This window comes from Trematomus bernacchii, unplaced genomic scaffold, assembly GCF_902827165.1.
Source record: "Trematomus bernacchii unplaced genomic scaffold, fTreBer1.1, whole genome shotgun sequence".
Classification (NCBI taxonomy): domain Eukaryota; kingdom Metazoa; phylum Chordata; class Actinopteri; order Perciformes; family Nototheniidae; genus Trematomus; species Trematomus bernacchii.
In genome coordinates this window covers 1,765,695-1,909,873 of record NW_022987477.1, presented here as the reverse complement: position 1 = coordinate 1,909,873, position 144,179 = coordinate 1,765,695, and the positions used below count along the sequence as shown (strand labels likewise).

General features: G+C 41.8%; 7 protein-coding genes across 9 annotated transcripts in view; 4 read left to right on the top strand and 3 right to left on the bottom strand.

Annotated features, from left to right (window-relative positions):
- Window positions 1-41,873: 41,873 nt before the first annotated feature.
- Window positions 41,874-56,272, top strand: csrnp1b (cysteine-serine-rich nuclear protein 1b). The gene is made up of 5 exons (XM_034147388.1): window positions 41,874-42,098; window positions 50,116-50,302; window positions 52,470-52,729; window positions 52,821-53,117; window positions 53,227-56,272. The coding sequence occupies exons 2-5, from the start codon at window positions 50,128-50,130 to the stop codon at window positions 54,136-54,138; spliced, it is 1,644 nt and encodes a 547-aa protein (XP_034003279.1). The 5' UTR covers window positions 41,874-42,098; window positions 50,116-50,127; the 3' UTR covers window positions 54,139-56,272.
- Window positions 56,273-57,182: 910 nt separating this feature from the next.
- LOC117497669 (elastase-1-like) lies at window positions 57,183-59,527 on the bottom strand. The gene is made up of 7 exons (XM_034149674.1): window positions 59,494-59,527; window positions 59,303-59,397; window positions 59,020-59,126; window positions 58,781-58,909; window positions 58,369-58,505; window positions 58,144-58,289; window positions 57,183-57,428 (listed from the first exon to the last, which is right to left on the bottom strand). Exons 1-7 carry the CDS (start codon window positions 59,525-59,527, stop codon window positions 57,183-57,185), a joined length of 894 nt encoding a protein of 297 aa, XP_034005565.1.
- A 1,414-nt stretch (window positions 59,528-60,941) lies between these two features.
- Window positions 60,942-63,290, bottom strand: LOC117494840 (elastase-1-like). Its single transcript, XM_034145833.1, has 8 exons — window positions 63,236-63,290; window positions 63,049-63,143; window positions 62,755-62,861; window positions 62,516-62,644; window positions 62,104-62,240; window positions 61,872-62,017; window positions 61,078-61,227; window positions 60,942-60,996 (listed from the first exon to the last, which is right to left on the bottom strand). Exons 1-8 carry the CDS (start codon window positions 63,267-63,269, stop codon window positions 60,985-60,987), a joined length of 810 nt encoding a protein of 269 aa, XP_034001724.1. The 5' UTR covers window positions 63,270-63,290; the 3' UTR covers window positions 60,942-60,984.
- Window positions 63,291-64,664: 1,374 nt separating this feature from the next.
- Window positions 64,665-70,221, top strand: LOC117498401 (Golgi reassembly-stacking protein 1-like). The gene is made up of 9 exons (XM_034150475.1): window positions 64,665-64,869; window positions 65,638-65,718; window positions 66,501-66,704; window positions 67,004-67,090; window positions 67,175-67,305; window positions 67,608-67,749; window positions 67,834-67,951; window positions 68,039-68,161; window positions 69,274-70,221. The coding sequence occupies exons 1-9, from the start codon at window positions 64,804-64,806 to the stop codon at window positions 69,528-69,530; spliced, it is 1,209 nt and encodes a 402-aa protein (XP_034006366.1). The 5' UTR covers window positions 64,665-64,803; the 3' UTR covers window positions 69,531-70,221.
- Window positions 70,222-97,386: 27,165 nt separating this feature from the next.
- slc35g2b (solute carrier family 35 member G2b) lies at window positions 97,387-100,414 on the top strand. Of its 2 annotated transcripts, none has more exons than XM_034146280.1 (2): window positions 97,387-97,515; window positions 98,655-100,414. In XM_034146280.1, exon 2 carries the CDS (start codon window positions 98,682-98,684, stop codon window positions 99,930-99,932), a length of 1,251 nt encoding a protein of 416 aa, XP_034002171.1. In that variant the 5' UTR covers window positions 97,387-97,515; window positions 98,655-98,681; the 3' UTR covers window positions 99,933-100,414. The 2 variants fall into 2 exon arrangements, with proteins under 2 accessions (XP_034002171.1, XP_034002165.1); XM_034146274.1 differs by having other exon boundaries at window positions 97,406-97,596.
- Window positions 100,415-102,592: 2,178 nt separating this feature from the next.
- Window positions 102,593-136,717, top strand: nck1b (NCK adaptor protein 1b). Of its 2 annotated transcripts, XM_034146244.1 has the most exons (5): window positions 102,593-102,794; window positions 118,034-118,086; window positions 118,530-118,770; window positions 130,340-131,079; window positions 132,815-136,717. In XM_034146244.1, exons 3-5 carry the CDS (start codon window positions 118,545-118,547, stop codon window positions 133,013-133,015), a joined length of 1,167 nt encoding a protein of 388 aa, XP_034002135.1. In that variant the 5' UTR covers window positions 102,593-102,794; window positions 118,034-118,086; window positions 118,530-118,544; the 3' UTR covers window positions 133,016-136,717. The 2 variants fall into 2 exon arrangements, with proteins under 2 accessions (XP_034002135.1, XP_034002144.1); XM_034146253.1 differs by lacking the exons at window positions 102,593-102,794; window positions 118,034-118,086; window positions 118,530-118,770 and adding an exon at window positions 121,070-121,231.
- A 2,990-nt stretch (window positions 136,718-139,707) lies between these two features.
- The window catches only part of bdh1 (3-hydroxybutyrate dehydrogenase, type 1), a 7,403-nt gene continuing 2,931 nt past the window's right edge, over window positions 139,708-144,179 (bottom strand). Inside the window, exons 3-5 of the mRNA XM_034146264.1 lie at window positions 143,973-144,114; window positions 141,364-141,516; window positions 139,708-140,329 (exon numbers count right to left, since the gene is read on the bottom strand). Coding sequence (XP_034002155.1) covers window positions 139,863-140,329; window positions 141,364-141,516; window positions 143,973-144,114 — 762 coding nt within the window. The 3' untranslated portion in view covers window positions 139,708-139,862. The remainder of the gene's footprint in view (window positions 140,330-141,363; window positions 141,517-143,972; window positions 144,115-144,179) is intronic.

The following is a 144,179-nucleotide window of genomic DNA, read 5'->3' as shown; positions in this document are numbered from 1 at the left end:
TACTGTTACTTGGGCGATTACAAACAGGATTACAATGTTCGTAGTAAAACAAAAAACATCTTATAGTGTTTGTTGTAAAAGGATCAGATGTTATCTCTTCTCTGTAAGCTGTACTGTTCTGTAGGATAATACTTTCAGTGTGAATATATACTTCTACTGCCTGAATCTGCTTCATGGTTTTCACTTTCTTTGCTTCATTGGTTCTGTTTTAAAATCAGCAGGTGAACCTATATGTTCAAAAAATAGTGTGTGTGAGCTTAACTGTGTGTTAAACTCAAACGGAGCATTTTCTGTCAGCTCAGATTTCATTTCTGCTTTTTTAAACTGTAGTATGTGCTCATGTGTTTCATTGTTGGTGTATAGGCTGAATATGCTTCATGAAAGGCAGGTTTTCCTATCAATACAATTATTTTTGATCCTAAATATCTTGGTTTCCCGTTTTCTAAGGTAACATTGTTCTGTTGTCTTGACATAAGCCCATCCCTGGTTATTAACACTAGTTTTTCTCATGTTTGATAGTCTATTTTTGCAGAAATGTTACCTGAAAAGAAGCCGAATCAGCGACTAAACAGCAGAACCTGCCACGCTGTCGCTCTTCTGTAAGGTATTTAATCCTCATTCTTCTCTAACCACAAGAAGCTTTTTATCCCCGGCCTCCCACCGACTGCAGCCACACCAGCTCTTAGTTTTTCAAAGAAGCCTTAATCATTTTAATATGAAAGCTGCTAAGTACCCCCAATAATCACTTTGATGAAATGGAGGACATTTTAAACAGCAACCCCCCCCACCCCCCTTCTCCCCCCACCTCATTTCAGCTTTTCACCCCTGCCTTTCATCATTCTTTTCATCATCGCAGCTCCATTGACTGAAGCTGGATCCTGATACGCCGTGTCATTTACAACCTCCATCTTCATTCATCTCTGCCTCTGGCCTTGTCCACCTTTTTCCAATCAAAGTGACCAATCTGGTACATTTTTTGCGAAATGTGGACATTATTAGCGATTAAAACAAAACCGGCTGTGGAAAAAAACACCTCTTGCACTCCTGCTGAGGGAAACTGTTTGCTAACATTTAACATAAATACTTGATGAGCTGATTTTGCCCTGGGTTGCACACAGAGATGGCAAAAGTACACACATCCTTTACTCAAGTAGAAGTACAGATACTCGTGTTTAAAAATACTCTGGTAAAAGTAGAAGTACTGACTAAACTTCTTTACTCAAGTAAAAGTAAAGAAGTGTGGGCTTCGAAATGTACTTAACCCTTGTGTTGTGTTCATAAGCTGTTACCGTTCATGGTGTTCGCGGGTCAATTTTGACCCATGATTTATCTCCAAAACACACCAAAAAAATGACTATCATCCAATATTGTTTTAACTACATCATAACTAACTTATTATGCATTCATAACCGTACAATCCTGTTGTAATTTAATGTTATGGCCCAAAACACATCACACCACATATTGCACACGTGCATGTGTGAGTTCAGGTTCAAGTGTTAGTGTACATATTCTTTGAGAAAGGTCGAATTCCCGTGGGGGGAGGGGGGCAGAGGGAGGGGAGACCAGGTGCATGTTGCGAAAAATTATTGTTACAGTGGATGAAGGGGGCGGGGGAGGGGCGTCTAAAGCCAAAGATGAATCTTGATTGGGCCAAATTTGACCCCGAGTGACCCACAACAATTCTGCTGGGTCTCCCCAGACCACAACACCAAATGATACACTTTTTTTTTTAGAGACCTTCAGACTTGGCTAAAATTGTCAAAATCTGTTTTGTAGTGTTTATATATCTGTTGTGGAGGATATCATGAAGCCTTGTTCCGATCAAAAAAACTAGAGCGTAGTTATTATATCATTTTAACTTGAAACGGGTCACGGGAGACCCGAACACAACACAAGGGTTAAGTAAAAAGTACCCATAACTAGCAGCTGTTTTAAAGAGTACCTGACCTCCCTTTATATTAATAGAACAATAATGTCATTGTTAGCTAATGAATGTTTCCATGCTGAACAACGGCAACATGACAACGTTTTCATTGGTCCCTCTTCTTTAGAGAAGACCAGGAAATGATGGATACACGGATCGTGTTCAAATCAATAGGCACGCAATGACTCTAAATAATAATGATCACGCCACCAAACACACATTCAAACTAAAGGAACCAGCCTGTTTGGAAAATGTGAGAAGTAGAAAGTACAGGTATTTGTGTTCAACATGTAAGAAGTAGAAAGTACAGGTATTTGTGTTCAACATGTAAGAAGTAGAAAGTACAGGTATTTGAGTTCAACATGTAAGAAGTAGAAAGTACAGGTATTTATGTTCAACATGTAAGAAGTAGAAAGTACAGGTATTTATGTTCAAAATGTAAGAAGTAGAAAGTACAGGTATTTGTGTTCAACATGTAAGAAGTAGAAAGTACAGGTATTTGTGTTCAACATGTAAGAAGTAGAAAGTACAGGTATTTGTGTTCAACATGTAAGAAGTAGAAAGTACAGGTATTTGTGTTCAAAATGTAAAAAGTAGAAAGTACAGGTATTTGTGTTCAAAATGTAAGAAGTAGAAAGTACAGGTATTTGTGTTCAACATGTAAGAAGTAGAAAGTACAGGTATTTGTGTTCAACATGTAAGAAGTAGAAAGTACAGGTATTTGTGTTCAACATGTAAGAAGTAGAAAGTACAGGTATTTGTGTTCAACATGTAAGAAGTAGAAAGTACAGGTATTTGAGTTCAACATGTAAGAAGTAGAAAGTACAGGTATTTATGTTCAACATGTAAGAAGTAGAAAGTACAGGTATTTATGTTCAAAATGTAAGAAGTAGAAAGTACAGGTATTTGTGTTCAACATGTAAGAAGTAGAAAGTACAGGTATTTGTGTTCAACATGTAAGAAGTAGAAAGTACAGGTATTTGTGTTCAACATGTAAGAAGTAGAAAGTACAGGTATTTGTGTTCAAAATGTAAAAAGTAGAAAGTACAGGTATTTGTGTTCAAAATGTAAGAAGTAGAAAGTACAGGTATTTGTGTTCAACATGTAAGAAGTAGAAAGTACAGGTATTTGTGTTCAACATGTAAGAAGTAGAAAGTACAGGTATTTGTGTTCAAAATGTAAAAAGTAGAAAGTACAGGTATTTGTGTTCAACATGTAAGAAGTAGAAAGTACAGGTATTTGTGTTCAACATGTAAGAAGTAGAAAGTACAGGTATTTGTGTTCAAAATGTAAAAAGTAGAAAGTACAGGTATTTGTGTTCAAAATGTAAGAAGTAGAAAGTACAGGTATTTGTGTTCAACATGTAAGAAGTAGAAAGTTCAGGTATTTGTGTTCAAAATGTAAGAAGTAGAAAGTACAGGTATTTGTGTTCAAAATGTAAGAAGTAGAAAGTACAGGTCTTTGTGTTCAACATGTAAGAAGTAGAAAGTACAGGTATTTGTGTTCAACATGTAAGAAGTAGAAAGTACAGGTATTTGTGTTCAAAATGTAAAAAGTAGAAAGTACAGGTATTTGTGTTCAAAATGTAAGAAGTAGAAAGTACAGGTATTTGAGTTCAAAATGTAAGAAGTAAAAGTAAAAAGTCGTAAGTAGTGGAGTAAAGTACTGATACCAGAAAAATGTACTTAAGTACAGTAACAAAGTATTTGTACTCCACTACTTCCCACCTCTGGTTGCACATAATGCAGCTTTATCCAGAATGATCTGCTGCATGCTTCACTCAATGCTACGCTCAAGCTGTTAGCATTAGCTGTCGTCCAGTGCACTGTCCCACTGAGCAGAGTATAACTTCACCTAGTTTAAAAGTTTGCCAGCTCGAGTTCTTGCAGAATCTAGGGCAAGGTTTGTCTTTATCTGCAGACCAGAAGTGGAGCAGCAGTGGCAGTGATGGATTTGGATAAGATAAACTGTTGCAAGATATCTCTGTTTCCCCACCGGTTGGCTAACGATAGAGGTCACCCCCTTGTCATGATTTCCTCACATGTTAACATATGGCCTGTTGGAAGTATTTGTAAGAGTGTCCTTTTCTGCTTTTAAAGCAATGAATCTGATTGTGGTTGGAATTGGAGAATGTTTTATAGCAGAATGTTGCAAAGCTATGAAAGTCAATATCAGACATTCTCTTATTTTGGTTTAACACACTAGGTTAAATAGCAATTTACGTACATATATACATTATACTGGACAATACATCAAAATCTAGCACTAAAATCCCTGTGTCCCTGAAACGCCTCCATTGTACTCCTTTGTTTACTTTCATAACATAATCAAATCACTATGTAACACTCGCGCTTCTATTGGCTAACGCTCCAACTAATTGTGGCTAAGGGGCGGGACATCTCTAAGCGGTTGACCAATCCCAACAGAGCCGGCCAGCTAACCAATCAGAGCAGACTGGGCTCTGGTTTCAGACAGAGGGTGAAAAGAGGTGCTGCAGCACAGGCAGTATGAGAAAAATAAAGAGCTTTTTGAACATTAAAGCATGGAGACATGAAGAGACACTACATACTGATATACACCTGAACATCAGCAGGAGAGGACTCTTTAAAGTAGAGACACTACATACTGATATACACCTGAACATCAGCAGGAGAGGACTCTTTAAAGTAGAGACACTACATACTGATATACACCTGAACATCAGCAGGAGAGGACTCTTTAAAGTAGAGACACTACATACTGATATACACCTGAACATCAGCAGGAGAGGACTCTTTAAAGTAGAGACACTACATACTGATATACACCTGAACATCAGCAGGAGAGGACTCTTTAAAGTAGAGACACTACATACTGATATACACCTGAACATCAGCAGGAGAGGACTCTTTAAAGTAGAGACACTACATACTGATATACACCTGAACATCAGCAGGAGAGGACTCTTTAAAGTAGAGACACTACATACTGATATACACCTGAAAGATAAAGAGCTTTTTGAACATTAAAGCAGCCGATATAAACAGCTGCATTTGTCAATATGTAGCGGTGAAAGAAATAAGCTAAAGAGCAAAAAGCCAAGCTGTTGCCCTTTGATTTATGTTTAAAAATCATTTGGTTATTGCAAACTGTTTGGCTCTTGTTCCGAAATCAATTTATTCATGTTCACCGACACACTCGCTATACCTCTCAAATCCAATCTAACGTAGTGCCACGGAGGCAGTGATAGAAAGCAAGTCCTTGTTGACTTATTCATCACCTCCTGTGTGTTACCTCGGTATCTCTCTCTCTTGCCTTTTGGCAGTTGCGCTGCCTTGTGGTTTATTTATACCACATCTCATCATTTATTAAAAACTCAGTCAGTGGGGCAGGCGAAGGAGCATTAGGGAGTCGACAGCTCGGGAATCATCTCCCCTCGTGCCAAGTGGGGCTCCTCCTGCCCTCACTTGAGCGCCAAAAAGCCCACGGAGGCAGCGAGACAAAGGCAAGATGGTCTTCTAAGAAAGAGAGGAATTGCTCCCATCTGATGTTAGAAGCAAAGGCTTTCAGGAATCTGAGTAAATGAATTTTTGGAAGAATGCTTTTGGTTCTCCTCGAGGGGTTAGCAGGCGCTAGCGTCAGATGAGAAGCCGAGAACAGACGGTTTACAGCAGGCAGACAAATGGCTGCTTGGGTGAGAATAGAAAGTGTAAAACTGCGAGGAAGTCAGGAAGTGACGATAAACATCAGCGGACATTAAGTGTCTCAGAAGTTCCTGGAGTATTTGAATCATTCCCCTTCTGCTTTGAATAGTGGCTTCTAGTGATTACGTGGCTTTTTATGGGTCCACCATTGGCCACCAAATAGCATTATTCAATTCAATTCAAAGGCTTTTTGTCGTATGCACAGTAGTGTAGGTAATGAAAATCTTAAGTCCTCCAACAATGCAACGTGAATATATTTAAGACATAAAACAATAAAACACATTTAAAAACAGCAACAAATAGTGCAAGAAGAAACAGTAGAAATACAATAAAGCAAGATTATGTTGCAAGACCAATGTGCAGGTGATGTAAACTATATACACACACACACTTTATTACATTACATTACATGTTTATCCAAAGCGACTTACATACTCAATACTGTGGACAATCCCCACAGGAGCAATTTGGGGTGAAGTGTCTCAGGGACACAACGACATGCTGACTGCAGTGGGGTTTGAACCTGTGACCCCCTGATCCCAACACCTACACACAACCCACTGCGCCACACGCAATTGTTATGTTAGACCTCAACAAGTCCTCTCAAGTCAAATGTTTTCCCCATAATGCCTTGTGCTTCTAACAATGCATATACCTTTGTTTATACATCCATAGTAACTTGACATATTCCACTGTGACCATCAGATTACATTCAGATCAATTGTATCCAAACCTGAGTAAATAAACCCCAACACTATGTCTATGGTGTTCATTTCACCTCTGATTGCACGGTGGGAAAATATGTGTTCTCGTAATTTATGTGGAATTTGGGTGGAGTGACCCTTTTAGTGATCCATGCATTCCTCCGCCATGCCTCCCTATTGTCCCAGAGAGCAGGAAGACACACAAAGCAACAAAACAAATTCTTAAAATGTCCCAAAGATCAATGAGAAAGGACAGACCCCGTGTTAACCCCTCGGAGGAATGTCACACCAGCGTCAGACACCCTGATGGCGGGAGGACGGGACCACCCAAAAGTCCTGAGTCCTTATGTGTGTTTCTATTTTAAACACAAGTGCAGCCAGGAATAGTGAGAGTCTGAAACTGTGCCAAAAACGGTCTTATTTCCAAGAAAGTATGACAACAATAAATAAAAACTTAACCAAGGCAAGGCAAGTTTATTTATATAGCACCTTTCAACACAAGGCAATTCAAAGTGCTTTACAAAAATTAAAGATTAAATACCAAATTAAATACCTATACCTTATTTGCTAATGCAGGTTCAACGTCTGACCTCTGCACTCGCACCCCAGCTGCATCAACGCAGTAGCCTCATTAAAACGCACGAGGGGGGGGGGGGGGGGGGGGGGCTTCTTTTCACACATAGCTGTTGTATGTCTGAACATTATTCCGTGCTTTCTTGATTTTGGGTCTCAACCATGCACTTTTGACACTCACTCCTAGACATAGACAGACAAAAGTATGCAGTTTCTGAGCTGTAAATGGTTGGTGTATTTATCCACTGAGGACATAATGTTTCCTTTTTAAAGCCACCTTGTAAAAAGTATGAACATGTCCAGCCTCTGCTTTTCCAATTCCCAAAAAGAAGCTGTTTTCAGACATCAATATTTGCTGACCCTCTCCTCACAGAACTGACCCAGGAACAGTAAGCAACAGATTTAACTGCGATGTTTATTTTTCTCACAAACACGTCAGAAAAATGTAAAAGAGGCTGCAATCGCATCACATTTCCACATGTATTGACTGTTAAAGGTCACCTATTACGCAACATCCACTTCTTCATGTCTCTTCTTCATCAACATGTGTCCCCTCTTCTTCATGTCTCTTCTACATCAACATGTGTCCCCTCTTCTTCATGTCTCTTCTACATCAACATGTGTCCCCTCTTCTTCATGTCTCTTCTACATCAACATGTGTCCCCTCTTCTTCATGTCTCTTCTACATCACCATGTGTCCCCTCTTCTTCATGTCTCTTCTACATCAACATGTGTCCCCTCTTCCTCATGTCTCTTCTACATCACCATGTGTCCCCTCTTTGTAAAGAGACTCTGAAAGTTTCAGGAACAAAGATTCTCTCTCTTTTTGTCCTGATCCATTTATATAAAAACTAGGGCTGTCAAGTTAACGCGTTAATAACGCGTTAACGCAAACAAAAAATTAACGCCACTAATTATTTTAACGCGATTAACGCATGTGTATTTTTTGTCCTCGGCCGCCGTAGTTTCAGAGCGCATCGAGTTTAAAATACCATCTACAAGCTGATGCTGACAGCCCCGCTCTTGCTGCCCGCTTGTGGCAGACCACACTTCCACGCTCACCGGCAGGCCCGGACTGGCCATCGGGAGGACCGGGAGGGTGTGTGTATGTGTGGCGCGAGCGAAGCACACCTTACGTGTTGTTGTTAGCATCTGGTGCTAGCTAGCTGAGCTAACGGATATAAGGAGCTGTTTCAATGAAAACAGAGGAGCGACATTTCGCCGACAACTGCGCCGAGCACTTGACTTTATGCAGGTAGCCAGACAGCACACTCAGCACGGATAGTGCCGCAACACAGCTCATACACACAGGCATATATGCCTTGAGCTGCACATAGCTCCAACACACACACACACACACACACACACACACACACACACACACACACACACACACACACACACACACACACACACACACACACACACACACACACACACACACACACACACACACACACACACACTATTATTGTATGAGAGAGGTTCCAGGTTGAATTGAGGCGAATATTTGTAATGTTCAGGTTGTTGTGTTTAATATTCATGAGAATATTTGTCATTGTTCAAATGATAATAAACAAACATATAAAGCATAGTTGTCCACTCATATGTTGATAAGAGTATTAAAAACTTGAAAGATATCCCTCTAAGGTACATTTAGAACAGATAAAAAATGTGCGATTAATTTGCGATTAATCGCGATTAACTATGGACAATCATGCGATTAATCGCGATTAAATATTTTAATCGACTGACAGCCCTAATAAAAACCTGTCTGAAAATGAGCTGATCAGATTGTGGCCACTTTATGATGTCATAACGATATTTTTGGCTTGTGTAACCATTAGCCAATCAGCAACCAAGGTAACCCCCCCCACACCTTATCACCTGAATCTCCTCCTAGAGCACCATTGTGTTATTTTTAACCAAATATCTCTCAGAGGGGCGTGGGGAGGGGCTCCTTATATTGGGTGTTAAATCAACATCACAGTTTGGAAAGAAGCACCCTAAACCAAACTGTGATTATGTAATGTAAGACTGCCCTGCCCTGCGGTGACCTTTGCTCGGCCGTTTCCTCTGAACTCTCACAGCACCTGCAAGCTGCCGACTCACCGATTAAGACGAGCTCTGCCTGTGGTCTCTGACAGACACGCTGTTCCTCTGCAGGAGCAAACAGCTGTCAGGAGGACTCACAGGGAGATAAGAGGCCTGATATAGACAGAGGTGGGAAGTAGTGGAGTACAAGTACATGTTTCTGGTATCAGTACTTTACTCCACTACTTATTTTTCTGACGACTTTTTACTTTTACTCTTACATTTTGAACACAAATACCTGTACTTTCTACTTCTCACATTTTGAACACAAATACCTGTACTTTCTACTTCTCACATGTTAAACACAAATACCTGTACTTTCTACTTCTTACATGTTGAACACAAATACCTGTACTTTCTACTTCTTACATGTTGAACACAAATACCTGTACTTTCTACTTCTTACATGTTGAACCCAAATACCTGTACTTTCTACTTCTCACATTTCCCAAACAGGCTGGTTCCTTTAGTTTGAATGTGTGTTTGGTGGCGTGATCATTATTATTTAGAGTCATTGCGTGCCTATTGATTTGAACACGATCCGTGTATCCATCACTTCCTGGTCTTCTCTAAAGAAGAGGGACCAATGAAAACGTTGTCATGTTGCCGTTGTTCAGCATGGAAACATTCATTAGCTAACAATGACATTATTGTTCTATTCATATAAAGGGAGGTCAGGTACTCTTTAAAACAGCTGCTGGTTATGGGTACTTTTTACTGAAGTACATTTCAAAGCCCTCTTTACTTTTACTTGAGTAAAGAAGTTTAGTCAGTACTTCTACTTTCACCAGAGTATTTTTAAACACGAGTATCTGTACTTCTACTTGAGTACTTTTGCCATCTCTGGATATAGATAGCATGGAGGGAAAGAATCACTCTGCTTTGATTGTATTTATGTGTCACAGTTTGCAAATCATTGACAAAGTATTGAGAGCAGAGCAGGAAATCCTATCCTCTTTCTGATTGAGCCGGATATTAAAAGCAGGTGAAAGGTGATGCTGAAGGGTTCATTAAAATAACTAACCTGCTAATGCTTTCACGCCGAAGACACTCAGCTGAGGAGCTCCTAATGTATGGATGATCAGGTCTTCTGTCTTTGATCTGTGTGAATGGAGACACATCAAAGGAAGCAGAAGGGTGTGTGTGTGTGTGTGTAGTGAAGGGGAGTATTTCCTCAGAAGGAAATTGTTTAACACACAGTGGTTCTCCTTGCCACAGTAACATTTAAATAATCACTTCTATCGTTTGTTAAGACTTATCACACTATTGTACTGCTGCCTTTTCAAGGTGTTGCAATAGATTGAACTGTGCAGCAAAGACTTTCACATTTCCCTCTCTGTAATTGAGAGTGCTCTCCATGTGTATTTGCATTTATAATGATAGGTCGTGTTAGGTTCCCCTGGCAGTATGGCACTTCATGGTCCTGCAGGAAATCTCATCTGAAGGCAGTACAGTTTGCCTATAATGTCTTCAGACTGTTACATTACACTCCTTTGGCAAATTCACCCTCTGAGAACAGGGGGAACAAACGCTGGCACCCATTACTCGAGAAACCAGGGTTCAGCTGCCAGTACAGGCTCTCCTTATACACTGTTCATAGTTACACAACCAAACATACACATTGTACGATAGGCTAAGGGGTGGGACATCTCTAAGTGGTTGACCAAGTCGGCCATAATATTACAACTGCCAACCCTTACATCGATTATTGGACAATAAGCCTTTGTCTTATGTGAAAAATTCACAAAGCAGTGTCTGTATCGCCTCTTGTGCTTATTATTCAGCCAACATATGAAATGCAATACACTTAAAAACATTCCACATGTGTTTGTAAGGGACCAAATGTTCCCTTCAAGTACAACAGCATAGTGATTATATTTATTATACTGTAACTAGGGCTGTAGCATTTTAGGGAGCTGATGTTTTCTTTTAAACATCTTGAAATCTTGTTTTGGGCGTAAATTACCCCTTAAATATACATCCATCAATCAGTGTTATCATTATGAGAGGTTTAAAAAGTTAACCGAATCTTTAGGCTGTACCATAAAGGTCCTTACACACCAAGCCGATTTTCGGCGTTGATAGATGTCGGGCCGTCGATGAGCGTCGTGTCGCCCTACTCAGATTGGTGTGTCTTGGTGTGTACTGCACCGTCGTGTCTTTTCGGACGTGTTCTTTGGTGTCAGTTTGGTGTTTAAGGACCTTAAGAAACAATTTCTGATTTATTGAATACTATACTAAAGAAAACTATAATACAGTTTGGTTATTGGTGCTTCAGATGCTCGGTAATTGCACTTATGTTGTCTGTATTTCTAAAGTCCTACCTTGCATGTAAAGTATTTTATTAAATGAAATTGGGGAGAAAAGGAGGGAATAGTGGCTCATGCACTGAGCACATATTGTTCTAATTTCCTTCACCATACATTACAGACACAGGACTAATGCTATGTGTCTGGCAGCCTGGTCACATTGTGTAGACATTTGATCTGTGAAACTGATTGCCCCCCGTCAGACTGACCGAGTGTGAGCAGATAAGATCGGGACATCAGTGGAGGTTGATGAGGTGCCGCCTCCTGACTCCTGCTTCTCCTTTCCCCTGGACGTCCGCCAAGTTACCTCGTAGCAAGCTGAGGGGAAAACAAAACAGATCCCTTTTTCCCGCTCCGTGTTGTCTTTGAAGTTTCCACGGCATCAGCGGAATTGGGGGAAAAAAAACGTGGGGGCGTGCGTCGGGAAACCCAACCCTCCCCCTTGTTTCCTCGTCGACTTCTCGCTAATTTTAAAGGGCTTGGCCTCTTATTTTCCAGTCTATGGTTTTACACACTGACATCATACATTCCTTTTGTGAAGATCACCTCCTGAAGCAGACATTAGTGTGTATATGTGTGTGTGTGTGTGTGTGTGTGTGTATAAGCAGACATGGTTTACACTACATCACACATACACTTCACAGGTCTGGTTGTTTGTCTCATCACCCGTTCGATGATGTAATTCAGATTTCTAAAGAAGGAATTGATATCAGATTTCCTGGTTTTCCTTTATGCATTTTCACAGGACATTGTGTTCTGCCTGCGTCTTTGATATCGCAGCTGAAATATCCAGACTAATGCCAGCAATAACTTGGAGAAGATTTAAGGGATAACATCGGGAAAGCCATCCTGTGTGTCTTTTCTGCCAGAGGGAAAGAGCCTTAGAATAACAGGCTTAAGATTAAGGAGGAAATATTTTTCTGCTTTCCCTCTCTGTTAGTACAGCTCACAAGAGCGGGAAACAAGTCAAAATATTCCATGTGGCTGCCGGTGATGAGAAACAGGGAAGAGGGTTAGAGAGGAGCCAAGTGACAGTGAGGCATTTCAACAATTCATTTTTTTACGGAGGGGAAATGAAGGGACTTTCTCTTGGAGGAAAAGCACTTTAAGTGTAGAATCGCATATGATTGCAACATGCCATAGCTGGAAATGTGCAAGAAAATGCTCAAGGAAGGCTGTAATCATTGAGACACGAGCCACTATGGATTGTTGGCATCATTTACACCTGTGCTTTATACGTTTAAATACATTTAGTGTCTCTACTGTGACATGTCTCCATGCTTTAATGTTCAAAAAGCTCTTTATTTTTCTCATACTGCCTGTGCTGCAGCACCTCTTTTCACCCTCTGTCTGAAACCAGAGCCCAGTCTGCTCTGATTGGTTAGCTGGCTGGCTCTGTTGTGATTGGTCAACCATTCAAAGATGTCCTGCCCCTTAAGCTCCTTACACACCAAGCCGATTTTCGGCGTCGATAGATGTCGGGCCGTCGATGAGCGTTGTGTCGCCCGACTCAGATTGGTGTGTCTTGGTGTGTACTGCACCGTCGTGTCTTTTCGGCCGCGCCGACAGCTTCCGCCGCCGATTCGACATGTTGAATTGGGAGGCCGTCCGCCAAAGAAATCACTCTGATTGGCTGTTCAGCTTAGCGAATCAGTGCATGAGAAGCGAAACGGAAGTGAGGGACCCAAACAAACTATTAAGAAGGCAAATCTGAGATTTCATTTAACTCCAGCTCTCGACACAGGTTCGGGAAAGCCCCATGAGCTTCTCGCTGTAGAGTGAAAATGGAACGCACACGCTATTTGTTGTTTGTTTATATCACGCAGTCTGTTCTTCTTCTCTCGGTGTATCACGCAGTCTGTCTTCCGGTTGTTGCCTCTTTTGAATGACGAATACACATTACCGCCGCCTGCTGGTAAGGAGAGTTATTGCCACTCACGCATGCGCAGTTCGTACGTGCTACTTGGCCGTCGGCTGAAGTCTTTGCGGTGTGTTCCAGTGCGACACATGGCCAAGACGCCAAGACGGTTCTTTGGTGTCAGTTTGGTGTGTAAGAGGCTTTAGTTGATCATGTACAATGTGTTGGAGCGCTAGCCAATAGAAGCACAGGAGTCCAATGGAGGCGTTTCAGGCATAGAAACTTTGGGATTTTAGCCTTTGCAGACCATTTACATGCACAAAACCTGTATAACACACCTTAAAAACTGCCTCACTGAGAGAAAGCTCCTCTGTGGTGTTATCAGATCAGAGGGACTTTCCTCAAACCTTTTTAAAGACCTATTAATGAATGACGCATGAAGCTCCAATTAAACATATTTATGGTTTTACTCTCCTGTCTATGACAATTATTTTGTCCAGTTGAAGTGTCTGGTTGTTGTTTTTATTTAGTCGTACATTTATGCAAAACAACACACAGGGGGTTTCTGTTGAAGGGCCTGACCCTGCAGCTGGGCCACTTTCTGGGATGTAGAGTGCCAGCTGGAAAACCCACAGTTAACCCACATGCGTACAGAGGTTCTCCTGAAAAACATCACATCCTGTCTTCATAGGTGTTTTCCATTTGACTTTGACTATTCCTCCTTCATCTCAAATGATGCAAGTGTGATTTTGTAAACATAATGTAACAGTTTCTTCATCCGAGACACTCTTGCCAGAAGTGTGTGTGGGAGTTGAGTTAGTGTCACTTTGCCATAATTATCATAAGCCAGTTTAAAATAACACGCGGAGCTGAAAACCCCCAATTAGAGTTGCGAGGCCCCTCTTGTCACCATGCACTAAATCTGTCACCATAATCACAATCTGGTGAATTAGGAGCGCTTGTTCTGCCTTCGACGACTGTCTGTCTTTGTCACAAAAAAAGTCTGTTTTATTCGCGACACCTGCAGTAGCATTTTTATCTTTTTCTCTGCAGACTCCAGCACATCAGCATCAATTCTTTCATGCATTCAAAAGGATTTTAAATGAGCCCCCCCCCCCCCCCCCCCCCGCTGAGAGTTGCTCTGAGGGCTGCTCTGACGCAGACCACATGCAGAGCTTGTGTATGATGGTATTGACTTTACATTCAGTCTGCTTACTCTCCCAGGGCTTCCCTTCTGAGAGGTAGAATTTGGGTTGGCAACATTCTTCTGCCTCCTGTGAAACCGCTCAGTGAGTTTCAGAACGCACGGCTGATTTATGGGTTTGTTTGAGGAGGTAGATCAGGTTTTATCAGTGGTGGCAATGACGGAGAAACACACCAGCACAAGGTATATACATTGCTGTGACAAACACCCTCTCCCAGCATGCCTTGTGTGTAAGGTGATGTCATCATAAAGAAAGGGGTTGAAGACTGTCTAGCAGCCGCAGCATTAGCATAGAGGCTAGACTGGTCCACTCTCAAACCCAATCACCCGTCTTCCTACCGCTGCTTGTTGCTTCCTCAGAAATAACTATGAAATAATATGCAAAGAAATGGCTGTATTCCATAAAGATATATACTTCCCCCCCCACCCCGCAGAGATCATCTCCCTGCCTCGCTGTAATTGGGGTGTGACCTAAATATGTGACTGGAGCTGCACTTGTGTGAGTCTTCATTGACCTACATATGAGGAGAACATGGTGAAGCTTTGCAGGAATCAATACTGTCCTTGCACTTGGCACTGAGGCCTTTGAATGCAATACATCTTGTAGTTATTGACATGGCGGTTCAACTTTTGCATGATCTGCAGAACAAGAGTTCAATTGCACAAGTTAAAAGTAATGTACATAGCAAATAAGTCACTCATCTGGCTGGATCACCATAAAAAGAATGGGGTCTCTTTATTCAGACAGGCTTCTAACTTTTGATAGCGTATTTAGAGAACGTCCTAAATACCCTCTGTGTGGAAATTAACTGTTGAGAGTTCATCAGTACCAAAATAAAAAGAGTGAGAGACAAAGGCTGCTCTCAGATTTCATTAGGGCTATTCCCTGTGGTTTTGTAATTGATCGTGACAGATCCGCCTCCTGTTGATGACAGCCTCTTTCCGACTGTGAAGCTCACGGCGAGTGGGATTGATTTAGGACTTCCTCCATGCTCCGCTCCTCACAGTGAAGCTCCAGCCCGATGCTCCTGCCCCTCCAGGGGGGGGGAACCAGGCTTGGTTTGGTTTACACATGCCCTGTAATCAGGAACATCCTCTGGGTCTTGTAATGTCCATGAATTAGGAATTGTTTGTGAGGACATGGCCAGCGCCGGTGTATCAAGTTAGACACACTGCAGGAGTAAGTGTGTGTTTCACAGTGTGTGTGTGTGTGTGTGTGGACGCTCCACTGTTTCATTATGAGGCTGTCATCACTGGGATTGTTTATAATGGCTGAGGAGCAGAGACGGGGTTAATGAGAGGTTCGGCACCTCGTGGCTGTCTCTAAGTAACGTCTGGTTCTATGTGTGGCATTACATCTGCTGAGGCAAACACATTGTAGGAAACACTGCTGTTCTATATCTGTGACAGCGGTTACAAGTGTGTGAATGAAGCAATCAAAAATATATCTAAATCAGATTTATGCAGCAAAATTAAATTAATTTAAAATGAGACCAAAAAACATGTGAAAATTATGATATTTATTTATCTATGTTTTATTGAATGTATTTAATTTGGATTATTTTTTAAACTTTTTTTATTTAATTCAATGTAACAAAAAATATGTATTTATTATTATTATATTGGATTGATTAGTCTCGTTAAACATTTTAAATATAACTGATAAGCCTTTTTTATGTTTTAATTGCACCTAAGAGGGGCCTCTTCTGCACATGTCAAATGCTTTGTGCTCCTTTGGGGAATTCCTTGTATTGATTGGATATGGATGATATAACACAGAGAAGATCAATAACCATGGCTGCACACAGACAGGATGTCGTAAAGAAGAATATCCTTTATGTTATCTGTCTGAACCGACACGTACAAATATAAAAACATCTGATAAATCATGACGTGATTTGTCTAATTTGCCGTGCAGTGTTTCAGCCCATGATTATTCACACGTGACCTAAGCAGCGAGGGCTCTCTTCACCGTTAGGAAGTCGCTCTTTTCTCTGACCAGCCGCCAGAATTACAGGCAGGAAATTGAGAGCAGAGTCGGTGCCAGAGGGTGTGTGTGTGTGTGTGAGTGTGTGTGTGTGTGTGTGTGTGTGTGTTTTGCAGCAAAAGGGTGTTTTGTGGAGACAGCAAGTTGGTTTGTGGATCCCGTCCCCCGCTCGGCGCCATGAGGCCCACGCACAGGAAGCTTCCCCTGCTAAATACAGCTGACCTCCCCTCCTCCTCCCTTCCCCCCTCCCCTCCTCCCTCCTCCCTCTACAGGTCTGAGAGCATGAGACAGTGAGTGTCGCCTCATTTTTTCCTCCCCTCCGATAATTCCCCATCCCTCCGCCACAGCTGTGAGTTTTAATGAGCTCTCACTTTTTTTAGACCTATTCTTTTCGGAGAACATATATTTCTTTCTGTAAACGTCCGTGACCGTGATGTGACCCCCCCCACTCAGACACTCTACACAGAGACCACTTGAGACCCCCTGACCCTCTGTGGCGGAGACCCAGTAAAAAGCGAGAAATGGTCTGTGGTGACGAAAGAAAAAAAGGCTTCTTTACAACCTCCCTCTTTCATGGGTGGCTGTTACCCCCTTTCTCTGCCTGGTTAGCTGCTAAGCTAATAAGCTTTTATGGATAGGGACTCAGGAGGCGGGGAAATTAAACCCTGAGCACATCTCTGCACCAACACCTTGCTTAATAATGTCCACAGATAGTTATTTTTTAATCTTAAACCTCAGCACAGACTGGGAGACTTGCAGGAATGTCAGTCGTGAGAAAACTGTGCATCAGCAAGTCATTTGGCGGTGTGAAATGTTGGCTTTAGCGCCGGACAAATGGAGCATATTTTGGCAGATGCAGGCAGTTCAGAGACCTGTTAGCAATAATTACTGATCATTCAAGTCATTTACACCAAAATCACCTTGTAAAATGATTAGTTTAATAGTAGTAGTAGTAGCTGCTTTAATATTGGATGATCTGCGTCCAATTCAAGTATTTATTACCAATGCACCAAGTAGGGAGACCTTTATATATCTTAGTTGGAAAGCTGGGAACAAACAAGTTGCTTAGTCATGAGGCACCTTTAAATGTAACACATTGATCCATATATTTTGCACATTTCTGTAAAATGCTACCTCTTTTTAACAACTGCACAGCTCTAACTCTGGTATACTGGACATATTTAAATGTTCCGAGTCATTTGTCATATTTTATATATATTTTAAAAACATTTTAACTTTATTTTTAACCATCTAATAGTTTAGTTCTATTTTTGCTTGAACTTAATCTTCCTTAGTGTGTGTATGTACGCAACATTATGGAAGGGTTTAATACGTGCAGATATGCAGAATTTAAGGGTCTAGTAATCCTTAAGTGACTTCTCTTAGGACGTGTGTGTTTGTTTAGTACCTCAAAAGATAGAAGGATGACACTCAAATAGGATCATCCTGATTTATACTCACACCAACATCAAAATAATCTAATTTTGTGCATAAAATGGTTGGACATGTGTCTCGGATAGCAGATTTCCTCTTATTACTTCCTGTACTGAAGCCTCTGAGGGACTGTAGCCGGCAGATTGTGGACGGATCAATACGCTCTGCAGGAGGCAGCAAACGAAGGAGATAAGAGGAAGAGACTTTAGGAGGATCAGATGAAGTGGAAGGGGATGAAAGGAAGTGCCTTGATGACGGAGCACTTATGTATCAGTATGTGCAAAACTAATGATGAGACAAGCAGTGTACTGTACGCTCGCATAAAGACGTGATGGTCTGAGACTGTGTTGTCTGAGAGGTCTGATCTGAGCTCAGAGAGAGTTACAGTTAGATCGAACTCAGACACAAGTGGCTTGTGTTAATGTGATTAGAGCTTTCTGAACCCCGAGGGCAGAGGACGCTTCACTTGTGTAACCTCCTGTCAGTAAACAGCAGGGAAGGGAGGTTAGCATATATTCTGTTACAGCTACTAGTTACTGAAAAAGAAGGTCTGCAACACACTCTTCACATTTTAGACACTGTCTGCCAAATAAAAGTCATTTCAGTTCCCCTTTATTTAGCATCCTGATTACCCGTTACATGTATTTGTTACTCCTCCAGTAAGAAGGACACTGGTCTCATTCTTTCCACTGGTGCAGTTTTTGCTAAATAAACAGCGACAGTATAATTTGACCACTTTCATCTCTTAGAACAGGGGTGTCAAACTCAACTTCATCGAGGGCCACATCAGCATTAAGGTTGCACTCAAAGGGCCGGTTGTAACTTTAAGATATATAAAAATACATATATAAATATTTAATATATGTAAAATAATGTATTATATTACATTATTGCCTCTGCATTGGATTATTATTGGATAGGGGAATAACTTCATAATTAACTACGTCTGAAAGCAGAAGTCTGGGGCAAATAATTGTAACTCTCTTCAGTGTGCATGTCACAAAATGATTTAAAAAGAAAAGCCAAATTCTAAGAAAAAAGTTAAATTTTGAAGAAAAAAATGTCAAATTCTGAGAAAAAGGCATATTTGAGATGCATTGTGGGACATGTAGTTTATGGGCAACGTGCTTCTGTAAATCGGCATGTAACCGTATATTAAACATATTATATTCTTTGCAAGCTCTTGTGGGGCCGCATGAAGTTAAGTCACGGGCCGGATTTGGCCCCCGGGCCTTGAGTTTGACACCCCTGTCTTAGAAGGTGTGTATTTTTGCAGCACAGAAAATAAACTAATGTTAGGAAAGTGCATGAATTTGAGAGTGTCTGTCAGGCGTTTTGCCGTGTGGTTCAACACTCTGATTCAACGGCCTGATAATGAGAGTCCTTCCTACTTTTATTAAAAGCTGTGATGATATGACAGCCAGCATTAGAGCTTCACATGGATTTTCTTTCAGCTGAAATGATGAAAAGCGGCTGCAGCTCAGGAGCATGTCTCTGATAATTGGTGCATTCTGTGAATTTTCCGCCGGGATTTGCTGGTCGCGAGCGTAATTGACCAGCAGCCGAGGCATTGATAACCAAACATGGGCCGAGTGGGCTCAGCTGTTTAAGGTACTCATCTGCTGCGGTGTATTAATGGGGGGCTTTGCAGCGCTCCTGAGCTCTGAGGACTCCTTATCCCCATCACTGTTGTGTAAAGAGAGGAAGCCTAATCCTATCTGGCCTGCAAATCCTCCTCTGGGGCCCAGACTGTGTGGAAACCCATGCACAGGCGCCTGGCTGGCCCTCTCTCTCTCTGTCTCTGTCTTTTGTACACACACACACACACACACACACACACACACACACACACACACACACACACACACACACACACACACACACACACACACACACACACACACACACACTCACACACACACACACACACACACACACCACACATCTCTGGAAAGCTGCCACTGCTGTCACAGGTGAGCGTTTACTGCAAACAAAGAAAGGGATTGTCAGGTTACTCTCCTCGCCGTGGCGGAAAGTTTGGCCTCTTGTGTGCATGAGGGGGATTCTGCTGTCATTTACATTGGACGTCAGAGGTTGGATCTGCACTGAACAAATTAAAAAGTTGACTTTAATTAAATGTATTATGTCAACAAATGCTCATGTTTCAGTGTGGGAGTGACGTCACTAGTTGACTGCGTTCCTGAAGTTGCCATGAATGTTGTTAACACCTTTAACATCACATCAGGTTAGCCATTGTTAGCAAAAGCAAAAAGCTTTATTTTGTATTTTGAGAATACCAACATAGTAACAACCTATCCACAGATTGAGGATGAGTAGTATCATGTGTACAGCTGATGTAATGTGACACAAATAAAACAGAAGAGCTGAAAATGTTATATTATCAAAGTGACAGATGATCTCTGGTATGGAAAGTCTGAGTCAGACCTCAGGGGGCGTTCCAGTTGATAATAAAAAAATCCATATGTACTTTTAATACTGGCTGTCATATCATCATACAGCTATTAATAAAAGAAAGAAGTAAGGACCCTCGTTATCAGTTTATTTCATCAGGGTGTTGAATAACACAGCCTGACAGAGACTCTCAAATCCATGCACATACTTGCCCTTGACACCTGTCTAACGTGTATTTATCCCTGTGTTAGAAAAATACACAAATTCGAAGTGATGAATGCCCAAAAGTGGTCAAATGACCCTTCTTGATTGATCAACAACTGCCCCAGTGGATAGAATGAGACCAGTGTGTCTTTATTCTGGGGTGCAGTCTTCAAGGTTCAAGGTTCAAGGTTCAAGGTTCTTTATTGTCAATCTGACATAGCTACAGAGTAATTATGTAGTTGAAAATCTTATGTCACAGGCTTCTCCAACAATGCAACATAATAACAATACAGATAGCAAGAGCAATACAAAAAGAAAAAATAGTTATAAAATAAAGTGATGATGTGGAATAGTGCAGTACAATTTACAAGTTATTGGAATGATATATATATATTAGGTATTAGATACATATTATTGAGTAGCTGAAGAAGTCTTCATGTCAGGACTGTAAACAGAGAGGGAGAAAACACTACATTTCCCAGCAGTGAGTAAAGTGTGTCCTGCTTTGCCCTCTCTGCTCTCTTACAGTACGGCGGTGTGCCAGTAGATTATTACCCTGCAAGGCAAACCAAATGAAAACAGTGACCTCCTCTCGTCTCGTGTTCGCGAGAGAAACAGATCTCTAATTGTTGCTTTGCCGCTCGGCTCGTCTTTGCCAGCCAGTCAGCAGCATTATCCCTAAATGACAATCACACAGTGTTATTTTGGGTGATCCGCAAAGGCTGCAGGAGTCAGTCAGTACAGGACATTTAAAAACACACACAAATGATAGTCTGCCAGGTTCGGATACACAAATCATCCACCAGAAATAAGCAGTGTGTGTTCAAAATTGCACCATGTTTTTTAGAATTAAAACCCCAAAAAAATCCATGTTTTGATTTTAAATGGCAGGTTATCGCGTGTGGCTGTTTATTTTAGGCGCTTTCATGTTTGTTTTTCAAAGATAACTCATTTACTTTTCAGCATGATTTCAGTTCTGCTCATTTTTGTTTACTCTATACCAGGGGGGTCAAACTCAAATACACAGTGGGCCAAAATTAAAAAATGGGTACGAGTCGAGGGCCGGACTGGTTCAATGTTTATTGCAGAACTTATTGAAATGAACTTATTGCACATATTAAACCTGGAACTAACAAAGCTTCAATGATTGCCTATAAAAACAACATTAAACATGAAATAATCAGTTGCATTCATTTCTTATGGCTCTATATGCTGCTTTTCCAGAGTCATTTCTTATGATTACATTTCTCCACAGGCCAACAACAGCTTCAACAAAACTATTTCCCTCAAAGAAAAACCCAAACATGCCCTGTTGTCGTGAGAAAGAAAGTGCAGAAGGAAACATCCATGTAAACTCAGTGTGCTGCTCTGTGATGCTAGTTCAAGCCAGATACTTGGCATCTCATCTTGGGTGCAAGGTCATCAATGTTTGGGGTCAGGCTCTGAGCTGAGGAGACCCTCAGGATGGAGTGAAGGTGCAATATACCAGCGGGCCAGATCTAATAGTAATTTAAAATTAGCCTGCGGGCCGAAATTAAATCCACCAAGGGCCTGATTTGGCCCCCGGGCCTTGAGTTTGACACATGTGCTCTATACGATCCAGTCAATCCAGAAAACCTTAAACACATTTTTTTATGGAAACTAAGAAGTCATTCACATTTTGTTTCAAATCTGACTTGAAAGGGGATTCCTCTTCACATGACATCAAATCTATGTTTACTCTTTTTTTATTTGACTGACAGCCTAAATATCGTGTTGCTTTTGTGAACTCGGGGAAATATTACAACCGTCAAAACACAGTTTAACTAAAAAAAACACACGTCATAGAGTCAGAAAGACTTCATAGAAAGAGTTTCACATTCGTCATTTACAATTAAAATGACAATGAAACAACTCGTATCTACATCAGCTGCACACTCTCATCAACACAGGAAATCATTCCATCACATCTCGGCGCATTTGCATTTTTATTAATCCCAAATCACTGCCCTGAATTGGAATGACTCCTCGCCGATTAGCGCCCCCTCTTTATTCCTCTGAGGCTTACACTCCTGTAGTCGGCATCTATCTCAGCTCTGCAGAGCCCATAAATTGTGGCTAAAGAGGGAAGACAAACACAGTGGAGCCGGCGGTGTGGGAATCAGGCGATTTAATCCTTTGTCATTATCTGCCAGGCCCTGCCGGCAGACATCTGCTTGTGAATGCAGTTCCAGGGAATTTAGGTTGGAGAGGAAGAGACACACCCTGGTCCCTTTATGCTGCTTACATGCACTTCATTAGGGTCGGGGTGTTCTCCTGCACAAAGGAGAACAGGCCCTGACGCTGATAGCATTATCTCTGCGGTCGCTAAACAGGCGCCAGAATCCGCCCAGAAAGCATCAGAGGAAAAAAAAAAAAAATCTCACTTCCTGTCCAGATATGGTCTCTCCAAAGACTGATGAGTCAGGTGAATGAAGGTGAAATGCTGAGTCATGCGTAGGCGGGAAGAGAAACTGATCACGAAACACTAATACCTGCCTGACATTTCAGCAGGAGACGAGGTCCGGCAGTCAATTTGTGTAAGTGGAAAAAATAATCTCAGAAACAACAATTTCTGGGTAAAACAGAGGAGAAAAAACAGGGAAAGCTGATCCTGTTTGTGTCTTTAAAAGGACCATTGGAAAGGCAATGTGGCAAACAGAGTCCGTGGAAAGGATACTAATCTCGATCTAATCCCCTCAGCATCTGCCACTGATGCATTAATCAGACAGAGAGGAAACATGTTATTCTGTAATGCCTCCTCTTATCTAAAAAGCCACTGTTGTTGAATTGTGCAGACTGGATGTGGGTCAAACGTCTTCTAGAAACAACACAAAAACACTTTGGACCAGTTGTCCCTTTATAGCTCATACTAACGGGTAGTGTGTTAAGAAGTACACGTATACATGCTGGTAAAGGATTTTCAAATTGCTTGTAATTAGATTATAAAAGATTTACAGGCTGCATATTTCATGTTTGCTTCCTCCTAAAGAGCTTTATTTAATTCACTAAGTCTGCTACTTCTGCTCATGTCGTTTAAAGTGACGCTTGTTTGCTTGTTAACAGTGAAGGGGTGTCAGATTGTATCAGCATCTTGTGGTGTTTTCTCATCACACCTGCAAACACTGACCCGGAGAATTAACTCCATGAAGCCGTAGATAAATACACACAGTTTGCTTTGACTTGTGTAATTAATTAGAGTATCAGGGCGCCATTAGCACGTTGATGCTAATCCATTAGCTCTGCCATATTCACACGGCACAAACACTCGTCATGCAATAAGGAACATTATTAACACATTAAACGCCTGCGCTCAAAAGGCAACAAATGGCCACTTTATTGTGTGATTTCAGTTTCATCTTTACTCATCTAGATTAGTCTCAGAAATCTCCGTGCATAAATACACACCATTTGCTTCTACTTGTTTAATTAGTTCGAGTATCAGGGCACCATTAGCACGTTGATGCTAATCCGTTAGCTCTGCCATATTCTCACCAACACAAACACTCTGATTGATTCACAGCTGATAGCCTGTGCTTATGGATCCATTGTGTGTGAGACGGAGGAAGTGTATTGTTCAGATGATTAACGGCACCTGGAGGTGTGATGCCTGGTCACTGATGGGCTCCTCCACTTAATCATCATGAAGCACATGCTGTCACTCCACGTCCCTGAGCCCCATCAGTTAGAGAGGGGCTTATGTTGGGCCAATCCCAGCGGGGGTTTGCACCACCGGGGATGAGTGTGTGGGGTAAAACAGCACCGACGGCTGTGGATACATGTGTTCAGAGTGTGTGTGTGTGTGTGATGCTACAGTGATGTCATGTTAGGACTGAGACGATTAAAGTAGCATCAAATCTAAAAAAAACACCACGGTGATCCGCTGCTTTAATCTCCCCACAAAAGCTCAGCTTTTCCCTGATAGAAAAAACACTTAGACTCCTAAAAACATCAAATGTGTTTACACAGGGTGAGGCCAGCTGATTGGATTCACTTTGTTTTGGAGTTATTTAGAAGACAGCATTTTTGGATATTCAGTTTCAAAGTAACCGCTTATCTTAAACAGGGCCCCTTTAATGTTTCCACAGACACAAGAAGAATCTGCTTTCTCAAGATGCACTCATTGATTGTGCAATATCACACTATAAGGAAAATGATTCATGCACATGACAGTAACCGTCTGCGTTCAAAGGAAACAAATGACCGCTTTCGCGTGTGACTTTTTTTCAGTTTCATCATTGCTCATCTAGATCAGTCTCATTATGAGCAGGAGTCTCTTTTTAGGCAACACAGCAGCAGTACTTGACAAAAAAGAATCTCTTGCATCTCCTTCCATTTGAGCTAATTGCTTACACATACATGCAGAAGCCCATCATACAGGAGCTCTACTGGACTAATGGAGTCTGCGTCTGCATGTATCTGCGACTCCCTCTCCATTTCACCCCGGCGACCTTCCTCCCGGTACACAAATATTGCTCATTACATGGGGGTTTATGTGCTCGATATAGCCATTGACCCTCAGCCTTCCTCTGGCTCCCCCCCCTCTTCCCCCCCCTCTTCCTCATCTCCTCCCTGTCCACGGCTAGTTACCGATGGGGCAGTAAATTACAGAAGGCTGGGCCGGTATTAGGTATGAGAGTGGTGGAGGAGACACACACACACACACACACACACGCACACACACACACACACACACACACACACACACACACACACACACACACACACACACACGCACACGCACACGCACACGCACACACACACTAATACACACATACCCACACTGATGATTGTCTCTTGGTATGCCAGACAACATTTGACTGCTCCTCCCCCTCCTCCACCTGCAGATTGTGCCATCAATCAATCCAATATCCTTGTTTATGTTTGCATATGCACAGGTTTGAATACACATATAGCATCTTAAAGCTGAAAATAACAGTGCATGCAGACCACACACATGTTCGTAATGAGGTAATTCATATCTGTGAGTCATCCAAACTTTAGAAAGAGGCCGTTTGTTGCAGAAAACATGCTTATTTTCCTCAAAACAAGTCCACACTTAGCTTGTTTAATGATCAGATATCACCTCGCTCAACGACGTAATTGCCATATTTTTCATTCCTTAACTGCATGTGGGAGTGCATGACTTGTTGAGGTTTTTTTTTTGCAGTGCATGCTGGGGGTAAGAGGAGCCTGTAGTCTTAATATAAGGGATGACCTCAGTGGTGTCCTTTCTACTATAGACGCACACATGGACTCGCGCTCGAGGCAGCCGATGGAAATAGAATTGCTGCAGGGATTTCTCCAGCAAATGACCTGGAATACATCGCCTGCTTGACATGTGGGATAATATTATGCGTATCTCCTGCACGTCTTCGCACTGATATCTCATTTTGAAAGGCACCAGAGTCATCTTTAGCTATCTGCTTGCTCGCTTAATGAGATCAGACTGTTTTTGTTTGCAGGGAGAAGATGAAATAAGCTTTTACAAGATCAGCTTTAAAGAGCTGTGCTGTGTTGTGTTCGCTCCATGACTAAAGGCTAAACCAATTCAAGGCAAACTATTTGGCATTCCTTTCTCAGTTGTGTCTCTGCTGCCAAAACATTTCAGAAATAATTACGTGTACTTCTGTGCAAACGCTTAGGCATCTCCAACCTTTTATTTTCTTCCTCTCACATGGAAGAAGAAGTACTCAGATCTTGTACTTGAGTAAATGTACCAGAAGAAGTAAAAGTCCTGCAATCAAAATGATACTTAAGTACAGTTCTTGAGTAAATCTACTTAGTTACTTTACACCACATGCACGAGCAGATCTGCCAGTGCTCGTGGTGTTTGTGTGTTTGCGAGTGCATGCAGTGTGTGGGGTCTTTGTGTCCGGGAGAGAGAGACCTGCTCCAGTGATTAATGGGGTTCCTGTGAGGCACTGCGAGGCGCCGTACACAATCACTGCGCCAGACTGCAGCCCCGCCAGGCTTGTCCTTCACACGAGGCGGAGAGAAAGGCGGGAAGGAGGGAGGGTGGAGTGGAAAATATTCCCTCGCTGTCCTCTACTCTCTCCTTCCTCCCCTCCTGCCCATCCATCCTGTTTCTCCCTCTGAAATCTATGTACTTTTACAACTATACTCCCACCCTTTTCTTTCTCTGTCCTCTCCCTTTTCCGTTGGCCCCTGTTCAACTGTGTGCTCGAGACTATGTGATTTCAACTCTCAGGAAAAAGGACAATAAGTGCAGAGGGAGAATGAGATCAAATGATCAATCCAATTTCGTTTTTTATGTTTGCATATGCACAGGTTTGAATACACATATAGCATTTTAAAGCAGACGACACACATGTTAATAATGAGGAGATGAATGTGTGGGCTTCTTGATGATTGAGATTTGATTACAAACTTTCGAAAGAGAAAATAAGCTTCCTCTCCTGGAAACAAGCAAACATTCAACTTGTTTAATGATTCTTAACCACCTCCTGCAATGACGCAATCGCCATATATTTGATGTTATAACTATAGTATATATCGCTCACGTGTGCCGCCTGACTTTATTCTTTAAACTCTCAGGAAAAAGGACAAGAAGTGCAGTGAGAGAAAGAGATAAAGTGAATTGTCAGCACAACACGAGCTCGGCTTTGAAGAAAAAGCCCGGGTGGAGGGCGAGGATCCCGCTGTGATTCCCTCTCCTTCCCCCATCTCCCCCTTCCCTGTGGTTTCGGGTATGCGGCCCCTCTTCTCAGTGTTAAACAAGCCTTTTAAATAGGCTTTAACCTGGGCCCACCCTCAATGGGGCCATTGTGGGAGCGGATGTGTGGACAGTGGCGCTCGGTAAACACTGCTACTTGTCCCTTTCTCACATTCGGAGGCCATTCTGCCCCGGCTAGCCTGGAGGGTGAAGCAGGAGATATGTGTGTGTATTGGGGGAAGTGTGTGTGTGTGTGTCAGGGTAAGTGAGATGCAGACTAAAAAAGGACTGATTTCTTTGGCAACTCTCACTGCAGTAAAAAATAGACACAAATAAATAAATTAATGAATAAGAGTGGTGAAAGCAGAGGTAGTAGCGATGACAGTTCAACCCAGGAGGACAACAGTTGACACAAAGGTTAAGACAGTGCCAAGTCCATTAGACCTCAGTGTGTCAGTCAATAAATCTGACCGACTGTCCAGGGGTCTCTGACCTCTTCTCCTGTCCAGTCGTCTCTCTTTTTTGTTATCGCTAAACGACTGTGGACTTATTTAGTTAACCCACGTCAGGTCGGGCTGGGTTTCATTATCTCTCCTCTCCCAGGGTCTCTAATTGGGCTTCACTGTTGTCAGCCTGGCACCTGCAGTCGGCATGCATGTCACTGTAGCCGTGGTAACAGCAGCAGCATGCTGGGATGCAGATTCTCCGAGCCTCAGCGAGTGCACGTCCCCCCCCCCTCAGTCCCCCATTACCATCCCCCCAACATGTGAAAAAATGCCACTCATTACGGGGTGAGTTTGTTTGACGACAGAAGCTGAGATTTAGTTAACAGGGGAAATCTGTTTTAAAGGAGTAGCTGCAAACATGACTCAAATATAAATATTAGTAACCAGAATGAGTTATATTTTATATTGATATGTCTCACAATGGCCTGCATTCCTCTGTAGTTTAAAGGGGCCATAATGTGCTTTTTGGGGTGAGTTATATAGGTTTTTGTGCATGTTAATGGTCTGAATAGGTTAAAATCCCAAAGTTCCCTCCATTTGACATATCGACATATAGTGACATCACTATGTAACACTCGCTCTTCTATTTGCTAGCGCTCCAACACATTGTACGTGATAGGCTAAGGGGCGGGACATCTCTAAGCGGTTGACCAATCACAGCAGAGCTAGCCAGCTAACCAATCAGAGAGCATTATATGTCCTCTTTTAAAGAGGTGGTTGATAGCTGTGAATTATTAAAGAAAGGGAAATTGGTTGATTGATACCATATTATAGCAGAAGTTAGTGAGTTCTTAACATATTCAAAGCAGCTTATAAACTCAATGGCATTTGCACAAAAATATAAATAGACAACCACACATGTACAAATCCTACTTGACACTTATTTCTCTAATATCTATTTTAAATCCTCACACATGATCAGTTTGTGCATTTGCTAGAAATTCCGTATCAGCTTTCTTTTTTTGACTATTGTGATGTTGTGATATTGTATTCTTTGAAATCGTTACACAGACATTAAAAGGCTATAATGAAATGAGGAAGTGCTGTGTGTGTGACGGGAAGCACGGCCGTGTGTGGTTTCCTTCTCCTTGTGTCAGTGAGAGTGTGACGTGCCGAGGGACTTCCATCACATTCAGGCCCATCCTCACCTTTTACAGTTACAGGGAGTTGTATCACTTTAGATGGTTAGGCCTACATTTTGGCTGCTATTTGTGTACATGCAGAGGTGGGAAGTAGTGGAGTACAAATACTTCGTTACTGTACTTAAGTACATTTTTCTGGTATCAGTACTTTACTCCACTACATATTTTTCTGACGACTTTTTACTCTTACATTTTGAACACAAATACCTGTACTTTCTACTTCTTACATTTCTAACACAAATACCTGTACTTTCTACTTCTTACATTTTGAACACAAATACCTGTACTTTCTACTTGTTACATTTTGAACTCAAATACCTGTACTTTCTACTTCTTACATGTTGAACTCAAATACCTGTACTTTCTACTTCTTACATGTTGAACACAAATACCTGTACTTTCTACTTCTTACATTTTGAACACAAATACTTGTACTTTCTACTTCTTACATGTTGAACTCAAATACCTGTACTTTCTACTTCTTACATGTTGAACTCAAATACCTGTACTTTCTACTTCTTACATGTTGAACACAAATACCTGTACTTTATACTTCTTACATGTTGAACACAAATACCTGTACTTTCTACTTCTTACATTTTGAACACAAATACTTGTACTTTCTACTTCTTACATGTTGAACTCAAATACCTGTACTTTCTACTTCTTACATGTTGAACTCAAATACCTGTACTTTCTACTTCTTACATGTTGAACACAAATACCTGTACTTTCTACTTCTTACATGTTGAACACAAATACCTGTACTTTCTACTTCTTACATGTTGAACACAAATACCTGTACTTTCTACTTCTTACATTTTGAACACAAATACCTGTACTTTCTACTTGTTACATTTCCCAAACAGGCTGGTTCCTTTAGTTTGAATGTGTGTTTGGTGGCGTGATCATTATTATTTAGAGTCATTGCGTGCCTATTGATTTGAACACGATCCGTGTATCCATCATTTCCTGGTCTTCTCTAAAGAAGAGGGACCAATGAAAACGTTGTCATGTTGCCGTTGTTCAGCATGGAAACATTCATTAGCTAACAATGACATTATTGTTCTATTAATATAAAGGGAGGTCAGGTACTCTTTAAAACAGCTGCTAGTTATGGGTACTTTTTACTTAAGTACATTTCAAAGCCCTCTTTACTTTTACTTGAGTAAAGAAGTTTAGTCAGTACTTCTACTTTTACCAGAGTATTTTTAAACACGAGTATCTGTATTTCTACTTGAGTAAAGGATGTGTGTACTTTTGCCATCTGTGTGTACATGTCACGTGCCTGTTATCAGCTCTGTATCAGCATCAGAGCGTTTCCTGCTTCAGACTCCTCTGTCTTTTCTGTGAAAGCACGTGTGCTGCATGTAAACACAGCAATGAGGAAGTGCTGCAGTACAAGGAAAATAAGCAGATGAGGAGGTTTCGTTTTTGTCGTCTGGCCCTCATGAGCTAATACGTCTTACACTACATCTTTTGAGAACACACAGTGTGTCTCCATAATGCACAGGTTGTATTGATTTCTGTGCCGTGCAGCCGGAGAGATATCAGAAGCTGTAAATCCTCATGAGTCCCGACAACACTGCTGCATGCACTGACAGTAGTTTCACAGCGATAGAGGAGAGTGTGATGGCAGCTTAGAGCTCCACAACGGTCTTTGTGATGAAGTGGCCGCAATGAAGGCCAATTGCAGGGTCCGGAGTGGAAGTGAGGTTTAGCTCAGTCATGTGAATATTGGTGAGTTATGTGATGGGTATTTTCCAAGCAGAGGACTTTCCTGTCAGCCATCATCAAGCCTTTAGATTTACACACTGTGTTTTCTTTTCTGCAGTGAGAGATGCAGTTTGGTTGATCTCCTACAAAACACTGCAAGCTGTTAATATTCGAGGTACCATCTGTCTTCTGTCAGGTGAGAAAGATAAAGTGGACACAAATATACCTCATGTCCAAAAATATTATTTGAAAAGTGTCAATGTTAAATAGTCCTCTCCTGCTGATGTTCAGGTGTATATCAGTATGTAGTGTCTCTACTTTAAAGAGTCCTCTCCTGCTGATGTTCAGGTGTATATCAATATGTAGTGTCTCTACTTTAAAGAGTCCTCTCCTGCTGATGTTCAGGTGTATATCAGTATGTAGTGTCTCTACTTTAAAGAGTCCTCTCCTGCTGATGTTCAGGTGTATATCAGTATGTAGTGTCTCTACTTTAAAGAGTCCTCTCCTGCTGATGTTCAGGTGTATATCAGTATGTAGTGTCTCTACTTTAAAGAGTCCTCTCCTGCTGATAGTTCAGGTGTATATCAGTATGTAGTGTCTCTACTTTAAAGAGTCCTCTCCAGCTGATATTCAGGTGTATATCAGTATGTAGTGTCTCTACTTTAAAGAGTCCTCTCCTGCTGATGTTCAGGTGTATATCAATATGTAGTGTCTCTACTTTAAAGAGTCCTCTCCTGCTGATGTTCAGGTGTATATCAGTATGTAGTGTCTCTACTTTAAAGAGTCCTCTCCAGCTGATGTTCAGGTGTATATCAGTATGTAGTGTGTCTACTTTAAAGAGTCCTCTCCTGCTGATGTTCAGGTGTATATCAGTATGTAGTGTCTCTACTTTAAAGAGTCCTCTCCTGCTGATGTTCAGGTGTATATCAGTATGTAGTGTCTCTACTTTAAAGAGTCCTCTCCTGCTGATGTTCAGGTGTATATCAGTATGTAGTGTCTCTACTTTAAAGAGTCCTCTCCTGCTGATGTTCAGGTGTATATCAGTATGTAGTGTCTCTACTGGGACATGTCTCCAGGCTTTAATGTTCAAAAAGCTCTTTATTTTTCTCATACTGCCTGTGCTGCAGCACCTCTTTTCACCCTCTGTCTGAAACCAGAGCCCAGTCTGCTCTGATTGGTTAGCTGGCCGGCTCTGTTGAGATCAACCGCTTAGAGATGTCCCGCCCCTTACGTGTTGGAGCGCTAGAACTGATGAATCTGTCAGTCATCATTAAATAATCTATCTTTGAAATTGACACATTTAATTAAAAAATATCACACGTCATTTCAAGATGACATATTTCAATGTCTTTTTTTTCATCAACCTAAACCCAAATATATTACGTCTAATTAAAATTAAGAAAGAGAGCAAATATTAACCTTTTGCTTAAAACATTTTGTCAATCAACTTAATGACTACATAATCATTTTGGCAGCTCAATTATTAGTGGTAATAAAATGAATCTCTTTGGTTTTGTAGTGTTGCTCAGGCTTTAGGGACATTTCAGTTACTTGAGAAAATAGTTCAGAGGACTAATCAATAGTGAAACTAACTGTTACATGCAGCCCTACTTTCTAAAATCTAATTATCTGTAAAAAATAAAGGTGCTCTGAAGTCTCGATGCCTTGAGTGAGGCCATTCTTTTGATACTCTATTAGTCAATCAATATTATTATGTCAGGGGGAAGTCTATAGCACATCACAGCGATGAATAAAACATAGAACAAACGTCCTGGGAGAGAGGCTCCAGAATGCATTAGTCAGACAGCGCGGTGACGTTGCCAAGTAAACAAAACACAACCGGGCCGCTTTTCTTCCCCTGAAGCTCAAGACACATCGCACAGAGAGGCCGTAAAGTGCACACACACTACTGTACGCAGCCAAACAGAGTGTGTGTTTGTCAGAGAATGAATGGGAGCATTGAACATGTCTCAGTGTTGCAGCGACAAGGAGGAGCAGCAGAGCAAGTTGTTGGATTTATAAATCGTGCCTGTCACAGCGCTGAGCAGGCATATTATACCAAATGCAAAAGAGAGGAAGGTGTTAGTTACTTAAAGTGGACCTACTATGCTATATTGGAAAAATATATTGTAGGGCCATACCTATACAAAACATGTCTGTGAAGTTGTTTGCTTAAAATACCAAACAGATCATCCGTTGCAGCCATGCCTCATACTGCTCAAACCCCTCTTTTGAAGCCCTGTTAGAGAAACGCAGATTTTGGGTCCTTAGCTTGAAAAAAAAAAAAAGAGGAGGCGGAGCTAATGCCTGATCAGAATTCTACCGGAGATAAAGTTAAATTCTGCTGTGATAAAACGCCATCCTGCTCTAAACCACATCAAGGATTATTTCTGAAACAGTATGGAGCTCAAATGCTTTTTCTCTTGCAGGTTTACCACAAGGTGAGTTCCTTTTTTTATGTCCTGCTTTTTAAACACATGTGCTCTCCAGTACAGGTTAGCTCTGAGTGTTAGCGAGGCTTGCTAATGTAAACAAAGACCAGATTACGTCCAAAACACGTCAGGCATTGTTTCTGATAGCAATTGTCTGTGGGTCCGCTGCCGATTTGACATGAGATCGGCAGCAAATCTGTATCCGCTTGTTGTACACACGTTTTTAAAAGATTTGGGTACAGAGGAAAAGAGAGAGGGTTTTATTTTCTGACGCTGCGTGAGTTCCCCGACGCACCGGGGACACATATGTATAAAAGACATCACAAAGTGCATTTTGCATGATAGGTCCCCTTTAAGTGTATTATGTAAGACAGCAGAACAAAAGAACGATATTAAGCATCAGAAATGATTGTATTGATAGGAAAACCTGCCTTTCATGAAGCATATTCAGCCTATACACCAACAAGGAAACACAGAAATACATGTTTTAGTTTAACACACACAGTTAAGCTCACACACACTGTTTTATAAGTGTGCAAGCATCTGTAAGAGGTACAGAGGAAAGAGGAAAAGTGACCTCCTTTAATGGGCAGCTGATGATGTCATATCTCTACACACAGATTCTTTGGTCGCCAAGTAAACCAGCTGCTCTGCGCTCTGATTGGCTGGCAGGCAGCGAGAGGGGGAGGGTGTGTCTCTTTTCCTTTGCTTCTGGATTAATCCCTGTGCCTCAGTCAGTGAGCTCATATCTACTTCTCCTCTGCGTCAAAACAACACTTATTGTCCCTGAAATCTCACAACTGGACGACATAAAGAAGTGCGTTGTCATTATGAGAAGATTAAGTGTTTTGAATAGTATAGTTTTGTTTGTGTGGTCTAACTTATTCTGTATATATTGTTTAGATAATGTATTACTATTTATAATTGTAACTGTTGATATGTTTATCATGTGTATTTTCTGTTTCATTTAATACTATTTTGTTTATTATTATTTGTATTTAATATGTATTTTTTTGTAATTTTGTAATTTTTGTAATTTTCTTTCATTATCTTGTGAAATATTGTATTTTACCTTTATTACATTTTCACTCGTGTGATGCCAGTTAACATGCTGCTCTAACAAAAAAGAAATATTTGACTAGTCCAACAGCGGGGAGATGTACAGCGTTAGAGCAAAAAACAACGCTGGGTAAGCTAACATATTTAATATTGAGACGAGCACATGCAATTAAAAAAACAAATAAAGAAAATAGGTACACATCCATGGTTACAAATAAATGTATGTATTGCACATACCAGAGATTATTGTACTGAGTGAAGAAACAGCAGAATAACAAAAGATTGCAAAAGAGTTTAAAGTGCACAGCACGAGATTATAACAGTCTGTAAGGTATATCTTATCTAAACATATTAATAAAACACGTTGCTTGTTGTGCAAAATAAATCCTCCCCCTGCTACAGTTCCTCCAGAGCTCCATTTGTTCCTGAAGTCTCGACAGAGGAGAAGACTTTCTTTTCGCCGCTGCTTTTAATTGAACTTTTCACATCTCACACGGCACTGTAACTTTTATTCATGTTTTATTATCTTTCATTTTTGTAAAGCACTTTGAATTATCTTGTGTTGAAAAGTGCTATATGAATAAACTTGCCTTGCCTTACTAGAGTTCCTGAAGAGCTCCATTTGTTCTTGAAGTCTCGTCCCCTGTCGCCCCTCCTCTTGATTTCTTGGCTCTCCTGAACTCTGCGTTGCACTGGTTGCCCTCTGCAGTGAAACACAATGCCTCGCGCCCGATTCTCAGACATGTCTGGGGCTACAGGTGACCAGCTGTCTGCCTGAGTTCCTCTGGAGCAGCTGCAGCCATCAGTCAGAAGCTCCGGAGCACCACCACATCTCCTCCAGGGGACAATCCTCAACCCTACAAACATGCATGTGAATGTATACTTATCTTATTGTTTCTTTTGTCTTTGCAATGTAGAAACAGTGGAGAGACATCCATAACATTCACCTGTTTGCAACTTACAAATTATGTATCACTTATGGCGCTTTTCCACTGCAGCACGTAGCACGGTTTAAGCGCGCCGTGCCAAACCAGGCCCACTTTTCCACTAGGGGTAGTTCCGGCTCAGGACTACTTTTTCACCTTTTTTCTGGCCCTCCAAAATCGAGGTTCTTACCGGGCCAACAACCGGGCTGAATTTGCGAAACTAGTGACGTAAACACTCTCGACTGCTGAATGGTCAGAGATAATCGCTGGCAAGGGGGCTACAACTACAACAAGATGAACATATTTGACCGTGATTGAATTGTAATACACGTTTCAAAATGATGCCGAAGTAACAACATACTGTCTGTTGACAAGACAGCAGGCGAAAAACCTTTTAAAATGCGTGTTTTCTGAATGGAGATCGGCTAAGCTAACGTTGTATATGCTTCGACCGTCCACACTCACAACAACGGCCTATACAGACATAAATAAAGCAGCGACTGTATTCGCCATGACACAGACAGTCTGTGGTTTGTACTTGATTAACTTTTGTCTAGTTTCTGAACAGATATGAGGAGCTGTGAGCTCTGAGTGCTAACAGCTAACGGCTGATGTTTTGGTTTTGTGTTTCGCATTGAAGATGACGTCACGGCAGTTTTACGCAGCGTCGCTCCGCCCGCCGAACAGCCGATCACCCCGCCTACACTGCGTTACTATAGTTACTGCCCCAGTTCCTAAACTGTAATGGCAACGCAGCATAAAGTGAGCCTGGCCTACCAAGGCCTAACCATACCGTACTAAGCCGTACGAGGCCCTTCAGTGGAAAAGCGCCATTAGACTCTTAAGGCACTACTTCTATTCTATTTTATTGTATTTACTTGCACTATTTTATCTGTTTTATTGTGTTGCACTGTTGGAGGAGCCTGTGACCTCAGATTTTCATTGACAGAACTACACTGTAGCTATGTTCGAATGACAATAAAAGCCTTGAATCTGGAGAGAAAGAGGGTAATGACACGATATGACATTAAATGGCCCGTTCCTTAACTCACGGTGACAGTATGTGATGAAATGGATAGTATTTACCTCGACTTTTGACAGAGGAAAGAAAAGCTTTTGGGGTTTCCTTTAAGCGACATGTTTTACTATGTGTCTCCCCTATCAGTCAGAATATTTCTTGAATGTTAACACTCATTTGTGAATTTTAAAACCTCTAAGACTTTATCTTTGTATGGACATACTTATCAAACTACAAACATGCATCGGATTTATACTTCCAGGTTTCTAGATAAACTTATTGTTTTGTTGTCTTTGTAATGTAGAAACAGTGGAGAGAGAGAAAGGGTAATGACATGCAACATCCAACAAGCTTTCCCAATCTACGCTGACATTGGGATGTGTATTGCTACTTCTGAAGCGAAAGAGTACAGATTTATCCGGTCTATTAATATTATATTATTAGTGTAGTTTTAGTATTTGAATTATTGTGCTGATGTGACACCTTTAATTCAGTGGGACTATACACTAATCACTCATTTCCAGTTTTAATCTTGGTTATTAAATTACGTATTCAGAAATGTGTTGTTAATGGGCAGGTTTTTCTGTCTTATTGTTTTGTATTTCATATAGTTGTAACAGGTTTTTATGTTGACGAAGCTGATAAGATCTTTTTTTTCTAGACTTAATTTGTAACTACACACTACAGGAAAAGGTAAACCCCAAAAAGAATGATAGGAACCTCTGTAAAGGTGCTGGTAAAAGGATTTTGTTGCAAATCCAGGCTAGTTTTTCCCCCTGTTCCGCGTAATTTTGCTAACGACTGTAATTTATAGTCCTATACTTTCTGGATTTTGAATTATTTTTCACCTTGCAACGTAGAAACAGTGAAGAGAGAGAGGTATGACATGCAACACCCAGATGCTGGAATCAAACATTGGACGTTTTAGCATGTGTGGTGGTAACCATTCGGCACAAAGCTTTGCAAATCTCTGCTGACGTTCTCATTCTTCTCATAATCGCGTCCCTTTATTGATGGCTTTGGCATTTCACTCTTCACCTCCTTTGCACTTTTATGATGTCTGGTGACGGCCATAACTTTATACATTGTTGAGCCTCGCAGCACGTGCACTCGCAGGCCTTTTCCCCTTCACAGATGGAAAGCATTGAAGCCCATTATTGTGCTCTTGGAGGGACGTCTTCCACTATGAACTCTCTGGCACACTTTTAAAGAGAGTGGCCTTAATGTATTCAGGCCTGATTCAGAGGCTTTGGCACTACCATCCCCCCCACACACATATACGGCCCTTCTTTCTCAGAAGAGAGGGTTAACATGTGTGAGTCGCTCTGTTCCCTGGAACTTCTCCTTGTTTATCAAAAAGGGAATTGATGGCCCTGACAGAGGACTTCAAAGGGCAACATAAAAAGCATGAATTCCACCGCCGAGACATTTCCTGTTTATCTCAAGAGAACTTCATGAAGGACATTTCATCAAAGACCAAAAACCTGAATCCACAACACCTCCTTGTGCTGCCCAGATTCCCACATATGATGCTGGAGGTGGTGTTAAGTAACTAAGTACCATTTTGAGATACTTTGTACTCCTACTCCACTCAGTTCAGAGGTCAATATTGTACTTTTTACCCACTTCATTTGTGTAGTACCTTTAGTTACTTTGCAGATTTGATAAGTAACTGAGTACTTTTACTCAAGCACTGTACTTAAGTACCATTTTGAGAATTAGTACTTCAACTCCACTCAGTTCAGAGGTCAATATTGTACTTTTTACCCACTTTTTACTTTGCAGATATAGATGAATGATAAACAATATCATCAACACTTAAAAAGGACTGACAGGATTCACACCCAGCAGTAAATTAAGTCATAAAAATGAGTCCCACATTTACCAGCTTTGAGAAACACATCAATACATCAATAGGTATGATCAAGACATATCATTTACATCATTGTGAAATGGGCCAATCTGCATTATAAGTACTTTTTCTTTTGGTACTTTTAGTATAATTAGATGCCAGCCATTTTAATTGAGTTACATTTTGAATGCAGGACTTTTACTTGTAACAGAGTATTCCTACAATCTGGTACTTCTTATTTTTAAGTACAAGATCTGAGTACTTCTTCCCCCTCTGGATGTTGGGTGATACTATAATTAAGTGGCAGAGAGTGTCTCCAGGCTTTGGGGACTTGTCAAACAGAGGGCTAATTGTTAATGTTGGTGATTATTAGTGTTTTTCGTCCAGAGAGCAGGATTCCTCAGTAATGTGTGTGTCTGCTGCTCATGTGACTGTCAGTTTCCCCCTCTGAGCCGTGGATGGGTCATTGTTTTGTTCTGTGGAAGCTAATAGGGTGGAGTCCGTCTGGACACACAGACTCCCTGGCTAGCGCTGGAACATTACCACGTCACACTCTACTGTATCACCTACAGACATGTGTAAACAACACAGAGACGCTGTTATTATTGCTCCATTTGCTGGATAAGATAACAAGAAAGATTCCCTGCACAGATATCTAAACGGTCTGGGAACAACTTCTGCCATTTCTTCTAGAAGTACATAACACTTTAATTGGCCCGTTCCTTAACTCACGGTGTAATTACGGTGACAGTATGTGATGAAATGGATAGTATTTACCTCGACTTTTGACAGAGGAATGAAAAGCTTTTGGGGTTTCCTCAAAGCGACATGTTTTACTATGTTTCTCCTCTATCAGTCAGAATATTTCTTGAATGTTAACACTCATTTGTAAATGTTATGAAACATACTTGTACTTTACTGAAGTATTCCCATTTTGTGACAACACACTTCTACTCCACTTCATTTTGGAGGCAAATATTGTACTTTTTACTCCACTAAATGTATTCAACACTCATAATAGCTGCTTTTGCAAATATATACACGATACACGATATGATGCAGTACTGTCCTCTTCTCAGTATTTGTAAGTATCTAAAATTAGCTCAACTCTTACAAACAGCATTACATTTTCTACAGTAATGAGTTGCTATAGAAATAGCCATTGTGCAAACTGAGTACTTTGACTTGTCTTTAAGTGAATTTACCTGATAATACTTCTGTATTTTTACTCAACTACTCACTTCAAGTATTTCTACTATAACAAAGAATGTGAGTACTTCTTCCACCTCCCCTCAGTTGTTTGAACGTGGAACATTGTTTATTTTCCTGGGTGTGTGTGTGTTGTTAATCAGCAGCTTTTCTCACATTTTCACTATAGCTTCTAATGACCCCTTTTGGCTTCACAAACAAGTCACATGACCGGCCATAATCTCTGTTATCTAATGGCGCATTTCCACTACAGCGCGGAGTGCGGTTTACGGCCCGTTTTTGGTTGCGTTTCCACTAGGCGTAGTACCGGCTAGCGGGTACTATTTCACAGTTTTTCTGGCCCCATAAAATCGAGGTTCTTAGCGGGCCAACAACCAGGCTGAGTCGGGCTGAGTATGCTAAACTAGAGAGAGAGAATCGCTGGCAAGGGGGCTACAACTACAACAAGATGAACATATTTGACCGTGATTTAATTGTAATACACGTTTCAAAATGATGCCGAAGTAACAACATACTGATACCGGTAAGTAAAAACCATGAATTAATGCTTTGACAATTCTGCAGACAGACGGCAGGGGAAAAACCTTTTAAAATGCGTGTTTTCTAAATGGAGATCGGCTAAGCTAATGTTGTATATGCTCCGACCGTCCACACTCACAACAACGGCCTATACAGACATAAATAAACCAGCGACTGTATTCGCCATGACACAGACAGTCTGAGGCAGTAACGGAAACGCGGAAACGGGCCCCTAAAACGATAACGGGTCCGAAGGTGGATAGATCGGTTCGTTTGCGTTTCATTTGCGTTTGCGTTCCCGTGTAAATGGGGCCTAACACGTTCATTATCACAAAGCCATTCCCTCTTGTTTACATTCTAATTCATGACTCAGGTGAAACAACTACCTCCAAATCACGTTACTGAAAACAAGTCAATCCACACACATGCAAGGCTGTATCTTAAGTCATAGATAAAGTATGTTGTTAAAAATGTATAACAGAACAGAATTTAATTTAAAAACAGAAACCCTAGTGGGCCCAATAGGAGTCTTAATGGGACTATTTCTACTGTCATTCAGCTTGTTTTGCCTCTGAGGCCCTAAATGAGGCCCCTAGGCTCAACAAACTAGTGAGAAATGAAGCCTCTATTAGCAGGAGACAATTAGCTTAGCTCTATGTACACATCTTTAGGAGACCTCTCCCCCAAGTATCAAGTCAAGCACCTGTATTGACATTGGCGGAACAATTTGCCCCAGTGTTCAGGTCCAGCTGAGAATGAAAGCAGAGTGTGTAAGAGCGTTAAATACCTGAGAGGAGTTCAGCAGGGTGTGTGTGACGCTGCTGCTTCTGGAGAAAAATATCCCTGATTTATTCAATCAGTGTTTTAATTACTGCGCTGATGTGAAACCGGATATTCAGTGTGAGAACTCATTAGTGGCTTTGGAAACAGGAATGTTGAGAACTGGGGTGAGCTTGGGTTACTGAGTTTGCTGTCTAATAGCATTTTTAGCTAGTTTTATTTAAATGGGCAGGTTTTTTGTCTAGTTATTTCTACCTTGTGAACTGTTTTAACAGTTTTTAACTGAAAAAAGTATATTTTTCTGAGCTTTGGCAAAACCAAAAAGGGCATCAACCAATTACATTGTGTGAATTAGTCAAACCTGATGACTGTTTCCCTAAAGGACACTTTTTCCTTTAAGTAAACTAAGCCTAAAAATACAGAATCAGTCTAAAAATGACTCATTGTGTGTTTGTATCTTCAACTTCCTCAAGGTTACTTATACAAATTACCAGACCTTACCTCAAGAATGAACTATTAAAAAGCTTTTTTCTGTTAATAAACATTATGAGTGAGCATGTGCTATAAATATGAAGCAGTCGTTTCCTTTTAAATTGATTTTAACTTCTGTGTTCCATGAAATACAGAGTGAGTCATTTCATTCAGTCCTTCATACCAGCTTAGTCAGTTTTTTCCCTTAACTGGAAGTGAGCCACACAGAATGACAGCTCCTCCCACGTCACTATCAGATATCATGATATCTGTCTACTCACCAAACTGCTTCCCACTACGCAACAGTTCATAGAGACTCATAGATCCTCGACCAGTTGTTATAGGTGTGTTTCCATGTGATGATGTAAGATGTTATGGGATAACGCCACAACAAAACAATATCAAGTATCTTGGTTACTATGTGTTTTACTTAGCCAGACAATTAGGAAAAACCACAAATTCAACTTATGTACAGAATATACCATTATGTTCATATCAATGCATATATGTGTCTTTTAATCAAATCAAAGTGTATTTATAAAGCACTATATCACAACACACATTTGTCTCAGGGGGCTTTATAGATCAACACAAATGAATGACAAAGTAAAAATATATAATACAATTACACAAATGACATGGAGTTGAGATATAATTAAACCAACAGTAAGTTGAATCGACAATATACAAACACACACAAAGTATAAAAAACACTACATGTGACCTATATACATTTTAAATAGTCAAATTTGTCACAGACTAATGAAGAGTATATGAGATAAGATATACTGTATTGATCCCCAATTGGCACTTTTATAAAAAATCAAAGATATATACTTTAAAAATATACATATAAAATGGACATAAACATTTAAAAGTGTGAAATATAAAGTGGGTATCTCTCTCTATCTGTCTATCTATCTATCAATCTATCATCCAGCCACCAGGGGCTATTTAAAGCCTCGTGAATTCCTATAATTGTCTTTAATTTCCATATAATTATTTATGAATACAATACAATCGGTGTGTTTTATCAGGGGTGTAGTGGTACAGGAGGCAAGGCAGGAAGCAGCGTGGGCAGCAGCCTCCCTGTGTCACTGCCTGCGTCAGAACCAGACGCCAGGAGGGTGTTTTCCACTGACGAAAAGAGGCAGCTCTTCTCGGCAGACTCACAGACAAGGGAAGCGCTTCAGCTGGACGGAGCTCGGGTGCAGAGGCAGGGAGAGACGCAGACAAAAGCACCGAGCAGAGCTGCCTGTATGCGGGGATAAAAGGCTCTTTTTACCCGTGCCATTCTCTGGATTACTTCCACTTCCACTGGTTATCCCATCGGCTGCTTTACCGACGCGATTTGCTCCCTAAATGGTGATCGGATACTTGAATTGGTGAGTACATGGACACAGAATGGCTCATTGAGCAGCGTTTTTTAAAGGGAAGAGTTTGTGTGTTGGAGGCATTTAAATGTGCTGGATTTCCTTTGACTACACAACTTGACGCTTCATTGACATGGTTGGCTGAGTTGTATTAACTAGCCTAATGGGTGGCTTACACACAGGTGATAATGTGATTGCAATGGAATAAAATAATTGTATCGATTTCAGGCGAAATTCCAACAATCCGCGTATTGATTTACGAATCGATCGCTGATAAAACTGTCTACATTTTGGGTTATGTTTTTAGAAACTCCACATGTTAGGAGTGTGATACCCCGGTGTGTTTTCTGCTGTGGATTCATTTTATGTGTGAACTGTTGGTGAGGTCGGCTTTGTGTATTCAGCCCGAGTTGTTCTTGTTCACCTCAGCAGTGCTGGTGCGCCTCTTGTAACTAGAGCGACTCCTGAAGGCACTACATCTGAACACTCACTCACACAGCTGACAGTGCTCCTGTCATTAGAATTAGCATTAATCATGGGGAATGATCGGGTCAACAGGGGGGAGCACATGCCTTGGTCTTGCAACATCAGTGATATTTCTTATCATTTTACGCATGTGCCAGGTGTGGACATGTTGAGCTCCTTCATTGTTTGTCTGCATAATGAGATATTTTTACTCATTACTTAATTTGATCTCCAGATAAGCTGTTTGTTTATTTACAAGGTGATTATTCCCACCAGACGCTGCTATATAATGCATGATTCAGAAATGACACTGTAGGCTGTTATTTTGAAATGGAGCTACTGAATGAATGTAAGCGTCTCTAGCGCGACCTCTTTTGGAAATCATGTTTTTTGGAATAAGGCTGCACAGCTCAATGATCCTTTGTTTACACAGAGGGGATAAAGCACTTGATGCTGTGCGTTTTATGTGCCATTCATTTCACAGGAATGTGCAGTGATGTTGAATGCTGCACTCTGATATCGTAATTTGTCAATTTGAGCTCTGATTTGTGATGTTGTCTTGGAGTATTAAGACAATATTTGGAGGGATTTCAATGACTTTATTACCTCCAGCATCCTCACTGCTAACCTTGTGGTGCCTGCAGATGATAAATCTATGATAATGCAATTTGTGATAGTGTTGCAGCCAATACTGTGCTGTAACCTGGACAAAGATAACAGGAATGGGGGGGGGGGGGGTTTCTCCAGTAATTTAATTAAATAAATAGAAACTAAGTTACTGAAACTAATTCTGTTGCTAAAACAAATACCAACAAATATTAAGAAATAAAATAAGAACACATTTGGCTGCATACATTATGTAATTATTAACTCAAAATGCATTAAGGTTAGCGGTTAAGTAAGTAACTAAAATTGTAACTATTAAAACAATTATGGTGTTTTTTTTTTAATGGTGTGTGCCATGACTGTATACTGAACTGAAACATTTAAAATCTTCAACAATGTCTTCGTCCAGCATTAAATGTGTCTCTCATTCAATACAAGTTGTTATAGAGACGCCACCTCTGCAGCTGTCAGCTTTAGATGAACTGAACGTCCACTTCCTGTGCGTTTCACAACCTGCAGGAAGCTCACACACACTTTTAGTATCTGTCTGCTGGGTTCAGACGAGGCTGTCTGTTCCTGCTTCATTTTGGTCACGCAGGATGGCCCCATGCTTTAGAGAGAGGGGGACGATGAGAGGGGGGAGTGTGTGTGAGAGAGAGGGGGGTAAGTCTGCTGCCGCTCTCCCACAGCAGTGGAGCTCCCATCTGCTTTGTCCTCTCCCAGAAATTCCATACTGCAAGTGTCCCAGACTGGAGCACGACCCCTGAACTCACCACCACCTCCCCCCTCCCTTCCTCCACACACAGACACACACACATTTTATTTGTATTTCCGTATCTACACTGTAGCTAATTTGCTAATGGCAATAAAGCCTTGAAACACACACACACACGGAGACACAGGCACACAGACACAGGCTCCCAAAGCTGCATGTTTGCAAAGGAATTCTTTTCATGACATTTTCCCACTTTACATACAAATCTGAGCAAAGCTACACATTTCAGCTTCTTCTTGCATAGTGAGTCTTTCCCTATGCATACGTGCACTCACAATCAGCCCTCTCTTTTATTTGTGTACACCCTGTTTATCACTCACAGCCTCCTGCAGGCATCACCTGGCTTTTTGAGTGTGTCCTGCATAACAGATTAATGACAGCTGAGGGCATGTGAGGTCCACGTGCAAGCTAATACCCTGTCAGGTGTGGCCGGCAGAGGCAGCGCGCTCCACTGCCTGATGGGAGGAGGACTTTCCAGTGGTTAGCAGTGAGAAAAAAAAGACATCTGGGTTAGATAGAGCCTGTGTTCTTCTCCCACCATTACAGCGAGAGTGGCGCTGCCAGAATGGAATTCCTGTGGCTTGGAGACATGACATTATTTATTTGTTTTGTACAATCCACCCTCCTTCTTCCCACTACCTCTGCTTTTTGGAAACCGGAGAGAGAGAGTGCACGGGTCGGGGCAGAGGAACAGAATGTTTCTGTGGGGAGAACAACAGGCTTTACAGAGAGCGGAAAACGGGAGCTCTCGCTGCTTTGTTCCAGCAGGTGGAGCGCTTCTGAGGAACAGCTGGCTCTAACCCTCCTGTGTGTTCGGGGCAAAGCCAGAGGTGGAAGAAGTACTCGGATTTAAGCAAATATAGCACTTCTAAATTATAAAAGCACTTTGTTACAAGTAAAAGTCCTGTATTCAGAAGTAAAAGTACAAGTTATCGGCATCACGAAATACTTAAAGTACAGTAAAGTACACCTTTTGCAGAATCATATATATTGAGTTACTATTATAATTAGTCATGTGTTTTCATCCCAGCTGGTACATGAAGAGCTCATTTGAATAACTTGATATGCTGCTGCTACATACCTTAACCTAGACATTGGTCAAAGTGTATTCAATAATTGATAAATATGTTGTATTAGCTAATAATCTAAACCTTAAAAGTAGTCAAAAATGCCCGCAATAGGAAATGAATGGGTAACCCTGCATTATGTTCATCCATCAGATAGTACACACCCAACAAATCTACAAAATGTTGATTCTGGAAAACATTTTCAGTATCAATTATTTGTATATTCACTGCGGTTATTCATGTAAACCAGCACTAGGAGACATTGTTTACAGCTTAAATGTGAGTAAAATAGAAATGTGTAATGACAGGTGAAACAGACAGGTGACATTTAAGCAGGATCACCAAAGTAAGGGGGGAAAATGAACCCAACAGGAGGGCTTAAGAAACCAGACAGTGTTCCCCCTGCTGTGCATCCCACTATCATATTAATGGTGATCAATCGCCAGTGACAGAGCTGGAAGTGTAACACGGTGAAGCCGGCCTGTCTGGACACGCTCCCACACACAGGAAGACTCCCAGGTTCATCATTATCACATTTTATGAGCACTCAGTCAGTCAGTCAGTCACTCAGCCTCTGCACAGTGTGCCATTTAAACGCTGGCGTCCCACCCACGCTGTTATCAGGGGGCAAAGTCAACTGAGACTTGTCCTGTTGGGCTGCAGGCGGACAGGGTCAGTTCAAACAGGCTTTCTGCTGGAGAGCGCTTCAGGGATGCATAGACGTCTTTTTGGATTATTATTAACATTTCCTGGATGTACAACGTTTTTTTTTATATGGTTTTCCTGGATTTTTTTGCTTCTGATTACACCTCCTTAAATAAATTCCATTGGTCTCTTGCAGTGGGAATATGGAGGTAGGGATTGTTCAAACCTAAAATCCTCTTTAATATTTAATGCATGCTTCTTAATTCACATTTTAGCGCTTCATTCTTGTGTAACAAAGTACATTTCTCCTCTGTGGCACGAATGAAAGTATTCTGATTCTGCTTAAAGAGCTGTCTGCAGATAAAATAGGACTGAATTAGGATTTATATCAACATCGGTATGTATGTATGTATGTATCAAGATAATCTTCTTCCAGTGACATAGTTAGCGTCTGACTTTGAGCTGTAGTGCTTCAGGTGACAAATCTCCTCGCCAGAGATTTATCTTTCCCAACTTGTGTGTGTGTGTGTGTGTGTGTGTGTGTGTGTGTGTGTGTGTGTGTGTGTGTGTGTGTGTGTGTGTGTGTGTGTGTGTGTGTGTGTGTGTGTGTGTGTGTGTGTGTGGTGTGTGTGTGTGTGTGTGTGTGTGTGTGTGTGTGTGTGTGTGTGTGTGTGTGTGTGTGTGTGTGTGTGTGTGTGTGTGTGTGTGTGTGTGTGTGTGTGTGTGTGTGTGTGTGTGTGTGTGTGTGTGTGTGTGTGTGTGTGTGTGTGTGTGTGTGTGTGTGTGTGTGTGTGTGTGTGTGTGTGTGTGTGTGTGTGTGTGTGTGTGGGTGTGTGTGTGTGTGTGTGTGTGTGTGTGTGTGTGTGTGTGTGTGTGTGTGTGTGTGTGTGTGTGTGTGTGTGTGTGTGTGTGTGTGTGTGTGTGTGTGTGTGTGTGTGTGTGTGTGTGTGTGTGTGTGTGTGTGTGTGATAATTTAGTGTGTGTTGAAAACATGCTGTGCTTCCTTCTCTCCGATCACATCCATCCTCCGCAGAGGTGGAAGAAGTACTCAGATCTTGTACTTGAGTAAAAGTACCAGAGTGTAGGAATACTCTGTTACAGTAAAAGTCCTGCAATCAAAATGTTCCTCAAGTAGAAAAGTGTTGGCATCAAAATCTAGTGAAAGTACCAAAAGTAAAAGTAGTCATTCTGCAGATTGAATGAAGTACAAAGTAGCAACAAAAATTGAAAGTACAAGTACCTCAGAATTGTACTTAAGTAAATCTACTTAGTTACTTTCCCCACAGATTCTCAGTTTAACGCAAGACCCTCACAGCTCTGGATTCCTCGCTTTCATCCTCTCTTTTTTATCCTCAAATTGCGTGAATGTTGTCTCCTCCCTCCCCCCCCCGGAGTCCTTCTTCTTTTGGCCCCCGGGGTCTGTGGGTGCAGGCTGAGAAGCTCCAGATTGACTACAAGCCGTCCCCCTTGCCAGGATTAACCTCTCGCCATTGTTTCTGCCCGTTGAACAGGATTAACAAATCAATGTGTCAGGTAGACTGCAGTCAAGAGACAATGACCCAGTTCTGACACCACTGCCCCCCCCCCCCCTTCTGCCTCGCTGCAGCTTTTAATTAAAAAGACTTTGCTTAGCTGGCTCCATGCACTCCCTGGAGGATGCCTCGCAGCATTGTTTTGCTTTCTTTACAGCGAATTGGGGGGGTGTGTGCGATGGCAAAAAATGTAAGGTGAACACTTTTCCTCAAACGCTGTAATGTGGCGCACTTGTTGTCTAATCGGTGTGCAACACATGCTGCGTCCAGGTGTCTCTCAATCAGAATCACCTTGATATTAAATAGCAAAATACTAATAAAGAGGCATGCATAAAATATTAAAGATACAAATAGAAATTGCACAAAATACACACCCAGTAACAGTATTTAAAAATAAGTGTAGCATGGATAAGGTAGTGGAGTAGCAGCCAAGTAATCATATGAAAAGTATGTATTGCAGATGTCTTGCAGTCGTTGCTTTGTCTAACTATGAGATACAGTTTGTTTCAAGGCAATTCCCACTATATATGTGATTGTACTAGCGGCTGCGAGAGGCATTTGGAGATGATGTCCCGCCCCAGTGAGTTGATGGAAGAGAATTTCTCATTGGTTTCAGTAATGTAAAAAAAAAAGTGCTGAGGTGGTCAGAGTGTAAAGGATGCCTTTCTGTTTGTTGCAGAGGCGGCTTGACCTATTGCAAGGTGATTCATTCATCATATGTGCACTGGGGACAACAATATCTGACTGCAGCAATAACAACAACCCCCCCCCCCCCCACCCCCCCCTGTTCAAAGGTGTCAGCCTCTTGCCCTTGTCTTCTCTTTTATCCTTGTCAGAAAGCAGCTCCCGGTTTGCATAATTGCTCCCTGTTGCATGCAGAAAATGACCTCCTCCTTGCATACCTGCTCAGGCCTTTTTTTTTCAACTGCTGACGCTTGCATAACATCCTGATAAGAAACCAAGCATGCAGGTCACACATGGTGTTCCTCTCAAGCCATTGGAGGATCCGTAGGCATGGCATTCCCTGGCTTTGAATGTCCTCTAAGGAGAAATGGTGGCAAATCAGCTTGTTTTCAGGACAGATTGGAGTCACAGACATGTCACAATGTACATTGCCTTCAAAACAGACAGAAACAGCAAAGGTGACATTCCTTCATAAACATGTATCCAAAATCCCCTTAAACATGAGCAGAAAGTGCTTTCATTACACGCTCAAGCTGCAACAGCTGCAAGCGATCTGGCTGTGATTCCAAAGACTGTAAAATGTTTTATGGCAAAGTAGAAAAAAGAAAACAAGCGTCTTTTCCCTTTCCACATCATCGTAGGGAGTGTCTGCGCTGGAGTTGAGCCCAGTCATGTCTTCCCTCTCCCCTCACTTCCGTCCTTCCTCCCCTGCTGACCTGTCTTGTCGCCGCGCTCTTCCCAGAAGTTGTGAAAAAGTCTGCTACTACGTGACGCTCTTATGTCCCGTATCCAAGAAACACACTGCCTTCCTAGCATGTTAATATTTAATGTCAGTCGTTTCCTTCCTGGAACACGCTGAGGTGGACTTGCTCTCGCTATGAGATATTGTTTCCGAAGATTAAAAGGCCCTTTTCTCTCCTCATGACTATCTTTGTCTTTGCCTGTCTCTCAAAGGATTGATTGTTTTTATCGCTGAACCAGCAGCTCCTCTCTTGGGACTCTGGAAGAAAACATGCACGAGACAAAGCAGAGCTGTGCACACTTACAATGAGAAGACATTAAACATGCTACTGCTGGCTATAGCTAGCTTTTATTAAGGGAATGATTGAAATGAAACGTCTGTGGCGGCCTGATTTGGTCACCTCTGTGCTGGGCCCTTCACTCTAATCAATGCATTTGCTGAGCTGATGGGATTTGGAGGAGGGTGAAGGGTCCAGTAATTGTTGACTTATGCGAATGGGCCTGATTGATTGCTTCCTGTGCCACGGAGAACTTCCACTCTCAGCTGAGTGCAGCGCGAGATCTGGACGCATGCGGTCTCACATGGCCAAGACCACGACCTGTTTGGACCAATAACACTGCAGAAATGCGTCTGTGAAAGATCCCTAAATATGTTCACTTAGGGCTGTGCGATTATGGCAAAAATCATAATCACGATTATTTTTGGTCAATAATTGATATCACGATTATTAAATACGATTATTCATTGACTTTGAAAACATCCATTTATTGAACTTTAAAACAAATACAAATAATAATTTGAACAGTATCTTTTTAACTGTTGATTACCCTGAACGTGTAATTCAACTGAAAAACCAATACAAAAATAAATAAAATAAATGATACATTTAAATAAATAATATCAAAATAATAAATACCAATAAACAAGATCAACACATATTTTGGAGCGCACTTCAACAAGCTACTAAACATATGTAAATATGATAAATACAAATAAATTAGACTAAAATAAATTAGATCAAATATGTTGCAGTGCACTGTCACAACCAAGCAAAGCAAAATAATCGTTTTTTCCGATTATGTTGTTTTCGTAATTGTGGCAGGCCAAAATCGTAATTGCGATTAAAATACGATTAATTGCACAGCCCTATGTTCGCTCACCAGATACTGTTCATTCATAAGGTTAGTTTATTTGTAAAGCACATTTCAGACACAACGGCAATTCAAAGTGCTTTACATAGATTACAAATAGACATTGTAAATACACATAATGCTGCCAGACAAGCTGAAGTGCAAAGTTAAAACCTATTTAAATGACTTCTAGAAAAGCAGCAGGTGTTAAGCCTTGATTTAAAAGGACCCAGGGTTGTGGCAGACCTCAGATTCTCAGGGAGTTTGTTCCAGATCTGCGGAGCATGAAAACGAAAAGCTGCCCCTGTGAATTTGACAAAACATCAAAGCTGTTAAGTGTGAATAATGTGCTGATGAACCCCTCCCTCTGCTCTCTCCTGCAGATTGTTCGCACCATGAGTGGGCTTCTCAAGAGGAAGTTTGAGGAGGTGGATGAGGACCCATGCTACTCCTCACCCTCCTCCCTCTCCTCGGACTGCTCGGGGTGGGACTCGGAGGGGGAGAGCTGCTACTCGGACACCCTGGACTCCACCCCCAGCAACCCCAGCTCGCCTGTGAAAACCTACAACAGTGAGTGTCCTTTACCAGCAGCAGTAAATCACAGAGGAGCTGATGCTACATGCTCCTTAATGCACACTCTCTGCGGAGGCTCTGATAACAAAACCCATACAAACGTGGGAGGGTTAAGGAATTTAGGCAGCTGGCAGCCCATGAAACATTTCACAGGAATGATTTCAGACTTCTGCAATGAATATCCCGTTTGATTTGATGCCCTAAAGCTGCAATGGCTAATCACATTATGCAGTGGCTGCTCACCAGACAGAGCCTCACCTTTCCCTGAGGAGGGTTTGGGTCCAAATACTATAGAAAGGTGACTGACTGTATTCCCTTACAGTTACATACAAAAACATGTAATCAGATTACTGTTATGTTTCTCAAAATGTGTGTAGTACAACAGGGCAATATATATACATACATAGACTCATATATACACACATTCAGAGGTATAATAACAGTCTACACACACATGTGGACAGGACATGGGTGTGTGAGTCTAGTTTAGTAGACGTTAATTGTAACAGATTACATTATTAAAGTCCCGTCTGCTGGCCTTTGGGGGACCGGTCGGTTGGAGAGGGATTGTAGGGGGAGAAGGCCAAGCAGTTGTGAGGTTTCCAGGATGGCGGGGCAGGCAGCCAGGAGGAAAAGATGGAAGTTTGCCAAGGCTGGGAACACACAACGCCTTGTCTGAAACCTGGGCATGCACCCAGCACAGGTGCTGAGAGAGGCTGGGCGAAGGGATACAGAGAAAAAGACGGGGGAGTATAGGACAATCAAGACAAGAAGGCATGCAGACACATTTGGAGGATCGGATTGGAAACCTATAATCCGGTGTTTGTGTTGGACGGAAAACGGCAAGCAAAGCGCTCCCATTCAGAGGTGTCATTTGTCTCCTGCGGGTGTCATGAGCCTGACTGGACTTGATGGATGTGGGGCTGGAACCGGCAGTTTGGTTTATCTGCATTGCCCCCGAAAGGCAGATTTAGACGACATAGTGGAGCTATTGTCTGTACCTGCATGGGGGTGGGAGGGTGCTTTTCTTCCTAGTAGCTTCATTTATTAAACGGAGGAGAGTTGTTTAGGGTGTGTCCCGAAAAAAACGACAAGGAAGTACCCTCCAAATAATGCTCAACACATGTGGAAAAGGTGTTTAAAGGGCTTTATTGTCATATACACAGCCACAGTGAAGATTTGCATTGACACAATGAAGTCACAGGCTCCTCCAACAATGTAACATAGTCATATATAAGACACACAGAAAAGACTATTTAGCTAGACTAATGTGCAAGTAATGCAGGAGAAGTTAGCTGTATGCAATCCACATATGGTTCTACTTTGATTTAATGGTTTCATTGTATTTGTCTGAGTACAGTAGGATGGCTGGTGGTTGTAGGTTTTGAATGTTCCACCAGAGAAAGGACCTTTGACCCCTCTCAGTTACCGGGCAGTTTGTAGGGGATTGTCAGCTTGCAGGGAGGCCAGTTTTTATTCCACTTCCACCCTCCACCTCTTCCGGAAGCCTGAGCATTTTCTCACCCGTCTGTGATCCTGGGTTTCCTCCACACTGTCGGTCACCACGGGGAAATTCCTAGGTTGGGTGTTTTCCTTTTGTCGCACAGTAGGACAAGAAACGAGGTGGGACGTGTTCTCTGTAGTGTAGGTTTCACGATGTGAGAGTGTTGGACTCCTGTTAGCAGTGTCTTTTAATTTGGTACATGATAAGGTTAGGCAATAAATCAGAGGGGTGTCCTTTTACTGTCTGTTCAGCAAGGTTTGCACAAGTCTTACACAGTGGAGCATCATGCCATCTAGTGGCACTTAATAGTCTGTTTGCTAGCAGTGTGGACCTGGAAATGTTGAGGACACCAACGTTTTATGTTAGTTTCATTCATTAGCATATGCAGACAATAGCAAAACAAAATGGCTTGGCCGATTTGGGCAATTTTGGTGTGGTTTTGAGGTATATTGAACATGTTCTGACATTTTGAGGATAACACATTGTAGTTTTGAGTCTCCTAAACATTCAAATCGACCCATAATTCATGAAATTCTGGTTAAAAATGCCATGTTTACTTTTAGAACTTGCTGAGGGCCAATTAAAAATGGTCCAAGCGCAGCTGTTGTTTTAAGCAATTGAGTTCAATGTATCCTAAACCTACTCTTCCTCCATCCACAGCCACGTCCATCCTGAAGAAATCCAAGAGAGCCAGACGGGGCAATGTGACCTTCGACCAGGTGACGGTGTTCTTCTTCCCTCGGTGCCAAGGCTTCACCAGCGTTCCCAGTCGAGGAGGATGCACTCTGGGAATGATGCAGCGCCACAGCATTCTCCGCACCTATTCGCTCGCCGAGTTTGCCGTGGAGCAGCGGCTGCTACGACGGGAAAAATTCCTCAACAGACTCAGGGAGGAAAAGCTCGAAGCTCTCAAGTTAAAGGTAAGAGAAGTTGCCCCAAAGTGTAATGGATCATTTGACTTTTACTTCTACTTGAGTACAAGATCTCATTGATGTTTTTTCTCCACTCCAGCTGACTAAGAATGGAACCCAGGAGAACGAGGAGGCGGAGCGGCTAACGGTGGACGACATCCCCGAACAGGAGATCGACATCGGTGGCACCAATCTGGACGAGTGCTCTTTCCTCCATCCTTACCCACCCAAACGGCGCTACGCTCTACTCAAAGAAGCCGGCGTGAAGAAGGTCGACAAGGACGAGAAGAGGCAACTGCACGAGCTGAGGATCTCCAGGGAAAATTGTGGCTGTGACTGCCAGGGCTTCTGCGAGCCGGAGACGTGTAGCTGCAGCCTGGCTGGCATCAAGTGTCAAGTAAGAGCCGTTAGATGTAACACAGAAGCCTTGAAAATGTAAAAAGTTGCGGTTTAACAAGAGGCACTACATCCAAAGTAATGTAACCACTTCCTTCTGCTTCCCTCAGATGGATCATTCCTCCTTCCCATGTGGCTGCACTAAGGACGGCTGCGGGAACACAGAAGGTCGCATCGAGTTCAACTCCACCCGGGTACAGACGCATTACATTCACACCATCATGAAGCTGGAGCTGGAGAAGAGGCTGGAGGAGCAGTCGAGCCCGGAGGTAAGGGATAAAACCACCACCTTAGTGCCCTCGTACGCCTTCACTTCAGACCTGGCAGGAGAGAACAGCTGCAGCAGCGACATGACGGACTTATCGGACTCTCAGAGCGAGGACTCTGGGGCGGGCGAGAGTCCGTGCAATCACCACACCCAGCTGGACGACAACGGCCTCAGCATTTTGAGTTTTAGCGACACGGTGGGCGGCTCTAGAAACTGTCGAGACATTTGCTACCCAGATAAACATCAAGACCACCTGTCCACGGAGGCTTTCAGCAGCTTCAGCATGGCAGACTTTGCAGACGAGAACGACAACATAGACGCCGCGCTGTTGGACGATCACACAGACAATCGAGCGACAGACTTTTTGGATGAGAACGCCAACCAGGGGAACGGTTTATTTCACGGCGGCAGTGTGCCACGAACGCCGTCTCCGAGCATCGACCGCTCGGCGAGTTACAACATGGACCTGAGCCTCTCCTCGGAGTCGGACCTGGAGTTCTTTGACGGGTTTCCCTGCTTGGGGCCCAGCTCGCTCTACAACTCCCTGAAGGAATACGAACACATGGACAACTTCTTTCAGTTTCAGTTGCCTAGCTATCCCTCCCTCCCTCCGGCCAGCGACCCCGGGACCTGCCTCCTGGAGTCGCTGATCGGACTCTCCGAATCCGTCCCTGAACCCCCCGCCACATTTACAGACAATCAGCTGTTGGAGGAAGCCATGAAATTGTCTGTGATGGAGTCTGTGAAAGTTTGACGAAACTAGTGGACAGTGCAAGGAAGAAAAAAAAAGGTTATAGAGGGAGGCCGAACATGCACATAAATGTGATTTTTGGAGGAAGCTGTGATTTCCCTATTGCCTAATAAATGTTCAAATTCCAGACTTGCCTTCAAAACGTTAGCAAAGCAGTGTGGGATAAATGCTGTGTGAGATGGCAGCTAGTGTTAAAAATGCAAAATGGAAATCAATTTGGCCCTTAGTAACCAATGATGGCTCTGCAGTTCCTAAGAAAGCTATTTTGACCAAACCAAGATCACCAACCATGTGATGAACAGGAAGTAAACCTTAACTGGGGCCAGGTTGGGAATCTCCACACAGCTGAATGTGCACCTCAGGGATTTTTCTAGCTTTCTAGCTTTTGGAGGCAATGTATGGTGACCATTGCTGTGATGGCCTTCATGTAAAACCTGAGTTAAATCACACGTGTTCTCTTATTGGGCTCACACTCGGATGGCTTTGAGTTGGTACGGTCCACCCTGTTAAAGCTAGTGGACTCTTCCTTCTCAAGATCTCACCTTTGGGTGTTATATGGTACAAAAGAAATCCCTCTAAAAGCTCCTCGATCAGCACTTTATCTGTGAAAATGTTTGAATAGGCATTGCTGTGGTTGTATGGGGTCGATTCAACAGTTCAACGCTAAATTATGGAGTTCCTTATTTATGAGAAAAGAAAACGCTCATACCATTTAAAGCTGTAGCTTGTTATATCTATATTACTTTGTTTTAAATTATTTCCTTTCATGATTCTATTCTATTTATTTCCGCCTACTTTCACTCGAGAAGCACTGTGGTTATTTTTCACCTCAAAGTGCTTCCTTTTTCCCCCCATTTCACATGATGGCATTGCTATGGGAAATGGGACCACAAGTCCATCAGAAAGTATTTAATATCTATTCTCTTTTACATATAACTTTTTTTTTTTGATAACTTATTACATCATCATTTCATTAGCTATTTAATTTAAGACATTTTGGCAATAAAATGGGGGTGTTGTGAAGTTTACTGGATGTGCCTGCTTATCAGGGAGCCTGATAGTGCTTCCATTTAAGCTTTGGGACTGAAAACTGTGGAATCTCCCGAATCACTGAAACTAAATTATGGGTCTATTGTATCGCTGCCTATAATGTAACCATAGAAAAATTACACTAATATTTTATAACTAATTTATGTAGGTCGACAAAGAATTCTAATCACTGACAAATTAAAATATTTTATTAAAGAAAGAAAAAAAAATTCAATCCGGGACAAACTTTGTAATATATGAATTATAGAGAAATGTATACTTATGAAGGTTAATGGCGCTCTAGCATTCTGAAGTATTTTTCACATAGGCAGTCTTATGATGTCTTAGCGAAATGCCACTAAAACGGAGTAAATTGCAAAGATCAATTTGATTGTATTCTGAATTTCTTGGAAGTCTGTGACTTGGGTTACACTATGTATTGAATTAAACAAGGGGCATTGTGGGTAAAAACTGCATATATTATACAGTTTTTATCGCACACACAAACCCTGAAAATGAAAAAAGTTGCCTCATTCATGACAGAACAAGACAGTGGAGGACACTAGAGAGTGTATGTACATATCTCACCCTTTCTACAGCTGTTTCTGCAGCCTTTCTGGACCCTTTAGAAATTATGCATGCAGGTCCCGTTTGTTAAAACTTGTTCTGATTAATTGTATACTTTGAAAAGTGCTGAATGCACATCGGAAATGTATTATTCGCTTTTTGCCTTTTTGATTATTTTAAAAATCCATCCGATATGTTCTTACGCCATGAAGAGGGCACTGATTCTTTTTGCAAGCCAATGTTTGTTTCTCTTGTACAAAAAACATCATGAAGAAATGGCATCAGTGAGTGTTCATCAATGTAATGTATTACAGTACAGCTTTTTTTTTACATTTTTGTTTTCAGAAAAGAAACGTGTCTTACTTTTTTGCCTTTTTTGTTGTACATATTTCTGCTTGAATGGTCCTGCAGAGCAAACAAAGCTGCTTTATTTTTTACATATTCACACTTTAACCTGCTGTTCAAAAACAGTCTCTTTCATCTAAGCCATTTGACAGCCTGTCCCTCCAAATAATAATAAAAAAAACATTTTCTAAAAGCTCTTGTTTGTCATATTTGTTGAAATTACATTACATTACATGTCACTTGTTGTTTATCCAAAGCGACTTACATACTCAATACTGTGGACAATCCCCACAGGAGCAATTTGGGGTGAAGTGTCTTCAGGGACACAACGACATGCTGACTGCTGTGGGGTTTGAACCTGTGTTCCCCTGATCCCAACACTACACTAGTCCACTGCGCCACACGCCTCCTACAATGCTATATAATAACCCATAGGAAAGGAAATATGCCTATTAAGTCGATGTCTTTGATTTATAAAGCGTGTTTAATGTAATCCTCTCTTCCTAACTGGAAACATATCCAGTGTTAACATACTTAAACCATACACTAAAGCCTTTAAGACATTAGATAGTCTATGCATTGGCAGTCTTTGGGGTTTTTTGTGTGTAAACCACAGGAATCCATGTGGTTTCTGTCTCCATGGCTAGCAGAACAACACGGTGTGATGTCATCATGCTGCAGTCTCCTGACTACCACCACACACACATGGCTAGAAATCCCAGACGAGAAGGAAATGTCAATCCGGTGACTGCATTTAGCTTACATTGGCCACCGTCAAGAAAATGTGGTTCTTGTTAAGTCTTTAGGTCGTTTTTTCAAACATTTTAGGGGGTTTTCCGTTCATTCTGGATACATTAAATAGACACTATGCAACTTCAACCTAAACACGATCGATCAAAAATATGTGTAAGACAGTTTTTGGCCAATGGGGTTGCAGACTTGGAGGTCAGATGATCTTTAACCTTTAGCTAAGTACATGGTATCAAGTCTGAACGTGAACCACCACCACCATCTTGTGGCTAAAATAAGAACTACAAGCCAACCTCTATCATATTAAACACACATGAATGCGATGCAAATTCATTTTATTTCAGACGTTAAATTGTTCAGCCTATTGAATAATCTGGAAGAAAACAAAAAAAACAAAAGTCAGGAAATTGAAATATGCAGATATGGATATGTATTAGATATACCAGGAGGCTCACTGAGTAGATCCAGTCATGGAAGGAAGACACTCTGGTGAAGAGGGTGGGTTTGTTCAATAGATTGCAGCCGGGTGGACTGTAGCTGACGACACCGTGGACCCTCCAGGCCCCGCCAGTGTAGCAGTTCAGGGGCCCGCCAGAGTCGCCCTGGGACAACGAGAAGATTGTTTGTCAACCCTGTCACAGACTCTATGACTCAGCCTATCATAACAACCTAATAAGGCTGTCCAACAACATCATCTCAGACATGTTCTGAACAGAGAATATGAACGGCTACCATCTAATGGGAGATACAGGGTCCCACGATTCAATAAAGTCAGAGTGAAGCAGGGGCGGACTGGGACTAAAAATCAGCCCGGGAAACTCGACCGGCCCAACTCGGTACCGCTAGTTCATTGTCAGCGGGGGGTGGGGGGGGTCTTTAGGCGGGACTTAAAAGTTTGAAGAGTGGGCTCGCTGTGCAGATGTTGAAAGAGGTATCTTTGTATACAAATGTGCACCAATATTCACAGGGTTGTGTAGCACTGACAGTATCCTACTTAATCTGCCCCTTTATCATAGAGCAGTCTTGCGTTTATGGATACCAAAGATACGGACCTCTGCATCACTCTCAGTTTTTAAGAAAAGCCTCAAGACCCACCTGTTCCGCACCACATTTGACTGACTGTCCTTTATTTTATTTATTTTGTATTCTAACCTTTTATGCTCTTAACCTTTTTTATATTACCATATTTTATTCAATATGCGCCTTGGATAACTTTTTATTTTATTGTATTTTCAATCATTGTGAAGACGTTTTTTTTAAAAGTGTGTTATATAAATTAAATGTATTCTTCTTCTTATTATTATTAAAGATGTGTACCTGGCAGCCTGATATGACTCCATCTCCTCCAGCACACACCATGGTCTTCAGAGCGATGCTGCCCCACCAGTCAGGCCTGGAGCACATTGAATGCTCCACCACTGGGATGGGGGCCACCTGCAGGATGTTAGGGATGCTCCCTCCATCTGTAAACAAAAAAAGTGTGTGAAGGTCACCTATTATGCAGAATCCTGTGTCATATAGTTTGTGTGTGTGTGTCCTCACAGTCCATGAGTCCCCAGCCGGTGATGTAACAGGTGAACCCGTGAGGTAGTATCTGATCCAGGTAGGGAAGTTCAGCGATGGCCACGTGGCCGTTATTATACAAAGGGTTCGCCAGCCTCAGGAGAGCAATGTCATTTCTAATAGAAAAAATACATTTTTTGAAGAAGTTATAGTCTGTTTGCCAGTCTTATTGAGAACCTGGAAATGCTGTGTACCCCCGGCTATTATGTTTCCATCTACTTGTGCAAGGCATTTCAAAGCACTACATGAAGGAAAGTGGTAATACAAGTTGGTTTGTAGCCATAAAAGTGAAAGCATAGGATGCCTTAACCCTGTAACTATCCCCTTGGGCATTTACTGTCAATGAAAGTGTGCTTTGAGTGGTGCAACTAAGACAACTTGCTCTCTTTACCCTCTGGCATGGTCTCCATTCCAGCCTGGATGGACAGCAATCATTTCCACCCGGCTGAACTGCTCACTGCCGTCGTACTCGTACAGGTCGTACTCCCCCGCCACCACACGGTACGCACTAGCATCCATGCTGATTGAAAAAATCAAAGACATACTGTGTTTACTTACAAGCAGACACTGGGAATCAGCAGAACAGGAGTGACAGGATCAGTGGCATTGATTGGTTGTATGAGAGCAAACCTTAGGATACAGTGAGCTGCAGTCATGATGTAGAAACGATCAATGATAGTGCCTCCACACATGTGGTAGTATGAGCCATCGTTGTATGAATCATACTGGAGAGAAGCCTGAGAGAAAACAGAGAATTACACTGATACCAAAAAGACAATGACAGAAATCGATCAGCATAATGAGGTCTAGCAGATTAAAAGTAAGCCTATTTACCCAAAGGATATAAGTAAAAAATACTAGCGTCACATTACATTCAATCTGTATAAATAATGTTTTTAAATAGTGCTCATACCTGCCATCTCCAGGTGTTTGGTATGGCGTCATTGCCTCCTATGACCCTCTCATTGTGCACCTTATGGTTGAAAGGTGTTTCAGCACAAATCAGCCCTTTGGTGCACACGTGAGATTGGAGACAGTACAGTTAAATGTGCACTAAACAGCACTGAAAATATGTTTTTGGGAATATATTTGGGGAAAACTTACCAATGCAGGAAAGGAAAGCCACAAGACGAATCATGTTGGAGCTCTGACAACCAGATACCGTTTATCTTCACCTATTTATATCATTTTGGGACTGGAAAACCTCCAGGAGGTATTAGGTAACCACAAAGATACCTGCCAACTCAGCACAACATGTGGATGAATCCTAATCAAATGTATGATTTTCTTATGGTGAGGACGAGCAAACACTTCAGCAACCCTATACATCTCTTAAAATCTAGGTCTATAAATATATTTGGTTATATAGTCATTTTAATGCCACTTTTATTCATTTAGGAAAATGTTTGAACAACATTTCCTATCATGGTGGGAAAAGAGCAGGTGCGTTCACATGTTCAACTATCGACTGAACATTTTATCCTTCCCATGGGTATTGATATGCTTTAGTTATTTATAGGAAAATGTTTAACAGCACGCTATCAGTATAGGACATTTTGACAGATTCGTATTTGGGTGAAAATACAGATGTTAATGTGTATATAAACATATATAAGACATACAGAAAAGACTAATTAGCTAGACTAATGTGCAAGTAATGCAGGAGAAGTTAGCTATATGCAATCCACATATGGTTCTACTTTGATTTGATGGTTTTATTGTATTTGTCTGAGTACAGTAGGATGGCTGGTGGCTGTAGGTTTTGAATGTTCCACCAGAGAAAGGACCTTTGACTTTGAGGCCAGTATTTATTCCACTTCCACCCTCCACCTCTTCCGGAAGCCTGAGCATTTTCTCACCCGTCTGTGATCCTGGGTTTCCTCCACACTGTCGGTCACCACGGGGAAATTCCTGGGTTGGGTGTTTTCCTTTTTGTCGCACAGTAGGACAAGAAACGAGGTGGGATGTGTTCTCTGTAGTACAGGATGTGAGAGTGTTGGACTCCTGTTAGCAGTGTCTTTTAATTTGGTACATGATAAGGTTAGGCAATAAATCAGAGGGGTGTCCTTTTACTGTCTGTTCAGCAAGGTTTGCACAAGTCTTACACAGTGGAGCATCATGCCATCTATAGTCTGTTTCCAGGCAGTGTGAACCTGGAAATGTTGAGTACACCCAAAGTGTTATGTTAGTTTCCTTAATTAGCAATAATGAAAAATGTCAATCCGGTGACTGCATTGAGCTTACATTGGCCACCGTCAAGAAAATGTGGTTCTTGTTAAGTCTTTAGGTCGTTTTTTTCAAACATATATATATTTTTCCCGTTCATTCTGGATACATTAAATGGACACTGTGCAACTTCAACCTAAACACGATCGATCCAAAATATGTGTAAGATAGTTTTTGGCCAATGGGGTTGCAGACTTGGAGGTCAGATGATCTTTAACCTTTAGCAAAGTACATGGCATCAAATCTGAACATGAACCACTACCACCATCTTGTCACTAAAATAAGAACTACAAGCCACCCTCTATCATATATGAAACACACATGACTGAGATGCAAATTCATTTTATTTCAGATGTTCCATTGTTCAGCCTATTGGATAATCTGTAAAAGACAAAACAAATAAAAGTCAGGAAATTGAAATATGCAGATATGGATATGTATTAGATATACCAGGAGGCTCACTGATTGGATCCAGTCGTTGAAGGAAGACACTCTGGTGAAGACGGTGGGTTTGGTCACTTGGTTGCACATGCCGGATGGACCATAGCTGACGACACCGTGGACCCTCCAGGCCCCGCTAGTGTAGCAGCTCAGGGGCCCGCCAGAGTCGCCCTGGGACAACGAGAAGAGAGGGGCCAATGTGGAGACCATGCAGTGAGAGGTAGTATATAAGGAATCTGCTAAAGCTGTGCAGATATTAAAAGTGGTAGCTTTGTATATGTTGGGAAAATACTGAATGTACTCTTCCAACATCAGAGTACACATGATAACAAAGGTATCCCAACTGTAGCTGTGTACATGACAGGATGTATGATTACCTAGAAGAGCATCAGGACTGTTGTAGGCATATGATAGCTATGTGATTAACATGATGATTCAGCCTCTATGGAGATAGACATATGACAAGCATGATCATTTCTGACGTGGAGCTAATCTGAAGTAAACATTGAATACTGCTTTCTATTCCTCCATCTTGTGACTGTGTAACTCCCTCTCTTGGATATCAGCATGTGAAGGACACTGTTCAGGAACTAGTTGATGCTCTGTATGTGATGACTACTTCCATTCTGGAGAGGATCAGAAATACATGGATCCTGAGATTGAAGCTCAAGCCGGTGACCAGTGATATTTTTCTAACAGTATACATATGTACAACAAATATTCAGAGGGTTGTGCAGGACAGACAGTACTTTATCTGCCCCTTAATTATACAGCAGTCTTGTATTTATGGATACCAAATATCCAAAGATGTGTACCTGGCAGCCTGATATGACTCCATCTCCTCCAGCACACACCATGGTCTTCAGAGCGATGCTGCCCCACCAGTCAGGCCTGGAGCACATTGAATGCTCCACCACTGGGATGAGGGCCACCTGCAGGATGTTAGGGGCGCTCCCTCCATCTATAAACAAAAAAAGTGTGTGAAGATTTCTTTATTAGATGTAAATGAATGGTTGAATCATATAGTATGTGTGTGTGCGTCCTCACAGTCCATGAGTCCCCAGCCGGTGATGTAACAGGAGAACCCGTGAGGAAGCATCTGATCCGGGGAGGGAAGTTCAGCGATGGCCACGTAGCCGTTATCATACACAGGGTTAGCCAGCCTCAGGAGAGCAATGTCATTTCTAATAGAGAAAATAAAAAAATGGAATAAGTTAAACTCTGTTTGCCAGTCTTATTGAGAACCTGGAAATGCTGTGTACCCCCGGCTATTATGTTTCCATCTACTTGTGCAAGGCATTTCAAAGCACTACATGAAGGAAAGTGGTAATACAAGTTGGTTTGTAGCCATAAAAGTGAAAGCATAGGATGCCTTAACCCTGTAACTATCCCCTTGGGCCTTTACTGTCAATGAAAGTGTGCTTTGAGTGGTGCAACTAAGACAACTTGCTCTCTTTACCCTCTGGCAAGGTCTCCATTCCAGCCTGGATGGACAGTAATCATTTCCACCCGGCTGAACTGCTCACTGCCGTCGTACTCGTACAGGTCGTACTCCCCCACCACCACACGGTACGCACTAGCATCCATGCTGATTGAAAAAATCAAAGACATACTGTGTTTACTTACAAGCAGACACTGGGAATCAGCAGAACAGGAGTGACAGGATCTGTGGCATTGATTGGATGTATGAGAGCAAACCTGAGGATGCAGTGAGCTGCAGTCATGATGTAGAAACTAGAAATGATAGTGCCTCCACACATGTGGTAGTATGAGCCATCGTTGTATGAATCATACTGGAGAGAAGCCTGAGAGAAAACAGAGAATAACACTGATACCAAAAAGACAATAACAGAAATCTATAAGCATAATGAGGTCTAGCAGATTAAAAGTAAGCCTATTTACCCAAAGGATATAAGTAAAAAATACTAGCGTCACATTACATTCAATCTGAATAAATAATTTTAATAAAATGTTTTAAAATAGTGCTCATACCTGCCATGTCCAGGTGTTTGGTCTGGCGTCATTGCCTCCTATGACCCTCTCATTGTGCACCTTATGGTTGAAAGGTGTTTCAGCACAAATCAGCCCTTTGGTGCACACGTGAGATTGGAGACAGTACAGTTAAATGTGCACTAAACAGCACTGAACATTTTTGGGAATATATTTTGGGAAAACTTACCAATGCAGGAAAGGAAAGCCACAAGACGAATCATGTTTGAGCTCTGACAACCAGATACCGTTTATTTGTCCCTATTTATATCATTTTGATACTGGAAAACCTCCAGGAGGTATTAGATAACCACAAAGATACCTGCCAACTTTAGCACAACATGTGGATGAATCCTAATCAAATGTATGATTTTCTTATGGTGAGGACGAGCAAACACTTCAGCAACCCTATACATCTCTTAAAATCTAGGTCTATTTATAAATATATTTGGTTATATAGTCATTTTAATGGCACTTTTATTCATTTAGGATTTTTTTTAGACAACATTTCATCATGGTGGGAAAAGAGCAGGTGCGTTCACATACAGCCAAATTCAACTATCGGCTCTAACAAAATGTTCCTAGAGATAACTAAAGCAGGTCAATAACCATGGGAAGGATAACATGTTCCACAGCATGCTATCAGTATAGGACATTTTGCAGATCCGTATTCGGGTGAAAATACAGATGTTAATGTGTGTATAACAAACATCAAGTATTATGCAAATAACCCTCATGCCCTAAATGCCCTAAACCTAAATGTAGTATACCTGCTGTTAATTCTCTGTTTCATTGTAACTTTATGGAAGCTATGGAGCTTAACTGAAGGTAAAGCCAGTGGTGTAATGTAGTGTTTACTCAAGTAATTAAAAGTAGCTCCACTTTTACCAGCTGTGAGATTATTGCAGCAAAAGGAATAATTTAGAACGATTCCTAAATGGGACATTAAGCCGAGTAGGTGCTTTTACTTTTGGTTACTTTTGGATATTTTGATGCCAATACTTAAAGTACGTTTTTAAATGCAGGATGTAACTGAGTATTTTTACACTGTTTTCTACTTCTACACAGTAAAATCCGGAGTGTTAATTTAACACTCTGAGATAAGGACCATATGTTCACTGGCTCTCAGTGTTAAAATGTAGTCTTTAAGTGTTCATTTAACACTTAAGTGTCCATTTAACACTTAAATCCCTCCCTTTAAGTGTTCATTTAACACTTAAAGAGTCCATTTTAACACTGCCAGTGAACATATGGTCCTTACTGTATCTCAGAGTGTTAAAATTAAATTAACACTCCGAATTTTACTGTGTAGGCCTACTTAAGTAAAATATCCGAGTACTTCTTCCACCACTGGGTAAAGCTAGTGATGAGTTGAATTAAAAGATATAAAAATAGGCTTTGTTTTCGTCACATTATACACAATATCAAGCTTCAAACGTCCCATATCATTTTGTAATATTCATGTATTACGTACAACGTCAAATTTCCATGACTTCTACGCCAGTGTTGTCTGTTGCCCAGCAACCACGTAGAACACCCAGTCAAGGACGGCTAATCGAGCTCCAGCTCAGTACAAGCTCGATTTCTCTGGCATCGTTATTTATTAGCTTTGCCTAGCTCTCTGAGGCTGCTGTCAACCTGCGTTTTGCGCTAAGCTAGCTTTAGCTTTAAACATTTGTCTCCGTCAGTAATGACTTCTAACACATCTCTACCTCAGTGACTTGAAGACTGTGTTTGTATTACTAACTGTTGAAGACGATGGGGGTGTCGCAGAGCTCGTTTCTGTCGGATGGAGGAACTTCTAGTGGATATCATGTTCATGGGGTACGTATTGCAAGGTTATAAACAACACTCAGTTTGTATACCTTTTTGAGCCACTTTAAGCTAACTGGCTATGCTATTGTTCCTGTTTTTTAATCTATGAAGACACACAGTTGCACAATGTATTAAGATATTCTGTGTAGTAACTCGGTAACTTCAACTGTGGGTAGCTTTAATGGTGTCCGCCCATGATGAGGTGGCTTTTGGCTCACAACCAAACTGTTTAAGTTCGAGAGAGACTGCTTTGTGTTAGTACTAACTGCCATGTGCAAAGTAACTACGTGCATTTACTCACTGTACTTAAGTACAATTTCGAGGTACTTGTACCTTACTTGAGTATTTCAATGTTTTACTACTTTATACATCGACCCCACTATAATTCAGGGGAAAATGGTGTACTTTTACTCCACTACCAGTACCTTAGTTACTTTGCAGATTTGGTTTAATGATGTTAAATCAGACTTTAGTTCCACCTTGAGTAAATCCACAAGCTACCCTGCAGTATACAAAGTCATTCAAACTAGCTGCACCTTTAGCAGCTTTGATAACACTTTAATGATCAATCATTATGATCAAAACATGATCATTGCATAATGAGTACTTCTACTTTTGGTACTTTGAGTCTATTGTGATTGCAGGACTTTTCTTACTTAACAGAGTATGCATCCACTCTGCTACTTCTTATTTGACTGAAGTACAAGATCTGAGTACTTCTTCCACCTCTGCCCTTTACTGTCAAATCAACCAAATCTCTTTGGTGTGTTTTTTCAGCTTCAAGAGGACTCTCCAGCTCTGAGGGCCGGTCTGGAGCCTTTCTTTGACTTCATTCTCTCCATAGGGAATACCCGACTCGTGAGTCATCTCTATGTGAAGTAACATTTGGTTTGGCATGTCCACTCCCCAAATGTAAATATATTATCTAAATGCAAACACTTGAATAGATGGAGCTTATCTGATACATGTTTTAATTGCTCAGCGTAAAGTACATTTACTTAAGTACTGAAGTATATCAAAGTACTTGTGCTTTACCTGAGTATTTGGGATTGTATGCAACTTTAGGACCTGTGTCCACATCGCGTATTTCTGCCAGAAAAATGTGCCGTGTGGACACAGGCCCTCAGTTTTTTGTTGCTTTGCAGGATGCAATTCTTCATGATTCATGAGGATTAGAATTTGAATGTTTTAAAAAAGAACCTAATGAAACCTTGTTAAGGAAATGTGTCTTCTTCTTACACTAAATACATTTAAAAAAATAAAAACATTTAGCAGGAAGTGGACATCACAAATGTGAAAACAGGGCTGTTTTACTGACCTCATGAAAAGTGAAAGGACAGAGATGCTTCAAACATGATGATCATATATAATATGATGCATCGCTGTAAATATACCGAGCAACGAGTATTTAAAGAAGTTAAAATTAGCACAATCTTACCCATCTACAGCTGCACAATGCCTGATATCAACCACAATTGTTGATTAACAGATATAAAAGCCTGCACCAAGCAAAGTGCACAGGAGAAAAGTGACATTATACTCTGCTAAAATCTCATTTCATGTTGTTTTCACATGAAACCCGACCCACCCTCTCCACACCCTCGAGGCTGCAGTCATTAACATTTCTCTTGTTTCTCCAGAACAAAGAGAGCGACCTGCTGAAAGACCTTCTAAAGGCCAATATGGAGAAAGCGGTCAAACTCGAAGTGTACAACTCTAAAACCCAGCGGGTGAGGGAACTGGAAGTCACTCCCAGTAACATGTGGGGGGGGCAGGGTCTGCTGGGGGCCAGTGTTCGCTTCTGCAGCTTTGAAGGAGCCAATGAGAACGTTTGGCACGTCTTGGTGAGTCGAGTCCATCCGGGCTATTCTTTAACTTGCTCTGTGTTCTGATGCAAAACAGCTTAGCTTTGAGGAAGAAGCCAGCGTTTTCTTTTAAGTGAGAATCAAACAAGTTGAATGTTTCAGATCTACTTTATTCTTTGTACAAGACTAGCTAGGGTTTCCTAACCATTCAATACAATACCTAGCTATTTAGTACCACCAAATTGACATCTGTTTTTGTGTTATCTTCACATTCAATTTCCTGTATAACAGTCATAATTAAGACAGTGGTTTCAAGTAAAAATGCATCTTTGTTTCAGGATGTGGAAACCAACTCTCCTGCAGCCTTGGCCGGCCTTATTGCTTACGATGACTTCATCGTAGGAGCTGACCAGGTGTTGCAAGATGTAAGCTCTATTCTAATACATGGATATAATAAAGTGCTACCAAAACAGTGCACGATGCTAAATCCCTTTGTGTTTGTGTTGCAGTCAGAGGATTTCTTTTCTTTGATTGAGGCCAACGAGGGGAAGCCTCTGAAGCTGCTGCTGTACAACACTCAGACCGACAACTGCAGGGAGGTGGTGGTGACTCCCAATGGAGCGTGGGGAGGAGAGGGGAGGTATGTCTTCTTAATATCTGCATCATTTATTATCATGTCACCCATATAGATTAGATTAGCTTCGATTCCTTTATTGTCACTACACAGAGTACAGCGAAATTCCAAGCATTCCCGAAGGTGCAATCCCACATAACAGACAGTATAAGTATCATTTTGACAATACAATCTAAAAACTTTTATTGACTATAAATTGGACCTATGATACATTGAACAGTGCGCTTACAAAACACATTACCATATAAATATACTCTATTTACAGGCATAACACACATTCGTAGTAATACCCTTGTGTTGTATTTTAGCTTAGGCTGTGGCATTGGCTACGGCTACCTGCACAGAATCCCCAGTCGTCTTGCTCTTCCTCAACCGGAGAGCTCACACGTTGAGCCGTCCACGCTGATGGACAGCAGTGAAGAGCCGGCAACAACAAGCCAACCCACAGAGGTACGGGTTATCCCATATTTCTAATATTAAATCCTCTTTGGTAGAGAAGTTTCCTCGTCTAAAACACATGTCCTCTGCTCTCAGGTGCCTTCAGAGGATGCACAAATCCCTTTAAGTGTCGGTGAAATAGATTTGAATCAAGAGGAAGCAGCTGTGCAGGACTTGTTTGTTCCATCGCCCTCTCAGCCAGCTGTGGACTTAGGTAAGCAGATCTCATTCTAAGAAAAGATCATTTGATTTCTGTCTGATTTAGACACGTCTGACGCAGAATAAAATGTATGAATTGCAGATGTTTCCACCATACCCGACTCGATGACTCAAGACTTGTTAGACATGGTTTCCAACGATGACGTCAACCAGAGCTCCATGATTGTTAATTATGGAGATGAATCTGTTGATCAGTGCAGCTTTGGTAAGTACCGCTACATTGGACATTAGCACTCCAGCACATTGTACGTGATAGGCTAAGGGGCGGGACATCTCTAAGCAGGTTAACCAATCAGAGCAGACTGGGCTCTGGTTTCAGACAGAGGGTGAAAAGAGGTGCTGCAGCACAGGCAGTATGAGAAAATAAAGAGCTTTTTGAACATTAAAGCATGGAGACAAATGGGCACAAAATACTGATATGAACCTGAAATAGTGCTCCTTTTAAGGTGGACCTTATCAAATCAAATCAGATTTTATTTATATAGCACATTTAAAAGCGATGTTTGGTCGAGCCAAAGTGCTGTACATGTAATAAAAACACATTACTACATTCACAATAAACGACAATAAATTACAACAGATATATCTTAAAAACAAAATAAAAATAAAACACACGGAAAAGTCAGGAGTCGTGCTCCGCTCTAACTAGAAGGCCAGAGAGAAGAAGTGTGTTTTTAGTTTAGTTTTAAAAACCCCTAGGGTCTGGGCCGACCTCACATGGAGGGGCAGAGTGTTCCAGAGCCTCGGGCCAGCTGCTGCGAAGGCTCGGTGCCCTCGGGTTTTTAGCCTGGTCTTGGGCACTACCAGCAGCAGCTGGTCAGCAGACCTTAAAGCTCTGGCTGGGGTGTAGCGCTGGAGGAGTTCTGCTATATAGGCCGGGGCCAGCCCATTTAGGGCTTTAAAAACAAATAAAAGGATTTTAAAATCAATTCTGAACCGAACTGGAAGCCAGTGCAGTGAGGCCAGAATAGGGGTGATGTGGTCACGCTTTTTGTGGCCAGTCAGCAAACGTGCAGCTGCGTTTTGGACTAGCTGTAGGTGTTTAATTGAGGCCTGGTCCATACCCACATACAGAGCGTTACAATAGTCCAGTCTCGAGGTTACAAAGGCGTTAATAACCCTTTCTAAGTCTTTAAAAGATAAATACGACTTGGTTTTGGCCAATAGTCTTATTTTAAAAAAGCAGGATTTTACTACGGTGCTGACCTGCTTGTCGAATTTAAAAGTGCTAGTGAAGGTCACTCCAAGGTTCATGACCGAGGGGAGGATGTTTTTTAATGTTCTTAACTACAATTCCTTATTCATCTTTTTTCACAGATGCCTCATCTGTTGACCAAATACCCTCCTCTCCTGAGAGAGAAGCAGACATCCAGGAGAGCGAGCAGGAGGGAGTTACTGACCCGATCACTGCCATTTCTCCCAGCGTTAACGTGGATAACTCAACAGAAATCCCCTCGGAGATCCCGAGTGACGGCAGTATCCCAGAGGTGAAGGATATTAGTCCTGAGCCCGTGATCTCAGCAGATTCTGTGGAGGACGAGGAGACTTCAGAAACCGCAGCGTCTGACAGTTAGGGAGAGTTTAAGCACATATCATATCATGTCTGCTGCTAGTTAGAAGAGTTGTAGCGCACACTAGGACACAGAAAGCTTCCCTTATGATTGTAAGTTGCATCACTGGAACGTTTTTGATATCCAGGTGCCATTGCTGCATGTTGAATTGCACATTTTAGAAAAGATAGTACTTGAAAGATGGTTCAAACAGTATGAATGTACTCTTTCATTTAGACTCAAGCAGGATGAAGCCTTAGATGCTGTTAAAAGTCGTCCTAGTTTGCACAAAAAAACCCAAAGGTGAGTCATGTTTAGTTTGGTTGCTCTCACCGTTATCCTCTACTGTTATGAAACACTGTTGTAAAAAAGAGAGTTTGAGGTGTAGTTCAAACAGATCCATCATATGGTTTTATTTGTTTTATATATTGGTATTTGGTTGTGGATGGTTTTATTTTCCCGTGCACATGAGAAACATTTTAATCTCAGGCATTTTCCAGTTAAGCCTCTTTGCCTTACGTCTCATGTTTAAAAACCCGCCTTTCTGATATGTTAGATCTGACTTTGAATCAGTGTAAATGAAGGAGCCATGTTCCACGCAGCTCTGTGATTGTTTTCTGTTCGTCCTCTTTATAAAGATTTTAATTAAACTATGTTTCTGATTTGTATGGATGGACACAAATATTCAAGTATTTATAAAAAGAAAATGATCCAAGATGAACGTGCCGGAGTCTAATTGATGTCTTGTTTGTTATTTTAGATGTGAGCATGATTACTTACATATATTCTATATAGGAATTATTGTACATGTGTCACTTCCTGTTTTATACCAGCAGGTGTCAGCAAACTCCTCATTATAGATCCCAACCTTCAGTTTTCTACCATTCAGCTGCAAAATGTGTGAAATGTAAGTCCATTTTTTTCAATCAAATTCCGGTGACATGAAGCTGTAGTGTTTTTGCAAAAAATCACATCTCTATGAACTCTTCAGGGATATCATTATTTGATCTGTAGCCGAACAGTAGCAGCTTGCATTCATGAGGGAAACTTAACAACATGCAAGCCTCATTTTTAAATATTAATACCAGCCTATTGCTGCATATATTTAGATGTTGCTATATATAGGACATGCTGATGCTGGGGTTGGGGCAGACCTAGGACCAGGTGGAGGGATTATATATCTTCGCTGGCCTGGGAGCGCCTTGGGATCCCCCAGTCAGAGCTGGTTGAAGTGGCCAGGGAAAGGAACGTGTGGGGCTCTCTGCTGGAACTGCTACCTCCGCGACCCGACCACGGTGGATGCTGGGTTGGAAAAGCTTTCATTCAAATAAAATTAGAAGCAAATGGGCGACATAACATCTGAAATCTAGAGATATTCCTAATTATAAAAGGTTGTTTCCTTGTGATATAGAGACCTACCGTTCATTTATTCTCGCAATTTAATATTATCTCTCCCCTTCCTTGTGTTCTGACACGTGGCCTACATGCATGATACATCATAACACACAGGGTATTCTCAATGATTTTTTTTTATTTATTCTACATCAAAAATAGGGTGAGACCTAGAAAATGCAACCCAAAAAAAGAAAGAACTAAGCAGGGAAGCTACAGTAGGAGAGGGGGAATACGCCTCAATTATTAACCAGGGCCCTCCTCAATGGAAGGGGGGGGGGATGGGCATAAAGGGAGAGAAAAGCCTGTGTGGGGGAAGAGTGAGATGCACTTATCCACCAGAGTGATAGGCGTCCTTAAGGAAACCCTTCTTCTGCACTGCACACCTGTATGCTCAGAATTTATGGATTTTATTCAAGGGATGAAAAGTCTTCAAATTGAAATGTGTAGCAGAACAATAGCTTCTTAAATCAACATACATTAAGGATTTTATTTATATAAGAAGCATACTCAGCAGCTTAGTAGCGTTGCCATTGCCTTCATACTGACATTTTGCAGAAGAATAGCTTTTTAAATCAACCCAGTACATGTTTTTTGATTGTTCTCAGGGTGTATTCACAGTTTTATTCCCTCCATGTTGGGTTCGCAGCTTTATTTAAAGAAACGGCCCGAGGCAAAAGCCAGCAGCTGCATGCCAGGAGGAACCAAGAGGTGAGGCTCAAAGGGGGCCACCTCTGGATGAACATGCCAATGCATTCATTTTCCTCTCTTTCTGAGGCGTTTCAAAGGACAGTGTGACGCAGATGAACCCACTTGTCAGCTTCGCTTTATCTCAACCCCTGAGAGGCTGCGCTCAGCATAGTGGCCGCTGCTCAGCCTGGCGTTGCAGCATGACAAATCGTGAAATAGAGGAAGGGGTTGGAGAGAGAGAGAGAGAAATGAGAGAGTCATTGTTTCACCCACAGTGGTCTCACATCCATACATGAAAATGCTTTTTCTCTGCAGGGTTGACTGTGTCTCGGTTAGATTGGAGAGTGTGGAGTGATAAAATCCATATATCTTTTCTCATTGTGCCACCTTCCTACCCTTAATCACAAATATCTCGGGGCAATGTAATCTTGATCTGGAACAGTGTGCACACCACAGCCTGGGAATAATGTGCAGGTCGTAATTACATCCATGCATTCAGGAGGACGATCACTCTGTGGGGCCTGAAATCATTAGGAGGTTTTTTTTTTATATCTACTGCAGTTATTATCGACTGCCTGTATGTTTGCTTCTGTTTCTACAGGAGATGGTTGTTTGCTCCCAGTAAATATTGCTCTTTTTTCATCCATTTATTTATTGATGCTGTAGCCTGAAGTGCTGTTCGTACAGGAGTGAAAAATGAAGGCTTCCTTCCTGACTTGATGATGAAATGGGTAGCGGGCGTTTTCAAAAACAAACCAATATGAACATTTAAATTCATGGTATTCTTGGTCAAATGTATGGAAATGCTGTGGTTGTGGTTAAAGAGGAACTCATGTTGACTGGTGTTGGAGATGGGAAGTTGTAACTGGGCTTTGCTGTCACAGTCTGGCTTATTTTAAATAACTAGCATGGTCTTGTTCAAAGGAAACAACATTTACTGTTGATGCTGACCGCTCTCCGAGTTGTTTTTGTGGTGGTACCTCACATACTTGTCAGAAAAGCAAAGTAGTTTTTCCTGCAAGGTTATTCTCACAAAAAAAATGGACGAGGATAAGATTTTCAATAGTTTGTTGCGACTTGTTTATCATGAAGTTTGTTATTATTTTGCCGTGATATTTGTCTTGGCCAGGGGCGATGTGATTGGATAGCTCACAGGAGGGCTATTTCATTATTAAAAAACATGTATCTTACTGGATAGGCATCACTTTTGAGCTGTTGTTGGAGCTAGATGTGAGTCAGGGAATCACTTAAAGGTAGGGTAAGAAAGGAGAAACAAGCTCGAGTGCGCTAGAATTTGAAAGTACGCAGCCAAAAAAAATCTGCCCCTTCCTTCAGACTTCCTTACAGAGCCCCTCCTCCAACACACACGAACGCGCACATGACCAATGAGGGCACGAGATAAGTTTGTGCACGAGATGGAAGACTGACAGGCAGGTCGGCCGTCCAGTTATTTTAGCCGGCCCGGCTCAGATGATTGGTCATGCTTTTTACAGCACCACGGCTTCCACAGATGACATTTTTTTATGTATTTATTGTCAAAGCACTTCAGATATTCATTGCTATCGGGATGTTAAGAGCATTCCATGGAATATAACAAGTGTTTCTGAATACCCCACCTTCAAATTGGTAGGATTCATCGTCTGAATGCCATGAATGTCTGTATAAAATGGCATAGCAATAGTCTTTGAGATATTTGAAAGTGTTGGACTCCCTACCAAACAATGCCACCCTGTTAGCCAGCTTGTCGTAATATACTACAAATAATCCAGTATTGATTTGATCTAAAAAGCAGGTCTCCCAGTATTATTAGCTCCATCTCTGTCTGGCATCGATCCTCTCTCTCTCTCTCTCTCTCTCTCTCTTTCCCCCCTTTAAAAAGCAGCAACATTGCTTATCGTACGCCTTCAATGTTGCACATTGCTGGTTTCCTGGTAGCAGCAGATAAAGCAAATAGGATGCAGCAGCCATTAGGAGGGTTAGGAGAGGGTGGCCTGCTTTATTTCCAACACTAATTGCCATTCAGCAGGGGTGAGGAGCTGGAGATGTCAGCCATGTTCTGCTGTCAGGATGACCTGCTAATGTCAAGGCTGCACCGGTAGCTTTGCACACAATGTCTTCACTTTCACAGAATCACTATTAGAAACAGGTTTATTGGCCAGCACGTTCACACATAGGAGGAATGTCTCTTGGTGTATATGGTACATACATCAGAATTCCTTTATGTGTCCCACAAAGGGGAAATTGTAACAGCAAAGTATAGATAAAGGCGAATAAAAAGACTACTCTGGAAGAAATGCTGCTCCAAAAACAAGTTAAACAATAATGAAAACGAGCTGTTTTCACTTGAAATAAGTACAAAAATCTGCCAATAGAACAAGTGCAAATCAGCTTGGTAAGATGTCTTGAAATAAGACGGGATATTTAGATAAATCAGATCTTGTAATTAGCTGGAGAACTCATTTTGAACTATATTTCACCAGAATCAGGAAATGTTTTCTGATGTTAGTTAGTTGGTGATTTCCTAATAAATATGTATGTGTTTCATCTGAGATACGACTCAAAATAAGATGTTTTGACTTAACAAGATGATGCTTTGTCTAAAAACAAGACCCGATATCTCACTGCAGTGTTACTTCTGAAGTTATTGTGTCTTATATCAGATGTAGAGACATGTTCTGACTAGATATTAGACGAATATACTTGGCAAGAATTCAAGTTTTTGAGTGTATTATATTAAAAAAGTAATGCACGTACTGTAGGATTTAAAATAAAGAATATTACAATTGAACAGAAGTACACATTCAGGTAGATAAGTAAGTAGCAGCAGTATTTATACAATACAATAAGTGTAGCATTGTACAATGAACGTGCATAACAGTAGTACAATTATTAATTTTATTGCACATAGTTACGTAAAGATACTTGTTACAGTTAACCAAAGAATTAAAACTATTTAAAACAATTATTATAACATTAAAGTATAGAGGAAAAATAACATGAAATATGGATATACCAAAAAACTGCGTACAGTATAATATGACAAAACACATTCAAATATGTGCATGAAAAGTGGAAAGCTATTAAATAGGTAGCTTTACAAATGTGCAAAAATATTCGGAGGGTTGTGCAGGACTGACGATACTTAAATTAAATAAATAAATCATCTTCCAGCATCCCTCAGGTGCTTTTCTTCACACAGCAAGCCAGCTTTCATGTTGATGCTCACTACTTTTATTTCCCGAATAGTTTGGAAGCTTTTTCTCTGCCCTTTGTATCCTGCAGCTATTCCTTTTTATACGGGGTTGTTAAAATGAAATATTGCTACTACTTTACCGCTGCCATGGTGTCCCTCCATCAACAAAAAACTGCCTTTCTTTGTTTCCTGCTCAAAAAATATCAAGCACCTGCAGCTTCAGTGTTTCATCCTCCCAGTGTTCGCACTTGTTTGTGTCTGACTGATCCAGAGACTCTTTTGTTGTGGTGAGAAGCAGCAGATGAGACGGGGATAAAGGTTCGTCTCTCTCAGTGAGTATGAGCAGAGTGCCCTGATGTTTTCCTGTGTGTGTGACATACAGTATTTGCTGTGATCTCCCCCACCACTACTTGCTTTTGACTCTACAGGGAGCTGTCTCTTGGTGTTAACCATCGCCCTCAGCACAATGAGGCCTGGCTTTGGCTCTCTTTAGTCAACAATGTTATACGCACAATACAGCACGCTATTCACTAAAGGAAAAAAGTAGGTTTTGCAGGATAAGCTGAATGTCAGAAACACTAGGATTTCTCATTTTTCTCAAGGACTCTACTCAAAGGGTCATACTCTTCATTTTCAAGTTCATATCAGTATGTAGTGTCTCTACTTTAAAGAGTTCTCTCCTGCTGATGTTCAGGTGTATATCAGTATGTAGTGTCTCTACTTTAAAGAGTCCTCTCCTGATGATGTTCAGGTGTATATCAGTATGTAGTGTCTCTACTTTAAAGAGTCCCCTCCTGCTGATGTTCAGGTGTATATCAGTATGTAGTGTCTCTACTTTAAAGAGTCCTCTCCTGCTGATGTTCAGGTGTATCTCAATATGTAGTGTCTCTACTTTAAAGAGTCCTCTCCTGCTGATGTTCAGGTGTATATCAGTATGTAGTGTCTCTACTTTAAAGAGTCCTCTCCTGCTGATGTTCAGGTGTATATCAGTATGTAGTGTCTCTACTTTAAAGAGTCCTCTCCTGCTGATGATCAGGTGTATATCAGTATGTAGTGTCTCTACTTTAAAGAGTCCTCTCCTGCTGATGTTCAGGTGTATATCAGTATGTAGTGTCTCTACTTTAAAGAGTCCTCTCCTGCTGATGTTCAGGTGTATATCAGTATGTAGTGTCTCTACTTTAAAGAGTCCTCTCCTGCTGATGTTCAGGTGTATATCAGTATGTAGTGTCTCTACTTTAAAGAGTCCTCTCCTGCTGATGTTCAGGTGTATATCAGTATGTAGTGTCTCTACTTTAAAGAGTCCTCTCCTGCTGATGTTCAGGTGTATATCAGTATGTAGTGTCTCTACTTTAAAGAGTCCTCTCCTGCTGATGTTCAGGTGTATATCAGTATGTAGTGTCTCTACTTTAAAGAGTCCTCTCCTGCTGATGTTCAGGTGTATATCAGTATGTAGTGTCTCTACTTTAAAGAGTCCTCTCCTGCTGATGATCAGGTGTATATCAGTATGTAGTGTCTCTACTTTAAAGAGTCCTCTCCTGCTGATGTCCAGGTGTATATCAGTATGTAGTGTCTCTACTTTAAAGAGTCCTCTCCTGCTGATGTTCAGGTGTATATCAGTATGTAGTGTCTCTACTTTAAAGAGTCCTCTCCTGCTGATGTTCAGGTGTATATCAGTATGTAGTGTCTCTACTTTAAAGAGTCCTCTCCTGCTGATGTTCAGGTGTATATCAGTATGTAGTGTCTCTACGTGTCTCCATGCTTTAATGTTCAAAAAGCTCTTTATTTTTCTCATACTGCCTGTGCTGCAGCACCTCTTTTCACCCTCTGTCTGAAACCAGAGCCCAGTCTGCTCTGATTGGTTAGCTTGCCGGCTCTGTTGTGATTGATCAACCATCTTAGAGATGTCCCGCCCCTTAGCCTATCACGTACAATGTGATGTCACTATTTTCCGGAAGTAAACAAAGGAGGGAACACAGGGATGTTAGCCTTTGCACAAAAACCTATATATCACACTACAGGAACGAATAATAGGGCCCCTTTGAGTAATGACTTCTTCCACCTCTGTTGTTAGGTGAGGCTGGTAAACTGCAGCACATCACAGTGTTCATGTGTGCAGTGAAATTGCAGCTGTCTGTTCAGATGTATTACTATGCTCTGTTATTTGCATAAATCAGAGTTTTGATGTCATTGTTCCACCGCCAAACAATCATGCTCACAATTCATTCTGGTCCAGATTGTACCAATTTTCCTCTGCCAGTGAATAAATTCCTTTGTCACATAATTGATCATCCACTCACACAAACAGCCCTAGCACTTATTTATAATCTTAGCTCCTACACCCAGCTCTGGCTCTGTTTCACCGTGTGTTCACAAACAGATGACAGCATGAATTTAGACGACACAGTGTGTGCAGATTGCGTCGAGCCAGAAAAAGCACAGATCTACCTGATAGTGTGAAAAGGTGCTTCTGCCAGTATGGTGGAGGGGGGGTGAGCTGTGTCAGCTTTTAAGAGAAAAATGAAGCCGGCAAATCATAGAGCCGAGGGGAGAGAGGGATTAGAGGGACGGATATGAAATGTAGGGAAATGATGGAGGTGTGCAAAGAGGAGAGGGATTTGTAAATATGTTTGAAGTAAATATTTATTGTATTATTCAGCGTTTGTTGCGTCTAACTATCAGGCTGCAGATATACTGATTTTGATGTATTAATTGAAGACTGTACATTTCTTTCAGCTATACATACGCAGAATATATCAAAATGTCCACACGACTAACATTGGAGTATCTGTAGGCAAGTGATGCTTATATAAACATCTAAAGGGCTGCTGCAGAGCCTCGGTGCTGTGGCTCTGTCTGTGTGCACATTATTTTGACAAAACCTGAGCCCCCAGACATGGAGAGTAAATTAATAATATGACAGAGAAGGGAGGGGGTGAAAATGGCAGGCACACACAAGAGAGCCAATAAAAATGACAGCAACCCAGTTGAAATGTTGTGTGTGTTTACGTGTGGATGAAATGTGCACTGCGTGTGTACTAAAGTGAAAATGTGGCGTTATCAGGTTGGGACAGCTGAGCAGCACAGACACTCGGCCCCCCCTTGAGAATGCATTTTGTGTGTACTTTGCAGAGCAGAAGGGGGGTGAAGATGTGCTTAGGAATAGACTCCTCCTGCCTTTAAATGCTTCTCTTAAGAGCCATCCAATTCATTCACATCGCTAATGCGCCCTTAAACGTTGCATGAAATCACGTCCATTTGTAATGCCAGCCATTAAAATACTATTAGAGTTTACGTGTGCAGCTATCAGTGGATGGCATTAACAATCTATCATAATTATGGTTATTGTATGAATGGGCATTGCCGGTGTCATTCAGCTTTGTGTGTCCATGGGGACGTGAGGAGGCGGAGATAGTGCAAAGCCAACATGGGAAATGAAGACTTTATTTACCTAGTGAGAGGCAAACAGAAATGGGCAGCTGGTTCCCCCCCCCCCCACCTGTGACTGCAGATACTGTGATAAATGGAGATCAGAACACTCAGGTGACTCAGACTAGACCCGCCTATTCACTTATCCTGCGGTGAGTCATCATCAGCGGCTTGTACTGTCAACACCGAACCATCAAAAGCAAGAGACGGAGGGAGAAGTGCGTATGTGCTTACATCTGGACATGTGTATGCTTGTGTGTCTGGGTCTTGTGTGTGTGTGTGTGTGTGTGTGTGTGTGTGTGTGTGTGTGTGTGTGTGTGTGTGTGTGTGTGGTGTGTGTGTGTGTGTGTGTGTGTGTGTGTGTGTGTGTGTGTGTGTGTGGGTGGCTGATGGCAACTTTCCGTTGTGGTCATCAAGTGTCCTAACAATGTGACTGTGTCCGCCTGCAGCACATGTGTCACACTCACATGTAGATGAAGAAGAAGCACGCTCTGTGATTTTGGTGGTAATTTGTTTTCAGCACATTTTGTTCCCTGCATGCACTTCACCTCCAAGGCCTCCATCCTTTAAGTTACAGTTATAATAACGGAGGGGAGGTTAATTAATGTCTCCGCATTAACCAAATCACTTTCTGTTATCTAAATTAGACTTACTTTCAGAGCAGGAACATTGCATAAGCACACCTTGATGATGTAAAACCTATCCAGTATTCAAAAAGTATTCTATATCTATTGTAAAACCACAAAAAATATTAGACTTCTGCATAAAAACAATCTGTTGCTTTCCCGTTATCTGTCGAATGTCCCTTTTTTGTCTCCAGCAGACCCACTTGTTTGGTTTAATTGATTGCATGGTCTCAGTCCCTATGGCAACTGCAAATTACCACGAAGGACATAATTATAGGTTGCTGCAGGATGTCTGAAAACTCGTGAAAAAATGCAAAAAAAATTATCAATTTCTACGTGCCACATCCACCGTTTTCCTATTCATGATCGATTTTTAAATTGATTTAGTTTTAGTGAGAAGATAGCTGCAAAGTGCACAGTGTTATACAGCCAACAGAAGAGGGCTACAGATACATGTTCCTGGTGTGCAGGGAGCTAAAATCAAGTTTTATTTTTCCCTCTCGCACCATAATGTCGCTCTTCATGTAGGCGTGACTTCCCCCCTGTGCCCTGAAGTTAGCCAGCTGGCAGCTGCTGATTCATCATGTCCTTTTCCACTGCTCTTTCCCCAGCCCTAGATTACCATCATGACATTTTAGACAGCATGCAATTGCAGTAAGACATGTGAAAAGAAAATCTACAGCTCTAAAAATATAACCTTTTGCAGCTACAAGACATGTTGACACCATCTGTTTAATTTGAGAGCGTGCTACATTCGCACAATGCTTAACAAATCTGTCCAACAAAAGAGTGGATTAACAAAAAATCAGCTTCCCCGTGTCAAGGAGCTGGCAGGGAAACATTGGTAGGGTGTGTGTTCAACCTGCAGTGTCAAACTCTATGCGCTGCTTTATTAAAAATGCATAATGTTGCATTACTGGCCACATGTTTACCCTTATTTCCTTTCCCTGCTGACCCCTTTTTAACCCCTGAGAAGTGCATGTGCTTTAGCGAGAAACAACCGATTGATTGAAAGGGCTAAATGGGATCCATTTTCATTCGGGTAATGGCCCCGAGCAGATTGCGGTGGTCTTTACTTCCCCAGCGGTGGGATGGTTTTGGATAAGAAGTGAAAAAGAGAAGGCGTATCAAACGATATGGGATTACAATCGGAGCATGAGCAGCTGGATGTGGACTCAGAGGCGTGGAAAGCTTCCACAATGGTGTGCTAGAGATTGCTGAATGAAAAATACAAAACCCTAGCATTTGTCTTATTTTATGACATTCTTCCTAAGACATAGTTGCAGAAAAAACAATTGAGTCCTTGCAAGAGTAAGATAAGAATATTGACCACTCTCAAACTACATTTCTCTTCAACTAGCAGCTAGTAGCTTAGCTTAGCATAACTACAGGACGCAAAGCAGTGGGGAAACAGCTACAGTAGCTAACATTGAAGCTAACATTTTTCCAAGTCGACCTATTGATATTTGCCTCATACAAATTGTTCATCAATTCAACATAGTTTGACAAGAAGATCTAAACAAATCACAAGCAGCTGATTAGCTTAGCTTAGCATAATGACTACGGGGTGAAACAGCTACAGCAGAGTAGCTCTGTCTAAAGATATCGGAAAAACTCTAAAATTCCCCAAAATTGTACATGTTAAATTGAGTTTTACACGTTGTTTTTTGTACAAATTAAACAAACGGGTTATTAACATTGACTTATTGAGATTTAGACCTTAGATTTATTCACTTTTAGAGAGACCAAGGCTAACTGTTCCCATCCAAAATGCAGTCCTTGTGCTAAGCTAATTGAGTGGTATCCATGTTCTTATTTTACTCTTGGACAAATCTTGTACTGTTCCTTTTTAAAGAGATGCTTTCCAGGATGAGTTATAGTAGGAGTTCTTATAATAAGAGTTCTTATTTTAATCGCTTTTATACTTTCGTGACACATAATCCAAACCATTGGCTTTTATTTCCCCTGATGACACAAATGATGCTTGTTTACACGAGCATCATTTTGAAAATATGAAAGGCATTTGTTATACAACTGAATTATTTACTCCGGTTTGGATGTTTCATTTTAACACTCGGTAAACAAATAGAGATATGAAAGTCTAGCGGTTATGAACTGAAAAATATGTTAATTGGCCCTCTGATTGGATTTGTCCTCTCTGATAATGCTGCTCTCAGACTGCAGTCAGGGGCTTTTATCTCCATCTGCTAGTCACTGTGGGCTAAGGAGCCTTTTATCTGGCTTGTGATTTAATAATAAAACGACTGTAATATCCACTCACCACCACACACATGCAAACACAGAGGAAGACGGTCGATAATCCATATTTGTGGCTCAACCGATGCAGAAATGTATGTAGGTAGAGTGTGGTATGATAGCTAAACTGTGGTTGTATTCCCCCGTCCCTCAGCCTCTAAGAAAGGACCCATTTTTGTGATGTGATGCATCAAAAGATTAACAATATAATACCGTGATCATTATAGAAATTCTGTTAAAGGTTTTTCCAAAGATCATGGCATTTTAAATTGTGTTTTTGTGGACATTGTAGGCGGATATTATTTCAAAATAGCTCAGAAAGTTGCCAGGCTCTCTGTGTATTTACATCTAGATATCCATACCTGGGGGTTAACACTAAGGGTATGTGATCCTAAAGATCCTGATCCATTTCTGTTTGATGTACATTATAGGAAAAGATCCTGCTGAGTATTTTAACACAACGATATGTGCCTCTCCAGGGAACCGGCAGTCATAAGCGGCTTATCCTGTGATTCAGTACATTATAGTGCATGAGTCAGCCGCAATTTCTTCTTCCATTTTTCACACCATCTTTTCTCCTTAATCATTGAAGATCTGAGGCAAGGATAAGGATAGCAAATGTGAGATACTCTGGGTACAGACCAATGGGTATTTCAAAAGATGTGTGTATGTCCGAAGATATGCAGACACTGAGATTACTTCTCTTTGGGTGTGTCACTAAAAGCAAAACCTTTTAGATTGTACATGAACATTTTATAATGAAGGAATATTGATAATAGCAATTTATAGATTTTCCGGATTTTAAACCTAGCCGGACACAAAGTGTACTGTACAATACTTTATATTCAAAGCGAAAAGATGCAATGTCAAGATGTATCTTACACTTTTTTAAACATGTTGCAATACCATTTAGTTTATGAGCCTTATGAACCATATTCTTTCAGATTTTGTCATCATAAATTCAAAGTTTTAAATGCACTTTTTGCAATAATAATGCACTTTCCTTGTGAAACTCATTGTCTTGCAGTAAGCAAGTCTTCAACGAGTAAACACTACACTAAATATATTCTGCTTCGAGGACATGATACCATATCAAACAACCCGTCAAATGCACCATAAAAACGCCATGCCATGACACTGAGAGTTACTGCTGCTATCGATCCAGGAATTCTTCCATGTTTTTATCTCACGTATAATGTTGCACGTTCTCGTCTGACACGCAGCCTCCGGGGTCAGTTATGCTTACCTGCCTATCGGTCTGCGTACGTCACCAACATGACTCATGATGCTCCTTTTTATCGTGACCATTTATCTCCCTCCTCCTGCTCTCTTTCTTCCCTCACATTACTGCACACTTCAACGCACACATGCACTTTTATTATATATTTGTATGCAAGATAAACAGAAAGCTACTTTAGGATGTAATTATATGAAAATGTGACAAGGGGGTTTGTTGTTGTTAAAACAAAGCAGCGTGACCTCATTACACTTCCACTGCGTGTCTACCCCATTCAGAGTGTCTTTTTCTCTGCTGAGCTCGACTTTTGTATTCTGTGGAGTGCTAGAAATAGCATTTCTCATATTCAGGTTCCTCCGCAGTCTGCCGGGCTGCCATGTTGACAGCTGCCTGGCCACAAAAATAGGATCCCCCAGGCCAGTCCCACAGAGAGAGGAACGAGAGACAGAATGAAAAAACTCCCAGGATGAGAACAGTTGGTAGGGCGTAGATCTGTCTCAATGTATCATGTGCTAGTGTCTTGTCTTGATACCAACAGGAGGAGAGCCAGAAATGAGGGCAGGCGGTACTTCAAAGACCTTTTTAGAAAAGCCCAACACTTCTTGGTTGTTGGAGGAATGTCTCTGCCAAGCAGAATCCTCTCTAATGAGGCCATTTTGGGATAAAGTGGGGGATAAATCAACAAATCCTCTCCCAAACAGACACTAGTTTGCTTAGTCTAACAAGGCCTTCTGTTACAGTGTCTCTCTTAGGGTCGGACTAACTTCTGTCAGTGTGGCAGACTTTGAAGTTTTTCTTTCTTTGCATCCATTGATACTTTTAAATCACTTTTCTATGAGTAAATATGTCAGGTAGACGGTAGTAGCTCCAGACATTGTTCCCTGTGAGCAGTGTTTGTGTTTGTGTAATAGGTGTTTGGTCAAAGAACAAAGTATTTGCCTGTGGATGTCGCTAGAGGAGAAGTTAGGAGATAAAGAAAGTTATTTAGATATAGGAGAACTGTATAAAGGAAGAAAACCCAAACTATCACTATTTAACACTCACGCTCCTATTGGCTAGACCTCCAACACATTGTATGTGATGGGACATCTCTAAGCAGGTTGACCAATCGCAACAGAGCCGGCCAGCTAACCAATCAGAGCAGACTGGGCTCTGGTTTCAGACAGAGGGTGAAAAGAGGTGCTGCAGCACAGGCAGTATGAGAAAAATAAAGAGCCTTTTGAGACCAATTATTATCAGAATTAATTTTGTATTATTTTTTTAAGGGCTAGACCTCAAGTTTAATCGGTTAGTTTAGATTGATATACTTGCTTGTCTTTCAAATGGGCTGGAAATTATACTATTGCCCCAATTGTGTGGTTGTTCAAAAGGGAAATATGTTCTAGGAAATATTTATCTCTATTTTTATGAAGCAGAAAATGAGAGACAAGTGCAGAGGGTTAGCTAAATTGTCATTTTCCCTTCACTACATTCCCTACATGATGGCTGAACGAGCACCTCCTCACGTGCGTCGTAATCATATCAGTCTTCTGATCGAGTAAATACCCAGTGTCTACAGTCTATTGTCACTGTACTATATGCCTATATGCTCACGATGGGCGAGCGTCACTCTGTAATGTGTGCATCCTCGCTCCATGTGAGATCTCCTCATGCTCCATCTGCTAACCCGAAGGAAGTGCAGGAGGCTGCTCGGTGTGCCAGTGCAGACCGGCTCCATCTGGTAACAAGGCAGTAAAGATAATGGCTATCAGGAGAGCTAGCCAGTCAATAAGGGCTCGTTCTGCTGGTCGATAAGGTTTTTCTGCTGGCGCTGAGGCAGAGGCGTGGGAACAATGACAATCACACGAGGTCCTTTAGTGACTACAAGCAACCCAGCAGGGGGGAAATGCTTTACTGTAGGGCTCCCATGTCAATTTACGTGGACTTATATTGTACTGCGACACTGTTTTTCAAAATGCAGCTTGGAATTCAAGAGTTTTATATCCAGTGCTTTCCTGTGTTGTTTGTATGAAACCCTGCTATAATAGTAATTTTAGATTAATGTCATAATCAGAATCAGAAACTGGTTTATTGCAAATTATGTTTGGTGCATAATTAAATATAGTATGAGGAAACAAGTTAGATAGAAAAATAGAACTATATCTTAAAAATATATACCTATAATTAAAAAGGGAAAGGAATTAACATGAGATATAAATATACAAATAACTAAGTACAGTAAAATATGACACAATACTGTATATTAAACACAATGCTAATTTTTTAGGATCAAATTTGTATTTTTTGCCGCTCCTGTGAGATGTTTACATGCTTTAATGTTCATGGTTAAGCTCTGTTGTGATTGGTCAACCGCTTAGAGATGTCCCGCCCCTTAGCCTATCGAGTACAATGTGTTAGAACGCTAGCGAATAGGAGCTTGATTGTTAAATAGTGATGTCACTGAGTTACAGAACTTTGGGATTTTAGCCTTTGCAGACCATTTACATGCACTAAAACCTAAGGAAAGGGAAAACCCTAAAACCATAACAGGGCCTTTTTAAAAGATGTCGTGTTATAAGGAAATGTGCAAATACTCAGAGGAATGTGCACATCCCACAGTATTAAAATGAACAGGATTTGCTAACATTTGATCCTCCCTCTCTTTAAATTATTCACTGATTGAAATGCACCGCAGCACAGGGCTATTATGGTCTGTTTCGCCTTGACTTAGTGACGACATTTGCTGCTGTGTTTTTATTTTGTGCCATCAGCATCTTTTGGAATAACAGATGTTACTCGATCCTGCCTGTTTACCTCTCTTATCTCACATCCTTCTTTTCCTCTCGTCTTCTCACTCTCATTATCGGATTCCTGTCAACTGTTTTCAGCACAAATGCAAAATTAGCTTTAACGACTGGTTTTTATGTCATGGCAACTGCAGAGATAAATGTAATGGCTTTACCTGACGACTCAAATCAATAGTCTGTGGTATCTAGCGAGCAAGAAAATGTTCCTTCGACAAAAATCAAGCAAAGCGACCGGCCTTATGGTCTAATATACTGGGAGAAGGCTTTCTGAGGACTTAATAGGAAAATGCAGCCAGTTTGAAATCGAAAATGTGTCTTGTAAGGGCTAATGAAGAAATTGCACACTACAGCCCTCTCTGTATTTGTCCAGAGTGACAAATAGTCCCCAGGAAATGGAGGCTAATAGAGAGAGAGCTTCTGATTCACAAATTGTAAGGCTATGTTTTTGCTTTTGTCAACAAATCCCACAAAAAGACCAGACGCTGAATGAGTTTCTCTGTACTTTCTGACTTCCTGGCTCTCAGCCCAGAGACCATTCATATTTATTTAATCGTGTCTTCTCCTGCTTCGAAAACATACTTTATTATAGTCATTTTCCGCAGCTGAGCCCTGTCGTTTTATTCACTTCTGAAGGCTTTTATTGGGAACTCATTTCAGCTGTGATTAATACACATTTTGTGCACTTGTTTAGAGTGCCGTGATGTATGAGGTAACAAAATGCAGTGCCCATGTTCACAGTAACGATGGATAATTGTCGTTTTTGCGACTGTGTGGCTCAATGGTGTATTTTTAGCCACGCTAGAGGCATCGCTCCAGGGATGGTGGCAATTGCTGCCAGAAAATGTGTCCGTTCGTCACTTTGGGTGAAAATAATGGAAAAAATAGCCAATTTCTGTAAATATTGGAAGGATTTTCAGGACATTTTGCACTTTCTGCTTCGTCTTTCTGTACATTCATGGTCCCCAGAGGCTGAGATCTACTCACCTTGGTATTTGAATGACAACATATTAAGACTTAAACCTAATGAGCTTTGTGTGTAGTACTAATTGTCAAATATTAGCATGATAACATTCTAAACAAAGATGTTAACGTGATTATTGTGAGCATGATGTTAGCATATAGCTCAAAGCTCCAAATCCAGTCTCAAATATGAAGTTTGTATAAGTTTACAGAGCTCTATTACAGAGAGTAATGAGTTTTAGCACCACAGGCAGAGCCTGTTTGTTTGTGTGGTATTTACTAAGACCCATAATTTAAATTGTGAAATTGCAAGGAATCTAAATTATGTTCCCACAACAAGCTTTGAGCCTAGCTTTCCCCTTTCTATTAAACACCTAGTATTTCACTTCAATGCTACATCAATATATTCTCATTATGTGGAGTGACAGTACACAGAATGATGAATAGTAGGATTTTGATTTAACTCTCACATGGAGTCCATAATATACCGAGTAAATCGACTCGCTCTCTGACCGCCCGTATTCCCACTACTCCATCTTCAGACAACACTTTTATGATGCAGATGATGATTGATTCTCTGAAAAATAATGGGTTGTGCTCTCCTCTGATAATCTGGCTGCAGAATATGCATTAAAGGGGCCCTATTATGCAAATGTTCTACTTTCTGTTCAGGTGTATATCAGTATGTAGTATGTCTACTTTAAAGAGTCCTCTTCTGCTGATGTTCAGGTGTATATCAGTATGTAGTGTGTCTACTTTAAAGAGTCCTCTTCTGCTGATGTTCAGGTGTATATCAGTATGTAGTGTCTCTACTTTAAAGAGTCCTCTCCTGCTGATGTTCAGGTGTATATCAGTATGTAGTGTCTCTACTTTAAAGAGTCCTCTCCTGCTGATGGTCAGGTGTATATCAGTATGTAGTGTGTCTACTTTAAAGAGTCCTCTCCTGCTGATGTTCAGGTGTATATCAGTATGTAGTGTGTCTACTTTAAAGAGTCCTCTCCTGCTGATGTTCAGGTGTATATCAGTATGTAGTGTGTCTACTTTAAAGAGTCCTCTCCTGCTGATGTTCAGGTGTATATCAGTATGTAGTGTCTCTACTTTAAAGAGTCCTCTCCTGCTGATGTTCAGGTGTATATCAGTATGTAGTGTCTCTACTTTAAAGAGTCCTCTCCTGCTGATGTTCAGGTGTATATCAGTATGTAGTGTCTCTACTTTAAAGAGTCCTCTCCTGCTGATGTTCAGGTGTATATCAGTATGTAGTGTCTCTACTTTAAAGAGTCCTCTCCTGCTGATGTTCAGGTGTATATCAGTATGTAGTGTCTCTACTTTAAAGAGTCCTCTCCTGCTAATGTTCAGGTGTATATCAGTATGTAGTGTCTCTACTTTAAAGAGTCCTCTCCTGCTGATGGTCAGGTGTATATCAGTATGTAGTGTGTCTACTTTAAAGAGTCCTCTCCTGCTGATGGTCAGGTGTATATCAGTATGTAGTGTGTCTACTTTAAAGAGTCCTCTCCTGCTGATGTTCAGGTGTATATCAATATGTAGTGTCTCTACTTTAAAGAGTCCTCTCCTGCTGATATTCAGGTGTATATCAGTGTGTAGTGTCTCTACTTTAAAGAGTCCTCTCCTGCTGATGTTCAGGTGTATACCAGTATGTAGTGTCTCTACTTTAAAGAGTCCTCTCCTGCTGATATTCAGGTGTATATCAGTATGTAGTGTCTCTACTGTGACATGTCTCCATGCTTTAAAGTTCAAAAAGCTCTTTATTTTTCTCATACTCTTTCCACCCTCTGTCTAAAACCTTAGAGATGTCCCGCCTCTTAGCCTATCACTTACAATTTGTTTGAGCGCTACCCAAAATAAGATTGATTGGCAAATAAATCAATAGTCAGAGTAATCATTATTTGATGCTTAATTACGCTTAAAGGGATGTTATATTATCAACTTTCTGTCAATGTTGACCTTTCTCATGAAAACTTTGATTTGAATATGCAAATACATTTCACAAGAACATTTCATACAAAAGAGAGCACTGAAATGTGGTTTAAATGTAATATATAGTCTGAGTGCTTTACCAAAAGGTGAAGAGACCACGCTGAACGCCTCAGACTTTCCTTAGACTATAGTCAATCATTTGAGACCCAGGCCTGACATTTAGCTCTTTCCTGGAAGATGTAGCCGCTTCAAACGTTTTGTTCAGATTTCACGTACAAAGGTCACACACACCTGAGGGACATTCATCCAGCTGTAGATGCCTAGTGAAAAGAAATGCCAGGAGCATGGTAACGTGACAATGAAAGCTTATTACGCTTCAATTCTCGGGTTGAAAAAGTGATTTAATATCATAAAGTCCACCATCTCACCATTTATTAATTTAGCCTTCAAATCAGGTGAGAATCAGCAATCCTTACAACCTGTATTCAATACAAGAGGTGCATGAATACTATCACTACAGTTCTCGTACAAAGCGATGAAAGGAAAACGGATCGATAAGATATTCTGTTTTACAGCGCTGTCTCAGGGGAGGGCTGTCGAGGCGAACTCCTCCACCTCCACCTCCACCTCCACCTCCACCTCCACCTCCACCAAAGGCCAGAATAAAATCAATCTCAGAGCAACAGCGGATTGAGTGCTACCCTGAGAATAAAAGGTGTCCTTCAAAGTCCTCTGAGGAATCGCTAGTGTGCAAAACAAGCTCTCCAGTATGAGGTGCATTCATCAAATGTACTACCTGGGGGGGTTCTTGTTGAGAAACAGAGATATTATACCATGTAATGACTCTTTTTCAATGCACACAAGCAATTCAAGAAGCCCAATTAGGCTTTTTGGAGACTGTAGTGTGTTACACCTTCAAAATAAGGACCAAAACTCACCTTTCCAGACTAGCTTTTAATGATTAATGCTGTGTCCTTATGATCAAAGGTGTTCTTGTACCTCTGTAAAGCGTCCTTAGGCGCTTTCACACCGGAGTACTTTTCCCCGTCCATTCCCTTTTAGTTCTGATAGTTCCTGGGATTTTGCGTTCACACCAAAAAGAGAACTTACTTCATGAGAACTTTCCCCCCCCCCGTTTCAGTGCCTGCTAGAGAGCAGGTACTTTCCTGGGGAGAAAAAAGTTCCAATTTCTGATTGGCTGGGCGAATTGCAAACCACGCTCCGTATAACTCTGAAAAGTTTTGTGAAGCCGCCCATTTTATTTGCTGGCATTAGCATTATTAGCATTAGCATTAGCCCAGCGCACCAACGGAGAGAGAATAACTTATGGCAACACAACTTTAGGTGGAGATGAGGAGGTGTTGGCGTTCTGGCGATTTACTCGGAAGGCTTCAGTCGAAGCTGCTGGGACTTCCGGCCCGGGGACTTCGGGTGGCAGTATACGCCGTGAAGTTGTTTGCGGCCTGCCAGTAAACCCAAAGCAGAAGAAGAAGAAGTGACGTCGGCGGTTTCATTTGCGTAATCTTCCCTCATACTTATTCCGGTGTGAACGCTATCTGCTCTTTAGTTCCATGGGGGAACTAAGTACTGGGAACTAAGTACGGCAAAGTACTTGGTTTGAAAGCGGCTCTTAATAAAGCACCTGATAAAGCGCTTGTTAAATAAAATGTTTTTGTATTTTTTGCGTTATAGGGCCTCTTTTAAAGAATATGACTACCTAGCCACATTTTTGTTCTGTTAATCAACTCAGGAATTTCAGCAACTTATCTGTATACAGTGCTAGTGTGTAACAAGAAGACTTACAAGCCATTTAATTTAATGGACACATAATTGAACGCTTGAATTGATTTGAGTCGATATCGTAAATTGGATACTCACATCCTTTCTCCAACTGCCGGCCTCATAATCAATACTACGACTGATGAAGATGCATAACAGCGTCACACTACAGCCTTTTCTGCACGAACTATCATAAAACACTTTGATCCTGTTGGTTATTCTCTGTTTCTACAGCAACTGCAGGACTGTATGCTCTCTCACACAGCATGATTTATGCAGAGTTCGGTTCATTTTGCACCTCATAATATGACTCAAACATCTCCATAACAGCGTGATGGATGCACCCCGACTTTAATACATGCTTTTGTCGCTGCTGCACTGTGATGACACCAAACGCAACACAGCTACCTCTCCACAGTCTTTATCTCTCTCTATCTAGCCGGAGAACATGACAGGACTTTGAATAAAACAGCATCTGTTGCAGCATGATAATGAGTTACGACATTTACATTAATTGTACATTTAATGAAGCGATTTTGGGGGAATCAGAGGAGATGTAAGGTTGTAAGGGGCAGACAGATGCAAAGGAAAAGGGCATCCTCACATCAGAAGCATTATGCATTATGGATCAGCACAAACACACACTATCACACACACACACACGAAGGCTCCAGCCTCACAGGTCTGGCAGAAAGCTAAAGAGCTTTAAGTGGAGGCTAATGAAAACCAGAAATGTCCTGATCACAGACTCTGATGTCAGGTTGAAGCACCTGAGGCAAAACAGCAAGTTCACATGTGCCAGATGGCCGTTTCTGTGTTATTTTAAGAGAGAGAAGAAAATAGTTTTCTAGGACATGCAAGGAATCATTTGTTTTTCCTTTCTTGCTCTATGCATTTTGGGTTTTCCATTTCCTGTAGTGTGTCATGTAGGTTTTTGTGCATGTAAATGGTCTGAAAAGGCTACAATTCCTGTGTTCCCCCATGCCTGAAATGTCATTTGTAATATTGGACCACATGTATACAAACAACAATGTATGTATGCACATAAAATGCACATCAGATGTCTTTGTGTTCATGCAGTTAAACACATAGGAACAAACCTATGCAACACACACACACACACACACACACACACACACACACACACACACACACACACACACACACACACACACACACACGATGACACATCTGCCCTCGCGCCAATTACGTGCAGAAAACAGACGAGACAAATGTTAAACTGATCCATCTGCTGCTAAAACTCAATCAGGCTAATTCAAGTCTCAAAGGGGCGGCAACAATTTGCCGTGAGACGTCAGAAAGTGATGACAGACGGATCCTGCCAAATGTCGCTCTGATTCGAAATTCTCTCAGAAACAATTAAAAGCTTTACTGACTTGTGTGTTATCAAGAGCTCTCACAGGCACGGCCAAATCTCATAGCAGAAAGAACAAGACTGAAAGACAATTAACAGCTGCTGGAGCCTCAGGATTGTACCCAGCTCCGGCTGCTGTGAACTGATGATATCACAGCACAGAAATAATGTGTTAAACTCATCAGCTGCTGAAATGCGTACATGTTTGATCAGGAGTGTGTTGGAAAAGTCTAGCAACTGCTTTCTCCTTGAGAGTAAGTAGGAAGTATTTCTTGAAGAATGTAGGATAAATAAGCGCTCGGATATTTGTGGATGGTGATTTTATGATTGTTAAAGTAGATCTTTTAAACAGTTATTGTGATTCAGTGTGATTGCACAAAGAACTAATACATTTAGAGGGATACATTAGGGCTGATTAGATTCAGCCCCTAGTTTTGCTGCTAGGCTTAGACTGTCGGGGGACACCTTACTTCTTCCTTCTGTCTGTCTGTACCTGTGTACTCTCATGTTCCGAATAACCCAGCTTCCCCCACACTTCTTTTTGGTGTCTATCTACGCTGGGATCCTGAGTCGTGGCTGACCCTGAGTCCTGAGTCCTGATCTGAGTCCTGGATTCTGTGGTCCTGCCTGACTCTCATCATGCTACTTCCCTGATGGCTCCCACAGGATTGTTGACATCCTCGTGGATTCATCTTCTTATTATAGACACATGCATTTCCAAACATTTGGTCTACCTATGTTGTTAATGTATTATCTTTTCGATTTACACACGGCATCTATTGCACGTCTGTCCGTCCTGGGAGAGGGATCCCTCCTCTGCTGCTCTCCCTGAGGTTTCTCCCATGTTCCCCTTTAAACTGTGGGTTTTTCTCTGGAAGTGTTTCCTTGTACGAGGTGAGGGTCTAAGGACAGAGGGTCTAAGGACAGAGGGTCTAAGGACAGAGGGTCTAAGGACAGAGGGTCTAAGGACAGAGGATCTAAGGACAGAGGGTGTCGTATTGTCATACTGATATTCTGTACAAACTGTGAAGTCCACTGAGACAAATGTAACATTTGTGATATTGGGCTATATAAATAAACATTGAGGTACAGTGGGCTCTTCCATCATTTTCCTGTCAGAGCACCACATGGTCAATGAACTCCTCTATATGCTGCATAACTCTGGGGTATGACTGGGCTCTGGTTGAGGTTATACTCAGTTTGTGTTTATTTTGAGTTGTAATAACTACTTTAAGGACTTAAGGATATTTCACCCTCTGTCTGAAACCAGAGCCCAGTCTGCTCTGATTGGTTAGCTGGTCGGCTCTGTTGTGATTAGTCAATCACTTAGAGATGTCCCGCCCCTTAGACTATCACGTACAATGTGTTGGAGTGAACAAAGGAGTCCAGGCTGCTTTTGTGAAAATTGATTGGGGAACAAATTGTTTTTTGGTCAGGGTCAAAGAGAATCAAAGCCAGAAATGAATCTCACTTTTTACAAGTCGTCCTCAGCTCATACATAATTAAGAATGGCTTTAGGACAAACCGCTGAGTTGGCCCATTTATGATTCATAGAAGACTGAGGCACTGTTTGATTTTGGGTTCAGCAAATAGACAAGAGAACAGAGAGGTGTTCAGAGAGAGGTAGCACTGAGTGTGTGTCCAGTGTGTTCCTGCAAACAGAGCGGATGTCTGCTTTGAATCATTCAAATCCACTGGGTTTACATGTGTATGCAAAGTCGAATATGCCTCTCCTGCTTGTAGATATATCGCATTGGTCTTTTTGGTTAATAAGGAAAATGTCAGGCTTGCTTTAACTCATTCAATATGGTTCTATCTTTCCTAAGCCCTATAGGTGAACCAAGCACATCTATTTTCTCACAACACAAATTGCCTATTTAAGCCATCTTCCATTTACTCTATGACAGCCCTGCTCTCACCTTCCCAATGTTCCCGATCCTTAAATTGCTGTATCAGCCTGTCAGTCAGTGTAAAGGGATGGTGGTTTGTCGTTTCCGGACAATATAACTGAGATGTCTAATCATTGACGGATGGTCTGAGCGCCAATCGGGAGACAAATGAGCAACACATGTGATCAATATAAAACACACCAGGCTTTTAGATAATGCTCACCAAGAAGCCAGTGGCTGTAAACCAAGAGTCCATTTCCAGAGAAAAACACCTTGTTGAAAGAAATTGTAGAATAGAGTAAGAGAAATGTGAGGTGACAGGTGAGGAATTGTAGCTGCTTTGAGTTACTATGCTGCAAAGGTTTCTGCCCATATTTGAAATATTTGAAAGCCAGAAAACAGCTTGCATAGTCAAACAAATAAAAATGCATGAAATGTCAATTTGGCAAAAGTCTATTAAGTAAAGTGTCTGTGGGAAAAACAACAAGACTGTACCCAGAGAACAGGCTGCATCACAGCACTTTACAAGCCAGGAAAGGTGCTTGAATCCTGGGTAAACATTGTTTAAATAGTGTGACACTTCCAGGGCGCATCACAGCACTTTACAAGCCAGGAAAGGTGCTTGAATCCTGGGTAAACATTGTTTAAATAGTGTGACACTTCCAGGGCGCATCACAGCACTTTACAAGCCAGGAAAGGTGCTTGAATCCTGGGTAAAAGTGCTTTAAAATGTCGTGGAAACGTGTTTTAAATGGGAGCATCTTGGTGCTGCGATTTACTTATCAGTGCACAACCTCATTGATACTTCCTCCTCACAGAAAAAGAACAAAGCTTTGCACATGACTTGATGTTTTCACTCGAGTTAATACTACATAATTATTTGTTATATAAGCTGGGTTCTTCAAACCTGCTGTAAACGTTGTGCACTGCAGGGCATAATAACAATGCTGTCACCTGTAATTAGTCTTCATTATGTGCTCACATCTGTTTTAAATTGTCCACACATTTAGCTAATGAGCTCGGGCAATATGAAGTATACAAGCTACTTATATGATATACAACACAATCAATACACTTATATATCTTAAGTAATGCACCTGCTAAAGCTGCCTGAGTGCAGTCAGGATTAGGGAAGCTTAACATGCTCCTAGAGATATTCAATAGACTTGGTCCTCTGTAAAGTGAGATATTAGAAGATCCTTGAACTGCAATAGTCTGAATTTTTGTTCAGTAGAAACTATCCTTGAATTTGGTAAAATGAAAGTAGACGGTGATATTGCTTCCCAGTTTTACAGTGGTTAAATGAGCTGTGTGAGGCAGTTTGGGGAAGTGGTTTCTTTTTTAATCACTTGACTTAATTCTGTGGCACAGGCACTGGATGCTCAGGCAGTTTCAAATTCATATATTCATAACATATACACATATATTAGCGCTTTTTACTTTAATGCAACAGATTTGGCCTAATTTTCAGTCACAGCAACAGATTCGGTGAGTGATATATGTATTGCTTTAAATTATTCATTGACATTTTCCAAAGAATCTGGATAACACATAAATCAGAGTCAGAATGAGAATATATATGACGGAAAAATATGACAAGCCCAAGTAGTTATATGCCAATTATCTTTAATATTCATCCTCCATCAGAGCCAAGAGGCCCAATAGTGATTTATAGGGTTTTCCCGGCCTGAAACGCCTCTATAGGACTCTTTAAAGTAGAGACACTGCACACTGATATACACCTGAACATCAGCAGGAGAGGACTCTTTAAAGTAGAGACACTACATACTGATATACACCTGAACATCAGCAGGAGAGGACTCTTTAAAGTAGAGACACTACATACTGATATACACCTGAACATCAGCAGGAGAGGACTCTTTAAAGTAGAGACACTACATACTGATATACACCTGAACATCAGCAGGAGAGGACTCTTTAAAGTAGAGACACTACATACTGATATACACCTGAACATTAGCAGGAGAGGACTCTTTAAAGTAGAGACACTACATACTGATATACACCTGAACATCAGCAGGAGAGGACTCTTTAAAGTAGAGACACTACATACTGATATACACCTGAACATCAGCAGGAGAGGACTCTTTAAAGTAGAGACACTACATACTGATATACACCTGAACATCAGCAGGAGAGGACTCTTTAAAGTAGAGACACTACATACTGATATACACCTGAACATCAGCAGGAGAGGACTCTTTAAAGTAGAGACACTACATACTGATATACACCTGAACATCAGCAGGAGAGGACTCTTTAAAGTAGAGACACTACATACTGATATACACCTGAAGAAGAGCAGAATAGGGCCCCTTTAATAATTAACTTCAGTCATGACACTAAAGACTAATTAGGGTTAGGGTTAGGGTAGTTAAATACTACATGTATTGCCCCCTGTAATGACTAATGTGCTCTAAAGTTCATATTCCCTGATGTGTTCACTGTTAAAAGCTCAGTGTAAATGTTGACACAGGAATAATTGCAGCTACATCACAAATCACCTTCCTCAGTGCTCCGCGACAATTAAAATCACAGTCAGCACAAATTATCTCAATTAGCAGCCGAGTTTCCTGTTGCATTGCCTGGGGGGTAAACCTGAACAATCTAATTTTAGTGCCTTCAATTTCTCCCGTCTTGAAGTGACTACAGATGTTCGTCTGTCTTTCATCAGCTAGCAGTCAGCTGGTCTTTAATGTGATGTTCTCCATCAGTATTCAGTACGTATGGCTTCCTTGTTGCAATGCAGGGTTGGAAGGTTACTTTAAATATGTATTATGTTACAAGAAATTTACCTGTAAGAAAATGTAATCTAATCTGAGTATCCAAATATAAAAGTAATGTAACCTCATTACTTTTTGATTACTTCAAATGCATTGCAAATAAATACAAGAGATAAGAAATATCAATAGGATGTTTTTAACTTAAAGGGGACCTATCATGCAAAATGCACTTTTGTACGTCTTTTATACATGAATATGTGTCCCCGGTGTTCCAGGGAACTCAGCAAGTGTCAGAAAACACAACCCTCTCTCTTTTCCTCCATACCCAAATCTCTAAAAACGGGGCTGCAACGGAGCAGATACAGATTTGAAATTGTTCTGACGTCAGATACAGGGAGCTCCGCCTATATGGGCAACTCTCCACCTATCAGGGGAATGGGGGGTTGGGCCACGGCCATTGCCGCTCGAAAGCGCTGTCGACGCTGTAGTACATATGCCAGGCCTGTAAGTGGCGCTGTAGTCTGCCACAAACGCAGCGAAGAAGACTTCTCACAGAATCAGCCCTTGCAAAAACAGGGCTGGAAAAGAGCAAATAGAGCGAAATGAGGCATGGCTCAAATGCATGATCTGTTTGGTATTTTGAAAAAAAAACTTCACAGACATGTTTTATATAGGTATGGCCCTACAATATATTATTCAAATATAGCATGATAGGTCCACTTTAAGTGTATTATGTAAGACAACAGATCAATGTGACCTTAGAAAATAAGAAACCAAGATATTTAGGATAAAAAATGTGTCCTCTACTCAGAGATTTTATTTATTTATACTAACATTGAAATTCTATTAGTAATCCCCAATTCTTTTTTTAAATGTAACTGTAATCTCCCGTCACATGTGATCCGTTACTCCCCAAGCCTGGTAATAGATCATTGTATTTCGAAAGTGATGGTTAAAGCGATCCTCCGGGAGTAAAACAGATATTTATTGCTCTTGGCTGTGAGGAGTAAGTGAAATGATCTCTCACACCGGCCTAATGACAGTCTCCTTGGAGCAAATGAGAGGATACCAGAGAGGATTATGGGACTCCCAATCACTAGAAGCTGCAACACTAAATAACATGAATTGCATTTGTATTTGTACAGGCAAAAGCACATGAGCAGATACAGAAGAGGTAAGAGCTTGAGGAACATTTTGATGCATGACTTTTACTGTAACAGAGTATTCCTACACTCTGGTACTACTCAAGTACAAGATCTGAGTACTTCTACTTTTACTTGAGGAACATTTTGATGCATGACTTTTACTGTAACAGAGTATTCCTACACTCTACTTCTACTTGTACTCAAGTACAAGATCTGAGTACTTCTCGAAGAGAGTGAATCATACACAAATCAGATCTCCCCCTTCCCATAAATCCCATAAACATGAGACATGATGGTGATGAGCTGCAGACGCACTTCCCTTTCCCTTCTGAGAGATGACGAATGAGGTGGGAATCAGTCTCTGAGAGGAGGAGGAGGAGGATGAGGAGGAGAAACCACTGGCTGTGACAGTGACAGTTGCTTCTCCCCCCCCCCCTGCTTCAGCTTCATCACCACCACCATCATCATCATCATCGCCCTCAGCAACAGCAGTTTCAAGCAGCAGCAGCAGCAGCAGCGTCGAGAACAAATAAGCATCTCCAGGAGGGAAGATGGGGAAATGGCACTTGAGCAAATGTAAGGATCAAGAACGAGGTGTTCATATATGAGACAAACCCGGGTTCATGCTTCATTAGGAACTATTCAGATATCAAAAAGGTAAGACGATGTTTCTTTCTGAGCTCAATTAATACTATGCAAACGCTTAACAAGGGGGAAATGATAGTTGATTACGATTTTTCAATATCTAGGTCGGAAAGACGCTCTTTGCAAGACAGAAGCTTAATTAAACTAGGTTTGAATAGTTCACGTGACCCGATCGTCCATTTATTAACGCGTTGAATTTCATGTTTTGCAAGATTAAGATACTAAACCATCGTTAAATTGGGTATTCGCGCCAAATGCATGGTTTTTAAGGATTTTTCTCAAACAAAATTATAAAATGCATTCTTTTCTACCAATTCCCCTCGACTTAATATTTTATTAACATCGTTTCCTATTAAGGTTCAAGTTGCATATTTCAAAAAAGGAGGAGCAATCGCATGAAAGAGGAGAGGAGGCATTTAAGGGTCCCCATCTGCCCCCTTGTGGTTTCACATCATGCTGTGTGGAAAATAAATTGACAGAATGAATGTAGTAGTTTAAATAATCTTGCAGCAATGTTATTTAGTCCTAATATCTTTACCCCCTGTATTTTATTTTACAGCATTATAATCTAACCCTTAAACCAAATCCCATTGAAAGCATGCAACATCTCTCCTTCAAGCCATGGATTTATCCGTTTCCCACTCCCAGTGTTTGTTAATTTATAGTGTGCAAGTCCATTCATCTCATAGGTGACCCACATTCATGTATCGTCCCCTCTGTGGTTTCCTGTTATGTAATATCATCCCCATCAGACTGCATCATCCTCACAGTGTTTGCTGCTTGGCTTGTATGAGCTCTCATGGGAAAGCCTATATATAGAAGTAACACAACACAAGTGTGAGGCTTGGCAGAGTGGAAAAGGTAAGAGGGAGAGGGGTGTTACAGTGAGTGTGTGCTTTATCTGTGCGTGGGGGGGGTGTGAGGGGTGGATTCTGAAAAAAGAACTTGTGAATTATGCAAACACACTCAGAAAAGCTCTGTGTTGATAAGGGAATAAAACCACACCACTGGAACATATTTGAATATTATTTCCGCACAATAAAAAATTACTTTAATGTATTTTTTCCCAGGTTACCCGCTCTGACGCGTAAGGAAACATGGATGGATCTTCATCCTCGCTGCAGTATGGATCCAAAAAGCGTGTTAAGATCCACCCCAACACGGTGACGGTCAAATACGCCACACACTTCCCCCAGCCCGGCGACGAGGGCTACGATGACGCGCCGTCTTTTGAGGAGTTTGGCGCCTTCGCGGAGGCTAACACGGGAAAGAAACTGGTGTCGGAGAGCAAAGGTAGCAGGACTTTGTTTGGCACCATGGAGACCCAGCCCAAGCAGCCAAGTGTGCAAAGAGACAAGGGGGTCGGGGGCCAGCTGGCGAGCTTCGGGGAGGCGAATGTGTTGGCCTCCAGAGTGACCTGGATGGCTCTGTTCGGGGCAGCGGTGGCTCACGGCTGCGTGGCTCTGATCACTCGTCTAGCAGCCGACCGCTCCAAAGTGCCCTCCCTGGAGCTGCTCTTCATCCGCTCCGTGATCCAGTTGCTCTCCATCCTGGTGGTCTTCTACTACCACGAGGCGCCCTTTGGCCCTAAGGGCTACCGGTTGCGACTCTTCTTCTACGGTGTGTGCAATGTAATCTCAATCACCTGCGCCTACACCTCCTTCGCGATAGTACCGCCCAGTAACGGCACCATCATGTGGCGGGCCTCCACCACGGTGTTCAGCGCCATCCTGGCCTTCCTGCTGCTGGACGAGAGGCTGGGCTACACCGATGTGGTCACGGTGGTGGGCAGCGTGTTCGGCCTGTGCCTGGTCATGGTGCCCAACGTGGCGGGCGAGGAGAAGTCCAGGCTGAGCTTCTGGAAGGAGGCATTTGGCTACACAATGACAGTGGTGGCCGGCCTGACCGCTGCCCTCTCCATGATCGTCTACAGATCCATCAAGGAGCGCGTGAGCATGTGGACGGCGCTCTTTACCTTCGGCTGGACGGGCACGGTGTGGGGAGCCTCCACTATGTTCGTCATGCAGGAGCCAATCATTCCTCTGGACGGGGAGACCTGGGGCTACTTAATTGGGATCTGTATCTGCTCCACCGTGGCGTTCCTCGGAGTCTACTATGCTCTAAACAAGTTTCATCCAGCCTTAGTGAGCACGGTGCAGCACCTGGAGTTCGTGGTGGCCATGTTCCTCCAGCTCATCGTCCTGAGGATGGTGCCGACCGTCTATGACGTGATGGGAGCGCTGGTGGTCATGGTCAGTGTGTTCACCCTCACGGGGCTCAAGCTGTACCGCGTGAGCCGGGCCGTGCGGCAGGATTACCAAGAGATCCTGGACTCGCCCATCAAATGAGATGTCAGTCTGTTTGTTTACAATGTTGCTTGGTTGTGCAATTTAAAGAATGTCTGGATCTTCATCTGATGATTTTTGTATTGTTGTGTTGTCGGAAGGGTGCCAGTTTGTGTGTAATGTCTTAATATTTGTGTGTGAAATAAAAGACAAATGTGATATGGTGACTATGTCCCCCTGATAGTACTGCTTTAATGTCAAAGTGTCCAAAATGTGAGCAAAAACTAATTAATTTTTGTGATTTATTTTTGCTCTGACATTTAAAAACACATTAAATCTGGTCTTGTGAGTGGCAGTATAAGATGAACATTGTAATGGTATGCACCTTCTTTAAAAAAACATCACCAAGGTGCCGTGTATCCCTCTGTTGTCAACTTGTCACACTGCCACGGTTGTCACGTTGTATAAATGTCAGCCCAGAAATGATTCATACTACATACAAAGAATGAAAGAATAAAAATAAATACCACCCACGTTTCATAAAATAACTGGTATTGCTTTTCTTAGCCCAAGATGGTGTAATTTCTACGAATATACTGTAATGCCATTATAGAGGAAACCGTATCACAGGGGTCGGTATAGGTTTATAGGGAGATTAAATATGATTTTCTTGTATTATCAAACTGTACTCCTTTACATATGATGTGGCAGCAGCCGCTCGATATTTAACACTATTATTTGCATCTCTGGTACACTGTATTGAATTAAATCCCCTCTAACAACATGAGACCCTCTGCTTTGGACAAATAAGTGACTCACCAGCGCTGTTTCCTTTTCTCTGCGTATAGCACCAAGCCGGGGCAATACGTCTGCGTAATTTCCCCAGAGGCAACGCAGCAGTGAAGGAATGAGATAAAGGCGTAATGAGGATGCAGAGCGGATGAAAGCAGACATGTTGTGGTTGAAAAGTGACACAGGATGGGTGTTTCCCTAAAGGCCCAGCAGGTGGCAATCACAATCCACTCCTCTACTCAGTGAGTTATCAGTCATGCTTTATTACAGTGAATCATGAAGATGCTAGTCACACTATCTTGTGGTTAATTCAAGTTTGCAGAGGAAGCTATTGCATCAACCCAACACTTAAAACATTTGATTTAAACCCTAATTATTTAGCTTCATGTCAAATAATGACAGTTTAAAGTGTTATGAATGTATGAAACAGTGTTGAATGTTTACCATATTTCCAACAAATGGAAAGTAATCAGCCTTGTGGTTATAATCACACACACACACACACACACACACACACACACACACACACACACACACACACACACACACACACACACACACAAGAAGTGTTGCTGATATCATTGTGTGTGATGACAAAAAATCTCGTAATGCCACGGTCAATAAATCTCGAGTACTCTACAAGCTCAATTAATTTATGACCAAAAGTTTTACAACCACAATTGTAAACACATAATAATGCTGAGAAAACCCGTTTCTCTGTCATGTCCATTTTTCAAAAACGATGGTAAACAGTTTAAAGTTTATTTTCCAAACTAAACAAATCTAAATCAACAGATAAAATGGGTTTAGTGTCTATTATTCGTGCTGTATCACAGTCTTGTTTTGAGATGGGATTGTGGTTGCAGATATCTGAACACAGAGGGGAGGCCCATCTGTTTGAGCAGGAAACAGATTGCATCCTGCAGAGAGCTGCACACCTTCCAAATGACTCTGCAACGCTCCTCACCACAGACATGTTTATGAAAAGCATCGCTCCCCAGCAGGGGCATTAATGGAATCTGATAATGAGTTATTGTATATAAGTGTGTGTGTGTGTGTGTGTGTGTGTGTGTGTGTGTGTGTGTGTGTGTGTGTGTGTGTGTGTGTGTGTGTGTGTGTGTGTGTGTGTGTGTGTGTGGTGTGTGTGTGTGTGTGTGTGTGTGTGTGAGTGTCTGGATTTGTGTGTCACAGTGGTGAAATACGTTTTTGAATAAGCAAGTATAAGCATTCAAATATACTTCAAGTATAGTATCAGTAAAACTGATATGATGTAAACGGGGCGGACTTTATTCTTAATACTTTATAGCTGGCAAATTGAATCCATAATCCACATGATCCTTTATTCATAATCATTTCTTATTATAAATCTGCAAAGTAACTATAGCTGCCAGATAAATGTAAAAGTATAATATTATCCTCTGACAGAGAAACAGAAATCGGTAATAGGTAAGGTCTTTCTTTGTTTTTCCACTTGTGCTGCACAGTGCATCTTGTGTATATTCTTTATATAATGTCATACTCAAAGAACAGATAACATTTTGCCTGCTACTAGCAACATTTAGGCTATAATACATTAGAGAAACAGGGTGCAATTATTTTTTTGCAACGAGTTTATTGTCAATTTATTTTTCTTTATCAGTAAATGTAACAGTACAAGAGAGCTAAGCCCCACTAAGTGCTTTAATACATTAATCATACATATGTAAAAATAAGCTATATCCGTGTCATCATACACAAGTTTATTTTATAGTAGTTATTTCTGTTGACTTTTAGCCCTTAATGCGAAAAACATGATGGATGCTTACAGGAACGCAAAACATCAGCAGCTGCAGTGGGATTGACTGACAGCGCTACGGTCCAATCAGCGCAGAGCCGATTCTCCTGCAGCCAATCGGATGCGAGTGGGCGGAACCTTGGAATCTGAACAGCTTGTGAGGAGGCTGCTGCCGCTAAGCTAGCCTAGCTCCGCTTCTGAGCAATGACATGCTTTGATATAGAAATGCTATTCCAACGGGGCACAGCGTCTCATCTGCTAGGCTAGCTTGTTGGAGTGGAAACAGCTACTTCTGAGGATTCTGGATATCGTTTCTAGACATTGAATATTCCCTCTACAGGAGATAAAGAAGAATCCAGGTAAGACTCGGTGTGAATATCAGCCTCAAGCTATCTTTTCTCATTAGCTACATGCTAGCCCCTGCTATCCTTGAATTCACGTTATAAGTCACGTAGGCTAACAGCTATGTGCTAACCCAGACAAAACCAGTCTGTCGCCCTGCCAACATGGCCAACATACTGCTAACCAGCTGGCTATAGCGGTCAGTTTGTCTGTAACCGAGATTTTTGGGGCATTTTGAAGCAATTTGGTGAATTGTCTTAGCTATTTTAAGGTTGTAACGTCAAGCCTAAGTTATGAGATAAAAACCTCAGATGAAATTGCTGCAAAACCTCTGATTTTGGCCACACAGTGCTCCACGTAAATGCTTTTATTGCTGAGATTGGAAATGGAGAGGACGCCTAAATGGTAGCCACAGTGCAAATAGCATCTTCTAATTTACTGCATTCACTATCGTTTTTCCTTGTATGTTTAATGTCATGTTGACTAGTGTTTAAGTTGTTGTTCAGGGATTGGACACAGCTTGGTCATAACTTATCATTCCTTGTTTAAGAGCTGTGATTTTATTCACATACATGGTTACTGTCACCTTTTGCTTGCCTAGTCATTTCGCTTTTCTTTGATGCATTGGTGTTTTAGACCAGAGGTTGAAGAAATACTCAGATCTTTAAGTACAAGTAGAAGTACAACAGTCTATGAATACTCTGTTACAAGTACAAGTCCTGCATTCAAAACGTTACTCAAGTAAAAGTATTGGCATCAAAATAAAGTACTCATTATGCAGATTGGTCCATTTCAGAATATTATATTATGTGTTTTGATCATAATTATTGATGCATTAATGTGCTTATTACAGCTGGTAAAGGTGGAGAAACCCACTTCTTTCATTATCCATTTCTCTATTTAACGTCCTATCTATTTTGTAATAATTTAGACTGTACAGTTGTCTTCAGATATCCTTTTTTGTTTGGAAAAAACCCAAATAAATTCCGATCACAATGATATAAGGCACAGAATATAAGATAGACACTTTGGGGAAGCTTGGACTAGACACTGATTGGGGTTTTTTATTTTACCATCTATGGTTTTTACTAGATAAATGACACATGTTCTAGAGCCAGGGCATTCTCAGCTAAGATGCAGTAATAATTCCCAATTTCCCAGAATTGTATTTGGTGCGTTTAGACTAAAGTTATGCTAAACATCAATATTAGGCTTTTGTGGTTTACATTTGAGTGTCAACGGGGTCCAGTAACATAATCATAACCCTATCCAGGAAGTGAGTGACACTAAACAAGTAAACTAAGGGGGGGGGCCGCAATTTGAAAATCACTTCACCAGGGTAACAATTTCAAGTCCTATTTAAAGACAGAAACTAACAACTGCGTAGGAAAATGTCTGATGACTTTCTTGTAGCGAGGAAGACCGTGAGTACGCAGGCAAATGCACTCAGTAAGTGAAACCATTTCTGTTTTGTGGCAACATTTGAGATAATTGCTCCCTCTGTTTATCTCCTCACATTGTGTCTACCTTACACTATGAAAGCCAGACTAAATGTCATGCATCACCAGCACAATGGGCGATAAGACTGTGTAATTGTTGGCTAGCTTGTTGGTTGCTTTTGTTTGTGTGGCATGATCCAACACTTATACAACAGAATAATCAGCTGGTTCATATTGCCTGGGTGTTGTACCTCACGTAGGATCATTTGGAGATATGTGGTTAGTTAGATGTTTATGATTTCAAGGGGCGAGCATGTGTGTCTTTCCAAGCGCCGTAGGGGGGTTTTTGCAGCTGCTGATAGTATAGTTTCTGTAATTATTGTCACACTGACAGACCTCTTCACAGCCTCTCATTAAGGTTTCAGGGAGGTGAGAGGGGGGGGGAGAGACATTTGGTCTGTGTGTTCTCAGTGGGAGTCAGAGGGCCAAAGATGGTGGAGACCTGCCTCACAGCGTGATTTACCCCAAGGCTGATATTATATTCTCTCGAGGCCAATTTGCAAGACGTGAAAATGGCTATTAGGAGACCTATGAAGAACATGCCAAGTCATGAGCTCACTTTCAAGATCCTGGACTGAAGCATTAACTATTCATGTTGATATTGCAGTCATGTGGCCCAATTTACTTCATCTGCGTTCTATATATAGCGCCTGTTAACTCGGATACCCTCTAACAACGTCCTTGTATGAATGTTATGACGGTTTAATCTCGTGGATATGAACTGTTGAGCTCTTTTTCCTGTCTTTGCCTCTTTCTATGAGCTACCAGTGGCCTCAAGCAGCGAAATCTGTCCACACAGCCGAGGGGAAAACACCAACTGTGCATTTTGGTGATAGCCAGAAATGTAATGTGGTTGAAAATGTCCCCGGTCTAATGACAAACCCAGGGATCTAATGTATTAAGTGGCTTTCTATTGAAGTTGAATAACGCAGGCAGGGGTTTCTTTTCCTCCGTAATTGCGTCTCTTCTCTTAATCTCAGTCATTGCATTCAAACACTTTATTTCACTTCCTCTTTTTCTTTCATAATTTCGTCTTTTTTCGGTTCGATATGTGTCCTGTGTCTGTCATGTTTAAACAGTCGATGAGAAACAATACTTCCTATGTGTTATCCAGTGTCACCTGCTGAAAAACAAACTTATCCTTTTGTTTGTAAAGTTTGAAGAATGACAAGTGCACATCAGGTACATCTAGGATCAAACATTTAAATGCTTTGCTCAGCAATAAGTTGAAGCAAAGTCATGAAGCAGTAGGGGTGTAACGGTTCACAGAATTCACGGTTCGGTATGTACCTCGGTTTGGGGGTCATGGTTCGGTACGGGTTCGGTACAACAAGAAAAAGCAAAAAAAAAGTCCCAAATGTTTAATTCCAGGTTTGTTTTTTATTTATTTTGAGCAGTAGTGCAAGTTTCAGTTTAAAAATAAGGAACTCTAACATTTTGAATAATTAACTTTATTACACAGTTAAAAACAAACCCCAAACCGTACCACACACACACTCGGATGGCCATATTATCTATAATGGCTGATGTCAAACTAAAAGGTTTCATCAAGCTGTAAAACTAAAAAGACTGTCTTGAAAATATTACAAAATAAATAATAAGAAAGTGTTTCAATCACAATCAATAAAAGCTGGGGTCTACTATTGCATAAGGGCGCAGCATAGCCGTTGAAAAATATATGCCAAAAAAAGAATATGCCAAAAGCTTCCGTTACTTCTTTTGGGCTCTCATGTCTATTGGCTTCTTAAAAACTGCGGGGATAAGCTGTTGAACTGCTGTTGTCTTTTGCCGGGCTCCGGTGATTGGCAAATCTGGGTGATGCCTTCTGATATGATTTAGCATGTTTGGCGTGTGTTACCATTAGCATACCGCACCGCTGTCAAACACACACCGTCCTCGTCCGATCCACCACTCGCACTCGATCGTTGTTGTAGTCCACAGGGAACCCGAAATGTTCCCACATAGCTGATTTAAAAGAAGCAGGTGGGTCTTCTAGCTCCTGTGTGTTATCTGAAATCGCCATACTAACTTTTCTTCTTCTTGTATTGTGTTCGTTTTGCTGTGTTTTCTTCTTCTTCATTTGTTTATTAAGGGCGGCTGGCAAACAGCTGAACCGTGACGTCCGAACCATGACGGTCCGGGACCAATACGGATACCGTTACACCCCTATGAAGCAGTGGTGATTGCGTTAGTTGTGAGGACATTTCCCTCCACTTCTGTAATTCTAGTATATTTGCGGTTGTAATATTTGCTTTCATTTCTCATGTGGAGTGAGAGATTTGACTTCCTCATGTGAGAGAGAAGTGTGCAGTTTCAGTGGTGATTCTCTTCATTAGTCCACTATGTTTCGGGGTTTTTCTATCAGTGGTTTTGTTTTGTGTTAAAATGAGGATGTGTGTACTCGCAACAGAGATTCTTGTGTATTGATGTTGTAAGAAATGAATTTTTTTCCATGATGAAAGTTTACTTTGAAGCACATCCGCATTTTTGTTATGATCAAATGAAGCTCTTACTACCATTTTTTTATGTGAATTTGTCAAACCACAAATAGCTGTAGCCTACCTGTCTACTTTATTTAAGGACTGTTAATCCACGGTCCCATCATTAACATTGGAAGTCCCTTTTCAATAGCTCTTTTATAAGATGTTAGAATGAAATCCTCTTAAAGGTGGGGTAGGTAAGTTTGAGAAACCGGCTCGAGATACACTTTTTGTTATATTCCATTGAAAGCTCTTAACATCCCGATAGCAATGAATATATGAAATGCTTTGACAATAAATCCATAAAAAAACATCATCTGTGGAAGCCGTGGCGCTGTAAAAAGCACGACCAATCATCTGAGCCGGCCCGGCTAAAATAACTGGATGGCCTACCTGCCTGTCAGCCTTCCATCTCGTGCACAAACTTATCTCGTGCCCTCATTGGTCATGTGTGCGTTCGTGTGTGTTGGAGGAGGGGCTCTGTAAGGAGGTGGCAGATTTTTTCCGGTTGTGTATTTTCAAATTCTAGCGAGCTGGTTTCTCCATTCTTACCTACCCCACCTTTAACAGGCTTGTCCAATAAAGTGTAGTCAAACAAGACAGAGAAACACATCTTCAAGCACTGTTGACAAAAAAAAGAGAAAGGCAGCATTACTTTGTTACACTACAGTTTTAGCTAAGTATTTCTCCAGTAATTAGGTTGCTTTAAAACAAGTTCACTGCCTTTTTTAATAAAGGATATTTTGACTAATTGTGGAACAGTTCAGACTGCAGGACAGCTGATGCCTCGCAATAAATCAGGCTCCTAAAACTGACAACAAACCAATGTCGCAGAAATTTGTCCTAGTTCTAAAATTAGACCTGAGCAACGAATTCAATTGGGCAAAATTGGGCTTAATCCCTACACTGTCTGCCTCGTTAAAGATGCGATCTATTTGCCCTCATGGAACATGGTTCTGGATTTTAAAAGCAATATTTGATTGATTTTTGAAGCCACTATGTGTACTTTGAAAAAACAGAGTCTTTTAACTTATTTTTTTAAAGTTTTTGCATTATGAAAAATATAATCATCCCGGTAAATATTGGTTTTGTCATTGTTTAGCATCCTCGTTGTTCTTTTGGAGAGGTTAAATTAAATGCATGCATGTTGTCGTTTTCTAACCGTCCAAATGGTGTCTTTAAGTAAAAGGCCATTGTTTTAAAAGATATCCCAGTTTTATAAGGCAAAGTCTATCCAAATGTATAAGATGTACTTTATTGATCCCAATTTGGGAAATGTTTGTGTTGCAGCCGCATAAAAAGACATGGCATTGTACATAAAAAATACGGCACAGAGGTGAGGATGTCAGTGGAAAAAGTTGTTCCTGTCTCTCCTATCAAACATCTTGATTTGTGCAGACCCCAGTTATTTTCTTCATCACCATGCAACCTGGAATGCCTCCCGCTCTCTGGATGCTCACACACACACACACAAGTCCCAACACGTGGCCCTCCCAGACGAGTGTCCCAAGTGGCTTGTTTAGTCCTATTGTGACAGCGCCCTAGGGCTCATATTTGCCAGGATGTACGAAGACGAAGAGGAAGCCAGAGTATCCATTTCATCTCTCTGTGACACAGGCTGCCTGGGATTATTATCTTGTGGTTTACAAATGATCTGCTATTTTGACTGCAACAAAAGCTTTTTTACAGAAGGCTGCAGTTGTACAGCTATAGTTCTTTGCGTGCTTGTGCCTTTTACTGACTCCTTAAGTAAAGCCTGACACCACAGAAAACCAAACAAAAAACAGATTTAATGTGCTGTAGTGCTCGATGTTAGGAATCCTCCTGCTTTGTGAACTTGGATTAGTCATTGGGAAATCCCCTGGAGCTCTCCATAGTTGGTGAGGTAATGTAAAGGTTTATTTTGCTGTTGCCTTGATCCCAGATTGTATTGGACCTGGTAGCTATACGCAAACTTGCCCCCCAGAACAACAACCAGCTATAGCAGGGCGTGAGCGGATGTGTATGATGTGTAGGTCTGAGGAAAATAGATCCTTTCTTACATAGAGGTATTATGTTCTCGTGTGTATTGGCTTACACAGAAGTGTTTTCTTGCTGATGCTGATTACATTTATTCGGAGGAAATGCTGGCTGATAATAATTAGATGAGTCTGGCTACTAATCCGTTTATATCTGCAAACACTAATGCAGTTTTCTTTCTAAATTTAGCCGCTTCTACAGCATATTTATTTATGTTGCGTGATATATTGTGGTGTGTGATAGGGGCCTTTGATCAGGGCAAACAGTGCTGATGCAGACCACTGATTGACTTACTTGTGAAGATCATGGGTTTTTTTCTTCCTTTTTTTTAGCCACAATCACAAGAGCCACCACTTTTATCTGATGTTTGTGTCGTCCCTTTTTTACATTGATAAGCTGGTCTCGTTATTCCAAAATAAAAGTACATTTCATCCAGTTTTCCACTCTTTTTTTTTTCTCCACAAAAACAGCAACCAATGGCGCATTTCCACTGCAGGGCCTCGCACGGCTTAGTACGGTATAGTTAGGCCTTGGTAGGTCAGGCTCACTTTATGCTGCGTTTCCATTACAGTTTAGGAACTGGGGCAGTAACTATAGTAACGCAGTGTAGGCGGAGCCGTGACGTCATCTTCAATGTGAAACACAAAACCAGCATCAGCCGTTAGCTGTTAGCCCTCAGAGCTCACAGCTCCTCATATCTGTTCAGAAACTAGACACAAGTGAAACAAGTACAAACCACAGACTGCCTGTGTCATGGAGAATACAGTCGCTGCTTTATTTATGTCTGTATAGGCCGTTGTTGTGAGTGTGGACAGTCAGAGCATATACAACGTTAGCTTAGCCGATCTCCATTCAGAAAACACGCATTTTAAAAGGTTTTTCGCCTGCCGTCTTGTCAAAGCATTAATTCATGGTTTTTACTAACCGGTATCAGTATGTTGTTACTTCAGCATCATTTTGAAACGTGTATTACAATTAAATCACGGTCAAATATGTCCATCTTGTTGTAGTTGTAGCCCCCTTGCCAGCGATTCTCTCTGACCATTCAGCAGTTGAGAGTGTTTACGTCACTAGTTTAGCATACTCAGCCCGGTTGTTGGCCCGGTAAGAACCTCGATTTTGGAGGGCCAGAAAAAAGCCCTGAGCCGAAACTACCCCTAGTGGAAACGCAAAAAAAAACGTGCTACGCGCTGCAGTGGAAATGCGCCACAAGTTCACCAATGCCATCTCTCTGTGGGCTAGTCCAGCCTCACGCCTTATGAAGTGGAGAATATACAATAGTAAAAGGGAAGTGAACAAAGGGAAGTGAAACTTTTATAGCTGCTTGTTTATTAGCCATATCTCTATTTTAATCAAATGCATGATTAGCAAGTGAACTGAGTATCTCTGTCAAGAATCAGGGCCTAATCCATCAGAAGTGTGGTTGATGAAAGATGAATATATGTAAATAATAAAATGAGACTCTTTAAATACTGCTCTCTCTGTCAAAGCTTTTGCTCAAGACTTCTCACTTTGAGGCTCAATTGCTCGACAACATGTGTCAAACAGTTGCATCTGGTTACGCTTCTGACTGTTTTTTTCGGGAGCATTAGCGAGCCGTTTGATGTGAAGTTGGCTTCTAAAAAAGCTTGAAACTTTTGGTGTTGGTTGTTGCTATGAGAGTAAATCTCTGGCAATTCTCAGAGGACATGAGCCCCGGTCTATTTTAGGCCATTCCCAACATGCTGAGGGTGATCCCGAGGGGTGATAACCAACTGCTTTCACACAGTCATGAGCCTATACGCTTATCCCGGGACACTGGAGATCCCTCTGTCCTTTTTAATGGACTTTTAATATGATATAATGGAACAATGCAGCTTCTAACGGGGACCATCATATTGTCTCCCAGTGTTCAAATCGGTCCTAATGTCTCCTAATTGAGGTGAATTACACGCATCAATGCAACGCTGAGATAAGTTATCATCTACACTCAGAGGTTAAGCATCAGATTGCATCCCATCATCCGGTCACCCTTGTGTCCGCACTTCCTGTCTCACAGCTGGACGGCCAAGTCTCCCATGACCCTTTGCTGCTGTGCTGCTTTGTTTGGAGAGAATTTAGGACAGCTGGGATGAGAGGCAGTCTCTTGGGTTTTAGTTTGATGTGAAAAAAAATGTCAGAGAGAGAGAGAGGACGCTGGCGTAGACTAGTCATTTTTTACTTTATTATTTTGCCCCGTTTGTTTGTTTGTTTGTTCACCGTGTAAAGCGGCCTTGGGTCTCTTGAAAGGCGCTATGTACATTTAATCAATTATTATTTTTTATTAAAAAGAGATTCGAGTGTATTACGAGTAGGGATGTCCCGATCCGATCACGTGATCGGGGATCGGAGCCGATCACGTGATTTTCACGTGATCGGGGATCGGGAGAAAAAAATCGGGGATCGGATTTTTTTTTTTTTTTTTTATAAAATATTTTTATACATTTTATTTAATGTTACAAAACAAAAATGACCATGTTCACGTCTTAAAGTCATCCTGAGGCCTTAGTTTTGGGTTAAAATTACACAACATCATGTATGTGTTGCTTCTTTTGGGCTTGTTTTCATCGACCTGGTTGCTTATTTCTCTCAAATCTGGCAACAGTGGGCGCAGTGTCTAATAGTAGCAGTAAGCTAACGAGAGGCTACGTTCAGCTGGTGTAACAAGAGGCTACGTTCAGCTGGTGTAACGAGAGGCTACGTTCAGCTGGTGACTCGGGAGCCGGGACAGAGAAAATGTCAGGAGTTTGGAAGTATTATAAAATTGAAAGCGAAGGCAGTGTAACAGCCAGATGCAATGTTTGCAAGGCGGAGGTTCCGCGTGGTGGAAAGAACAGAGCTACGTTCAACACGACCAATCTAATACAAACACCACCACCAACAACACGACGAGTACACAGCGGCCACTCAGGTAACGGCACTGAAACAACCGACACTTTCAGAGACTTTTAAAAGGAAAGAGAAACTACCCCAGAACAGTGAAAAGGCCAACAAAATAACAGCCAAGATAGCTGAATTCATCGCGTTGGATGACCAGCCGTTATCTGTTACCTTTTTTTTCCTCTTAATGCATTGCATAAAGATCGGATCGGGAAAAATCGGTATCGGCAGATTGTCAAAATCAAATGATCGGAATCGGATCGGGAGCAAAAAAAGGTGATCGGGACATCCCTAATTACGAGGTTTACACATACAAGGAATTCGTTTTTTTTTGCGTATGATGGTGCAAACATAAGAAAATAAGTTGTAAGAGAAGGGAAAAATATATCGATTATGACTCTTTTTTTTTTAATTTAGCATCAAAAAATGATAAGTATTTACACAACATTTAGTTAGATGGATGGATAGATAGGTAGGTAGGTAGGTAGGTAGGTAGGTAGGTAGGTAGGTAGGTAGGTAGGTAGATTAAATTTAAATTAAATTAACAGTCCAAAATATTTCTGAAATAGAAATAAAATAGCATTAAAAAGTTAAAAAAATATATACAAAAGAAATTAAAAAAAAACGTAGTACAATGGATATATGACAGTGATGGTGCAAACATAAGAAAATAAGTTGTGAGAGAAGGGAAAAATATAACGATTATCACATTTTTTTTAATTTAGCATCAAAAAATAATAAAGACAAGTATTTACACAACATTCAAATGGCCAAAAGAACTAAAAAACGTAGTACAATGCATATATGACAGTGCATAATACTGCATATTCACGTCCGATCGGGAAGCCAGACCTGCCCCGTGGCCACAATGTGAAGTTTGGTGTAAGTTGGAGGAAGTGCTGGGTGCCAGAGGGCTGAGTGAGCAGAGAGCACACACAGAACATTCCACAAGGCATGGAGGCTGTGGTTTTAGCAGGCTGTCACAGGGATTAGGTTACTCTGTGTGCCTCTGTGAGCTCATGCTGCTGCTCTCAGTGCCTCAGCAGTCCTGCAGTGGTCCTGTCCCGCAGCGAGGAGACGAGGATCCATAGCTGTTCCCTTAGATCACCGGTGTCCAAACTACAGATGACTTTGCAAAGTGTAAAAATGACTTTTCACAATTTAGTTTGTGTACATTTTATACATTTACAAGGCAGCGGGATAACTTAAAGGTCCCCTATTATACTGTTTTTCATCAATATATTATAGGTCTCAGATATATACAGAACATGTTTCTGATTGGCTCCAAACACCAAACAGATCATTGCAGCATTACCCATAATCCCCTCTGTTTCAGCCCTGTTTCAAAAGTGCTGATTCTCTGTCTGTTACTTTAGATGAAAAATAAGGAGCCCCTCCCCACGCCCCTCTGAGAGAGATTTGGTAACAAATAACTCAATGGTGCTCTAGGAGGAGATTCAGGTGATAAGGTGGGGGGGGGGGGGGGGTTACCTTGGTTGCTGATTGGCTACCTTGGTTGCTGATTGGCTAATGGTTACACAAGACAAAACATCGTTATGACATCATAAAGTGGCCAAAATCTGATCAGCTGATTTTCAGACAGGTTTTTATAGAAATGGATCAGGACAAAAAGAGAGAGAATCTTTGTTCCTGAAACTTTCAGAGTCTCTTTCCACAGAGGGGACACATGTTGATGTAGAAGAGACATGAAGAAGTGGATTTTGCATAATAGGTGACCTTTAAACTTCTTCCCTAATAGTTCCCACTTTAGTTTGTATGGTGGTGTGTCAGGATTACTACCCAGATGTGGAAATGAAGTAAAATACTATATAGTGTTCAGCTCCAGATACCTGTGACTAAATGTGCCTTGGTAGATGCACTGTAATCTATAGGTTGTAGTGCACATGTGTAAATGATAAACTGAGGCATACATTTGTTAAAATTGCACTTATTTTTCTTTGAAGAAATTCATAATGTTAATTAAAAAATATATTTAATTGAATGTGAACATTTTCAGAATACACTTTTTTGCACTAAACAAAGGAAATAATTTAGAGTTGTTATTTATAGCTTATTATGCTATGATTTTACTGGTCCGGCCTACTTGAGATCACATTTGAGCTTAAGTTACTTCGACACCCCTGTTTTAGATTATGCAGTATCTATTTTTGGGAAAATCTGGTGTCAAGTCTGCTAGATAAACTCACAGCCATCGCTAGAAACCATTAATACTTCTCCTTTTTCTTTTCTTCTCATGCTTATCTCGAGTATTGTTTCCTCATTTCATGAATTACCACATAAGCCACTGGGTGTGCTCTTTGACAAGATCTCCTGTTTGTTACACACACACACACACACACACTCACACTCACACTCACACTCACACTCACACTGTGGCGGCAGCTGTAGTCTGCAGGATGTGGTCTCCTCGTGCCGGTGTTGTTTCATAGTAACATCGCAGAGCTGCACACTGCATCTCATCTCCGCCATTGAAGTGCAGTCTTTGTGGCGTGTGGTTAACAGTGTTTCCTACCTACCTGTATATGCCTTTAAAACAGAACAGATAGCGCTGATGGGACACAGTGTTGACCGGTGTTGGCGCTCTTGAGAACACGAGTGGTTGGCTGGTAAGTGGTTGTCCTGTCACTGACCCACAGCTGCTGCTATGGCAGGAGATAAGATTGGCCGCCTCTATCAGCTTGGTATTCAGTTGTTAACCGTACTGTATTTGCATGCCACAAGTCAACTGGCCGCTAGTTTTGTAAATCTAAATCGGTCATGTAGTGTTGTCATGACACGTAGATGGTGTTTTAACCATCTCACCGATTTTTTTTTTCAATTGATTAACATGTTTTTTAAGCAAATATAGCAACGTTTTTGGGATCAAAATGTGAGTATTTGCCCTGGTTTCATATACTTTTAAAATCAAATCTTGTTGTGGCCTCTTGATCCGTCATAACAAGACACTTTAAATACTAAGTTGCATCTAGAGTTTCCTCATTGGTGGAAATGCTAATTACTAATTCCATATTTGTCTTAAGATATTTAAAATGGCACTATCGTATACATTTAATTAATCCATTTGATAATATGTAATCCACTTAGGCACCCCTCCCATAAAAAAAGAAATATTCATAACTCATATTCGAATACCTGAATCATATTGAATATTCGATGAATCATTCCCATCCCTACTAATTAGTCATAAGTAGTTGCGGCAATAATTTGATGATTTATGGGATGTGTAATAGAGTGAGATTCTGTTAAAGGGGACCTATCATGCAAAATGCACTTTATGTCTTTTATACATAAACACGTGTCCCCGGTGTGTCAGGGAAAATAAAACCCTCTCTCTTTTCCTCCGTACCCAAATCTCTAAAAACGGAGCTGATCCAGATTTGCGTCCGATATGACGTAATATCTGAAATGTGGACCCACGGCACTCAGAAACGTTGCTATCAGAAACAATGCCCGACTGTTTTGGACGTAATATGGTCGGTGTTTACATTAGCATCGCTAACACTCAGAGCTAACCTGTACTGGAGAGCATGTGTGTGAAGAAGCAGGAAATCAAAAGGAACTCACCTTGTGGTATAACCGGCAAGAGAGAAAGCCTTTGAGCTCCATACTGTTTCAGAAATAATCCTTGATAATCCATGATATGGCGTTTCATCACGGCAGTATTTAGTTTAGACAGTAGCTGCCGGGTCCCGCATGAGCTCAGACCCCTCCTTTTTATTTTTTTTAAACCGTTATACCCCAAATCAGCACTTTTGAAACAGGAAGTGAAATAGAGGGATATGAGGCATGGCTAGAATGGGTGATCTGTTTGGTATTTTGAGCAAAACACTTCATAGACATGTTTTTTATATATTTGTATATATCTGAGACCTATGCTATTGACTAAAAATAGCATGATAGGTGACCTTTAACATAGTATTGATGCAATGCCTTCTGTGTCTGCTGGTGAACGAGTGGACGCTCTTATTGTGAAGCAGCTCCAGGAAGTGATATCTTAGATAGCTGTCACCGAGCTGGGGGACATTTTTAAGAAGTCAGCACTTCAGTTCTGCACATTGTGACGGAGAAGTAGAAGTAGTTACAGTTAGCTGGGAAAACCCTGAAGTCACCACCTGCACCAGTCCATGTGTTGTGTCCGCCCTTGTTGACAACCACAAAGCTCCTGTATACACATTCTGTTGTTGCTGTTATTCTCAGAGTTGGATCTTAAAACATCTATGCGACCTGTCACTCGGTACTAAATGTCAGATGCTATTTGACGGGAAGCAGTGACATCATATTCTTTCTTTACCAAATATTGCGTTTGCTGCGATTTGGATATTGCACTCGTCCCGATTGAGAGTTTAATAACATTTCAATTCATTCTACAGTCGTATTTAATATGCAGCGTGTGTTTGGTGATGGATGTTCCCGTCCTAATTGTGCCGGGCAGCGGTGTAAACGGAGATCCACTGTGGATATGACACCGTTTGAGCAGTTTGACCCGTCTGACCCCGGGTTTAGTGTTTGGAGAGGCGAGCTCTGCCCAGTCTGCATCTGAACGACTCGCAGAGAGCATCTGTCGCCCCCAACTTTTTGATCCTCCCTCACATCTGCACCGTCGTAAGTCACTGCGGTGTAAATGTGCACTTAGTGCGCCGCCTGCCCTAAACGTGGGGGGTGATGGCAGTAAAAAAAAAAGTGCAGTGAGCTCTCTGATATCGGGAGATAGCTGGGAAAGTGCTCGTCCAATGCACTGGCAGGGAGTAAGTAAGTGAGGGATGGATTGCAAATGGAGCACATATACACACTGTTACCCAGCCCAGGGAGTGGAGGGATTGTTGCCTTTGTCTCGAGGAGAGAGGCAGCACTCGACGAGAGTAAATCAGCTCTTTGTTTTTGAGTGCCGCTCCCCAACATGTCTCCCAGTCTTCATTAATTTAATTAGGCATGGAAAAGGGGCAGGCAATAACATGCCATGAGATAAAAACCACACCCGAATGCTTTGGTAAACTAAGACAGGACATGTGGGGGGGAAATCGTTTAGACCACAGGTGCCATAATTATGCAGAGACAGTTTGGGGTCTTTATATATTACACATCTTAGCTTCAGACTCATCATCCAATGAAGAGGCTGGTTTAAAGTCATCCTCTCTTGTTTTCTGCAATGATGAATCAACATTTAGACGTATTCTCGACTAAAGTTGCAACCAACCACAAGACTGTTAAACACCTGAACTTTTGAAAGAACAAAATTATTTATCTAATATATCATATTCCAATTACTTGTTGTATATAGACACTTATTTCACTATTTTATTTGTATTTACTTGCACTATTATCTGTTTTATTGTGTTGCACTGTTGGAGGAGCCCGTGACCTAAGATTTTCATCCACACTGTAGCTATGTACGAATGATAATAAAAGCCTTGAATCTTGCTTATTCTCTGTGTATTCGACTCCCCATGCCTAATCACGCTGAAGCTCGGCTCCTTATGTTTGCCTGATATCAGTTTCTGGATCTCAAGGCCAGCTGCAGCTCTGAAACCTAGACACTACGGCTACAAATATAAAAACTTCTCGATCAATGAGGTCAGTGTCTGGTCCCTGAAGTCAGTCGGTGGGGGGGGGGGGGGGGGGGGGAAAGGTGAAACTCCATCCACTCCCCTGACATCAGAGCAGCGATTCAACAGAGCCTCCCTCCTCCAGCGCTGAAGAATTAACCCCATTTGCTGATGGCTACCCGGGTCATAAGACCAGTTGTTGTGAATGTCCTCGTTGTTGAGCACAAACAAGTTTTGATTGTGCATCGCAGCACCCTCGAATCATAATTTTAAAAACGCCCTGGGGATCTTTTAAAGTCCTTGTGATAAGCAGCACTGCAAAACAATGGAGCCTCACTTGTGATGCGGTGCACATAATCACAGCATTTGCATAGTCTGCACACGTAGGAATATATTTTAGGCCTGTGCTAAATTTAAAGCAATATCTGACATCATAAGTGCTCACTGACGCACAGCGCACCTCCTCTATACTTCCCTATTCCAGTCATCTGTACATCTTACAGGCGCACAGCATCATGTTCGATGTTTGACAAAAAAATACACAATCGTTGGACTGCTTCGGAGAGGAAATCATCCTCTCTGTACATGTGGATAAATTATGTCTGCAGAGAATAAACTGTGGAAGTGGAAGCTGGCGTTTCTGCAGGAGTGTGACCTAGTTATTTGGATACGATGGCCATATCTGCTTATACCAATACTACATGAACAAAGGCTTTTAAATCTAATACAGATACAAGTTTTTGAGACATTTTTGAGAAAACATTTCTTATTTCTCTTGTCTCTGTTCTTCTCCTAGGTCGACAGAGAAGTACCTGAGCCCTTGAAGTTCTCAGCTTTGATGCAGTACAGGTACAGCTCGCTATGTTCAAACACAGTTTCTAAATTTACTTTTGGTGTGTCTCTTTGCAAATCATTCTGCGTGGAGAAACGGCACAGATGAGAGTAAAATGTGTGTGACGGCTGGGTAGATGGAGAGGAAACCAGTCGGTTGTAAATACGTTTTAAATAGTTTTTTTAAAATATCATTTCCTTGTCATTTTCTGTAATTTAAATGCACGTTGACGCATTTCTCACCTCTGCATATCAATTTCCTGTGGGGAAACCCTGTATAGGTTTACTCTAAAAGAAACTGTGCCAACGTGTCGCACACTTCATTCTTGACTTCACTATCACTACTGCTCCTCGAGACACAGACACTGACCCAGATGCCATTGTATGATAAAAATACTAATTGCTTGAAATATAGTAATGTAGATTCTAGCCATTCTGACATTCATATCTTTCTTCTCCAGTGTACTGGGTGCAAGATGACGGAAGAGGTGATTGTCATCGCCAAGTTCGACTACATGGCCCAGCAGGACCAGGAGCTGGACATCAAGAAGAACGAGCGCCTCTGGCTCCTCGACGACTCCAAGTCCTGGTGGAGGGTCCGAAACGCCACCAACAAAACGGGCTTCGTGCCGTCCAACTATGTGGAGAGAAAAAACAGCGCCAGGAAGGCGTCCATCGTCAAGAACCTCAAGGACACACTCGGTAAAGTCATGCTTTCTTACTTCAATCTGCATGTGATATATTTTTTTATTGCAGGAGCTGATTCTTCTTTTTTGCACTCGTATATCTTCTAGAATCGGTTCCATCTTTTTTCATAGAGACCACGTTGTTAACCTACATGCTGTAGCCTCAGAGAACACCCTTTATCTAGACCAGAACTACTTTGGTTTTGGTTGTTGACCACATTGTGGTGTGTCATGTACAGCCTCCACAGGAAGAGGGTCGCCGGCTGATTGGTTGAATTGCAAAAGAGCTACCTTTTTTACCACAAAGCACATTTAGACTGAAGCTTTAGTACCGGATCGAGATGTCTGTAGTGTCGTTACTGAAGTTGATATTTGAAGCGTTGGTGCAGGTAAGGCAGTTTTTCTATACATATATATTTCTGTGCATGCTAACAGTTCATCATGGCCAGGATTGTAACGGCACAGGTGTTTTCTGCTCTGTCAACACGGCAGTAATATTTCTGGCCTGTGCTATTTGCTAAGGGCCTTGTACTGCCAGGAGTAAATGTGACAGTGTATGTAAGCCAAGGTTACAATTTGTCTTAGCTTAATTCTGCTCGATGACAGGTATTCACGATCATTTGGGATACGCACTCTGTCTTCTGCCTTCAGGTCTCAGCCCAGATAGCCTTGCATTTAATTTGTAGATCTGATGCTTTACACGCTCTAATCTCCGGGATGTTCTGCTCTGCAGGGCGTCATGGTCTCAGACAGTTCATACACGAAGGGATAACCCTGTTTGTTGGTGTATTTGTTCGTGTTTGTTGGGAGGATTCATCAGATCAGTGTAGTCCGTACACCAGCCAGAGCCACAGACACACTTGCATGATGTTTAAAATATTTAAAATGCTACATGTTGTCTTGTGACATAAATCCCCTTTAACTGATCCTCAGTGTATCGTTTATCCTTATATGTGCTTACTTGGTATTCTTGGTTACTTCAAACAAGCAGTGAGTCATCATTTTGTGACTGTAACACACACTGCAGTGTTTGCAAAACACTTATCTGTAGGACATGTCAACTGTGTCTTCCTGTTAGTGTTGTGGTGACAGCAGCATGGTGACGGGCAGCCTGGGTGCAGAAGTACCGCTTTAGGGGTTTTTAGTTATGCTGCTCATGTCTAGCTAGATTTCATGTCCGTGATGCTACATGATGTAAGCCTACCTATTAAACTTCCAATGATTAATAGGATCATTCATATTTAAAGTGACTAACAGACCATTTTGACACGGTGTATACATTTAAAAGGTGTGTGTGTGTGTGTGTGTGTGTGTGTGTGTGTGTGTGTTGTGTGTGTGTGTGTGTGTGTGTGTGTGTGTGTGTGTGTGTGTGTGTGTGTGTGTGTGTGTGTGTGTGTGTGTGTGTGTGTGTGTGTGTGTGTGTGTGTGTGTGTGTGTGTGTGTGTGTGTGTGTGTGTGTGTGTGTGTGTGTAGTGTGTGTGTGTGTGTGTGTGTGTGTGTGTGTGTGTGTGTGTGTGTGTGTGTGTTGTGTTTGTGTGTGTGTGTGTGTGTGTGTGTGTGTGTGTGTGTGTGTGTGTGTGTGTGTGTGTGTGTGTATTGATCAGATAACCCCAGGTGAACAGCTGCATTGACACACACACACACTCAATAAAAACGTAATGTAACACACGAGTGAGGGCAGAACTGGGCCTCGTTAAACACTAATACAATCATAGAAAGCTTGTAAATACTTCCCCTTCATAAGTAGATTTAAGACGTTTTAACTAGAAGTGTGGGCGGTTGTGTTTGAGAACAATAAGAGAAGCACAGCCTGGTGACTTTCATATGTTATGTGGGAAGAAAAATGTCTATCTTTTATAAAAAAAACAAGCCTGTTGCTGGGTGTGGAGCGGCGGTGTCATCGTTTGAAAGAATGCGTCGGGGTATGATCCGTCCGCGGGGTTTCTGCGAGCACTCATGTTTCCTAGGTTTGTTGTAAAGTTATGAGTGTGTCTCTGCAAACAACTGGAGTCATGTGACACGGAGCACTCTCTGACTCACTCAGCCATTACAGCGTCCCAGCACTTTTCTTACTGAGTGGATTTAATCAGATCACAACAAAAAAATACCAAAATGCTGCTTAATGTGGATGAAACGGCTCCTTCCCTTTCCCTGTATCCCCTTTCTTTTATCTATTTTTCTTTCTGAATCTGAGCTCCAACCCCCCTCCCTTCCCACGTCTTCCCCTTTCCATGAGGCCTCTGTACTCTGCCTTCCAGAGCTAGACCGGAGGCCTCTCTGTCCTGCTCTGTGATTGGCTGAGCCGCACCACATGGTCACAGAGTGGGCTGCCCTGCTCCGCTATCCGCCCAGCTTTCTGGGTGTTCACATGGAATAACTCTACAGCTGCAGTGGGAAGAGAGCAGGGGCCGGGAAAAAGCCAGGGAGAGACGGCGAGCCCAAAATGGACATGGCTAACCTATTCAAACATTTCTTTCGTGAGTTTTTTTAACTTTAAGCTGCTTGTTTGTTATTTTGACTTGATGTGGAGAGCTTTTAAGGGAAGTTTGAGAGCTTCTGTCTACTCTCTGTCTTGCTGTGCAGCAGCGGTTGTCAGGTTTCTTCTCCTTTCATGTTCCCTTTCTGGTTTTTCACTTTGATTTCTAGTCACTTTCAGCGAGGGAATGTGTCACAATTAGAAAGATGTCTGTGCTAACATGTAGTGCCGGCAGAGAGGGGTTGTCTGAGCAGCGCTTTGAGGCCGTGTCTGTGCTGCAGCGACTGGGTGGATATGCTTTTTGAAAAGGCTTCGGCTGAGCCCAAGCCTGTAATTGCCTCAGCAATCCTTCTCTGTCTCGTTCTTTTAAACACACACACAGTAATCCTACTCCCTTTTCCCAAGCATTTGTCCTAGTGAGTGGGCTGCAACTCACTGGATTACATTATCATGCTCGAAGACCCCCCCCCTATCCACAATGTTAAGTGGAATATCTCAAGACATGGCCAAAGTCTGTTTTCTTTTATGCTAGCCTGAGGGCGAGCTGGCTGTTTCTGGGAGGGTCGCTCCACTCCTCCAGCCCACCGCTAGTCATGAGCTACAGTGGCGGGGTGCTAACACTGTAGGCATTGTGCTGCGAGGGAGCCGGGGGTCTCTGCTGATTGATGGGAAACCGGGCTCCCGTCTCCCGCACCTCGCTCGGTTATCAGAGGAATGTCACTGCCCGGCATGGATACTTTACAACCTAAGCTGACACGCTTTTTCAAAAGGCCGCGGCGCACAGCCATGCTGTAATCTCACCTTGTAACTGTTGAGTGGTATCTCCTGCCTCTCTATCTCCCCTACTTGCTGCTTGTAAAGGGCTGAGAGGAGCATAGAGATGAGCTAACAAACCTTCTGCTTGTGTAAACTGAGAGCCGTTAGCCTCCTCTGTTTCCCCTCCCTTTCGCTTTCCTGTTCCTTAGCCTCCCCAGCGAGCGGAAACTCTAATTTGAGCCACATTTCTCCCCGAGCATTGGAGAGAGAGGAAGTGAGAAGTCAGAAAGGAAGTTGAATCATTGAGCGGTGGTCTGTCCGTTTGACTTTGTGGCAGTCGCCGTCCCTCGTTGCTTCGTTTCCAGATTGTTTTCTCGTAACCGCCCGTCGCTGCTTCCACACCAGAAAAAGCCAAAGAGATTGGCGGGAGAGTCCTCGCCGTCACTCAGGCCTTAAGATGTTTTTCTCTTGTTAAGCCGTCCACTCATCTTTGTTTTCCCGTGACTTAAGAATTGCTCAACAGGAAGTGAGCAGTGGTTTGGACATGTTGAACTCTAGCAAGTGTTGTAAACTAATTGTCAGAGAACTGTGAAAACTCCCCTCTTCTTTTGGTGTATTTTATAAGCAAAATGGCAAATATTTGATAGTTTTAATGTCAGAGTTTGTTTCTTTTCTTGGCATATGTTACAGTAAACTGATTTCAGAATATTTGAAGACATTTGAAGAAGTGTCAGCCACAGTTTTGTGACTTTTTATTGACAAAACTATCAAGAAAAATAGAAGAAAATGATTTATACATCAATTTAAAAAGACAATTTCAGCCAGAAAATCGGTTAGTTTCTGATTTGATATCAAAGTTTTGGCATCTGTAAGATATAATGTCCTTTGTATAAGGGTCACTGGCATCCAGGTTAGGATAAATAGTAAGAAAAAGTTGGAAAATTAGAGTTTTTAAAAGATATTTTCACAGATAGAAAGGCAACCACGTTGTTTCTCTGTCAGGGAAGGGTTCTGATTGGCCCCTGGCGGTAAACGCTGCACTGTCCGGAGCTGTAAAAACCAAATGGAGCTCCATGCCTCCATCCCTCCCTCCGGCTCCATCACAGAGACTCATGGCTGTGTTTGAAGTTTCTCACAGCTGAAGTTCAAAGAGCTCTGGATGTTTCCTGTGCAGCTTTCAGTCAGACGCTTTGATTGAAGCTGTCGTCTTAAAAGGTGTCCAAAGACTCCTTCCCCAAGTGAGGAAAAATGCCCACACATTCCCCTTAGTTACTTTGACTCACTCTTTCTCACTGCGCACACGCTGTCATTACATTTAATGTGGGAGTCTCATACTAAACCATATGGCTGAGGGCTGCTGTGTTGCGTCACACGTCTGGTGAACGCCAGTGACACATTGTTGTCAGAGTTTAAATTGCTGTACACACAGAGAGGACAGACATTAGGTTTTGATAGGGAGGAGTTTCCATCCTATTACCTGCACATTTAGCACACACTTAGGGGTTTTAAAGGTCACCTACATCAGCATGTGTCCCCTCTTCTTCATGTCTCTTCTTCATCAACATGTGTCCCCTCTTCTTCATGTCTCTTCTTCATCAACATGTGTCCCCTCTTCTTCATGTCTCTTCTACATCAACATGTGTCCCCTCTTCTTCATGTCTCTTCTACATCAACATGTGTCCCCTCTTCTTCATGTCTCTTCTACATCAACATGTGTCCCCTCTTCTTCATGTCTCCTCTACATCAACATGTGTCCCCTCTTCTTCATGTCTCTTCTACATCAACATGTGTCCCCTCTTCTTCATGTCTCCTCTACATCAACATGTGTCCCCTCTTCTTCATGTCTCTTCTACATCAACATGTGTCCCCTCTTCTTCATGTCTCTTCTACATCAACATGTGTCCCCTCTTCTTCATGTCTCTTCTACATCAACATGTGTCCCCTCTTCTTCATGTCTCTTCTACATCAACATGTGTCCCCTCTTCTTCATGTCTCTTCTACATCAACATGTGTCCCCTCTTCTTCATGTCTCTTCTACATCAACATGTGTCCCCTCTTCCTCATGTCTCTTCTACATCAACATGTGTCCCCTCTTCTTCATGTCTCTTCTACATCAACATGTGTCCCCTCTTCTTCATGTCTCTTCTACATCAACATGTGTCCCCTCTTCTTCATGTCTCTTCTTCATCAACATGTGTCCCCTCTTCTTCATGTCTCTTCTACATCAACATGTGTCCCCTCTGTGCAAAGAGACTCTGAAAGTTTCAGGAACAAAGATTCTCTCTCTTTTTCTCCTGATCCATTTCTATAAAAACCTGTCTGAAAATGAGCTGATCAGATTTTGGCCACTTTATGATGTCATAACGATGTTTTGTCTTGTGTAACCATTAGCCAATCACCAACCAAGGTAACCCCCCCCCCCACCTTATCACCTGAATCTCCTCCTAGAGCACCATTGAGTTCTTTTTAACCAAATCTCTCTCAGAGGGGCGTGGGGAGGGGCTCCTTATTTTCATCTAAAGTAACAGACAGAGAATCAGCACTTTGGAAACAGGGCTGAAACAGAGGGGATTATGGGTAATGCTGCAATGATCTGTTTGGTGTTTCAGCCAATCAGAGACATGTTCTGTATATATATGAGACCTGTGATATATTGATGAAAAACAGTATAATAGGGGACCTTTTTAAGGAATCTTTTCAGCAGCCGTTTCCCTGCTGTGTCCCAGCGGTCGTGGTGTGTTCAAGTGCATGGGATGTTCAGCCGCTGTCAGACAGCCTGACGCGGGGTGTTGTCGTCCAGAGAGGAAGAGCCCTGAAAAGGAGGGAAGCCGAGAGGTCGAAAGGGCTCCGGCAGACAATGGACAGCCAGCCAGCGTAGGGAGGCCAGAGTTAAAAAACAAAACTACTTCCTGTCCGTCAGTGGTTGCCAAAAAAACCTCCCTCTGCACTTTCTTCTCCTCCAGCCGAGGCACCTCATCTGTAAACAAAAAGTGAAGTTTTCAGAGTGGTTTAACATAAATGCAGTCATTGTTTGCTGTGATTTACTGCCATCTCACGCAACATGACTTCCTTTCCTCCGCATCCTCCCCTCAAGAAATGCACAGGAAAAAGCATCTGACGTCGACTCGGAGGAGTGCAAAGTCCTGGAAACGTCTTATCTGTGTTGGAGACATTTCCCAGGTAGCAGCAGATAAGATTCAGGGACGCTGCAACATCTGTGTAAAAGACATGCCAAGTTCACGCAGTTAGAAATATTCCCTTTTAGTTCAGGTGGAGAAATTACATCTAGGCTTGAATTCTGAAGATTTTATTTATTCGTAGAAACTTTAATCGACAGCAAACATGTTTTTATTTCCTTTAAAATAGATATTCCATTGCATGTTAAAACACCAGTGATATTTGTGTCTCGCCCACACCAGTCTTTCTTTGTTTTCTCAGCATCATGCGAGTAGTTTGTCTGGGAAAACATCTGACAAATGAAACGGGTCATCTGGTAACTGGTGGCCAATCGATTGTTGCATATCTACTGTGAAGGCCTCTTTACATGATTCAGTATTTGAGCTCTAAATTGGCACATTATAAGTTATTGACTACCTACTTTCACTTTTAATCAATTATACTTGGCCGGTCTGGACAGTAATGTGGGCTGCTGCTGTCCCATACTTAAAGATGTCCCGCGTCCTGATGACAAACAGTCCGTCACAACAGCTGTCTGAAGAGCTTGACCTCAAATTGCCCAGTCATTGTGTAACCCTAATACCATTTGCAGGGTCTGGGTTGCCTAGAGCACAAGCATGCATATGGCCTAAGGTAACACTATAAATGCACAAATGTCAGCTGGTTCTTTGTATAAATGTAAATAAAATACGATATAAGAAATAAGTTATGGTAGTTAATGCTTAGTACTCTTTGCATTCAATAAACCAGATGTTTTTCCCACATTCAGTCATCGTACCAGGATGCCCTCTGTACTTGTTTTTACTGAAGGGAAAATATTTGACGGTCCTAATATTGTCCCCTAGTTTCAGCTCCATTTAACCTGGCAGAAGATCAAGTAGGTGCCTGCCAAAATCAGTTATTGCCAGCTGATCAGAAGGCAGCTGTGTCCACCATTGAAGCTTTGCTCTTAGTGTGTGTGGTAAGATAAGACCCTCTGATCAATCGTAAAAATTAAGCACAAACTCACAGTTATTCTTTGCTGCATTGCCATTACATTCTCACCAATGAACCCACAGTATCAGTACAGCCCTCAGTAACACCTTATCTCCTCTCTCATCACTAACCATAAAGGCAAATCCCAACTGCCCTTCATTGCCTCGGCTTAGATGGAGCATCTAGTCAAATGCAGTGGGTCTGGGCTTTGTGCGTTTCTAATGCAAAGTGCTTGTGTGAGTGTAGCAGGAAGCAACACATGAAATCACTGACATGCTGATAAGAGCTGTTACCTGGTCAGAGAGATAACAAAATATAAGCTTTGACTCGACTCTGCTGGAGCTGAAATATTATTTATTTATGCAGGTTTGACCTTTAACCCTTGTTTCCAGCTAACTAGATCATTTCCCACTGTGCACTAAACGTCCCGGGGCTTGCACCTGCACGTGCACGAACATGTTATTCTTCCTCAACTCTCAACTTTGCAGTTTTAGCAGGGATGGGACTTTTTTTATTGTCAGTTCATCTGTCGGTTATTTCTTTGATTAGTTGTTCGCTCGGTCAGAAAATAGTTAAACATTTCCTCAAATGTCCTTTTTTAATGTTCAAAAAGCTCTTTATTTCTCTCATACTGCCTGTGCTGCAGCACCTCTTTTCACCCTCTGTCTGAGACCAGAGCCCAGTCTGCTTTGATTGGTTAGCTGGTCGGCTCTGTTGTGATTGGTCAACCAGCTTAGAGATGTCCCGCCCCTTAGCCTTATCACGTACAATGTGTTGGAGCGCTAGCCAATAGAGTTCCACAGTGACGCGTCCTAAAACCCGGAAGTAAACTCCTTCCGGTTCCTTCGACAAAAACGCAAGTTCTCCATAGGATTTTGGAAAATAGCTGAAAATAAGGTCTGTGGTTGAAACACATTTAAGAGACGGATCACGTTTTGTTCAGCCGGATAATCTCCACATGTCTTCCCTACTTTTAGAATTTTCTAATCATAAATCTAGCAAAATGCTAACGTTATGCTATAAAGGGCAGGGTCGCTGCTTCAACGTCACGCCAACTTAAGATCCATATTCAAACACACAGATTCTAAATGGTACGAGTTGAAGCGTTTGTTTGAACACTTTGCAGGAGGCAGGGACTTGCTTTCAAGCAGAACAGGGCAACTTAGAGCAGTGTTTACGTGTTCGGCGTAATGACGTACAACGACCCTCGACAACTTCTGTAGTCCTATTCAGCCACTTGGTAACAACCATCGTTTTTCAGACACGTCAACTCTTCAGAAATCACCAGCGGGGTCACTGCTGATGGATTTAATGTCGTAGAACAAAACGTGATCCGTCTCTTCAATGCGTCTCAACCACAGACCTTATTTCCAGCTATCTTCCTAAACCCTATGGAGAGATCTCATTGCTTTTTTGGCGAAGGAACCGGAAGTGGTAACAATGCTAACTTACTTCCGGGTTTTAGGACGCGTCACTGTGGCACTCTATAGAAGCAAGAGTCTTACATAGGGATGTCACCATATTCAGTTCAATTGAGTCGTTTTAGGCAGTGTGGAAGAGGCTTTGATAGCATTTACATCCTATCCAGCTTGTGTGGCCTTCTCCAGTTTACCTATTTTATGAATGTGCAAAGTATAAACGTATACTTTGGTTTTGTATTTCTCTTTTGTGGTGCTCCATTTTGAAATCGCATGGAGGCCTGAGTCGACTGCACCTCCACCTCTACAGACGTCTCTTAACACCCTGTCTGCAGTCTGTAGTTATCTGCAGTGGTGTGACTAATAACAGGGTCTACCTGGAAGCAATTTGACGTTGGACTCTCAGCACTACCATGAAATGTGTCTGCTCTCCTTGAGTCACCGACATGTTTCAGGACTGCTGTATCTGTGGTGGCGTTGTGACAAATTAGTCATGTCCCTCGCTCAGAAAACACACACACACACTGTACTGGTGACAACACCCTGTTTTCCTATATAATTGTACACCTTTGACTTTTGATTATGTAAGCAATCGCTGTGCAAACGTAATCAGAAACAGTCACTGCTTTGCTCACTGTGTCTGGTATCAATGTCTGCCTACATCATCAGCTGTGACAATAACAGTAAGCTTTGCAAGGACTAACAACATGGTGGATGGTTGTTTACACAAGTAATGCAAATCCAGATCAAGCCGTGAAGCTGCGACGTCTCCACTGCTATCCTCATGTGTTTCAGACAACTGTTAGCATGCTGCCAAGTGGACATTCTTGACCACAGCTCTGCCAAAGCCTCCAGGACCAGGCTAAAGGGCTCGGTAATCCCCCCCCTTCTGTTAGCTAAAGAGCTGCCAATGAGTTGAGCGATCAAATCCACCCAGTCCCCGTGTGACTGCCTGACATTTACCCCGCTAACCCAAAAGGAAAAGCTTGTTTCCACTCGGCCACAGTTGAGAAAGTCTTAATAAATGTGCCCTTTGAATCAGCTCAGAGCGTGATGAGGTTAAGAGGCATCGGATTTGTTTGGAAGCAAGAGGGAGGAAGTAGAGCATTGTGAGACAGATTGTTGTATCCAGCTGCTGTGAAAAAAAGTTGCCGCAGGTGTAAGGGTGATTAGCGCGATGTGATTAGCAGCAATGAAATGTGACTTAGAGTTCAAGAGTTCACTTAAATGTCAGGAAGCTGCAGAACTTTCATAAACTACATTTGTACATATTTCTTTTCTAGCCCACACCACTTTTTTTTAGTTTCCTCAGCATCTCGGACTAATCCCCAAGAATGTTTCTGGATCTGGAGTGTGGGGGGTTTAGACCACTGTAAATGTGGAAAAGGAATGATTTCAGCCCTGCTTACCCACCCTGCCTGTACTTCAGCACAGCCCTTAATGCTTATTATCGCCGCCTGGTATTTGTCTGAGAGCTTTTTATTCCTCCCTTCAATTTTCAGAGGTTTCTTTTATTCATACCGTGTGTGAGACTCGTCCCACATCAGTGGAGGAGTTTAAAAATATGTATTAGAGGACTGCTTTCTAGGAAATGATGACTTTAAGAGTATCGAACCGTTTTCATTTATTTCAGTCCTGCACGACCCTCTGAATATTTTTGCACATTTGTTTATAAAAATACCTCCTTTTAGTATCTGCACAGCTTCCACTTTTCATAACAATACTGCAGTTATTTTATTATTCAGATTATTTTTTCATTTTAGACTGTATGTCGTTTTTTAGTATATCTATGTTTCATGTAAATATTTTTCCAAATGTAACGTTATAATCTGGGTTTTTTTTAAGCTGAGTGCTTCTTAACATTTAACAAACTATGAATGTGTCATACCCACTTAACGGGAAGAAACTCAGCTTTCAGACAATATTAACCATTTTTAGCTAAAACGAAACCAGGATAATAACAAAGGCTCTGAATTAGCCCTGAGTGAAAAAATGCTAACACACTTAGCACAGAACTCAAGGTAAAATACCCTTATTACTGATCATAGCTACACAAACAAGATATCGATTAGCAAGCTGATATTCCACAGATTCCAGACATATAAGTATCATCACTGAGCGATCAGAACTCGCGGCGAAACGACAACAAACAACAACAAAATTAGCTTTACGGGACCAAATCAGATAATAAGTCTTACCGTTGCTGTTTCTGATCAAAAGTCGTGTTCAATGGCATTAAAACGATAAAAACGCATCTGAAGGTTAATCCATAGGTTAATCCAATGTGTCTGTCACTTTGAAATGATTACTGATAATCCATCATTCCATTTTTATGTCAATAACTGAGATTTCATATTAGCTGCTATGATAGCTACGAGAGTGTATGACAGCTTCCGGTTTTGGGCATTCTGGCTACGCATCACTCTATTCACCAATGGGTAATGTTTAGATGGATTTTAGGAACTTCCCCTCGATTCTATTGGCTCTAACGCTTACAAAGAGGTGTCAATCATCAACATCGACCGACGGCGGCCAGAGATATGGAAAATCCACCCAAATGACCCCAGAAGTGTTTTATTTCTTCTAAACCTCTCTAAAAAGGTCACATGTCACTTGTTTTGCATCAATCTTGATACAGGGTACTTATTGTATGTTATAGTTTGGATTCCTAAAGCTTTTAGTCTACCATCCCATCATTCAAGGGTGGTTTTCACTATAAGTAATGTTTACAGACCTATGATGTTTTCTAAACTCTTCCACCTTGATTTCTTTCCTTCTTCTAGGGATTGGGAAGGTGAAGAGCAGGAAGGGCGGGATGAGGGACACGGCCTCCAACGCGGACGCAGACGGGTACGATAACGGCGAGCGTCTGTACGACCTCAACCTTCCGGCGCTGGTGAAGTTCAGCTACACGGCGGAGCGCGAGGACGAGCTGTCTCTGGTGAAGGGCACGCGGGTGGTGGTGATGGAGAAGTGCAGCGACGGATGGTGGCGCGGCAGCTACAGCGGGCGCTCCGGGTGGTTCCCCTCCAACTACGTGACGGAGGACATGGACGGCACGGCGGGGGGCGGGCTTGGAGACCCCGCCGGATCGCTGACGGAGAAGCTGGCGGCCGTGGTGAACAGCACCGCCAACGGGAACCGCGTGCTGCACACGGTCCAGGCGCTCTACCCCTTCGGCTCCGGGAACGACGAGGAGCTGAACTTTGAGAAGGGCGAGGTGATGGAGGTGGTGGAGAAGCCGGAGAACGACCCCGAGTGGTGGAAGTGTCGCAAAGCGGACGGACAGCTGGGCTTGGTGCCTAAAAACTACGTCACGGTGCTGGACTCCGGTTCGTTTAAACCCGGAGCGGGACCCGTGGGGCCGCCCACGCCCGACTGCGACTACATCACGCCCTCCACCGTGGGGCGCTTCGCGGGGAAGGAGTGGTACTACGGGAAGGTGACGCGCCACCAGGCGGAGGTCGCGCTCAACCAGAGGGGCGTCGAGGGGGACTTCCTCATCCGGGACAGCGAGTCATCGGTCAGTAGCAGTGTTCATTTTGGCAGATATTTTTGATTTAGTCTTTAGACGAAAATGGTTATTCGTTTTAGTCACATTTTAGTCCTTTTTATCCTTCATAGTTTTAGTCGACTTTTAGTCCAAATGTTTTCTCTCTTTAAACCAATTCAGTTAGGCAAACACAGGAATCTGAAATTGGAATCAAGGTGACAGCATCAAGTGTTGAAATTCCACTTCACTTTTGTAATATCTAGGGATGGAAAAAATGTCATTTCATAATATTGTAGCGACCCGGTATAGGGTGCTGAGTGGGTCACTCAAGCATCCCCCGTCTCTCTGCCAATCACAGAGCTGCTCAGTAATGCTGGTCGGTGTGCGGGCCTGTGGTTGGGGGGGGCAGAGGGGGAGGGCTGGAGAGTGGTGATGTTGACCCTGCTGTGTGTGTGTGTGTGAGAGTTAGGGAGTGGAGTACTGAGTGATGTTGAACCTGTAACCTGTGACCTATGAACCTATATCTGTATAGAGAGGCGAAGTCCCGCCCTTCTACTTCCGACCCATGGGACCTTATTTCGGGAAAAATGATGTATTGAAGTCAATGGAGAGAGAAAGATTATCTTTGGATCCCGTTTGAATTGTGCCACGAATTACACATATGATGTTTGTCAATCTTAAAAAATCATTTCCATGTCAGAAAAGTCACAGTTTGTCGTAAAACTGTTGAAATATAAGACTATGAAAAATACGCAACTAGGAAGACTACAAATCCCAGAGTCCCGGTCCCGCATGCTGGCTCTTAGGAACCGACTCACTCCCCTTGTGTGTATGTACAGCTCTCAACATGCCCAGACTTGGAGTGATTTTCACCTCTTTTAATACTTTCCGCCTCATTCTGAAAGAAAGAAATGAAATGTGCCAACGTGACGGCCGTCTGGGTGTGTGGTGCGGGACGGGAGAAGTAGGTCATTGAGAGGTTTCACACAAACAAAAGTGTTACTTCACAGTTTTACGACACATTTTAATTTTTTTGACTTGCAAAATTATCTTTTAAATTGACAAACATCATACGTGTAATTCGTGGCACAATTCAAACGGGATCGAACGATAATCTTTCTCTCCCCATTGACTTCAATACATACTTTTTCCGAAATAAGGTCCCATGGAGGTCCACCGGAAAGGGAGGGACTTCGCCTCTCTATGCTATCAAAGGAGTTATTAAACCTAATAACTTTTTGTTATGTTTCCGACTCCTATTGTGGAACGTTACAATATGTTTCTCAATGTCTTTCATTTCGGTAAAGCACTTTGAATTGCCTTGTGTTGAAAGGTGCTATATAAATAAACGTGCCTTGCCTACAAAGGTTACAGCAGCAAGGGCCCTGGATACTATGATTTTGATTGATGAACGTTTTCAATAATGTGGATAAGGCTTTGGTTGTCAGTCCAACACAGTGATCCTACATCACACTTAAAGAAAGTGTAGGGCGATATTTAAGCACTTTTTAAAGCCGGTCTCTCTCCCTCCCACATCCATCTGATATATCTGCACTGCGTTTGCTACGTTCCACAATCTCTCTAAGCTTTTAAATCTCAATAAACAAATAAAAGGTCACGGTCATATTCTTATACCTATTATCTAAATCCTTGCTATGCGACTGCAGCAGTAAATGCTACGAGCAGTTGTGTGTCTCACTGTCCTCAGGAGGTAGGAATCTGTCCGTCTGATAATGTAACGTCACATTTCTCTTTCTTTCCGCAGCCAAACGACTTCTCCATCTCCCTGAAGGCGCAGAGCAAGAACAAGCATTTCAAGGTGCAGCTGAAGGAAACCCTTTACTGCATCGGACAGCGCAAGTTCAACTCCATGGAGGAGCTTGTGGAACACTACAAAAAGGCTCCCATCTTCACCAGCGAGCAGGGAGACAAACTGTACCTGATCAAGGCCCTGGCCGCCTCCTGATCCCTCTCCGCTGCACACACAGGAACACACACATTTTTACATTAACTGCATCCATATATACACAGATAACCTACGGCACACTAACATGTCAACTCCAAGCCTGAGGACTCGACACATCGCCGGGACTTCAATGCCCGATTTGTGAGCATTCCAAGAGGAGGTATGGGAAAAGCATGGGAGAGACACGGAGGAAAAAGGGGGAGACAAAGAGACGATATGGACTCCTGAGAGTTGACTACAGACCTCTTGGTCGCCTATTTTAAATTATCCAGATGTGTTAGGTCATAGGCAATGCCATGTATTTCCACCTTGATATCTATTAGAGTTGCATTTAGTTTCTTTTCTTTTGTTTTTGTTGATAATATATAATCTTTTTAACAGTTTTTTTTATTTTTTAAATGTGATTTCTTTATTTGAACTGTATCCAACACGACAACCACCCGCCCCGTGTTTTTTAAGCAAACTATCCCGCAGAGCTCATTTCTGTGTCGTCTGTCTTAATTCGTTCTTTTATGATTGTGGACACACTAATCCACGACTTCTGCTAATCATGAATACAACAAAAAAAACAAGTGACCAAAATATATTTATTGATACCTGTTAGGCGGCGGCGGCGGCGATCGGAGTGTCACAGATCTGCGGGTTCTAGGAGGATTGCTCTTCTCGTGCAAACTAGTTGTCTTTGCGTGTCTCACATATTGCTGTATCCATATCATGTGAATGTTACAAAGCCGAGGCATCGCAGTGTGTGTGTGGTGGGGGGGGGGGTGACGCTGCATGGTGCATGCAAACAGAAAAGTGTCCTCACCCCCGCTGTTATCTCCGAAAACAGTGTGTCCATAGAGGTCACGTGGAGTGCTTTCCCTCGGAAGAGTGTGAGTGACAGCTGAGGCGTCCTGTAAAGTTGCCAAAGGGGACGTTTCTCTGCACATGTTGAGGGCGGAGGAGGAGGAGGGGGGGGGGGAACGAGCGAAGGATGATGTCACCGCTCCTGAATTAGTGATCACTGGAGGAGTTAGGGGGTCACCCAGGGGTCGAGTTAGTGCGGTCGCAGCGAATACACATCCAGCTGGGAGAGGAGACGCCCTCCTCCTCCTCTGAGGGTTTCAGGAGGTGAAGGAAATGCTTGATGGTTATCTGGGCATTTCATTTAAAAATGTCTTAAGAAGTCTCCTCGCTTATAGTCTGTGTGCAGGTCGTAGAGTCCTGTTGTGAACGTGGAGATGTTGAGTACCCCGAAGTTTTATGATGTTTAGTACGGGTCCCCAGTACATAGAAGCTGACCGATGCTAACCTGCATATGTCGGGCAATTTGCACAATTAGCATAAGTTGACAACAGTTTTAAAATGACTTGGCCGATTTGAAACATTTTTGAGTGGTTTTGGAGGATGTTGGAAGATCAACAATGGCAGTTTTAACCAGAAAGTTGCCATGTTTTGAACTCTATGGAGTTTTAGGGGACTCAAAACTGCAATTTGTTATCCTAAACATATCAGAAATGGATTCAACATCCTCAATAACCTTAAAAAAACACACCAGAATTGTCCAAATCGGCAAAAGCCATTGTTTACCTATTGTCTGCATGTGCTATTTAATGCAACGTATGCTCTTTGTGCAAATTCCCCATCATATGCAAGTCAGCATCCGGTAGTTTCTATGTGCTGGGGACCCATACTATAACGTACAACTTTGGGGTACTCAACATTTCCGGGTCTTCACAGCTGGCAGGTAGATTATTCGGGGGGGGGGAATCCAGCTTGTTTCAAACCCAGCAGAGCCCCTGGTTTGTATTTACAGTGATCGAGTTAGTCGTGGAGTGAAAATGGACCAAGTATTTGTTTGAATGTCGCAGCTAGCAGATGATGATGATGATGATGATGCTCGGGGTGATGAGTTCTCCAGCTGTTGGACCTGAGCTCGGAGAAAAAGAGAGAGATGGAGGGAGGAGGGATATCATTGAGGAGCAGTGGAAAAATGGACCTTAAAAAAAACAAGCAGCGATCTGGGAGAGTGTGTTTCCACGGAGGATCTGGATTAGAGATTTCCAGGCACTGACGGGCGGGGAAGTGAACTGAGGCCAAAGCTGATGTATCATAGTTTGAGGATGAAACATGTTGGATGGGTTTGTAACTTCTAATGAATCCAAGCATGAGAAAGTCAGTCATGCCACAAAGAACACATGGGTGTGAACCTCTCTGCTGAGTGACAGAGAAAGCTGCTTCTTCTCTCTGTTTTGGAGCCGTACGAAATGGACACTGCAAACAATTACCTTTCACTTTGATTCATGGCAAGTTCTAATTATGCACCTGCAGTGAGTTTAAGTTCGCATTAAGCGGGACAAAAACAACATTCCAGGAATAAAAAAAAAAGCTCCGGTTTGGACTCGAAAAAGCTCTTGTTCGACGTGATGAAAAATGGTTTATTTTGGGTCCAAAATCTGTAAAAAAGTATTGATATTTTGGTTGTTTTTGCCTCCTTTCTTCTGTTTTGCAGAGCAGTATTTTGGTTACAGAAATCCTGTTTTTTGTCACTAATTTCTGCCTTTTTTCCCCCCTCTGATTCTTCATGTGAGATAGTATTAACCAAACGCTATCATTTGTGAAATCCCCTCCCTCCATATTGAAAGCATCTGCAATATTTCGCAGCATTAAAGTGACAACCGCCAACGCACCGTGCGACAGTTTGAAGGATTTAGGAGATTTGAATGTGCCTTCACAGCTTTCTGTCAACCAAAGGTTAACATCTTATTATTTGTATCTTTTCCTCCCACTTCTTGTCACTTAGCCGTGTTATTTGCTTTGCATGTGCGTCAGTCTGCGATGTGTTGGAGGATGTCATCCTTATCGAGAAGGTGTGTTTCCCTCCTTTAGCTGTCGGCTAAAAACGTGTCTTTTTGTCACGCATAAAATGCCCATTTGGTGATATTGTGTGTAGTTTCAAGTGACCTTACCTTTGCTGATCTCATCAAGTATAACTTCTTAAACGCCTACATGTACATATGTGCTGATGTTCATTCAGAACCTGCAGGTGTGATGTAATCATGACCTGAATCTCATGTACCGGCATCCTCCATGTTTCCAAGGAAATAGTCTGTATGTGTTTCATATAAGACTAGTGTAAGACATTCACTTTTAGCCACTTAAATATGTACAAAAAAAAATCCTCAATGTGTTATTTGAATACAGAGTATCTCCTTGATATTGTTATAAATTGGGATTTTACTTTTCATTTTACACCAATGGAGGCCGCATGAGCAGAGCCTTGTAGCTGTACAGAAATGGTTTTGCTTATAAAGACACAGAGGTCAGTTGTGACGGATATTATCGTTGATCAAATCAAGAAACTACAGAGCAGCTGGAAACGTATTTCTTGTCTGCTAACCAAGCCTGAGATCATCTTGACTGATTTCTCGATGATATCCAGAACAATCGACCCGTGTTTTTTTAAACTGTTGGTGCTTTTTGTGCTGCTTTCTTGGTGGTCTCTGTCCCACAAAGCTTTTTTTTTTCCCTGTATGAGAGAGTGAAGCAAAACAGATCCATGCTGTGGAATGATAAAGGCAGTGCTGTGAAATTTAATGTCATGCTCTTAATACTGTTTTTATGGCGGGGGAGGGGGGGGGAGGAGATCGTCTTCAGGTGTAATAATTTAGAAGAGTTTATTAGAGTGTTCGAAAGACGTAATAAACGGCAAAAAAATGATCATGTCTTGTTTTGATCTGTTGTGAATTGTTAAATGTTGGTATATCCACTTTTCCTTAAAGGGGCCCTATTCTGCTTTTTGGGGTTTTTCCTTTCCTGTAGTGTGTTTATATAGGTTTATGTGCATGTAAATGGTCTGCAGAAGCTCAAATGTGAACATTGGGAGCAAAAACAAACAAATGTGAATCTGAAAATGAGCAGAATAGGGCCCCTTTAACTTCCCTTCTTTCCTAAAGGTGTGTTTATTGGATACATAAAAAAAGAAGTTGTGCAAACTAGCCGAACTTTCTAAAAACTGGGTGGGTTTCCTTTGTTCCCGTCGCTATGATGTGATAATATTGCAGTTTAAACGGGGACTTTTCACAGCTGTGGTTTTGTGTGTTGCATGTGCGCCATCTGGTGGCCACGTGTGTCATTACACCTCCCAACACCACCCAGGCCAATACAAAAAAAAAAACCTTTTAACCATGATTTTAGTCCCCTATTCCAAATCACTCTTTAGAAGACCATGACATCATTTCAAGATAAATTCCTCTTATCATTCACATTGGATGCAAATACTTTTCCATTATGATAAACGTCGCTCATGAATCTCATAAATCCCCCTCGATGTCCCAGGATCTCAGGCCTATTTAGAGACAAAGTAGGCCTGTGTTGTTGTTACGTAACTTTGGGCTGATTCGAGCCAAAACCCCCCCCCCCCCCGCCTGGTCTTACAGTATCTGACCCGAAACACAAGAGAGCAGCAGGAACCTTCAGCTTCAGTCCCCATTTCAGAGAATAAAGCAAAAACATTACAAGTGTATATATGTGGGGAACAAACAATCTTGTTTTTAAAGTGATCCCACAGCGAGCAAAAGTACTCCATGATTACAAGTGTTTACTATGTCATTACTATGTATGTGTACCACTTATAGTATACTGTGTGTGACCTGCGCTATCAAAATCAGTCACTTTGACCCCATTTTGAGTTACATACACTGTAACATAACATGATCACTGTCGAGACACAATTACGAGAAAAAGGCCTTTAAAGTTTGCTGACATTTTTAGCCAGAGTTATTTTCAGACTGTTCACATTGTCACTGTCTTTTCAAGCCTGAAACATGTATTTAACATCTGAATATGGCGACAGAAGTGACCAAAACACGACTTGTTGACAAAAATCTGTTTAATTTGGATCTCATTTGATAGAGCGTATACTTTTATACATAGTTATAAATCTTATAAAGCAGAGAATATTAATTGACTAACAGTTAAAAAGTTAAAGGTCACCTATTATGCAAAATCCTCTTCTTCATGTCTCTTCTACATCAACATGTGTCCCCTCTTCTTCATGTCTCTTCTTCATCAACATGTGTCCCCTCTTCTTCATGTCTCTTCTACATCAACATGTGTCCCCTCTTCTTCATGTCTCTTCTACATCAACATGTGTCCCCTCTTCTCATGTCTCTTCTACATCAACATGTGTCCCCTCTTCTTCATGTCTCTTCTACATCAACATGTGTCCCCTCTTCTTCATGTCTCTTCTACATCAACATGTGTCCCCTCTTCTTCATGTCTCTTCTACATCAACATGTGTCCCCTCTTCTTCATGTCTCTTCTACATCAACATGTGTCCCCTCTTCTTCATGTCTCTTCTACATCAACATGTGTCCCCTCTTCTTCATGTCTCTTCTACATCAACATGTGTCCCCTCTTCTTCATGTCTCTTCTTCATCAACATGTGTCCCCTCTGTGTAAAGAGACTCTGAAAGTTTCAGGAACAAAGATTCTCTCTCTCTTTGTCCTGATCCATTTTTATAAAAACCTGTCTGAACATGAGCTGATCAGATTTTGGCCACTTTATGTCACAACGATTGTTTGACTTGTGTAACCATTAGCCAATCAGCAATAGGGTTGCAAAGGGGCGGAACATTTCTGGTAAATTTCCGGAAAGTTTCCAGATTTTATTTATTTATTCTTTTTTAAGTAGAACAGAACAAGTTTTAATTATTTTATTGAACAATTATGTTTAATTGAACGAAAACAGGAATGTTGAGTTAAATATTACTCATCCCCCCCAACCCCACTCATTAAAAAATGAACAAAAATGCACCCCCCATCCAAAAATCCCCACAAACTTCCATTCAAAATGTGAAATGAAAAGAGCCCCTCTCCCTCCAAACAGTCCCATTAAACATGCACATCTTCCTTCAAGCAATCCTCTGCATTTTGGCTAAACCCTTTCAGTCAACGGGCTCTTCCTGGGCCTCAACACACTGAGTCTTCCTCTTCAGTGTCACTGTTCAGCCTTGTTGAGGATGGCTCAAAGAGCCTTAGGTTTGCCAACCAGTTTTTCCACTCTCACATTTGTGAGCCTGTTGCGAACCTTTGTGTGGTCTCAATAGCCATGCAGTAAGCAGTGTGCTGTGGCATGTGGCGTGTGGCGCAGTGGACTAGTGCATTGGTGTTCGGATCAGGGGAGCACAGGTTCAAACCCCACTGCAGTCAGCATGTCGTTGTGTCCCTGAGACACTTCACCCCAAATGGCTCCTGTGGGGATTGCCCACAGTACTGAGTATGTAAGTCGCTTTGGATAAAAGCGTCTAACATGTAATGTAATGCATGGATATTGAAGTGTACTTGAATGACATCTGTTTGTTTTAGTCAAGATTATGCTAAAATATACTTTCCCCAACTATATTTAAGTTCCCTATGAAGAGCCAACCTTCAATTTTGAAAATTCCCGTTAATTCCCATGGAAAGTTTCCATCTTTGAAAATTCCCGGAATTTCGCAACTCTAATCAGCAACCAAGGTAACCCCCCCCCCCCCCACCTGATCACCTGAATGTCCTCCTAGAGCACCAATGTGTTCTTTTTAACCAAATCTCTCTCAGAGGGGCGTGGGGAGGGGCTCCTTATTTTCATCTCAAGTAACAGACAGAGAATCAGCACTTTGGAAACAGGGCTGAAACAGAGGGGATTATGGGTAATGCTGCAATGATCTGTTTGGTGTTTCAGCCAATCAGAGACAGGTTCTGTATATATCTGAGACCTGTAATATATTGATGAAAAACAGTATAAGAGGGGACCTTTAAGGCTTGATCAGTGAATGTTTAAAGTGCAGAGAGCCCTCTTGAGAGTCTGTGTTGTTGACAGCTTCTAGAGGTACAGGAAGTCGGACATGGCGGCCGGCAGATGTGTCATCAGCTGGACTCTGATCCACCAGTGCGGCTCCATCGGGTGGTACCGAGTGTACGGGCGTTTGGACATAATGGCGTCAGTGATGTCCTCCAGAACCGGAGACATGTCCTTCTGACCGTTGTTGGTGTTCGAGCGCACGTGAGCCATGACCATCTCAAATCGAGCTTTCCCATAATCCTCCTGCACGTGCGCCGGCGCCTCGCTCCACAGCTTGTCGGCCGTGTTGGCCATGCTCTCTCGGCTCATGATGCTCGTGGCCGGCATGAAGTTCCCCGGCTCCACGATGGACACTTTCACCCCCCAGGTCTTCATCTCGTAGCGAAGGCAATCGGAAAAGGCCTCCACGCCGTATTTGGAAATGCAGTACGGAGAACTCAAGGCGCCCCCCATCCTCCCCATCATGCTGGAGATGTTCACAACTCGACCTGAAGAGGGGAAAGTGTATATATGTGGGGAACAAACAATCTTGTTTTTAAAGTGATCCCATAGCGAGCAAAAGTACTCCATGATTATAAGTGTTTACTATGTCATTACTATGTATGTGTACCACTTATAGTATACTGTATGTGACCTGCGCTATCAAAATCAGTCACTTTGACCCCATTTTGAGTTACATACACTGTGGGAGAATAAGTATTTAACACAACACGATCACTGTTGAGACACAATTACGAGAAAAAGGAGATACAGAAACACTCAGGATGTCTTTCTGGATGTTTCTCTGAATGATGAAACAACTGAACGCAGCACCACCAGTAATAAGATTATGTAAAATAGTGCAACTTCAAACCTCGTAGCTTGTTAAGCATTCAGTTCAACTGTCAGAAGACATTTTTAACAACATCTCCTGGGACTATGCTCTACTTTAATACATCACTGTTTCCGTACTAATTAAAGTCTTAGACATTCAAAACACAGAAGACTAGCATTCATTGGTTTCTACATTATAATATTGGAGTTCTTCTCATTCACTGTTTTATCCAGTCAATTTTCTTTATGTGTTTGTATTCTGTGTTGGAATAGAATAGAATAGAATCCTTTATTGTCCTTATACAGGTACAATAAGATGAGTAGAGCCTTTTTTTAAGGTGCCATCAAAAAAACAAACGAGACGTACAACATTCAGGAGAAGACAACATACAAACAACAACATTCATACTTAATTGAAGCACTGTGTTAGCCATATTAAGTGCTATTGCTCCAACGCATTGTAGGTGATAGGCTAAGGCGGGACATCTCGAAGCAGAACATATTTAACATTTTGTTTTCCATCTCAGGCTTAATTTCTCACAGAAATCACGGGACACAATTTACGCACCGTTTACTTTCCAAGGGGAATTCTAAGAATGCTTATAATCCTTCATAGAGAAAATGGTTTGGTTGGCAGCTAAACAAACATTTTGGACAGTATTACAACTCATGTTAATGTGCCATACACTCTGATGTTATTTCCCCTGACCTTTGGCCTTGCGGATCAGCGGCAGAACAGCCTTGGTGACCCTGATGGAGCCCCACAGGTTGACCTCTGACACCTTCCTGTAGGTGTCCATGGAGATGAACTCGACTTCTCCAAATGTTGACACACCAGCGTTGTTAACCACAGCCCACAGACCTGGATCAGGAGACAGGGCGTTAAAGAGGATTTAAAGGTCACCTATAATCCACTTGTTCATGTCTCTTCTACATCAACATGTGTCCCCTCTTCTTCATGTCTCTTCTACATCAACATGTGTCCCCTCTTCTTCATGTCTCTTCTACATCAACATGTGTCCCCTCTTCTTCATGTCTCTTCTACATCAACATGTGTCCCCTCTTCTTCATGTCTCTTCTACATCAACATGTGTCCCCTCTTCTTCATGTCTCTTCTACATCAACATGTGTCCCCTCTTCTTCATGTCTCTTCTACATCAACATGTGTCCCCTCTTCTTCATGTCTCTTCTACATCAACATGTGTCCCCTCTTCTTCATGTCTCTTCTACATCAACTTGTGTCCCCTCTTCTTCATGTCTCTTCTACATCAACATGTGTCCCCTCTTCTTCATGTCTCTTCTACATCAACATGTGTCCCCTCTTCTTCATGTCTCTTCTACATCAACATGTGTCCCCTCTTCTTCATGTCTCTTCTACATCAACATGTGTCCCCTCTTCTTCATGTCTCTTCTACATCAACATGTGTCCCCTCTTCTTCATGTCTCTTCTACATCAACATGTGTCCCCTCTTCTTCATGTCTCTTCTACATCAACTTGTGTCCCCTCTTCTTCATGTCTCTTCTACATCAACATGTGTCCCCTCTTCTTCATGTCTCTTCTACATCAACATGTGTCCCCTCTTCTTCATGTCTCTTCTACATCAACATGTGTCCCCTCTTCTTCATGTCTCTTCTACATCAACATGTGTCCCCTCTTCTTCATGTCTCTTCTACATCAACATGTGTCCCCTCTTCTTCATGTCTCTTCTTCATCAACATGTGTCCCCTCTTCTTCATGTCTCTTCTACATCAACATGTGTCCCCTCTTCTTCATGTCTCTTCTTCATCAACATGTGTCCCCTCTTCTTCATGTCTCTTCTACATCAACATGTGTCCCCTCTTCTTCATGTCTCTTCTACATCAACTTGTGTCCCCTCTTCTTCATGTCTCTTCTACATCAACATGTGTCCCCTCTTCTTCATGTCTCTTCTACATCAACATGTGTCCCCTCTTCTTCATGTCTCTTCTACATCAACATGTGTCCCCTCTTCTTCATGTCTCTTCTACATCAACATGTGTCCCCTCTTCTTCATGTCTCTTCTACATCAACATGTGTCCCCTCTTCTTCATGTCTCTTCTACATCAACATGTGTCCCCTCTTCTTCATGTCTCTTCTACATCAACATGTGTCCCCTCTTCTTCATGTCTCTTCTACATCAACATGTGTCCCCTCTTCTTCATGTCTCTTCTACATCAACTTGTGTCCCCTCTTCTTCATGTCTCTTCTACATCAACATGTGTCCCCTCTTCTTCATGTCTCTTCTACATCAACATGTGTCCCCTCTTCTTCATGTCTCTTCTACATCAACATGTGTCCCCTCTTCTTCATGTCTCTTCTACATCAACATGTGTCCCCTCTTCTTCATGTCTCTTCTACATCAACATGTGTCCCCTCTTCTTCATGTCTCTTCTTCATCAACATGTGTCCCCTCTTCCTCATGTCTCTTCTACATCAGCATGTGTCCCCTCTTCTTCATGTCTCTTCTACATCATCATGTGTCCCCTCTTCTTCATGTCTCCTCTACATCAACATGTGTCCCCTCTTCTTCATGTCTCTTCTACATCAACATGTGTCCCCTCTTCTTCATGTCTCTTCTACATCAACATGTGTCCCCTCTTCTTCATGTCTCTTCTACATCAACATGTGTCCCCTCTTCTTCATGTCTCTTCTACATCAGCATGTGTCCCCTCTTCTTCATGTCTCTTCTACATCAACATGTGTCCCCTCTTCTTCATGTCTCTTCTTCATCAACATGTGTCCCCTCTTCTCTATGTCTCTTCTACATCAACATGTGTCCCCTCTTCTTCATGTCTCTTCTACATCAACATGTGTCCCCTCTGTGGAAAGAGACTCTGAAAGTTTCAGTAACAAAGATTCTCTCTCTTTTTGTCCTGATCCATTTATATAAAAACCTGTCTGAAAATGAGCTGATCAGATTTTGGCCACTTTATGATGTCATAACGATGTTTTGTCTTGTGTAACCATTAGCCAATCACCAACCAAGGTAACCCCCCCCCCCCCCCCCACCTTATCACCTGAATCTCCTCCTAGAGCACCATTGAGTTCTTTGTAACCAAATCTCTCTCAGAGGGGCGTGGGGAGGGGCTTCTTATTTTCATCTAAAGTAACAGACAGAGAATCAGCACTTTGGAAACAGGGCTGAAACAGAGGGGATTATGGGATGCTGCAATGATCTGTTTGGTGTTTCAGCCAATCAGAGACAGGTTCTGGATAGATCTGAGACCTATAATATATTGATGTAAAACAGTATAATAGGAGACCTTTAAAAAGAGGACTTATTGAATGATTTCCAGTACCTCTGTCTGCGTCCTCCAGGTTCTCTCTGATGTATTCCACAGCCTGGTTCACCTGCTCCTCACTGCAGACATTCAGCTGGACTACCTTCATGCGATCAGAATGAAACTCCTCCAGTTCCTTTGCACCCTCTCCTCCTTCGTCCTGCAGAGAAACAATGTTTTTTTTTTGTGTTTATTTACTTTTTGCCGCTTGCTTTTAACCTGGTT

Bases quoted from the DNA above. Each gene is read 5' to 3' on its own strand.
- csrnp1b (XM_034147388.1), top strand. From the start codon at position 50,128: ATGAGTGGGCTTCTCAAGAGGAAGTTTGAGGAGGTGGATGAGGACCCA. The intron at 50,303-52,469 runs GTGAGTGTCCTT...CTCCATCCACAG, and splicing joins GCCTGTGAAAACCTACAACA to CCACGTCCATCCTGAAGAAA. The intron at 52,730-52,820 runs GTAAGAGAAGTT...TCTCCACTCCAG, and splicing joins TCGAAGCTCTCAAGTTAAAG to CTGACTAAGAATGGAACCCA.
- LOC117497669 (XM_034149674.1), bottom strand. From the start codon at position 59,527: ATGATTCGTCTTGTGGCTTTCCTTTCCTGCATTG. The intron at 58,910-59,019 runs GTTTGCTCTCAT...TTTTTCAATCAG, and splicing joins GCAGCTCACTGTATCCTAAG to CATGGATGCTAGTGCGTACC. The intron at 58,506-58,780 runs GTAAAGAGAGCA...TTTTTCTATTAG, and splicing joins AATGGAGACCATGCCAGAGG to AAATGACATTGCTCTCCTGA.
- LOC117494840 (XM_034145833.1), bottom strand. From the start codon at position 63,269: ATGATTCGTCTTGTGGCTTTCCTTTCCTGCATTG. The intron at 62,645-62,754 runs GTTTGCTCTCAT...TTTTTCAATCAG, and splicing joins GCAGCTCACTGCATCCTCAG to CATGGATGCTAGTGCGTACC. The intron at 62,241-62,515 runs GTAAAGAGAGCA...TTTCTCTATTAG, and splicing joins AATGGAGACCTTGCCAGAGG to AAATGACATTGCTCTCCTGA.
- LOC117498401 (XM_034150475.1), top strand. From the start codon at position 64,804: ATGGGGGTGTCGCAGAGCTCGTTTCTGTCGGATGGAGGAACTTCTAGT. The intron at 67,750-67,833 runs GTACGGGTTATC...CTCTGCTCTCAG, and splicing joins CAACAAGCCAACCCACAGAG to GTGCCTTCAGAGGATGCACA. The intron at 68,162-69,273 runs GTAAGTACCGCT...CTTTTTTCACAG, and splicing joins TGTTGATCAGTGCAGCTTTG to ATGCCTCATCTGTTGACCAA.
- slc35g2b (XM_034146280.1), top strand. From the start codon at position 98,682: ATGGATGGATCTTCATCCTCGCTGCAGTATGGATCCAAAAAGCGTGTT.
- nck1b (XM_034146244.1), top strand. From the start codon at position 118,545: ATGACGGAAGAGGTGATTGTCATCGCCAAGTTCGACTACATGGCCCAG. The intron at 118,771-130,339 runs GTAAAGTCATGC...TCCTTCTTCTAG, and splicing joins GAACCTCAAGGACACACTCG to GGATTGGGAAGGTGAAGAGC. The intron at 131,080-132,814 runs GTCAGTAGCAGT...TTCTTTCCGCAG, and splicing joins TCCGGGACAGCGAGTCATCG to CCAAACGACTTCTCCATCTC.